General features: G+C 38.1%; 1 protein-coding gene across 1 annotated transcript; it reads left to right on the forward strand.

Moving 5' to 3' along the window:
- Positions 1–71,886: 71,886 nt before the first annotated feature.
- On the forward strand, positions 71,887–94,542 carry UBE2E3 (ubiquitin conjugating enzyme E2 E3). The gene is made up of 6 exons (XM_053471104.1): positions 71,887–71,986; positions 72,408–72,647; positions 74,893–74,943; positions 87,852–87,984; positions 89,845–89,992; positions 93,928–94,542. Exons 2-6 carry the CDS (start codon positions 72,454–72,456, stop codon positions 94,023–94,025), a joined length of 624 nt encoding a protein of 207 aa, XP_053327079.1. The 5' UTR covers positions 71,887–71,986; positions 72,408–72,453; the 3' UTR covers positions 94,026–94,542.
- The last annotated feature ends 49,637 nt before the right edge of the window (positions 94,543–144,179 follow it).

A 144,179-nucleotide genomic window follows, 5' to 3' on the forward strand; every position in this document is an offset into this window, starting at 1 on the left:
CTGGTAGTGAACTAGGTAATGTGAAGGACATTGTGTAGCATCAATTAACAGAGACGACAGCTACACTGTAATGACCTGTCAATTCATTATGCTGATACATTCAGAACAGAGGAAGTCAAAGAAACAAGATACAATTTTGGGAAAACAATTTGCAGAGTACAATGTCATACAAGCATAATTGTTAGTTTTACGTATATTAGAAACAGGACACCGTGGTTAAATCGAAAGTCTGTTTGCTTAAATGTGAGATTGCATTATATACCATATTTGCTCAATTATAAGACAAGGTTTTTTTCAAATGCTCTGAAAAATAACCATCGTCTTATATTCGAGGTCGTCTTCTAATCAGACCTCAAATAGAGGTCTGACTACAAGACTGAGATCCAGATGCCCCACAGCACTGCAGGGGACCCGGATCCTCCTCTCTGGTAGCCGGTGGAGGTCTGTGCGATTTGTGCAGACAACCTCCGCTGCTGCCAGTACTTCTGCCGGGGCTTCTATGATGGAGCGCCGGCATCACATGACCTTCCGGTGCTCATTCATAGAATCACGCAGACCTTCACCGGCTGCCCCACTAGACACCAAGGAATCTGAACCAAGGGGAGAAGTCAAGGGAAGCACTGGTAAGTCTGGGGAGGGTAAGAGTGGCATATGGGGGGTTATAAGGGCTTTCTGGAGGCAGAGTGGCATATATGGGGTTAAAAGGAATATCAGGGAGGCAGAGTGGCATATAGGGGGTTAAAAGGAATATCAGGGAGGCAGAGTGGCATATAGGGGGTTAAAAAGGAATATCAGGGAGGCAGAGTGGCATCTATGGGGTTAAAAGAGTTATCAGGGAGGCAGAGTGGCATATAGGGGGTGTATAAGGCATATAGGGGGGTATAAGGCATTTCTGGGGGGCAAATGTGCATAACTGGGGGCAGGTTGGCAAATAAAAGGAAATAAAAACAATTTCTCAAATTTTTTCTCAATCATAGTTTTTATTAAATATGAAAAAATAGTTTACATATCAATTAATATTTACTAGTGAAACTTTTTTCTTATAGGGTAGTCTTTTACTCAGGCTTTTTCTTTTTTTCCTAAATGAATATTCAATTTTTTGGGGGTCGTACATAGACTGTTTTGAAAATAAAATGTGCACAGACCACATATGGTTGTTGAGATATATGGTTCACAAGGAGGTCAGTTGATCAACACCTAGTAAAGCAGGCCAGAGGCTGTCACCCCCCATCCTTGTACACCCTCCTACACCCTCTTACACACACACATCTGCTATCCTAGACCGGGATATGCCCTTGAATAGGTTAGTTTTCAAGAATATCTAGGTCGAACAACCTTCTGATAATTTGACAGTGCCTAATTGAGCCATTTGTCTTGTGAATCAGCAGACATTTTTTGAATGCTAAAACATATCTATTATATTGTAGATGAGATATTAAGGACCTTCGATTTCTTGCCCTTTAGTGTAAAAAGGTCCTTATTGAGCAAGCTGCAGAGGCAGGAGATCTAATCAAACACTGTTAAGACTTAGAGAATATGCGAACCAAAGCCTTTATTTATCCAGGTTATGCATCACTTATTGTTAAGGTGGCAACAATAAAAATAAAAAATAAAAGTGGTCCTCATAAGTGCCATGGCTTCTTTAGTAAATGCAGGGGTGCAACTGGATTAATGCACTTATACTAGTCTTCAATAACGAGGGGGGACTCAACAAAATAAATGAAAACAGCTCACATTTTGTTAGGTTTCGTTCATTCATTTGCCTGCTTCGGAAGAGTCATTTCTCCCTCTCACACATTTTCTGGGACGGTTGACAGTAATTACAAGATGTTACTTTTTCTGGGTTGTGGTTCCTGACAATGTCTGTTTGCCTGGATGTTTCACATTTTCTGTGGATCTAAGGAAAAGAGATATACCCATTCTGCATCTCTTTTTTATAACAATGTAACATTACTTTCAAAATTGCTCTACCTTGCATTAATATCTTTATCTTTTACATAACTCACACAGCATAGTGGTCATATTTACCATCCCAAATTGGTCCAGGGGATCCATTATCTTTGTGAAAATATTTCATATTTTCTTTATCGCTCCAGTTTTTTTTGTATTCAGCATTAACATTAGTAGCTTACGTTTAAGGTCTTAGCAGCCCCTTCTGTTGATGTAAAGGGGTGATTCTTTTCGCTCTAAGGAGGGTCCTCTGATGTGAAATCTATTAATCAACATTCAGTAGAAGGATTCATTTATGGTTCAATAAAATTCATAGCTAACTGTATTTCTACCTTAAATATCCCTCTAGGTTTCCCTAGAAATACGGTACAAGGCAAGTATATTAGTATTACTAATACTTCAAATGTAAACTCTCTTTGCATATGGTTTGATAAGTTAAAAGAGATGTCATATCTATTGGTTTATATTGAAGGAAAAAACTTGCCGTTCCTATAATTTCATTACCAAGCCCAGCACACATTCAATTTTCTCCTGTCATTCTAACCCTCTAGTGTATGCTCAAAAATGATATGTGAGCCCGGCTGACTCATGATGATATAGAATTGAATCATCTTTTTAACACCAAAATGGCAAAACATGATAAATGAATTCTTACTTTACTACAGAAAATCCAAAACGTTACAGCATAGAACATTTGTAGAGACATCGGTTTTGCATTTCAACCGAAAACCATGGGCTTCCAGGCAGACCACCAGCAGCAAAGCCCTGTACAAAATGGGTATTAACCCCTAAAATGTCCCGGCATTGAAGGGGTTAACGCTGCACTGTCCTGTCGCTCTTATGGAGCAATCAGACAGCAGGGAAATGTTGTGTCAGGTCCCACAACATGGAGACCCAATCAACAAACAACCCCCTTCCCTGAACCTGCATGTGTTTTGCGCCTACAGAATTGCTCCGTGGGAGTGATTGAAGCCTCGGGGGGGGGGGCTCGGGGTGTCTGTGCTCGGGGTGTCTGTACCATGACGTACCAGGTGTCATGATTAACTCATATAATGTAGTGGATGCATGGAAGGGTAACCCAGCAGAGGTGGTTAGTTTCTTTGTTTAAGCATTCAATGAGTTAATCTGAGGTTGATTTTAATGTGTTTCTTTGTGAATGCCCTCTGTATCTGTTCTGGCTAGAGGTGTCATCTTCCCAAAGGACCCCTGTGGTGATTCATGGCCTAACAGATAAGGATCCTTAGTTATAGGAATTCCATTCCTATCTTAAGTGGAGGGGTTTCCATCACCTTTACCCCACCATAACTTATTGGCACATCAAAGATGGGACCCGATTCTTGGGGATGGTGTCATATAATCGGTCATGTGGTCAGAGGGGGTTTTCTTGAAACAGAGTGTGATTTAGGGACAATGCAGCGTCCGAAAAGCAGAACTCCATGATATACTCTGATCGGAACAACATCGTAAGAACCGTCTGGACTTAAGGAGTTCCCACAGGCCTACTTATTGGAGAAACTCGTGAGTGAGGGTCCTGTGTTTAAGTCCTATTGTTTTTAAGAACTGTTTGCTGTTTTATTTTTCTTTTGTATGTCTTGTTTTTTGTACTTCTGGCACTGTGTAATCTTTGTCTTTTTGTTATTAAAATATTCAAAATCTAAGTCTGTCTTTGGGCTCTAGTATCGATATCCACAAACCCGAAGAGAGGATAACACGTTACCGTATTGTTATTAAGTTCTACAGGATATATATATATGTTGGTTGCCCAGGGTGGGTTGATATATATATAGAGATAAAGGTTCTAATTCGGATTTCTCACGAATCCGGTATCAAAATCGTGAGTGGTGGCAGACTACCTGGGGGGATACAGGCAGGATTTGGGGGTTAATTTGGTGTAACTTATGCCCTGTTAAGGGGTCTAGTTAGTAAATCCAGAGGCCTGGTGCTATTAACCCCTTCATGCCCATGCCCTCCACACAGTCACGGCTTGGCAAGTAGTCCTGACCGTGACAAACTTGGCGGCAGCTAGGTGGGATATCTAGAGTTTTTTAGTGCTATTTATATTGCCCGGTTTGGTGATTTTAGTACTAGAAGAAATTACATGGGTTTTGTGTAATTTCCCAAAGACATTACTCAGTGCCTAATTACAGACATACAGTGCAAAACAGTTCGTTCCTCTTCCTTTTGTTTTTCTCTACCATACTGCATTATGGAGGCATATCGACGACAGCCAAAAGAATCTCTGGAGCTGGTTTGTCAAGAAAGGAATATACAAATTTTTGGCAAAAGCAAAGAGCAGCTGATTTTGGATCTCCTGGAACATGATAAACTCTGTGCAGAGCAGGCCATTGGAGCAAATGTGATTTTGGAAGAGCCTGTGGATCAAGGATGTTTTCCTGATAAAGTTAACGCCTTGAGTGTAATGGACTCTGAGTTACAAGTGTTACTAAAGGATCTGGGGAGCGTGGATCCTCAGCTAAAGTTCAACCTGATTCTGCAGTACAAGGAGAGAGAGAGGGAGGCTGCGGAAAGAGAGAAAGAGAGGGAGGCTGCGGAAAGAGAGAGAGAGAGAGAGAGAGAGATGGAGGCTGCTGAGAGAGCTGCGGAGCGGGCAGCTGCTGAACGAGAAGCTGAGCGGAGGTATCAGCTGGAACTTCTACGGTTAAAGCAATATAGTCCGTCTCCCCAAAGCATTGTTAACGGGGATGGATATGCTAACCGACCTCGCCTGGAACACTTTCCAATGCTGGAAAAGGACACTGACTTGGATTTGTTTTTGAGAGGATTTGAGAAAGTGTGCCGGCAGTACCAGCTGCCCAAGGAAGAGTGGGGAAAGTATTTAACCCCACGTCTGAAGGGGAAAGCCCTGGATGTGTTTGCTTCCCTACCAATGGAGGTTGACCAGGACTATGAGGCCATAAAATCTGCCTTGTTAAAAAGTTTTAACCTCACCCCTGAATTCTACAGGAAAAAGTTCCGAGAGATGCAGCAAGCTACATCGGACAGTTGCACCGAATATGCGGGACAGCTTCGGACTATTTTCCGGCAATGGACTGGAGGCCTACAAGTTACTACATATGAGGCCCTGGAGGATCTGATGATTTTGGAGCAGTTCCTGAGCACACGAAGTCCGGAGGCCCGAGAGTGGATTCTGGACAGAAAACCTAAGACCACGGCAGAGGCGGCAGATCTGGCTAACGATTATGCCAACAACCGTACTCCAACAACCAAGCGGGTACAAGCATCACAAGGACCATCTACTTGGAAAGGAGCAGCCTACCAGCCACCAACTCCTAAGCCAGCCGGGAGATTATCACCAACACCTTTCCTAGCCAACAGAGCAGGGGCCGCATCGGGCCAGGGGGATACCCGCCGGTGTTATCGGTGTAACCAGATTGGGCACCTGAGTGTCACCTGCCCTTCTAAGAGACCATCTCCACGGACAAATGGAAATGGAGGTACAGCTGGGGGAGCTGCACCTGTTTTATTTGTGGCTAGACCAAAGGAGCCACAAGGAGACAATTTGAAATGTGTAGCAGTTGGGGAACACCCAGCTGTCTTGTTTGTTTCCAAGGTTCAGGGGAATGAAGATGAGAACCTACAAAGAGTGACTGTAGGTGACTGTGTGACTATGGGACTCAGGGATACGGGGGCTGCTTGTACTCTGGTGCGGCCTGAGATGGTAAAATTGGAGGATCATATCCCTGGGAAGACCATGTCCATCCATGGAATTGGCGGGGTGCGCCCTGCAGTGCCAGTGGCACGTGTGTACGTTGATTGGGGTGTGGGCAAGGGTTTGCGGGAGGTGGGTATATCAGAGGATATTCCTGTTAATGTTTTGCTGGGCAAGGATCTGGGTCGACTTGTTTGCCAGTATGCACCAGTTGAGGAAACCTGCAAACCTGAAGGGCTGGTAGAGAGCCCTGTCCAACCTAAGGTACTGTCTGAAACTTTGGGAGTAGTGGGTAGCTGGGAGGGATCCCAGAAGGTAGAGGTATGCCTGTCTGAACCAGCACCCAGGATCCTGTCTCCTGAAGAGATGGAGGGGGATGTGCACCAAGGGACCACACCTAGCGAGCAAGCTCTAGGGGAAAAGTATGGTTTGACCTTTGGAGGGGCAGAGGTTCAGGAACAGGGAGTCTGTAGTGGCTCTTCTGGTTCAATGCCCCCTGATACGGAAAAGCATAGTGTTACTATGGGTGATCAGGTAGCCAAAGGATTTGGGCATGCTGGGGATACTTCTGTCAACGTGTCTTCAGAAGTTGTATGCCCTGAAGGTATTATCCCTGGAAAACTAAAGGGGACTGGGGATGTGGGCCCAACCGTGTCTACAGCACCTGAGTACTTAGATCTGGGTACAGGAGAAAGTATGCATGATGTAAGGGTGTCTGCGGATATTCATGTTACTGAATTGTCTCAAAGGGTAAACAAGGGATATATGAAATGTGATGTTTCTGTGTGTCAACAGCCAAAACTCAACTTTAATGCTCCAGAGGAAAGGCTTTCTTTAACTCTTAACGTGCTGGAGGTTAAGAAGACCCCTAAAGCTGTAAAATCTGGAGATAAGGAGGAGGGGGAGGAAACTTCACACCCTGTTATCCCTTTTGTGTGTTCACTGAGTGGGCAATGTGAGGGGCAGAATATTTCCCCTGTAGCTGTAGTGGCATACCAGCAAGATGCTGGGGCAACAGCTATAGAGGATAATATAGTATGGGTTGACGAAAAGACAGCTACATTGACCAGTCAGCAAGAAACGCCTCGCCCTGTGAGTGTAGGTGAAGCCAAGAGCCTGGGATCCACACCGGATGCCCAGGACAATGGACACCCGTTTGCTGTCTTGCTTGGGAATTGGCAGCGTTTAGCTATCCTAAGCAGGGCAGAGAAACAAATAGATGAGGCCTTGAAACATCGGAGTAACTTATCGCCAAAGGAAGAGGTTTATTCAAGGGTTGGCAGAGAGTGCTTAGCTATGGTGTGTGCTTTGCAGGAGTTACAGCCATGCTTGTATGGTTGTGACTTCACTGTTATAATTTATCACAACTCTTCTCTTCAGGTGGATAGATTAGATGGGAAGTGTAGCAAGTTGCACAGATGGAGTCCGGTGCTACAGCAGTATAGTTTTACTGGGCGGTGTGACAAGTCAGCTTCTATGGGAATGCTGACAGTTTGTCTTGTCAGAGGGAGACTAGAATTTAGGCAGACATAGTAGATCAGCGTGTGCTGACCTCCTCTGTCCACCATCTTAAAGGGGGAGGTGTCATGATTAACTCATATAATGTAGTGGATGCATGGAAGGGTAACCCAGCAGAGGTGGTTAGTTTCTTTGTTTAAGCATTCAATGAGTTAATCTGAGGTTGATTTTAATGTGTTTCTTTGTGAATGCCCTCTGTATCTGTTCTGGCTAGAGGTGTCATCTTCCCAAAGGACCCCTGTGGTGATTCATGGCCTAACAGATAAGGATCCTTAGTTATAGGAATTCCATTCCTATCTTAAGTGGAGGGGTTTCCATCACCTTTACCCCACCATAACTTATTGGCACATCAAAGATGGGACCCGATTCTTGGGGATGGTGTCATATAATCGGTCATGTGGTCAGAGGGGGTTTTCTTGAAACAGAGTGTGATTTAGGGACAATGCAGCGTCCGAAAAGCAGAACTCCATGATATACTCTGATCGGAACAACATCGTAAGAACCGTCTGGACTTAAGGAGTTCCCACAGGCCTACTTATTGGAGAAACTCGTGAGTGAGGGTCCTGTGTTTAAGTCCCTTTGTTTTTAAGAACTGTTTGCTGTTTTATTTTTCTTTTGTATGTCTTGTTTTTTGTACTTCTGGCACTGTGTAATCTTTGTCTTTTTGTTATTAAAATATTCAAAATCTAAGTCTGTCTTTGGGCTCTAGTATCGATATCCACAAACCCGAAGAGAGGATAACACGTTACCGTATTGTTATTAAGTTCTACAGGATATATATATATGTTGGTTGCCCAGGGTGGGTTGATATATATATAGAGATAAAGGTTCTAATTCGGATTTCTCACGAATCCGGTATCAAAATCGTGAGTGGTGGCAGACTACCTGGGGGGATACAGGCAGGATTTGGGGGTTAATTTGGTGTAACTTATGCCCTGTTAAGGGGTCTAGTTAGTAAATCCAGAGGCCTGGTGCTATTAACCCCTTCATGCCCATGCCCTCCACACAGTCACGGCTTGGCAAGTAGTCCTGACCGTGACACCAGGTATGTCTGCGGTCATGAAGGGGTTAAAGTTAACATATTTAACCCGAATTAGATAAAATGTCTGACTCACATTTACTACTGAATGTCGACTCAATTGAAACACAACAGCAACTCTGGCATTTATTAATAATTGTTCCAATTTACAAATTTTACCTCACTTTAGACAAGAAGTATTGTTAATCAAGGCCCTTGGGTTGATTGACGATTGGCTGATTGCAGTTATTGCAATTGGAAATGCAGGGCTTTGAAACCCTGCTTGTTGATTAGATGCTGACCACAAACAGAGGATATTTTTCCAATTTCCAAAAAAAATGAAAAAATAAAAAATGAAAGGAACATTTAAAATATAAATTAAATTTATTGGGAGCCCAGTCATGTCACCAGGACATCACTGGCATAAAAAAGTAAGAGATCCTCAAGGGGCTGTCAAGTCATACTCCACTGGGTACAGTGCAAAAACAAAAAAACAACAAATATGGAAATAATAAACAATTAATAAGTAAGTAAATCAATACCAGTAAGTAAAAAAAATATAAAAAATTGCTACCCCAAACGTAATATATAAAGCATGGATGTGATCCTCTGAAACATACAAATATGTATGTGGGGAATGACTGTAATCAGGAGATGATGTTGAATATAAATTGGGTCATTGTTCAGCTGTGGCACTTACAGTATATAAGAATGTTCAAGCAAGATTGCAAAAAATTAGATGTTTTTTCTATTTTAGTATAGATTTGTTTATCACTAATAATTGGTAGGTTTTATGTATTTCTATGCTTTTAAAAGAAGGCCATATTTATCCTGAGCAAAATGATGTATCATTTGTGCGGGTTCATCAAATATGGAAACTGGGAATCACGGTTTACCAAATATATGGTAAAAAATGGAAAAAAAAAATTGGATCCTTTGGTTAGGAAAATACACGATGCTGAATGTGTTAATCATAGAATAACCGTGTAATAGGAGTAAACTCTAAAAATAACATAGCCAAGCCTGTGTAAAATGTAAAACGACCAAAATTAAGAACTCACTTTTCCTCTCTGTCTGATGGAACATCCAGCTAATATTATGTGGTCCAAAGCCCTTTCAGTCAGTATTGTGATATAAAATAAAACTTAAATGCATATATTATTATTATTAGCAAAAATCAGCATGGTTTTATGAAACATAGGTCCCGTCAAACTAATTTAATTGCATTCTATGAAGAAGTAAGTAGAAGTGTAGATCAGGGTGTTGCAGTGGATGTAATCTACTTGGATTTTGCCAAGGCGTTTGACACGGTTCCACACAATAGGTTAGTATTCAAACTGAAGGAAATTGGTCTAGATGCAAATTCTTGTTCTTGGGTAGAACATTGGCTCAGAGATCGATTACAGAGAGTTGTTATAAATGGCAAATTTTCAAGCTGGTCAAAGTGGTAAGTGGTGTCCCTCAGGGTTCTGTTCTGGGACCAATTTTATTCAACATATTTATAAATGACCTGGCAATAGGCGTTGAAAGTCAGGTTTCTGTGTTTGCAGATGACACTAAACTAGGTAAAGTAATACAGGGCGAGCAGGATATTACAGTGCTGCAGAGGGATCTAGATAGACTGGGGGACTGGGCACACAAATGGCAGATGAAATTCAATGTAGATAAATGTAAAGTTATGCACTTCGGGGTAGCGAATGCACAAGCAACCTACACCCTAAACGGTAGTGAATTAGGGGTAATGACAAATGAGAAGGATTTGGGAATTATTATAGACAACAAACTAGGCAAAAATGTGCAATGTCAGTCTGCGGTTGCTAAGGCCAGTAAGGTATTGTCGTGTATAAAAAGGGGCATCAAGTCGCGGGATAAAGATATAATTTTGCCTCTGTATAAATCAATGGTAAGGCCGCACCTTGAATATGCTGTGCAATTTTGGGCACCTTTTCTAAAGAAGGATATCATAGCACTAGAAAGGGTGCAGAGGCGGGCTACAAAATTAATAAAAGGAATGGAGCACTATAGTTATGAAGAAAGGTTAACTAATTTAAATCTGTTTAGTTTAGAGAAACGTTGCCTCAGAGGGGATATGATAACGTTATATAAATATATTCGGGGCCAATACAAACCAATGTGTGGAAATCTGTTCATAAACAGGACTATGCATAGGACACGTGGTCATGCGTTCAGATTGGAAGAAAGAAGATTTAGTCTAAAGCAGAGGAAAGGGTTTTTTACAGTAAGGACAATAAGGATGTGGAATTCTCTGCCTGCAGAGGTAGTTTTATCAGAGTCTGTACAGACGTTTAAACAGAAACTGGATGGAGACCTGGAAAAACATAATATTCGGGGATATAATCTTTAATTATGGGGAAACAGCTTATTGATCCAAGGAGAAATCTGACTGCCATTTTGGGGTCAAGAAGGAATTTTTTCCCTGGTTAGTGCAAAATTGGAAAGAGCGAAACCGGGTGTTTTTTTTTGCCTTTTGGATCAACAGCAACAAATTAACAGATATAGGAAAGGCTGAACTTGATGGACGCATGTCTTTTTTCAGCCTATATAACTATGTAACTATGTAATATTCACTGAAAGGTCAGTTTTCATTATCACGGTGTTCCTCTTTCAAATGCATTGTGCAGAATCCCCCATACTTTCCCTACTCCCACTATTTTACCGGACAGGAGGTCTACTTACTGAAAGTCAGCTCCATCTCTGGCTCCTCGAATGTAGCAGGGCGGTCTAATGAGACCCCCCAAAAGTATGCACAGAAATCAATCTATACTCCCATTGATTGGCTGCTTCAAGCAAATTGGTGTAAATTGTCATACCAAGGAGGAGGGAAGCTGCAGCTCTGTAGCTATAGCTTCTTCTAAGGTAAGTGCTACATTTCCTTTTTTTTTTTACTATATTTTCATTTTTCATTTTAATGCATTATTTTTGGCGAGGCTATCTGAGACAATAAACTGTCTCTTGAAGCTCTATGTTCTTGTAATTGTGTGATGTTGCATTCTTTAATCAAAAGCCTCTACTTTTCTGCACTGAATAAAGTAGAGTTCTTGCCATAACTAAAACAAATGGGACAGCACTGTATTCATTCATTGTTTGTTAAAAGCGACAGAAAGCCCATACAATAAAGACACATTGTTATGTTGCCATGGTAAAAGTGTGCTTTATGAAATATGGATGAATCTGTCTACACTGATTGACTAGATGTAAAGGAACACTTTAAATTGACACCTTTTGCAGTGAAGCTTCTAATCATAGTAGTGTTTTTTTGTAATTGAACATTTGACAGTTGTCTTATAGGAATAAAAACTGTCTGAACTGTCATCTTGTCCTCTAAATGTATTTCTGTAAAGAGGAAATGTAGCTACACTGTAGGAATTTGGCAAAACACAACTACGTGCTATGTTGTCCTTTGTAAAATGGCTAGTTTTTTTTTGTTTTTTGTTTTTTTTTTATGACTAATGCTAATTCTTCCATAAATTAGCCATATTTTCACTCATGTTCATGTTCTCATGTTTACTGCTGAAATGTAGAAAACAAAGTAAAGAAACAATTTACTATCATAGACAGAATTGCTAAAGAAGAATTCATAATAAAGTACCAGTAAAACTGGTGAAAAGCTGTGAAATTTCAGTATATGACACAATTAGATTGACACATCTAATTGGTACTCCAATCTGTATGCAAAATAGCTAAAACATAATGATGATGATGATGTCTAAGGTTTTAAACAAAACACATCTAGTTAGATGTCTAATTAGATTTCTTGTATATTCTAACAGTTTTTCTGTAACTGGTTATGTATTTTCGGTTGTTCTTTCAATAAAAGGGATGAAACCATTTTTGAATTATCTGGAAGTAACTTGTTTTTGTCATAGTGCAATAGCGACACTTAACAACAAGCATACAGTAGATGTTATAATTTGACGTATGAAGTATGAATACTAATTCATAACCATGTGTTTTTCACTTTAACAATTTAAATTTTAGAAAGGAGGTCCACTTTAAGTTCCCGAATCAAACAATTTAACTATAGATTTGTGTTTGCCAGATACTGGCAGTACTGCTACATAAGCAAATCAAGGACCACAAGCACACTGATTCTAGATGGGGCAGCTGCATATGGAGCCCATCCATTACATCTCTGTAATGCTTCTTATTGAGGGTGTCTTAAGTTTTTTTTCTGCAGTGGGCCACTTCTTCAGAAATGTATGTGTGCTTGGGCCATACTTATTTTTTCATTGAGAGAAAATATACAGCATGAATTCTATGATTATGTAGTGACCCAGACACAAACAGTGGTAAAGCATTGCTCCTATAATTATATAGCAAGCCAGACACAGCCGGTGGTACAGCATGACTTCTTTCATGATATAGTGGTTCAGACACAGATGGTGGTACAGCTTAACGCCCAACATCATGATTTTCACTCTCACTCACTCATTCTCTCAATGTCTCCCTAACTTCTCCCCAACTGTACCCCTGTCTCCTTTACCGCTACTCTACTTCTTCTGATGGATTTCTTTCGTCTTCCTTTTTGTCTGCTTCTCTCTGAGTCTTCTTTTTTTGTCCACTTCTTCATGAACCAGGCCTCCCAGAGAACTTCCGCAAAAGGACGGCACCTGCAGCACATCCTCTCCCCCAAGTGTCCCCATAGCCCACCCTTTTGCGGAAGTACTCCAAAGGGCCAGAATAATGCAGATTCATGGAGAATCGTGGGAATAGTGGGAGCAGAAACATTTGCCTTTCTCTATGAATCCGTATACATTACAGAGGACAGCTTTTCCCCCATTTCTCCAATCACAGTAGAGGGTGTGCCAAGAAAGAGACCCACCTAGACGTGGCTCTGGTTGGAGGTGCGGTTACCAATGTAGATCTCATATGGGCCGCACATATTATTAGTGACTTGCAATGTCAAACCATGGGATGTCATGGTATGGAGCTCCCTGTGTCTTTGAAGTGACAGAAGCTGACAATGTGAAGAGCGGAAAATAAAACTGTCCCTGCTCGTACTTAACTTCATTCATAGACCACTTACCACCATGTGGCTACTGGTGAGTCTGGAAAGCTAGGAAGTATGAGAAGCTGCCATAGTGTTTTAAATCTCAAACTTTTGAAGGCACCTAGTAATGCCACTGTCACATTCACTGGCCTTGGGCAGTAAATCACCCATACTTCTATGCTGTCTTTGGGTGTTTCCACTTGATCAACTCCTGAAAGGATAGCAGGCAGCACAAGGATAATTTCAATGAAGTGGTAGTACAACAAAAACAGGCAGTTATCAAAGCAAGCAATTGTTGTAGAGTAGCCAAAACCAACAGGTACAGTACATATGATCAAATAGAGATCAGGTCAGTAAAGCAAACTATAGTAAGTTAAGACATTTTCAATTTGGAGGCAGTGGTCAGAACCAGCAGCAGGTAGATCAAGAATTGGAAATCATACATAGTAATAGACCCCTCAGAGAAGATGGGTAAAAATAAAAACTAAATATAAAAAAATCAATGATGAGTTGTGATTTATAGACTGCAGGTGTGATTTTAGGTATAAATAATAAACTACAGTATTCAGGAACTGTAGGTATTCCAGAAGTATCTGATGCACAGTCCCTCTGGTGGTGAAATTCAGGGACAGTTAGCTGCCTGGTACCATACTTAAGATCTGTTGATCCATGGTAATGTGACCTATTTAAATATAGTTCAGTCACAAAATCCCTCCATGGGGTCTTATAGGTGCACAATACTTTGTAATCTTATACTTTCACAGTAGTCGTACACTCATCACTCCTCAAGAATGTTAATTGTAGTCACAGATCCCATTTGAGCTGGACCCAAATACTCTTGTTGTGATATATCTACTTTTGAATTGTAACTATAGTTTAATATTTTGTTGTTAAAAGGACTTTTTTTTAAAAAAAAACCTTGTAATTTTCCAATTAGTTAATCCACAAAGCTGACAAGATCATCTGTCATCCACCTCCATCTATTTTTTATTTGAAACCTTTTGACACTTGATTACAGTAAACTGTTTGACATGTCAGTTGATGATGCTGTACTATTTCCTCTCTCCTGATATTATTGCCTTCTCATTAGTTTAGGCAATCAAGTAACCTGCTACCATGTATGTCACACTATATGTTAAGAAAAAAGGTAGATGCCAGACACCAACCTATCATTACAGTTCTCCTATCTCCATGTAGAGAATCCAGCTACAGCACTTCAATTAAAAGTTGCTTTCGAGTAACTTAAACTTTGTCTTGCATGGCAAAGAAGATACCATATCTGTGAATATTGTGTTTCAGACAACAACACTAATCAAATCCACAGCTTCACAAAGAAAAGAGAAGTCTTGAATTACAGTTACAGGAACCAATATCCCTAACTGGATGCGTGTGTATCTTATGTAGTAACACCTTTCACATCGATTAAAATGATCAGTTTTATTTTATATTCACTATGTCCCACTGTTGCTTAAGAGAGCTTGTTGGAGACTTTTATGACTTGGACATAAAAAATGTAGTTGATACAAGAAATTTATATTGTAATACCTCATTATAATACATGATGTTATTAGCGTTATTCACGGTTAATAAATTGTTTTTAAATTATTATTTAACATTGGAAACTATTACCTCACTCTATCAAATTGACAGATATTAAATTATAAAACTTGAATTTTAGTCATGAGGTGACTGTGTGTATATCTTGGTATAACCTAAAAGTAAGACCAATAAGAAATGCTTGTTTTTATGTGTCTATCTTCACAAATTATGGATTTGCTAATTATATGTAATGTATTGTTACAATAGACTTTTGTCTTTGATTAAGAAAAAAAAAAAAAACAAGTTTAACTTACAATACATAGTACCGTATTTGCTTGATTAAAAGACAAGGTTTTTTCAAATGCTCTTAAAAATATCCATATTTGATATCAGACCTCAAATAATCAGACCTCAAATAGAGGTCTGACTACAGGACTAAGATCCAGATCTCCTGCAGCGCTGCAGGGGACCTGGATCCTCCTCTCCGGCAGCCGGTGGAGGTCTGCGCGTTGTGCACAGACAACCTCCGCTGCTGCCAGCACTTCTGCCGGGGCTTCTATGACGGAGTGCCGGCGTCACATGACCTTCTGGTGCTCATTCATAGAAGCCCCGGCGGATGTCCCGGCAGTAGCAGCGGAAGTTTTCTGCCCGGATCGTGCAGACCTTCACCGGCTGCCACCACTACACACCAAGGAATCTGAAGCACGGGGGACAAGTCTAGGGAAGTACTGGTAAGTGGGGGAGGGTAAGAGTGGCATATGGGGGGTATAAGGGCTTTCTGGAGGCAGAGTGGCATTTAGGAGGTTAAAGAGAATATCAGGGAGGTAGAGTGGCATATAAGGGGTTAAAAGGAATATCAGGGAGGCAGGGTGGCATATAGGGCATTAAAAGGAATACCAGGGAGGCTGAGTGGCATATAGGGGGGTTAAAAGGCATATCTGGGGGGCAGAGTGGCAAATAGGGGGTCAAGAGGCATATCTAAGAGGAAGAGTGGCGTATTGGGGGTATAAGGCATTTCGGGGGGGGAAGAGTGGCATATAAGGGGGTATAAGTCATATGTGGGGGCGGATGTGCATAACCTTGTCACTGTACACCCTCTGAAGAAGCCTATTTGGTGGGTGAAATGCTTCCAACATCTGACCTGCGACCACTATATCCTTGGTGGGGATCATTCCACCTACGCCAGAAGGTGTGAGCAATCCATTTATTGCTCACCATATTGTGAGTACATAGTGAACCGTTTTTATTTGTTTTATTCATTTTACATATACAGAAAGCAGTATGTCTATTTCTGTTTAACTTTTCATGTACACCTTATCCTGAGAACAAAAGAAAGAACGACACAGGACTGCTGTTAAAGATATCCCCAGGCGAGGATTGTATCGCCCATGCAAGTATTGTGGGACTAATTGCTAAAGTCCCTGAAAAATGTGAGTACCCATTCTTTAACTCTTTACCACATGAGCCAGCCACATATTATACTACTGTGACTTTCTTCTCGTCTATGCGCAGCCACTATCCCCTGTGACCTCCAAGTCATTTATCAAGCCAAGAAAAGGAAACCTTGGCGAGTGGGCTGCTGCTATTTATAGGACTTTGATTTCACCAAAGTGCATTTTAGGACATTTTATTTTGTCCAAGTGTACTGTCCAAGTACAGACATTGTATTGCTGTTTTTACTGTTCTTAGCACTTTTACCTTCTTATTTTTTGCAGTCACAGAGCCAAACCTAGGTTGGCGCACCTGGGTGCTATGAATAGCACAGACTTCATGCTTTGCTTCTTCATGCTTACGGCCCTCTTTAAAGTCTGAGTGCTGGGTGTCACTCATACATTTAGTGTGATGTTGTTTGGGGGCAAATATGCCACAGACATCTTGTTTGAGCACAAAAATGGCACTGAGAAGCTGATTGATGGCAAATCTGGCACCAATAAGCTGTGTAGGGGGGAAAGATGGCACTAATAAGTTGTTTGGGGCAAAGCTGGCACTGGTAAACTGTTTAAACTCAAAGCTGGCACTGTCGAAAGTGGGTGTGAGATCTGTAGTGCGTCTTACCGGAAGGAATCCGAACTGCAGGAATTAACACGCTTGCTCAACACGGAACACGCACTGGGAGGCCTGGAGTAGATAACAGGGCATTCTAGCGGTGTAACTGTAAGCACGGGTGGTCGAGTAACAAGCCAGATCAGGATGCCAGAAGTCACAGGTGGTCGTATAGCAAGCCGGGGCAGGATACAAGAGGTCACGGAAGGAATCAGAAACACGGAAATGCTCAGAGGTATGCTGAGAAGCAGGAAAATCCACTAGGGAGCCACAGTACAACTGAGCACTAGCATAAGTGTAGGAGAGGGGGGGCGGTCCTGGGCATCGGGAACGTAACCGCGTCTTCCGTCGCCATATCAACACTGGAATCCAAGAGGCGATCCGCCTCATAAATATTCATGAGACGGCCGCGCAAGCGTGCGGCTGTCTTGTGCCGCGGCGAGCAGCGACGTCGTTCCTGCTGAGGAGAAGAGGTAGAATATCTGACATAGAAATGGGTGTGGTTAGTGTTATGTTTGTTACAGGGAGAAGTTAGTAATATAGGCACACCCACCTGAGGGCACCAAAGGGCCTTAATGACCCTAGGCTTGGTTCTAATCGGATATTTTTAGATACAATGTTGCAATATAGGAGATGGACAGTTGTTGGGTTGGTACCTGTTAGACTTGTGCATTTGGATTCATGCAAATTTACCCAAAGTTACATATTTCGTTAATTTGTAGGAATCCTTAAAAACAAGACAAACTCCCCACGAAACGAATGAAAACAAAGCAAAAAGCTCCACGATTACGTTCGAATTTCGTGGACTCATTCACACCCACTCTCTAACTCTGTCATTAACGTTCTCTCATACTCTCATTCTCTAACGCTCTCTAAATTCTCCCTACCTTTTCTGCCAGCCAATTCTGCTTCTGTGTCTTGCAGCTCTCGTTCATCTCAGGCATTCTCTTCATCTTCTTGTTCTTCGTTTTCTTATTCTTATCTGTTCTGTCTTCCATCTTCTTTCTTCATCCGCATCTCTACTAACATTACCTCCTGGTGAACTTTTGAAAAATGGCAGAGTTTCTGGTGACGTCCTCTCCCCCAATTGGAAGATGTCAACAGAAGCGCTGCCATTTTTGCGAAAGGTGAATGAGAGACCATGTCTGCAGATGAGGAAAGATAAAAGAAGGAAGTGATAAGATGAAGAACAAGAAGATGAAGATGATGCTAGAGAAGAAGCAGAGTTGCAAGACAAGGAAGCGGTCGGCGAAGAAGGTAGGAAGAATGTGAGATAGTTAATAAGAACAAGAGCATGAGAGAGTGAAAACGCGAGAGTCATTGTGGCCATTGGACAACAAATTTTGTTTCAGAATTTAAAAAGGCCTCCGACCTTCATTAGAAACTAACAGCCAGCAAGCCAAGTTAATTGTCCAAAAATGAAACAAAACATTTATCCAAATATTTTTTTGCCCTCTTGAACATGTCTAATACCTGTCACATAACATCCCTGCATGCCTGTTGTTTACTTTTAACTAGACTTGTGCATTCGTATTCGGGCGAACATGAAAACGAACACTAAGGGTGCGTTTTCATTGTTCAGCCTGAATACCGAAGAAACGAACATGGTGGTGGCAAAATGTAGACGAAGACACACAACATGAAGAATCTTCATGTTCGTCTTTGTTAATCTACTAATCTCCCTGGCCCCTTCCCTTATCTAGCCTACCTTATCTACGCAGCATCTCAGGGGTTAATGGGAGCGGCTCTATTGGTCGCCTACAGGGGCCTCCTCTGACATCAACCAATTGTCGCTTTTATGGACCTTTAACTCCTAATGTCAAAACTCCGTCTGGGTCGCTGGGTCTGCCTTGGTCGCTCATACGGACCTTTAACTCCTGGAGCAGGGAGACTTATGGTCTCTCCAGGCGGAGTTTCACCGGCAGGAGTTAAAGTTCTGTACAAGAAACTCTGCCTGGGAAAACCATTGTTCTCCCTGCTCCAGGAGTTAAAGGTCTGTACAAGTGACCAGTTGTCACGAACTGGGTCCAAACAGATGACTGCATTGACCCAGCGCGCCCAAACATTGTGTGCAGGAGTCACAGTGCAGTAGTGGAGTTGGACAGGGCCTGGTTGCAGGGCGACCACACTCAACCAGGTGTTGAGCACCTAGGGTTGTGCAGCCACATACCAGCGCCCTGACATAGCAGCAGATGTAGTCCAAAATGAAACAAAGTGATATCCTGCAGGCACCCTGGAGCAGACATGAAACATATCACTAGAATAATGTGCAGGATGCTGCAGGCTGGGAGCATGGAAGCTAAGCAGAGAAATATAGCAGAAACAGAACAAGCAAGGGACAGGGAGACCAGGCACGAAACATAACCAGACAGGACATACATGATACAGGGCACAACAAAGGACAGGGAACAAGGCAAGGAACACAGGGGAAGGAGTGAGGGACCAGAATCCTCGGACGCTTCTCCTTTAAGCAAGGATAGGACTACTTAACTGGAACATGGGGAGAGGAGAGAGGAACCAAAATCTTGAGATGATTCAGGGAAGAAGGGCAAAGGTACATAAGAGACAGACAAACGTGAATACAGGAACTAGCCTAGGACTATGTGATAACAATTGGAGATTCCGTCACATCATATGGCCATATGCTTAGCCCACCACTACGCCAAAGTACTCCAATGACGGTGGGTCCTAATGCTAATCCCTGCTGACAGTGGTACGAAACAAACCAAACATGTAATCCAAACACATAGCACTGAGACATACCTTAGACTGCAGACTGAGACAAACAGAACACACGGGTGGGGCACACCTTATAAAGGAAACACAGCTGAAGCAAAGAGCAGAACTAGAAGCAAGGAATGAAAGATCAGAACAGAGCATAAGGAAATCCAGGAATGGATCGAAGCAAAACAGGGAAACTGAAGCAAGAGCGAGATATGCAGCTCCGCAGCCTGGGTAGGACGTGACACCAATAAAGTCACTCTTACAGACCTTACAGACTCTTACAGACTCCTGACGCCAAAACTAGGCATGGGGAGACCATTGGTCTCCGTGCTCCAGGACTTAAAGGTCCATACGAGCGACCAATAGAGTCGCTCATACATACCATTAACTCCTGACGCGGAACTTTTAAATCCTGGTGCCAAAACCTGGTCTCCCCGCTCCAAGAGTTAAAGGTCCGTACGAGCAACTCTATTGGTTGCTGGCAGGGAGCTCCTCTGCCATCAACCAATGAAGTGCACCTGCAAACTTGTGCAGACTTTTGAAATCCTGGTGCCGAAACCTGGTCTCCCTGCTCCATGAGTTAAAGGTCCGTATGAGCGACTATTGGTGGCAGAGGAGGCCCCTGCCAGCAACCAATAGAGTTACTCATAGGGACATTTAAAATCCTGGCGCCGAAAATGCTGCGTACCGCATTAACCCTTTCTAAAAAAAATGGCAAAAAACAAAGAAAAAAAACGAACATGAAGAATATGCAAGAATATTCCCCCGAACCGAACACAGGAACGGGCAAATATTAGTGGAATACAAAGATTTTTCCCCCCCACAAAGATGAACACGAAGACGAACACGAAGACGAACACGAACAGTTGGCTGGCACTCAGGTGTACTTTTAACCATAAAATACCTCATCCCGTCATGGCAATGAAGATAAGTATAGCGAGGCAGTGGCAACAAATAACTACAATATCTATTGATTCTGTTATTAATCAAATAAAGTATCAGTACTTAATGGAAAAAGGTTTTTTTCAAACAGAACAGAGAATGCATAAGTTTAAGAAGATTTGGAAACCCTGGTTAAATAAATATCCTACTACATAAATTTATAAAAATAGAATTATTAAGAATAAAAAAGAATATTAGTAACAGAAGTGTATTAGATTGAAATATTATGAATTTTGAGCTCCTTCTGGGAATGATTGGTGTGTATGTTGATGTGATTGAGAGGCCTAAAGATCATTTAATTATTTAGGCCTTTTTTATAGCCATTAAGTGTGACCGTGACTTTTTTAGCTTAATATAGTACCTATATATGTACAGTGTGCTGTTATAGAAGTGAGCCACGGTGCCACACTCTTGTATATTACTTATGTTTGTTTGTCTACATATGTGATATAATAAAGGTAAAAAAAAAAAAAAAAAAAAAAAAAAATACCTCATCCCAGAGTAAGATTCATAGCTACCGACTGACTCTGCAGATGATCAGTAGCTCCACTTAACAACACAAAAAGTGTTTGACACAATAGCTAAAACGTAGTGTTAGTGTGCTACCATGGGTCCCCCTGGCCAACCGCATGTACTCTAAGTGTAAAACATTTCATGGGGTCATAAGTGATAACACGATAACAACATGCTGACTCCTTAGAGGCAAATAGTTTTTATTTTTTTTGGATTCATACCATAGCACCACCATGAATTGTTACAAAACCCCACTTATAGAAACAATGGTTAACTGAGTGTAGATTCTGAACATCAATTTTAGACTAAGTAGGAAATGAGAAGCAGGTTTGTTTCTATGCTATAAAACATAATTAAATGTTTTGCTTCTTGTAGTTAATGATGGGATATAAACATTTCAATGTGTAAGAATCTCACACCATCTTTAAATGGCAATAGATAAAACCAAATATCACTGGCAGACAGATAGCTAAAAATACATCACCAGACTAGAAATCCACTAAAATTAAAGCCGAGTAGAGATTTGGCGCCGCCTAGTGACCTTTTTAGTAAGAGGCAGGAATTATATTATTATATTAAAAACATATATTATGTTTTTATTTTGGATAACAGGGGATATTATTCCAACATGCAATATTTACATCAGTATAGTATACTCATACTAAAAAAACTAGGGGTGAATAAATGTAAGATTGAAAGGAAAGAAAAAAAATCAGGCTATCCAAATTGTTTTTGGTGGGATTTTATGAACTAGAGTAACAGGAGCAGGAATAGCACTAGCCCCTGTTATGAGTTATCATTGAAGCCAACTTCTTTTGTAGTTTCATTGTGTTATTATTATTTATTGTTTTATATAACGTCATCAAATTCCGTAGCGCTGTACAGGGATGAGAATTTAACTAAATGGTTATATGAAGGACACAGTCAAAAACAAAAAAGTTAATGTATTTATGTGAAAGCGTAATTGTATTAATAAACAGGACTTATCCATAGCCATTAGTGACACGGGGATATGATAATGTTATATACATGTGAACAGGGCCCATACAAAGAACTCTCTAAAGACTTAATAGAACATTACAAAGGACAAAAGGTCACCCGCTAGACTTGAAGAAAGGAGATTTAGTCTACGACAGCGGAGGGGATTTTTTACAGTAAGGACAATAAAAGCGTGGAATTCACTGCCTGAAGAGGTGGTGCTTGCAAATACAGTAAATGCTTTTAAAAGGGCCTGGATACTTTTTAATGAAGCAGAACATAGAGGGCTATGTATGACAGTATATTAATTAATATTTATTTAGTGCTTGTTGATCCATGGAGAAATGGTGTCATAGAAAATTGCTCTGATACACAATAAGTTTCCTGAGCTTTACATACGTTTTACTATTGTTTCTCTGCCTCTAATCCTTGACACACAGTAGTTAGCTGGGTCATTGAAATTCAGTAAGGAAAGAGGCAGCTGTGGATGGCCCCATTATGTGCTGTGGTAAGGATGGCCCTGCCCTGCACCATATAAGAACATCCTTAACTGATATGTAGTCAATGTCCATCTAATGATAATAATATCTAAGGGCTGGAGAATGGAGGTATAAGATCTTGACATAGATGGAAGAAGCAGAGGTGTAAGACAATTGTGTTTCTCGACTCAAAATAGACATCAAGTTGAAATAACCTTGGGAGTATCTTACCGGCATTACTCGCAGTTCTCTTGCTTTATCTTACTGTAGGTCATGCCACAGGGCAACAGAACAACGTATAGCAGGGGATAATGAGTGAATCACACTGTTCTAAAACTGGCAATGTTAAGATTAGGATGTTGAATCATCAAGAGTGATCTTTACACCCTGTGACACATTTCTTAGTAAGTAAAAAAGACCAATTTCTTTTTTAACAGATTGTTGTAAAATAACAAATATTTACTTAATTTTTATTTACATATTTATATATCTTTCTTAACAAAAGGGATTTGTCTAATTGGTTCCAAAAACTGGCATAACGAGAATAGATTTTTAGCTCCTGTACATTATACTATTTCACATGCCAACTTCCTCATAGAATATAAAAATGCAATATCATTATATCATGTACGACATCCATGGGCCCCATGACAAATTGTCAGACTCGCAGACTGCTGTGTTGGTTTTATATCTTACAAACTGCAAAATACACAAACTATTATCTGTCTTCTTCAATTACATTTTATGTGTATACCTTTTTATGAAATGTATTTAAAGTATGAGCTATTGATATACTGTCTCATGGCAGACTTCAATCAAAACATCATTATATATTTGATGATAATACATTCATAATAGGATTTTACCATAACAGACATTTTAGAACATAAAATATTTATGTTTCTGGATTTTACCATTTTGTTTGTTATGTTTCTGTAATTTCTTAACCGCTTCAGTCCCAGGGGTTTTTGGTAGCTCAAGTGCCGGAGCAATTTTGCCATTTTTGCCATGTCGGTTCAGCAATTAATCCCCTTTCCTGCGAATAGTGTACCCATGTAAACTATATATATTTTTTAAAGGAGAGAGAGGGCTTTCTTTTGATACCATATTTAGATAGTAAAAACTAGCAAAAATTTGAAAAAAACTAATTTTTATATATTTTCCTCTCTGAATTCTCAAAATTAGGTAAAGTGATGGAAAATCCCCTCCAAGTTAATCAATTCAGGTGTCCTGATTTCAGAAATACCTAATTTATATAGAATTTCCATACTTTCCCAGCACTTATAGGGAACATACTATAAGGTGTACATTTTTCATTACAAAGCCGTAGAATTTTTACTTTAGGTATGATGCGATTGCAACTCTAATTTTAAACAAATAAACCAAAAATACCCACAAAAGTATGTATTTCTGTAAAGCAGACAGCCCAGACTATCTTATCAGGGGTATTTGGGCATTCTTCATGCAGCTATTTGGCCACCAATCACTGTCAAAAGAGGCCGCATAGATTATTTCCTGCGCTTTTTTTCACCAACACTTCTGTGTTGCATAGATTTTTTGCACAGGGTAAGTGGTAATTTACAGGGTTAGCTGCAACTCTTGATTACGGAGATACCCCACATCCTTAGTTTTTTCTTTCTAGAGCCATATCCATCCCTTACATATAGTACCATATAGGGTATTATATTTTATACTTATGGCTTAATGGGTTTGGCAGTTGTGAATGGGGGCAGGGGGGTTATACCTTTTAGAAGTTGTGTTAGGGCAATGGGATGTAAGGGTTTTTCTCTGGTTTTATTATTATTTTTATTTTATTGTATGTATTTTTTAATTTATTTATTTTTAAAATCAACGCAGTATGGTTAGAGGTCCTCTTAGGGACCTCTTAAATATGTTATTAATGTCAGTGATGTCACAATGACATCATTTAGCTCACGTTATTGTTTTTTTATTATTTATTGTATTATTTTAGTCATTTTTTAACAAGAAAAAAACACTAAAATAATACAATAAATAATAATAGAAAACAATAAAGTGAGGTAAGTTTTTTCCTTTTTTTTTGTTGATTTGTGTTTCAGCATGTGAGAAGAGTGAGAAACATTGTTTCTCACTCTCCTCCCTGCAATCCCCCTGCACTGATCACACAGACTCGCATAGAGATCAGTGTCTATGATCAGTGCCTCATCGGAGCGATCGGAGATCCCAGCAGGGTCTAGACATTTCAGGCATTTAAAACTGTAACAGTTTTCCGGCTCTCGCCCCAGCAGCTGTTACAGGAAATCGGGATAATATAATAACCTTCTACGTGAATTATTGCGCAGACATAGTGAAGAAAATCAGAAAACCAAATTCAATTCTCGTTTTCTTCACTATATCTGTGCAATAATTCACATAGAAGGTTATCATATTATTTTTTCATGTTTTACTTCTTTTGAAGCGAGTTTGATCACATCTGTCTGAACTCCATTTTTATTTTTACTAAAATTTAAAAATACTATTGCTTCTAGTTCTGCAGTATTTGTTTTCAAATACACATTCCTAAGTTTTTTTTTATTTGGAGGTTTTATGGTTACCTCATCAACTGAACCAGTTTCTGAGTGATCTTTCAGCCACCAACTCACCCCCTGAGATTTTCTTTTCTCATTACGCTTGTAATTATAGTGCCCCAAACAGCCTGCTTGTGCCATCTTTGCTCCAGCTTGTCAGTGCCGCAAACAGCTTTTTTGTGCCATCTTTGCCCCAAACAGTTTGTCTGTGCCATCATTGCTCCTTGACCCCTCCAGATACACTGTGGCACACATATGAAAACACACTTACACAAATTTACAAATGCTAACACACACACTTACTCATACTCACTAACACAAATATACATCTATGCTCACATGCACTTATACATAGATACATACATACATATTAATGCTCACACACGGTTGTACATAGGCATGCATGTTCACAAACACATACATAGACATGCATGCTCACATGCATACAAACATTCAGAAAGGGCCCCTTCTGAAAAATTTTGAAGCAGCACGAAGAGACAGGAAGTGGTTGCACTGGTCAACCCGGCCCCTAAAAAGGTGGGCCCTTTCGCAGTTGTGTTTGGAAAATTATGTGAAAATTTGTTCATGGATAATATTCAGGAATATACATTGTCCAAAAAAATCATTAGTCATCACGTACACACTGATATCTGGGACATGGAGTCTCAGAGTGAACCCCAGTTTTCTTGGATCTCCAGGTCAGTTTGTTCTTTCTCAGGGAAGGGTGGTGGTGTTCCACTTAGTCTGTCTGGGGCTAGCCTAATCCTTCACAAAGCCAATCCTCTAGAAGAGATCAAGGTAGCCTACTCTGGGGAGTTCCCAAGTATGGTGATATATCCTCAACTGCAATTGCAATGAAGTTGTGAATATGTGTCAAACAGTGGAGTAAATTATATATAACTTAAAATTCATAGTTTAGGTAAATGGTTTTCTATCATACTATTTTGCTTTGTTGTATTGCATGACATAAAAAACGGTTAACAACGTGCAGCAGCATAAGTTCTTATTATGTATATGATGTGATCTTGTGGGAGAACCTTTCATCTGTGAATGAATACGTTTGCAATGATGCATTTTTTTTGTTGTAGAAGAAAACATGATTAATGCTGCATGTGCCTATGAAATTTGTCTATGCTTTTTTCTTTATAACATTTTATTTTTCTTGTTTTACCATCAAGTCTGAACATGTTTTCATGTTATTTCAAATGAGTAAGAAAAATATTGCCATCTTGTATTTCTTTTATACTGTGGCACTGCATTTACAATTATTTAGTTTTAAATGCAATATGAATCATCACCAATTACACTAATGCGGATTTAAATTTTTTGGGTTTATCTTCATTTGTATGCACATTTTTGGTAAGCATACAAGTTATGATGAATTGTTTTTTAATTATAAATAAGATTTAGCTATATCAACTTGGGTTAGTTTTATAATAAAGATATATTCTCATTGTTCACACTATAATGATATTCTGAAATCTGTTTCGCATATACCGTATTTGCTCGATTATAAGACGAGGTTTTTTTCAGAGCAAATGCTCTGAAAAATACCCCTCGTCTTCTAATCGGGGTCGTCTTCTAATCAGACCTCCTCACCGCTGCAGGGGACCTGGATCCTCCTGTCTCCCCCCCCCCATTTAACACCCCCCCACACACACACTTACCGGTGCTTCCTGCTGTATTGCCGGGGCAGCAGGATTGACGTCTACGCGATCCGTGTAGACAACGTCCGCTGCAGCCGGAAGGAGGTGTGGCTAGCAGCGGGGGTTGTCTGCGTCCGTCGCGCAAACCTTCCCCGACTGTCAGAGACTCTGATCTCTGATAGTCGGGGAAGGTCTGCGCGACGGACGCAGACAACCCCCGCTGCCAACTCCACCTCCTTCCGGCTGCAGCGGAAGGAGACGTCAACCCGCTGCCCCGGCAATACAGCAGGAAATTGGAAGCACCGGTAAGTGTGTGTGTGTGTGTTAAATGGGGGCATAGGGCATTTCTGGAATGCCTTATACCCCTATATGCCACTCTGGCACTTAGGGGGTTAAAAGGCATATTATGGGGCAGAGTGGCATATAGGGAGGTATAAGGCATTTCAGGAGGCAGAGTGGCATTAAGGGGGCATTTAATAGAGCACTCTGCCTCCTGAAATGCCTTATACCTCCCTAAATGCCACTCTGCCCCATAATATGCCTTTTAACCCCCTAAATGCCAGAGTGGCATTTAGGGGTATAAGGCATTTCTGGAGGCAGAGTGGCATATAGGGGGTTAAAAGGCATACCATTGGGCACAGTGGCATATAGAGGGTTAAAAGGCATACCACAGTGCCATATTGGTGTGGCAAGCCTGGGGGCAGATGTGCGTAACTGGGGGACAGGTTGGAAAATACAAGGAAATAAAAACAAAAAAAATATTTTTCTCAATCATAGCTTTTATTACAAAAAATAGTTTACATGAATTAACATTTACTGATAAAACGTTTTTCCTTTAGGGTCGTCTTATATTCAGACTTTTTCTTTTTTTCCTAAGTTAATATTCAGAGTTTGGGGGGTCGTCTTATAATCAGGGTCGTCTTATAATCGAGCAAATACGGTACATGTTTCGATGTATGTGAAATGTTTCTTTTGGATATATTTTACTTTAGATTTAAAAGTGCTGTTCTGTTCAGACAAAACAATTGCACTTAATAATATGATAAACAAACATTATCAGATATGTCCTTCCTCTGAAGATTCAATTCCATAAAAACAGAACCGTAACTCTTTCAGAGGTAATGGCAACAACCTACCACTGTCTGCCTTTGTGCAGCATGATAATTAAGTGTTCCTGGGAAAACCAGAATTAGTCAAATTTTTACATGAATAATTATTTTTCCATATAGTAATACCATGGAAATAATTGTTTTAAACTTGTATTACATTGATACAGAGGTGACCTCTAGTGGTCTTCTAGAATTTTTTTATTACTTTTGGCAGTGAAAAAAAAAAGACGTTTTCAGTTTTTGTTTCTATGGAGTATTTCATATGAAATAATATGTTAATTGCAATCCTTGTATAGAATGAGCGTTATTGCCCCTTCCCCCCATAATCCTTCATTTTAGAGTTCTAAATAAATGTTTAATTAAGGGATAAATAAGTATTAGAATCCCACCTCATGGGTAATGCTAATTTCCTTCTCAGTCATTAAAGGGGAACTCTCACCACCCTGGCCAAAGATTTTTGAAAATATAAACTATTAATATGTAAGTAATATACCGTATATTTAAATTTTAAATAATTTTAAAGCTTTTGATTACCTGTATCTTTATCATGAATACTCACCTACTCATAATCCTCTGGCACGCTTCAGGATCTTCCCTTGTGGCCTGGAGCTTGAAACAATGCAGTGATGACATTGCATGTAACATAACATGCATCCTGCAACTATTGTCAAAAAGGCCACTAATTGCAGTTCAGTTCAGTGTCCCATATAGAAGACTTATTCCCAAATGACTACCTATTGCAAGGGGCATCTGACATAATCGGAGGATGTCACTGCTCCATTTTAAAATAGTCAAGCTGAAAGAGGTGACTCTGAAGCATTGTCAACACAGACAAAACAGCAGTTTATGCATACTGAGGAAACAAGGAGCCAGGGACACCCATGGAAAATTCCAATATGTCAGTATCTTTCTGGAGATGGGGGTCTCCATAAGTGTACACAATTGTCTTGGTCACTCATTCTCTCACACTCTCTCACGCTCTCATTCTCTTTCGTTCTCTCTCTCTCTCTCTCACGCTCGACCACTATCTTTTATCTTCGGAAGTGGTCAGCAGAGAAGGTAGGGAAACATTTACAGAGCATTAGAGAGAAAGTGAATGAGACTGTGAGAGAGTGTGAGTGAAAGGTATGCTTAGCTTTTATGGCTTCATGCGAATCAAAGAATGTGACAAAATTATGTAAATGTCCATTTTCATAATGATAATATTTAAACTAAATATCTCTAAAACAACTGTAGTGATTTCCAAACAAAAAGTAGTTTTAATTAATGAATTTACTTATGTTAAAAGCTGTGATGCTGACAGTTTACCATCTTATTTATATTTCTTTTTCTATATAAACATACTTTTATAAAAATGCACATTATTAAAGGGAAAAATTTTAATATATTTTATATGACTACATGTGTATAGTTTTCCATTTAATATTTGCTCAGTTTAGATATCACATGGAGCTACATAAAATATCAAATCATTCACATAATGGAAATGTACAGTATATATTATGTGTATTATAAATACAAAAATGCAGTTTGTTTAGGGCAACATTTGCCTGTATTAGTCAATAGGATGAAAGCAATTAAATGTTTTTAGAAAGGGGGTGTCAGATGTATGATAGGATAAGTCAGGGTCATGAAAATGAAATTATTTTATAAAAGACACATCATAAAATGATTTTTATGCTCTTTTGGTTAATGTCACACTTGTAGTGTTTTTCTGTTTGGTAAGTGTTCATCATTTTGCTAAAGAGATGAAAACTGTTATTACAAAAATGACAAGAGAAATTTAGAAGGTCGCTGCCAATGTTTATTTCTTTTGAAGCTCATATGCTTGTCCGCTCAGGAAAGGCTAAAATGTAATTATCTCTGGCAGACTTTCTATGATTACTATTATTTTTATTTATTCTTCTACTAAAACTTAATTTAAGTGATATCTGCTAAACATAGAAATATGATTACACCAAGTGCTAAATGCATGTGCTAATCTGTGATGATAAGGATGAAATCTCAGCAGAAATAATCTTTCTCTGTAACAAACATACTAAACAAATCAATCATAATAGAATAGTCAGAACATTATCCTTAAACTATGGAATTAGGCAATTGGCCACCTTTACAGTTATAAATTATTTGTTTCCTTTTTTTAAGAATCAATATTTCTCTGCCCAGATTAAATTTAAATTTATACAAGGATTTAAAACAGAAATCAGACGTAATTTTATTTCCATATTTATTGTTTCAAGTCTGTTTTCTCACAGCCATACTGCATTGTCCTGTTTTTACACAATATATAGAAGAAAAATTAACAATTCTGGCGTAGAGTAATATATCAGCTAACATTTTATATAGTTTCCATTTTCTGAAGACTCCTCTAAGAATCGTGTATTTGAAAAAAAAAAATTATGCGAGACATACAGTAACTATTATGAAATTGGAATATAAAGTAGGTAGTTCCAGCTCTTTCACTCTAAGATCTCTAAATTGGAGTTAAAACTATGGTGCGTTTGTACACTAGATCGTAAGTTTGTAAATTCAAGGGAGATCTCCACTCAGTAAATCAATGGACCCTTAATGCTCTCAAACTAAGTAAGCAGCAAAGCTAAAAATTGTGAAAATCTTCCTATATTAATTAAATGATAAACTCATACAGATATAGTAATTGAGGTAAGTCTTGCAGCCATCAGGAAGAGGTTGCCAAAGGATGGAGCTGAACAGTACCATGGTGCTCACCAGTATATGTTAGAGCTTAGTGCTCATGGGACATTGAGTACATAAGGCAGTGGTGACGGCCCAAAATCAGGTTTACAATATTATTCCTAAAAGCTTTCATGGGACTCTAACACCTGCAAAATGTATGTAGAGTTATATTATCAAGGTATAAACCGGGATCAGCATCAGATCCCATCAGAACATATAGGTAATGAGGGTCCTGTTAAATCTAAAAGGAATTGGGGGTATATAATAGTTAAAATGACAATGTTTGAGATGAACCAGCCACATTACTATAAATACTAGTGAATTATGTAAACGTGCTGAACATAAGTACAGACTGACGACAGAAGAGAAGCTAGGAAAGATGAGGCAGAGGTAGGTGGGTGGAGCGGAGTTAACCTATCAATTAATATGTATCCCTAAGAAGGTGAAAAGATCATGAAAAGAGTAGAGGAACCTAGCAGCATTGTTAATAAACGAAGAGATGTAGGTAGGGGAACAGCTTTGAAGGGCATTGAAAGTGAGGTAAACAAGTGTACAGGCAACCAGTGAAGACACTGACAGAGGGGAGAGATGGTGAGTCATGGGTAAAAGTGATAAATCTGGCAGCAGATGGATGGTGGATTGAAAAAGGGACAAGGGGGTATGAGGGTGACCAACTAAGACATGGAGTAGTCAAGATGGGAGATAATGAGTGCATTAACAAAATGCATCTGGGCAAAAGGAAGGGGCAAATGTAGGCAATGTTTTTTAAGATGTAGGCAGCAGACTGAATGTGAGTGGTGAATTAGAGGTTAAGGTCAAGGGTGACACCAAGGCAGTGACCATATGGGGAAAGGGTGATGATTGCACCATTGACATTGACGGAAACTGTTATAAGAAATGTTAGCCTCGGATGGAAGGAAGTTACAACGTTCAGTTTTGGAGCAATTGAGTTTTCAGGATTATGACGAAATCCAGTTGGAAACCAAATTGCAATTATTAAACATGCAAATATTTTTGGATTGTAAAACCTATAGATATTTCACACACAATATATTCTGTGTTTGTAAATTCTAAGATAAACTAAATAACAGTTTTGCTGGCTGCAGGATTACAGTCTATTTTAGCTGATTTGCTTGCAGGAATTAATTTCCCCTCTGTTGCTAGCTGTATAAAATATTAGTATTATACATGCAATCTCATAAATCTCACTATAAAGACAAATTATAGCATGAGGAGTTAAACGGAGCAACATATGAAACGCCTTAATGGTCTGCTTTGACTTTAAATTATTATTAAGTGTCCTTAATGTTAACTTATTCTCCCATTGCAAAGACTTGTAGCAGTTTTATTATCAGTGTGGGTGATTTGAAAGGACAACTTTGTACCTTAAATAAATATCCCAAGTAATAATTATAGGTTAAGCTATACACAAAGGAAAGACTGAGGTTTCAGGTACCCTGATCATTAATGTCAGAATCACAGCCTACAATAAATGTAATTAAGCAATGGAATGTGACACAGAAGAAATAAATGAGTTCCCCAGAAGCACATAATTATTGATACATGAGCAAATCATCTACCTCCCAACATTGTACCTGGTCAGCTGCACTAGTCGCCAGCCTATGTTAGAGCAGAATTTCACCTATTGATTTACCGTATTGGCGCGGTTAAAATATTTATTTTAAAACAAAAAATGGTCAAGCGGTTACAGCCGGTGGAGGTGCAGCCTGTGCAATGCACGTAGACAACCTCTGCTGCTGCTCGCCACTTCCGCCAGGGCTTCTATGCCGCTCATAGAAGCCCCGGCGGAAGTGCTGGCAGCAGCGGAAGTTGTGTGCACAGATGTTCACCGGCTGCCAGAGAGGAGGATACAGGTGCCCTGCAGCTCTGCAGAGATCCTAATTCTATGGTGATGTAACACCGCCGCTCCTTCATAAAAGCCCAGTGGAAGTCCCAGCAGCAGTGGGCGTTTGCCAGAGTGCCGGCTGCCAGAGAGGAGGATCCAGGTCCCCTGCAGTGCTGCGGAGGATCTGGATCCTAACCCTGCTGCTTGCCTGTGCCTGTATGAATTGCGCATCCCTGCATTAACCCCTCAATGACTCAAAATGCATTGTTTTCAATGGGTTTAGGGACTGCCCATTGTCCTTAAGGTGTTAAAACCTGATTAAAGACTTAAAGTGTATGTGTGTGGGGGGCCTATAATCGAGCCAATACAGTACATTTAGTATCATGCATTATTAAGGAATACATTTGAGATTATGTAAAATAGAGAAATAGTGCCTGAAATGCTGTATTCATTGTGATCTTTTTACCTTCTTTACACATCAATACTGTGTTTTAGATTAAGTTAGCGCAAGATTCAAGGAAGTAACATTTAACATTTAAGAAAAATGATCTTTTCAAAAACTATCCAATGGACCAGTTATTTATAAAATCCAAAAGAATAGGACAGAAAATTATTCCACGACCTAAATACAGTTGCTTAATAAAATATGGAAAAACCTTTTTAACTTGAATTTTAATATAAATCTGATTATCTAAACAAATACTGCAAATTAATCATTTCCTAATTGTGACAATTTTTGAATTCAAACATCTCAAGAGGTAATAGTGGAAAACTAAGGAGTGTGTTTCATTAAAACTCACAAACAATTAAACTGATGATAATACAAAAAAAAGCTACAGGTATTTCATTCCAAGGTATTTTAATTAAATTAATTATAGCTAAAAGCTGTGGCAGTGAAAGTCCCCCTTTAAGCTGCCATTCCCAAATCTTCCTTACTCTGAATATGTGTTATTAGCTTAAACATTGACCTTCTCTAATGTCTAAATTCACTACTAAAGAAATTAATTGGATCCTGTGTTAATTTTTCTTATTAACTTTATTAAAGCTCATGAGTGGCATTTGAAATAGACTGCAATAAAAAGAATGAAATAAAAGGAATGGATAAGATATTATAAAATCTACCGGTAATATATAACGGAAAGATTGTTCTTACTGGAGGAACCCTTTGGAAGTAATAGTTATTATTAGAATACCCACTGTTACAGTAAAAAAAATGTAAAAGATAAAGCAAAATTTGTTTTTCAATGTGGTTTATATATCAAAGAACATGTAATTAGAGTCAACAAGATGAGTGAATTTTGAAATGTTTATGAGCTTCATGAAGTATTCTAATCTATAATGGGTTGTTTTGTTTTCTCATCATAGCTTTATTGCTGTTTCATTTTAAAATCTATATACATTATATTTTACTCCTACAGGAACACAGATTTTATAAAATGTGAATGTGTAAAGTAATAGACATCATTCTAACCACATTAAATCACATAATAATGATGCCTGACAGTAAGGCATTGATGGATGACCTGCTGATTTGCGATTGATTGGCTTTAAAATGACTAAAGTAATTTTATCTTTGGTCAGCTGCCAGTGCGGGAGAACAGCCTGCTGATAGTATGTATCATCGGCTACCGTGTTACAATACAAACATGTTAAATAGCATCCTTTCATATAGAAAAAAATGTTTAACTCCTTTGCATTTCCATTTGTGTTTTGTGTCTTGGAATGTAAATACTAGACATGTGCACAACAAGCAAAATTGCTTTGGATGAAATTTTCGTTTCCTTTTTGCAGTGGAACAAATGGCCCTGACACCTTCTGGATCCAACTTTCGTTATAGAATTTTTTTTAAAAAAAGACGGTTTACCCAGAGTTATGACAGTCAAAGTGGTGCACCAGCAGCAGCAGTAGTAGTAGTAGTACAGAACTGGTCCAGGGGAGGCAGATACTGGAAGATGGTAGGCACGTGCAGCCCCATGGAGCAGAACTGAATGTCCACAATATCCATTACAAAATGGTCAATTAGCCTTTAAAACATAAACTTGGATTACATAACACAACGTCAAAAAGGTGCCGCAGTAGTAGTAGTAGGGCACTGGGCAGACGCTGGCAGATTATAGGCACATGCAGCCGGGCTGATTCCACCACAATATTATAGACATTAAAAAAAAGTTCCCCCAGAGTATGGATGGTCAAAGAGGTGCAGTAGTAGTAGGGTACTGGAGATCGCCCTTGTTTTTGTTGATTTGTATGGACACACAAAAGTGGCAATTTTTGTTAAAAAGAATGTTCGTATATTGAATTCCCATGAGGCTCAGCCAGACATACTACTTCCATGATGCTGGCTGAGCATCATGGGAAGTGCAGCAACAGTAAAGCTGCAGATGGTAGGTGTGAACTAAAATTCCCAAGATTCTCAGCCAGCCAGGTGTCCACCATAATGCTGGCTGAGCATCATTGGAAGAGACGTCCACAGCAGCAGAGATTTTTTTAAATTAAAAAAGGCTAATGTTAGCCTCCCTCCCAGAACCCCTACATACTGCCTTTACACACACCTGTCCATAAACATGCATATACACTAGGGCTGCAACAACTAATCGATAAAATCGATAATAATCGATAATGAAATTCGTTGGCAACGAATTTCATTATCGATTAGTTGAATCGATTATTATCGATTATAAAATGAGGGTTTTTTCAGACCAAACGCTCTGAAAAATCCCCCTCATTATATAATCCGTTTAGTCTGACTCACCGTCTCACAGCAGCAGCTCCTACTTACTCCCCCTCCCTGTAATCACTGTGACAACTGGCCCCGCCCCTTCCTTCTCCAGGCCAGAACCAAATGGCTGTGACACTCATCTAACTGTAAGTATATGTATATATATATATATATATATATATATATATAATGTGTACATATATTTGGGCTACTGAAAGTTAGGGGAGGTGGGGGTTAATTTAGGGGCAGTTATGGTTAGTGGGGTGTTTAGGGTTAATTTAGGGGCAGTTATGGTTAATTGGGTGTTTAGGGTTAATTTAGGGGCAGTTATGTTAATAGGGTGTTTAGGGTTAATTTAGGAGCAGCTGTGGTTAATGGGGTGTTTGGGGTTAATTTGAGGCAGTTGTGGTTAATGGTGTGTTTAGGGTTAATTTAGGGGATGCTGTGGTTAAGGGGGTGTTAAGGGTTAATTTAGGGGCAGTTATGGTTAATGGGGAGTTTAGGGTTAATTTAGGGGAATCTAAATCCTGGGGGCAGTGAAGTGACATATCTGGGGGTATAAGGCATATACAGTATATAAGGCATATGTGGGGAGGGCAGTGTGGCATGTCTGGGGAGGACGGAGTGGTGTATCAGGGTGTATAAGGCATATCTGGGGGTAGAGAAGTGGCATATCTGGGGGTAGAGAAGTGGCATGTCTGGGAGGCAGGGTGGCATGTCTGGGGAGGATGGAGTGGGGATATAAGGCGTATCAGGCACAGTGGCAGATGTGGGAGGCAGCGTGGAGTGGCAGATGTGGGAGGCAGCGTGGCATATGTGGGAGGAATTGTGGAGTGGCAGATGTGGGAGGCAGCATGGCGTGGCATATGTGAGGAGGGCAGGGTGGCATGTCTGGGGAGGATGGAGTGGTGTTTCAGGGGGTATAAGGCGTATCAGGCACAGTGGCATGTGGGGGGTAGAGTGGAGTGGCAGATGTGGGAGGCAGCGTGGCGTGGCAGATGTGGGAGGCAGCGTGGCGTGGTATATGTGGGAGGCAGCGTGGAGTGCTGTGGTAGGCAGCGTGGCATATGTGGGGGGGCAGCATGGCATGTCTGGGAGGCAGCGTAGTAAGCCTGGGCTCAAATGTGCATATATTGGGGGGCTGGTTGGGAAATAAAGACAAGAAATGTATTATCAAAGTTTTTTTATTCTGCTGTTTGTATTTAACATCATTTGTTTAGTAAATTATTTTAAATAAATTTTTTTTATCCGATTAATCGATTAATCGAAAAAATAATCGGCCAACTAATCGATTATTAAAATAATCGTTAGTTGCAGCCCTAATATACACATACACTTCCTTTACACACGTATACACATACACTGCATTTACACACACAATATACACTGCCCCTACACACACCTGCCACAAACACATACACTGCCCTTACACACACACACACACACACACACACATACACTCGTATACTGCCCTTACACACACATACATGTACACTGCCCTCACACACACACACATACATGTACACTGCCCTTACACACACATATACACTACCCTTACACACACACACACACACATATGCATGTACACTGCCCTTACATGCACATATACATATACACTGCCTTTACAAACACACATATACACTGCCCTTACACACACACATATATACATGTACACTGCCCTTACATGCACACACACATATACACTGCCCTTACACACAGCTGACAAATAACTATACTGCTCTTACACACAATGGCCCATACACATACACAAGCTTACATACACATACATACACATACACTGCCCTTTCTCTCCATCTCTTATCTCTTACCTCTTCCTCCATCTTGTATCATGTGGTGGGAGCGCGAGGTCTGTTACTTCAGGCCTCATTTTACTGCTCCCTCTTCACTACGTGCTGGCTATTGCTGCAGAGTGCAGGGATGACATCATATCCTTGCGCTCGGCATTATTGGTCGCCGGTGGGTAGTAATGAGGGAGCGGTAAAGCGAGGTCTGAAGTGACAGACCTCCGCTCCCTAATGTTGAGCTGACTAGAGGGAGATTGCGATCTCCCAGCTAGTCTGCAGGCTGCATCTTAGGTGAGTATCGTTCTTGCCTCACCCTTCCTCCCCATATACCATTTATGAGAAATTCTAAATGACAGTTTTATAGTTGCTATGATGTCATCCTAACAAACTATCCAACACTTTAATGGCTAAATTCAGTCGCAGTCAAGTTTAAGAACAAACTAATGAATTAAATGTTTGATAATATAATACCTAATATTAAAGCTATACGGGATAAATAAATACATTTTTACATCTATACTATATAGTATGTATATATATATATATATATATATATATATATATATTACCTTATATACTGTATATAATGTGGCAGTGGTCATGTTGTTATGGCTGAAGAATGAATAATTTGGATAATAATTGCAGCATTTTGAAATATGAATTTATATGGCTTATTGAACGAATAAGCAGTTCTTTGAAATATCCATCACAATACTGTGTAAGCAAAATATTTTTCTTACAAGGAAGGAAATATGCCAGCTATGCACAGGTCAGAAATTGAAAAGCAGCCAAGTGAGAGAAATATATATGTATATATCTTTGTTGGTATGGGTTAGTAAACCTCCATCGATGCATGTTTTATTATTTTTATTGCAATCTCAGCACATTTTTTAAGCCTTTGATGGTTTTGAGCAAGCGCGCACACTTTGCTATAAGAATCCTTTTTGAGTCTAGGGTAACAATGGTAAATGATGGGAAAGGGTTTACTCTAGAACCAAATCTGTAGTAAATGAATGCCCATTGATGTTATAACTAAATGAAATTGATGGTGATGCCTGATCATATTAACAATCATCAAAATGTGCTCATTGTGTAAGGCATCACTGAAGAAAACAGTGTATTGTTCTCAGATACCCACCTTTTCCGTGAAATGACTTTTCTCTTTATCCATCACCTTGAAACTCCTACAGCAGTTACCCTTTTCATCCCATGGAGGTTATGGCCCTGCTCCTGCTATATTTGAGCTGTAAAATAGGCCTTTACTGTTAAACCAAATATAACTAAAGAAAAAAAAATAAGTAACAAGTAACAAATACTTTAGTTATAATAAACACGAAGGTTAGATTTCCCCTTAAAAGATGAATTTGCTATTTCTTAAATTCGGTTTAGATATGTAAAATATGCCTTAGTTATTTATCACTGAGAGTGACTACAGTAAGCCGAAAAAACTGATGCTATGATAGAAATTAAAATTTACAATATTTATGCTCACTTGTAGTTAGTACCTCCTTACAGTGTGCTGTAAAAAAACATTTTTTTCTGTGTGGAAGTATATATCAATAGTACCCAACAAGCAATGTACTTATTTGAAGCATTTTATATCATAGCACTAGAATATTTGGATTAAGATATATAATTTACACATTTTATAATGAAAGATCACAAAAGGTATTACAGTAATTTGCTTAAATATATGACATTTCAGGATTGATGAATGTCCACTGCAATATATGTTCTGTAATTTTCTATAAGCTATACCCCACTACATTTTCTGTTTTTATATATTTGGCCACTTGTTGCTGGGATTATAGGCCAATTATACAAATAGCCTAATGAGTTGTTACTGTTTAAAATGTTTATACAATGCAATACCAACAATACAATCAATTTCTGACTAGTCTAAATATATTTACATCATATTTGCTTAAATCATTTATTTTATTTAATCCCTTAAGGACAGACCTGTTCTTTTTGTACCATTCGTGATGATGGCTGTTTTAACATTTTCTCTGTGTTGCTGTTTACCTGCAACTTTCTTCTCTATTATTTAGTGCACCCACACAAATCATATATATATATATATTGTTTTTTTCCCAGGACAAAAAGGACTTTTAGATACCATTATTTTGTTCATATCACCTAATTTACTATAAAAAAATAAAATATGGTGAAAAATTCTAATAATCGCTTATTTGAAAAATATTTTACTCATCTACAAAAGCTAATGAAAAAAACAGCTACATTTATCCTGAGTTTATAAATATTCAGTGTCTCTGTTTTTTGAGTTTATTGCAAGTTATAGGTCAATAAATACATGTAGCATATTGCTATTTCAAAACCATTTTTATAAAAACTGGACATACTGCGCTCATGTCCTATTTAGGACATCTTTGAAGTCAGCCAGTTAAATTTACCCCCATAAAACCAAATATGTTTGAATACTAGATAACCTAGAGTATTTCAAATCCTGGTATTTTAACTCTTTCCATTTGTAAATTTTACCACCAGCTGTTAAAGTTTGTTGTAGTATTTTGTGTGTTTTGTTTTCAACACACATTGTACTTTAAGTATGAATTTACAGCTTCTGGTATATGTTGCTGCTAAACAACACCCCAATATGTGTTTGGCAACATCTCTTGAGTACAGTGATACCTACATGCATAGGTTTGTTGGGTTGCTTGGGAGCTAAATGGCCTCATTTGGGACATGCACATTTATGCTTTCCAATTCATAATTTTGGCATCTTGTTATCCTGTGCCCATGTCCTATTTGAGAGATCTTCAGCCAATTAAAATCTACCCCATCAAACCATATATTTTTTGAAAACTAGACACCCAAGGGTATTTAAAAGGCTGGTATTTTAACTCTTTCCATGCACAAATGTTACCACCAGCCTTTGTCAAAGTCTGCAGTAGTAGGTTTTGTGTGTCTGTCACATAGATTGTAGTTTCAATATGAATTTGCAGCTCCTGGGTTTTGCCATTGGCAAACAACACCCCAATACATATACAATACAATACATATTCAGCCAAATATTTTGATTACAGTGATACCACCCATGTCAATGATAACCAATCCAGTCAACAGCATCTCAACAGCCAGAAATCAAACTTACATTTATTGTCCTTGTTATATTAAAGCATATGTTTAGTACTGTGGGAAACTGCCAAAGGGTTACTTTTCAGACAACCTTCACAATCTACTGTTTTTGCAATATAAAAGTTCTGAAAAATCCTCTCAGCCCTAGCTTAGAATATTTCAGAGAATCCTCAGTACTAGGTTGTTCAGAAAATACACTTTTGATATAATAAAGTAACAAACAAAAATAATGCTTGACATTTAATATATTCTCCTTTACTGGAAGCATATCTCTGAATAATAATAACAGGTTCACATGTATTCTAGATGTTGCCTGCACAGCCTAGACTTCAAAATGTCTTGCTCCTTGAGCTCTGGAGAATCAGCCCTAGAACTGGAAAAGTTAATAAATTTATTTTTGTGTATAATTTTAACAATGAACAGTGGAAACAACATCAATTTCTAACTGCAACAGCAGGGTTCTTGACTATGCTACATACATTTACATCATGTTTATTTAAATAATAAATTGTATTTAAATTTTAATGTAATCATTTACTTTGTGCAACAGCTATAGCAATATAATCTGTTTATAAAGATGAGTGGCATTACATACGATAAAGGATAATATGTTTAATATATTTTTAATATTTTTAATATCGCACTTCAACTTGTAGTGTAGTAAACTAACACAAGACATTATTGAAATATATATATATTTATAGTATATATATAGTTTGTCCCGTGTTCCTCCTATAAAATCCTCAAACTTTATTCTGTTCTTTGTCTAGTTTTATATTCAGGATAGCCTTATGCATATACCATATTTTATGGGATTTCATAGTTGGTTGAAATTATTTGCAATGAATGACTGCCCTATCAACTACAGAAATCAAATGGCTACTTCTGTCAGCAGTCATATCAATACCAAACACTAGTGTTTCAATTTCATTGACAGCCATTCATGCCCATGCTATAACACTGCCTTCTCTATGTTTCACAGATGAGATGGTATGGTTCAGATCATGAGCCATTCCTTTCCTTCACCATACTCTTCTCCTCCCATCATTCTGGTATAGTCTAATCTGGCGTTCCTATTCTTGAGACAAACTAGTGGTAAACCCTCTGTATTTACTTTCATGAAGTCTTCTATTGATCGTAGACATGGACAAAGAAGCACCTACTTCCTGGAGACGGACAGATATTGTGAAGAGCCTTTTCTTGACCAAGGAAATAATTATGTGATCATCCACTATAGTTGTCTTCTATGTCATCCAGACCTTTTGTTGTGTTTAGTCCATCCACATTACATGCCTAGTTTCAATCATTCACTAGGCTGTAGATCTGTATTAAACCCAGTATCTGATCATACAGTTCCTTATTAAATAAGGTTTTTTAGGATGGCATCTGAATTGTGAATAAGCCCTTCCATGCACCAGCCCTTGAAAGGGTGACTGTTCGTTATCTATTAAGCCATGGAGGATATGGCAAATGTCAAAATGATTGAGAGCACAGCAGTATATTCACAACATATCATAGCATATATTTTATAAGCAAGCATAGAGAGGGAGTCAGTGATAACCAAGCCAAGTTATATTAAATTATGTGTTTAGTACTGTGGAAAATTGCCAAAGGGTTACTTTTTAGACAATCTTTTCCGATCTAACTACAGTTTTTGCAATATAAAAGTTTTGAGAAGTTCTCTTAGCCCCAGCTTAGAATATTTCATAGAATCCTCAGTACTAGGTTGTTCAGAAAAAGCACTTTTTACATAATAAAGTAAAAACATTTCCCTTTAGTGTAAGCATATCCCTGAATAATAATAACAGGCTCACATGTGTTCTAGGTGTTGCCTGCACAGCCTAGAGTTCAAAATGTCTTGCTTGTCGAGGTCTGTAGATTCCACCCTGGAACTGGAAAAGGTAATTTATTTTTTGGCATCATTTTAACAGTGAACAGTGGATGCAACATAGATTTCTATATGCAATAGCTGGGTTTAGTAAGAAAGTCATCAAGTTTATTCTGTTCTCTTTAACAGAAGGAAACAAATGCTTATCTTTGTTTACAAACATGTTACAGAACTACATAAAGATGGAATATATATGTAATATATTGCAAACGTCTTATAAATAATAACTATTATTTATTTCTATGTTTCATGTGAATACCCATCTCCACATGATCCTCTGCTTTTAGTTCTCGCAACCTGAAAATTAGAAACATTTTCATGGAAATAGTTATGCCACAGATGACATCAAACATCCTTTTCCAAGTCACATATTTGTTGCAAATATAACAAAATACATCTTCATTTGCAACAATAATCTGTCTTCACCTACGGTGTATCTGATATCAGCTCAGACTAGTACTTGCTCTTTGTGTTCAAAGAAATGTGACACATCTGTAACAAATGTTTTCCTGCTTCATTTAACAAAAAGTACTTATCATACAATGCTAGGTAACATGCTGTCAATACTGTATAAATATGCCACAATTTCACTGTAAAAGCTATATAAATATATACACTGATCAGCCATAACATTATGACCACCTGCCTAATATTGTGTAGGTCCCCTTTTGCCACCAAAATAGCCCTGACCCATCAAGGCATGAACTCCACTAGACCTCTAAAGGTGTGCTGTGGTAACGCTTGCCCATTTTTCCTGCTTCTAACACATCAACTTTGAGGACAAAATGTTCACTTGCTGCCTAATATAACTCACAGGTGCCATGATAACAAGATCATCATTGTTGTTCACTTCACCTGCCAGTGGTCACAATGTTATGGCTGATAGGTGTGTTTATACACGTAGGCATGTCAGATCTTCACTGTCACTACCAGTGACCAGTTCTCACCACTGCTAAAGAGCCAAGACATATTACAGGACGTAAGTAGCAAAGGAAAAAGGCTTATTAAACGGGATCAATAAAGTCATTAAGGTGCTGTTCTATTAAACATTCTAAAGGATATTAGCCTAAATTTAATATGTGGTAAAACCATGTATTAAGATCTTGGTGCTCAATTATTCTAAGAACAGTCCCCTCACAAACATTGACAGGGGACACGGTTTCATAAGACGCTAACTATAATTAATATTGCAGCATTCAGCAACATAAAACCCAGCTGATTTAGATACATGGAAATTCAGGTCAATATTACTGTCTTGGATTAACATATGCCTTATTCACTATACATGCATTTATTGTAAAGGTATGTGTGCGTGAATAAAAGAAGTGCTGGATGGACAACACCTGTAAATATTATGCAACCACGCAGCATAATTTCAACATATAACAACCCTGCTAAGCATGCAACATGACATAGCCTGTAGTGACAGGCATTTAAATACCATCAATTACTTAAGCGGTGGCTTTCAGTCAAACAAATTAGACACAGCGCTATACTGTTACAAAGGTTAAACGTGTCATGACAGATATTCTTCTTAATCAACATAAAAGGTAATCAATTCTATATGGAGCTGACCAACTGAAAATATTCATTGGTTTTACTAAACAGACAGTAGGCATGCTGGGGATCTTTAGATTTGCGAAGAAGATGAATTTAAGAAAAATCCCTAAATAATTCACTCCTAAGCTACATAAAGATGAAGTATGGTCATAATTTATACCAGCTGATTAGGTTAAACAATGTTATTTACTTACTGTTTGACGGTTAACAGACCAACGGCCAATCTTAATCTTACGTCAGAAGTCATTTAGACAAATAGAAATTTTAAACTAACAAACCAGCAACATATAGATATTCACACTAATTAACAGCTCAAACTGAGATGGAGTTTTTTTCTTCCTCTATTTGCTGCTGGTAAACTTTTAATAGATTATGGATGATACAAATGCTAATTATTACTTTTGATTCCAGATACATTCAAAATCTAGTGGTTATAAAGTGCATTAAACCCTAGTGCAAAGCAGAGAGAACAAGCAGGATAAACCTACCATTGGTTGCTATGGTGATTACATTACTTGCAGCGTTATGTATGAATGCATGTATACTTTATATTATTAAACACATGGGTGTGGTTAACAGTGTAATGGGTAGGACTAACTGCTGACAAGGGTGGGATTTGCCCCAGATAGCATCACATCAGGGTACAAGTACACTGCATAAAGAACCATTCTGATGCAAGGATCCTAAAAACACATAATATTACAATGCTATTTGAATAAATACCCAGCATATATAATTTATTCAGTTTGTATTTTGTCTTTTTGCCATATTATTGTTGTATTACAGTTATAAATGTGTTAATAAATTAAGTTAGGACCAGTTGTTTGCATGCAATTTGTGCAGTTGATAGCAGACTAACTGTACAAGAGTCTAATTTTAACAAATATGGCACACATATTTCTTCATCTGGAACAAACTGTTTTACGAGGCTAATGGTAACCTCAGACCGAAGGCAGAGATACACAGCGACACTGATCTTTTGGCTTGACCTAGAGGTCTCTGATAAGTTTGAGGGGCTCACAAGGCCTAAGAGGGGGTGGTGATCTATGGCCTTCCCCTCCTCACTTCCCTTCCAGCCTCCCTTCTCAGACTTTGGCGTAAAGAACATGAAAGCATGGATCCATCCTGCCTTGTATCAACGGTTTAGGCTGGTGGTGGTGGTGTAATGGTGTGGAGGACATTTTCTTAGTACCAATTTAGCATTCTTTAAACGCGACAGCCTATCTGTGTTTTGTTGCTGACAATGTCCATCCCTTTATGACCACAGTTTACTCATCTTCTGATGGCTACTGCCAGCAGGATTGCACCATGTCATCATCTCAAACCAGTTTCTTGAACATGACAATGAGTTCACTGAACTCCAATGGCCTCCACAGTCACCAGATCTCAATGCAATAGAGCACCTTTTGGGACATGGTGGAACGGGAGATTCGCATCATGGATGTGCAGCCGACAAATCTTCAGCAACTGCGTGATGCCATCATGCCCATATGGACCGAAATCTCTGAGGAATGTTTCCAGCAAAAAAAGAAAAATAACTACACCGTGCTCTACCCTCGCACCAGCTGCAATGTGAACCTATGTAACTAATGCGCTATTGGGAAAAAACAATCATGAAAATAGTAACCAGAAAACTTTGTTGAATGTTTCCAGCACCTTGTAGTAAGTATACCATGTAAAAAAAAAGGGAGTTCTGAAGGCAAAAGGGGTCCAACACGGTTCTAGCAAGGTGTACCTAATATAGTGGCCAGTGAGTGTGTGTCAAGAAATATTAAAGAATTGGTAAAGCAACAATAGGATTTGCAGAGGTTGCAGCTAGAACCAAGTCACAACTGACACGGATCCCATGTAGACACAGATAACCCTGATTCACTTTGTTTTGGAAGGTAACCTCTTGAGGGAGTGAAAAGCAACAGGAGCAAAATTTTCAAGCAAACTTACAATCCTGAGGTGGTGATTTATGGTGACATGAGTCACAATTGTCTACAGGGCTACTTTACTATCTGTTTCTATAGATTTTAATTCCTTGTTTGTAAGGACGTATCAAAACAAATAAATACATTGAAATTTAAATGGAAATGAGTAATAAGACAGATGTGAGCAATTACAAACAACTAGTGATATAAGAGTCTGCTATCTGTTACGTATTTGTTTTGGTACATACTATGGCAAGAAGAATAACATTTTGTAAGCCATGTCGTTTCGTAATACATAAAGACTAAGAAGGCTGCTAAAGACATTCATCTATGCTGAGGCTCTTTTGAAGCAGAGACCTTTACATTTTCCCTTATTTTTAAAATTTGAAAAAGCCATCCAATTACATAAAAAAATAGTTAAAACATGATTAATTCATCAAATATATCTGCATTAATCGACTTGCAGAGGAAATATTTGACACATTTCTAAGCTACTTTTGAAATACTTACTAAGTGTTAAGATCTGGTTACTTTTGAAGTTTTGGTTAAAATATTCCAGTAGTATAAAATACAATTAATTTATCAACTGAAGACTGTGACCTGCCCTCTTATTCTCCCTGCTGTGGAGAAAATCAATGTATCAAAAAAGATTTAGTGCAGACATGCTTTTCAACTGAAGCATGTTAAGAGAGGAGCAAAAGTGAGGTTTAGGCATGTAATTTGGCTTTATACAATGCACACTCAACATTCTTAACTGAAACACTGCGATCATTGACAAAAAAGTGTTAAAAAAAGTAAAAGTGTCTTTTGATGGACTCCCTGGTACCCAGGCAGGGTACCTCTATCAGACACTGCTTTCTCAGCAATCGAACATTAAAGAATAGCTGTATATAGCAATTTACCCCAATCACCAGACAATACCGACGTTAGAGGAACTGGTTTATTGAACAACAGACAGGTTTATATAAAGAACATGATAAAAGACATGATTAACTTAGAAACACAATACCCTACCTAGACAGCCTGGTGCCACAATCTGGTCAGCACAGCCAGCCATAGCCATATGCTCATGATGTGACCATTTCCAGAGTGATTACTTGGGTCCCCGTGAAGCTAGGGCAATGCAACAGCACACAGATAGCTGGGGTTTAGGAGCAGCTTGTCAGGGTGCGGACAGTGAGTCCCGTTCTAAAAATCACCACAGGGGGTCACAAGGCATCACTGCCAGTAAGTCTGAGTGGCTTGTTTGTGGAACAGGTGTTCCTTCCAGGCAGCCCTATAGATTACAATGTCGTTCAGGTATGCACAGGCATAGCCCTGGAGGCTATCAAAGAGTCGATCTTATCCTCTGGAAAGTCACCGGAGCATTCTTTATCCCCAATGGCATGACCTTAAACTGGTACAGGCCAAATGGGGTGATGAAAGCTGACCTTGGAATTTCTTCCATATCCAATGGAATCTACAAGTACCATTTTGCGTAGGTCAATAGTGGTGTGAAGGTAAACCCAAGAGATTCGGGCTAACAGCTCATTAACCTGGGGCATAGGGTAACCATCCATGGTTGTACAGTCATTAAGTCTGCAGAAGTCCATGCAAAAAAGTTGTGTCGTCCCGCTCACTACCAAGGAAGCCCATGGGCTGTTGGATGGCTCGATGACTCCTAAATTGAGCATCTCCATAAGCTCACTATTAATGTCAGGGCTGCCTCTGGGACCCTGTAAGTCCGGCTACATTCTCTGGCTACTCCTGGTAAGACTTACGCATGTTCACATGAAAGGTCCGCTAGACTCTTTCATCAGAAAATTTGGCTACCATTTGGGGTGATAGAGCTGCTCGGCTACCTGATAAGGCCCCTGCCAAGGAGCCTGCAATTTGGCCTGCTTGGTTGGTTTGAGGACAAGAACTTTCTGCCTTACATTCAAGGTGCAGTTACGGGCAGTAAGAGCTCCTTCAGCCTTTCCCTAAAGGCTAGCATATAATCTACAACAGGGGTCCCCTCCGTCTCCACTGCCCCTTCCAGGTTAATCTAGTGACCCTCTCACCCACTTCCCATAAACAAATTCAAATAGGGAGACCTAAGTAGATTCCTTTGGCAGCAGTGTATGCTACCAGGAGGTGCGGCAGGTACTTCTCCCAGTCCCTATGAGTGGCAGCAACTGCTTCAGTGTTCCTGTCATGAACCGGGTACTTACCCTAGCCAGCGTTCCCACGCCGAAACGCTGCCTTGTGCTGCCTCCTCTCATCCCCTGCTCGCTGATACAGAAGCGAGCAGGGTCTCTCTAACGACACGCCCCCAGCTGCCGCTGGAGGTTAGCAGGAGGGAGGGGGCGCTCACTGACTCGTCACCATGGAGATGCATCCCTCTCTCGTTGCTGGCAGACACCAGCTGGACGTAGGACGTGCTCCAGCGTTGCCATGGCAACGCGTTTCACTCGCTGACGTCATTTTGGCGCCAAGTTTGAATAGATTTAAACGCATCACTCCCAGCAACCTTTGCTGAGGTATCAGTTAAAGTTTGTTTCCTATCCTCAAGCGTTTCTCTATTTTTCACCCTTCGTGTACCAGACCCTGTTTCGTGACTCTGACTATTGATACTTGCAGCCTGCCTTGAACCCTTACTTCATGTCCTGACTCTGCTCATGTTTATTCCTATTGTACCTCACCTGGATTTTTTGTGTGAATTGATTCCTGCTATTAGGAACCCTCTCGCTTACCAGCTCGTGTATTGACATGACAGTTCCATTAAACCTCTCACACAGTCATTAGTCTGTGTGTGGTAAGAGGAGCTCTGCAGAGGCTTTATTGTGCAAAACTTCAGCAGCTGCTGAGTCCCCTGGTCTGAGATAATCTCCCGGTGAAAACTCACCCAGGCAAAGATCTGGAGTAGGGCATCAGCCACCGCCTCCGCGTAGATATTTTCTTAAGGGGATTGCCTATGGATAACTGGTAGCATAATCCACTATTGTGAGAATATATCTCTTCCCAGAGAGACTTGGTTGGGGTAATAGTCCCACCAGGTCTACAGCTATATAGCTAAAGTGTTTGTCAATGATGGCAAAGGATGTAGCAAAGCTCTAGGATGGTCGTCCTTCTTACCCACCTGCTGATAAGCGTTGCAGGTTCAACAGTATTGTCAGATGTCCCCAGTAAACCAGCATGGCTTGAAATGCCTCTGATGTCATATCCTAGCACTAAACATAGAGGAAGATGGCCACTGAGGTAAAGTGGTGGGGAGCAGCTGGGGTGATGCCTTTGGTCAGGCCTAGGGTAGCACACAGCCAAGATACTCCACTTGTACTCCACTTGTGTAATGCATGCTATCAATTATATCCAAAAATATGAAAATATATGGAAGGTGTGGATGCTTTTTTTGTCACTCTAGCCTGGTGGCTATATATGAAATTGCAATTAAAGCACACAATAGAGTTTCAGGCAGTTGGTTTCATACTATTGTAAAACATTAAGGTCATACTGTGGCCCTACAATGGACTATTATGTCTTTAATCTTTGGTAATTATCACTCCCTTGACAACAAATACATCCCAGCACATGGAGTAAAAGTGTGGAGACGTAAGATATGTACCAGAGAAAGGGATCTGGCTTTTGAGATCTCTTTCAAAATCAGAGTCCATTTGGACTTGAGGCCAAAATCCAGGGTCCTCATCTGCCTTTTGCAATGCCATATTTATTGCATTTGTTTCTCAAGGCCTGGTCCATGGAGTGCTCCTAGCCAACCTCAAGCCCTACCATCTTTTCTGTTTTGCACAGAGCTCCGGGAAATGACATTGTAATCGAGCACTGATCTAACCTACCAGCCCATTGAGGTGCACTAAGGTAGCCAGATATCCAGTAGGGACACTGGTGGTGTTCCCAACCCAAATCTGTGCCAGAATAAGCCACTGAGATCAAATTAATTAATTATTCACCGTAGTCTTTCATAATACCTTTTAATTTACACAAACATAGTAGTAAATCATTAACTTATATGATTCATTATAAATGTATATAAACAATTACAATATTTACGAAATTGTTATAGCTGATTTTAAATTAATTTAATATCTCAATTGCTGCATAAATTAGTTCATTAAGAAAAAATACAAAATGTGTATGCAAACATAGCAGATTAACACAATTATTGTGCTTTTACAAATTATAGCTTTGACAATTTTTCAATTACTGTAATTGAATTCATACATTAAAAATAATTATTAATGCCAAACTATTTCTAATTGAAAGTTAGTACAGAATTGTACTGTAGAGTTATGTGGATCTATATGGCTATGTTTGACACTGAGGATATCACACCATATGTTCCAATATACATTTAAAGATCATCTGTCACCCTTTCTTGAGTAAAGCACACTTAAGAAATAAAAATTCATGAAACATATTATTTAACAAAGGCTATTTTTATTATTTATCATTTTCTTAAATATACAGACGGAACTTGAAATGGGACAAAAACCAAAATTATATCATAATAGAAAAAGATTTATGAAACTGTTCTTCTTTGCTAAATATCTTCAAAAGTCAGTGTAATAAAATTTGTAATTGAGTAAAGATTGTACTAATGACAGATTAATTGGAAGAATGTAAGTAAAACGAAAACCTTTGTAAGAATGCTCTTGTGTCGACAAAAAGGAAATCAATATAATTGTTGAGTAAAGGTGCAATGGTCATAAAGTATCCATTCCCGCTGTAATGAACCGTAAATTTTATTGTAATTAAATGGCACCACAAAACAGCAAAATTAATAATTAACAATATGATGGGGCCCCCTGCGAGCGGTGTTCTGGGGCCCCCTCTTCTTATATGATTTCAGTTTTGCATTTTACAGCTCTGTTTCCAGTCTTTTCTATGTGAATATGTGAAACAGTTACTTAAGCATGTGAGGTTATATTATTTGGCAAACAAATGCAAAATTCCTATTTTGCACTAAAATAAGCCAGTGATATGATAACAAGCATCTTACTCATGTCTGGTAATAAATGATTGCCAAATTAAAAAAAATGATAATAAGAAAAAAAAAATTATAATATATATATATATATATATATATATATATATATATATATATATACATACATACAATTTTATTTGAAATGAGATCCAGTGAGTATTGGGCTACCTAAAAAGAGTATTTTCCAATTTGATTAAAAATAAAGTGTTTACTTAACTGGAATAATATAATAATTAGCATCTTCTAGTATTTTCCTTTTCTGCTTATGTTTTAGAGCATCACTGAGTATTGTTCACATGGCTATAATCATTTATTTCACAAAACAGCCGGCACATTACAAAGATGTTCTCTAGCTGGAATTACTTTGTGAAGTACTCATTTTGTCACACACATAAATTACTTAGATGGCTGCATGCTTTCTTTGTTGGTTACAATCCATTATTTCATCTTGCTCATTCTGTGTGGCTGTAATACAAGACTGCTTGACCTCAAACAAACACTTGCTGTTCCTATGCCTTTATATATTATTTTCTCTCTATGTTTCACCAACAGAGCATTATTTTCCTGGGTCTACGTGACTACGGTTTTGGTTGACACCGTTTCCTTATCTGTTATTTTACACAGATGTAACCATTGTTATAGAAACTCAATTACTACTTTTTGTGCTACTTGTCACCTTTACCTTATTAACCATTTTACACTTGCCATCTAAGATGTACTTGTTCTCCATTTAATTTCACATTTCTTATGTAGAGACAATAATCATACTAATCTGGGCTTTCAGGATGTACTGCAATAGAACTGATATTCAATCTCTTTCATAGAAATTTCTCAGACTATACAAAATTACTGTTCAGTATCACCTGTTATCTTGTTATCTACCTGTAGCCTTTGTTTCCTTAAAAAAATATAAGAAATGTTGCTTACAGTTTTTCAATAAATCTTGTTTTTTTTAATCCTTTTTATTTTCTTCATCAGTAGTTTAATCATGTTTAAATTAATCTTCTCCTTATAAGACTTTTGAAATCTGTAATAGTAAAAACAAAAATGCTGGATGGGCACGTGAACAGGTTCCAATCACAGACAAACATGAAACACATATTTTTGTTTAGTGCTACTTATATGTTGCATTATATTATCTGGAACTTTCCTGGCAGAAAAATTGAAAAATGGCACTGCCAACCTCCTGTGAAAATTCCTGATTAAATATAGCTGCACAAAACAAAGCAAGAATTCAGTGCATACCCAGTGAATACTATTCAAAAGGCATGAATATCGGGGATTCTGTTACACTGTATGGTCATATATTTCTTAGCCCTATCTAATTTTTCATAGCTATATTGCTTACCAAGGAGCTGAATCAGTATAACTGTTTTGCATTTAAACCCAAAAGAGACTCTCAAGCCATTTAAAGTCTTCTCCTCCAAATGTATCTTCTTGCACATGAAGCACTCACTTCTAGTCTGCTCCATTGCTAGTTCTGCTGAACATTGTTTATTAAGAGACTACCTACTATGATTCTTTTCTATCAAAAAGAGGCATTATGATCATAATTCTCACATAATATCTACCGGCTAGATTGAATTCTATGGAAATATTCCATATTTTCATACTAATCAACACCCAGGTCTTTACTCGATAAATTGTAACTTAAGATGTAATTATTCACGTCACTACTGTCTGCTCTTGAATTATATGGTTTCACATATCAGTGCATAATATCAATCATCTGTTCCTTAGCAGGTCTAAAAACTAGGTAACTACAACCTCAGATGAACAACAACACATGCCATATTATACCATGTCATGATTTATTCAAGAATAAAAAGCCAAAATGGAGAAGCCACGTGTGAAATAACAAAGTGCACCCACACTGCTTTCATAGGAATTAAGATGCAAGTCAAATGCTCTTGTAAGTGTGACCACCTCTATAAAAGCCAGTTTGCTGGTCTGGAGCATTCAGGTGTGCGTTAACAAAATGGCAAGGAGGAACCACATCAGAGATGATCCTAGAGAAGTAATCATTGCTGGCCATCATTCTAGGGGGGTTATCAGGCCATTTCCAAACAATTTAAAGTCCATCATTCTACAATGAGAAAGATTTTTCAAAAGTGGAAAACATTCAAGACAGTTGCCAATCATCCCAGGAATGGAAGTCCCAGCACATTTACTCCAAGGTCACACCGTGCAATGCTTAAAGAAATTGATCCAGAGGTACATCTCTACAGACTTTCCAGGCCTCAGCATGTTAAATGTTAAAGTTCATGACAGCACAATTAGGAAAAGACTGAACAAGTATGGTTTCTTTAGAAAGGTTGCCAGGAGAAAGTGTAGGTTTGCAAAGTTGCATCTGAATAAAACAATGTCCTTTGGACAGACAAGACAAAAGTGAAGATGTTTGGCCATAATGCACAGCGCCACGTTTGGCGGGGACCAAAGACAGCATATCAGCACCAAACACCTCATACTGTGGATACTGCCTTCACCACTATCACTCATACTGCCAGGGTGTACTTTCTTTTTCAAAACTATATATATTATACATATATATATATATATATATATATATATCCCAGTTGCCACTTTACATCACAAAGGTGAAGCTATATTTACGTATAATAATAAGATCTCTTGTTTTTCTAAATGATAAGGTGTACGAAAGGGTCATAATGTGCAGAGAATCACAAATTACCTTGGCTGCTAGTGCTGCAAGAATTGGCACATGATCAACAACAGCAGCAACGATGACATTCTTATTGTTCTGTATGAGGATCAAGAGGTGTTTAAACGTATTGCTGTAAGTAGATTTGAATTAAAATGTCCTAATAAAGTCACATGAAGCTATAATAAATCCACTTCACTACAAACTCACGCTCAAACATATAAATGGAAACATGCATATATAAGAGCAGTGTTTATAGTTAGACTTTTCCACATCAGACTGAGAAAATCACCAGTGAGTGGCTCTAACTAACCTAACTTCCATAATAAAATGTTTGCATATATTTGTGTGTGGAAAGACTAAACAAAATATTATTTATTCATGTCTTCTGATGGCTGGATATGTTTCCTCCAAGAGTTAGAATGAATTTGCAGGTAGTGGATCTCAACATTATTCAAATAATATCAAAAAAGAAACAAAACAATTGAAGATGATCCAGTGGTCTCATAATAGACTATAATTAAACCAATGGAAAAGAGCTTCCCAATGCCCTCTATAAATGAGTTTGACTACAGCAATTTAAGAAATTCCTAATTTGTGAAGAATCCGGGTGGATTGCTAAATAGTCATGAATTCAGCAACTGGAACTACTTAGCCTGTGACAAATGTATATAGGGAAACAAGCTTAACTAGTTGAGGATTTTGAGACAGCATATCATCTGTATTATGACATGGGGATATTCACATTTGTATCTATCTATCTAACTGCTTATCTAGTTCTGAAGGATATGATGGTAGGTCCAGGCTTCCAGGTAATCACCAGCCAGCCAGGCTATCACCACTGCTAACTTGTTACTGTCAGCATGTTACTATTAGAGCAAATTCTAACTGCTATCTCAACAGCCATAATAATTCAATCAGATCAAGAGACTATAAGTTAATGGGGAGATTACCTTGATTAAACTCTTATCTCTCACAAACAATACTTGCAACCTACACCTGAACAACATTGCTTCTGTTTGCCTATTTATATTTAATTATCACTATTTTTTCCCACATGCTTCTTCAAGGAATATCCTTGTCACACTGTGTATAAAATTATAAATGCAACATAAGCGCACCGGTTAGTTGTCAAGCTGGATACTTATAGTTGAAGAAGGCACAGCAGACGCAGTAGTTTATGCCATGCAGGCCAGGAAAAACAACAGTTGTGGACACTGGCATAGACCTGTCAGAGAAGCAGACTCTTCGAGAGCTGGGTTCTGAGACTTGGGAGTACCTGGGCAGACTTGGCAGTGACAGCTTTTGGCTTGAGAGATGGGGAACCCAGTCAACAAGGTCCCAGTATCATGAGTAAAGAGCAAGAAATGAGCTATGGTTTGTTGGTAGTCAGGAATTTAAACTAGGGTGTAGAATTTAAACTCCACTCCACTCAAATACAGAGGAGAGAGAAGATCAGGCAGCAGGCGAGAGGTTGTAACATAAGTAGCAGAGCAGAATACCATCAGATTGCAGCTGTAGAATCAGCCCAAAAAGGGGACTGAGCAGGTAGCAAGGCCTTGTAATAAAAGCAGAGCAACTGAAAAAATAAGGTTTAGGTTTCAAATGTCAGGTTGCAGCAGGCTACACAAAAAGAACTACTGAGCATCGTAAGTAAGGTGTTTTAAATCCAGCTCATCGAAAACTCTTATAATTAACTGGATGTGACCTCTTTAAGAGCTTCTTCAACATAAGAGCACTTTTCATTCCTCTGCTTTCAATAAATCTCTTAAAACTCAGCTCTTTAAATGGATAAATATTTTCCTAGCAAATAATAATTGTTTGGCCATCTAGTCTGCTGATTTTGTTTCTATCTGCTATAACACATAAACCTTGCTTGCTCTGTGTCTTGTGTCACATCCAGGATAGGTTGTTGTTCATACCAAAGACACATTCAAAATACACAATACTAAACCTCTGACAAATAGGGCTGGTGACTAATATTTTCTTTAGCCATAATGCCCCTCTTTCTTATTAAGAGGTCCTTTTTCATTTATATTGTGATAAATGTACCTCTCGTATTATATCTTGTGTCCCAGGTTCACTTTAAACACACAGTGCTCTAGGGTGCAGAGACACTTCACAGGTTTTTAAACCAAAAGGCCTCACCTGCAAAAATAATCAGCATTAAAATGAAACAAAACCCTTGGTCTGCTGAGAACTTACTAAACATTTTCTTCTCCTAATGTCACGTCGGAGAACAAAATTATTCTCTCTATATCTCTAATACAGAGTATTTAACTACTGCCAGATATTTCATGTTGGAAAATATGTATACTGTAATATAAGCATAATAGTAGTACTTACATTCTAGTATTATACATCACTAAAATGTTACTTAGTGATATTTTTAATAAATATCTTGCAGCTTGAGCACATACTGCCTATTTGGTTTTTGACACATATGAGCTCACATAATGTTTCAATACGTTTTTCACACAGTAACAACATAATTGTTGTATACATTAAACATATATATTTCAATGTTATAATCTGCCTATGCATAATACTATAACATTTTGTATTGGACATAAATATTATGGTTGTTGTATGAATTCTCAATTGATAATCACTAAAAAGCTTCAATGCTTCGTAAGCACTAATGAGATTCCATAGGAAATGATTGTTATCAAGTTGCACACAGGGTTAAATTAGCACAGCATGTTATTTAACTTACACTTATGAGTAAGAGCCAAGCGAGGTGCGAAACATGTTACGTTTTGTACAGTTTTTTCATTTGCAAATAATTACCCATGCTGATATAATATAGATTACTTCTCTTTCTATCTTCTTATTATATCAATCTTGAGTAAAACTAATACAGTATAGTATATCTATATTTTTTATCTCTTACATATATTTTGTTAAGTGTATTTATACCCAAGGTTAGCCAGTTCATTTCAATGTCCAAAACTGTCCAAATATTATAATGGATGGTATTCTGGAGACAGAATATCTGAACCGTTTCCACCAAAAACCTTTGATGTTTGACACTATCTTTGATAAAAATGCCATAAAAGATTTTCATTCTGAGTAAACAGTTTTATTACTAGTGAATAACTAAAATTATTCATTAGATGAGAGCTCCTCTTGATGGTGAGTTTTGGAAAATTACATCACATGAGTAAGATCCTAATTATAATAAGTAACACCCATTATCTTTTTGGCGAGTTTTAATCCATGGGAGTAAATTGTAGAGCTAAGGATCACTCGTTTATAATAATCAGTGATTACTCTTTTTGGATAATCATTGTTCATTTTTCTTATTATTAATTTTATTTTGGTTCACTCAACTCCCATTAACGTCAGCGAGACCGCCCACCAACGTCAGTGTGCTGTCCTGGCCAAGTACCGCAAGAGAAGGTTCCGGGTAGTCGGAGCCCATAAGTTCCCAGGTATGGTAATCATTGCAAAACCTTATTGTACTGTAGGCATTGGTACAAGTACAATAGGGTTGTTTCAGCCGTTTCTTCAATAAGGTGTAACATTTTCTTAACCTCGTCTTTAATAGCCTATGAGTGTCAGGTATTGTGTGTGTGTGTTTTAAGATTAACCCTTTCCCTGCCTCTGGTGTACTGTGGAAGTACTAGTAGACACACAGACGCTGGCATTCCTGTTAGAATTTTTCAGGCCTTCTCCATATGTTCTATGGGTATTAAAGCTGATATACGTTTCTGCATCTGAGTAAAATGCTCAATCACACTAAGATGTGGAGTATCCTCTTGATTGTACATTTCCTTAGCAATATCAAGTAGTCCCATGGGGTTCCTACCATACAACAACTCAAAAAGGCATGAACCCAGTAGAGGCTTGAACTACATCCCATCACACTAAACCATCAGTTTGTAGGTAATATACAAAGGTCTTTTGTGAAGGAGCTTTCATAATTCCTCTGTAATCATGAAATGAAAGTACTCTGATGTGTCAGGATCTCTTTAGGTATACCTACACAGCTAAACTACATCCATAATTCCTTAGCAATAGAGTTAGTAGATGTTGTGCATGGAGGTTTTGCCTCAGGATAAGGAGTAGCATTGTCAAGAATTATTAGTATGTACTGGTGCCCCCTTGTAGACTTTTCTAAAATCCATAGCAACTCGCTCAAATGGAATTTCAATCACAGCCATAGACACTAATTGGCTATGATAGGCTGTAAAAGGTGCAGTAAGCTGACATTCAGGACATAACAAGCAGTAGTTTATTATTGCAGCAATTATCCCAGCCAATAAAATCTCCTGAGAATTCACTCACTTATTAGCTCCAAAATGGCTCCCTAGAACATGCCTACCTGCAAGATTAAATACAGTGTGCTGATAAGCCTATGGCACTAAAAATGCTTAATTATCAATCTCCTTTTTTAAACTTTTTCAAAATCAGCATACATAAGTGGTCTTTCTGAATAAGAAGAAGATCCATTCCTTACTGAAATAGTATTTCTGGCCATTGATAAAGCGAGATCAGACAATTGTGCACTTCTAAAGTTACCTCGGTGAACCTCTAAATCATGAGCTCAATGTTCTCTTCAGAATTTCTAGATGGGCCTATATCCTAGGTGGGCCTCTTTTCTAGGTTATCGACAGAATATCACCAAAACAAACTCATCATTATGTTAATCTGGTAAACTACTGGTAGTTTAGTTTGCCGAGGCCCATAATCCTAAAAAATTAGGAAAACCTGACAATGATCATATCATGGGCCTATTTAGGTACCAGACCAACTTGACAATTTACAGACCCTAAGTGGGTCTCAACGTATACCTCAGTGTAGGATACTTATGTATGTCGTCAAACACAGTCAAAATCAATCTTTTGGGAAATATTTATCTGGAAGGTTAAGCATACTACCTGAATCTAGTAACGCCTGCAGCCTTTTTTCTTCCACATTCACAAAGCACCCTTGCTGAAACTGGCCGACGCGTGCGATCCCTGCCCCCTTTTTTTCTGCTGTCTGGAGGCGTCGGTTGCACGCGCTCCCGGTGACGTCATCCAGCCCGGGAACATTTAAAACCCAGCAGCTCCTGGTCACTTGGTATATTTCCTCTGAGTGTTACTGTGTTATAGTTCTGCTTATTATTATTGACCCTGGTTTGCTTAACGGACTCTGACATAATTCTGGATACCCAGACCCTGGCTTGCTTCACAGATTGCTGATTCTCAGATACCCCTGACCTCGGCTTGCTTCAGTTAGGGCACGATCATAAATACAGTGCTCCTAGAACCTTCTATGGTGCGTCTCCCTGCATTCCAGACTTCTCGTTTATCCTATCCTCACAGTGACTTAGACAACCATTCTTGTCTGCAGGACACACTGAACTGAAATATGTTGAATAACCACCCCAATTATTACCAAAATTACATTCTTAGTTCAACATTTTCTAGGTTTCTACAGTACAGCATAAACTTATATTCCGGCAAACAGTGAAGTAAAGCAAGGGTAGCATACCAAATGGCAAACTTAACAGCTAAAGTGTCACTGAGCAAGACATATGGGCCATCTAGAAGTTTAAATAGTCTACATTACACACAGTGGCTGTCGATGGATAGATCCTCAGTACAGTCATCCATACAGGCGAGCAGGCAATGAAGCACAGCCAAGAAGTTGAGTGTCACATCCCCCAGTCCCGCTACGAAGAGGCAGGCAGCTGCCCACCAATGTGAGGTACTGGGGCTTTGTCAAGAACTGGGTCCATACAGCTGCCTGCTGGAGCGAGGTACCCGCCTTCCGCTGACAATAAGATCCTGCAGGAAGATCACAAGGGGCGAAGTCCTAATGGGTGGCTGGAGGTGCGGCTGTGACTTTCACCGTGAGGCAGAGCTTGGGCTGACGCCGGATTTAAAAATCTGGAAATGCTCTCTGCTGGCCCCCGTGTTGTGGTCTTTTGCTGTGTGCTGCATTTTGAACTACATGATCATCGTGTATTGACCATTTGTTTGCCTGACCATCCCTTTGCCTAGTGAATTTGTACTTCTTGTCCTCCACGTCTACCGGTTTGTTTTGTCTGACTACCCGACATGTGTGCTGACCCTTGGCTTGTACGACTGCCCACTACCAGCCCAGCTATCCTGATGTCACAGTAACCCCCTGAGGCTGAGGACACATGATGTTAGATTGGAGTTTGGGAGGGGGGCACTGATAGATTCCTGGGGAGACTTCTTGCCTGCCTAGCCCCTTCTTATGTCTAAGTCATCTTGTGCTTATTGTGGGGCACAGGGTGACCAAAAAACCCAGTCTTGTCTGCCCTAACCAGACTCCCATCAACTAGCCGGCTATGGGGGGGCTCTACATGTCCAAAAACGCTCCATATGCTTGATCGGGATGTAGCCGCAAGCCAATGGAACTGTGCGGCAGCTGGGAACCGCAGAGATTCCCACCAATTGGAACTGCGTCGCTACGGACACCTGTTGTCCCACTGCGTCACTCTTTTGGGGTTACACTATACTCGTGGTGGGCAACACTCGGTGGTGGTTATGGAGAGCGAGCTCATTTGGGAACCCTTGTTTTATTAGCCATCTTTAGGATCTTGAAGATCTGTAGACCTGGTGGCTATGGGCTTTGAGACCAAGGCAGCACTTTGACAGTGCATAGGTGGATCCAGGGGGCAATGGGCAATGCTGCCCAGAAAGCTGTGTACATACATCACAAGTAGGGATAAAGAGGTAAAATCAAGTAATCTGTCACCAGGACCCCGACTTCTTTTTTCAACCTATTTTACTATGTTACTAAGTCCCAGGTCCTGGACTTACCTCTTTATGCCCTTAGTTCCAAGGAGGCAGGATTGCGTGGGGTCATGGAACGTCAAGTTGCATGACCCATGCAGGAGTAGCGTGCCAGCAAGCCCTATGGAAGGCAAGTGTCCAGAACTGGGTCCATACAGACGACTGTAATGACCCAGAGCGCCCAAAGATGGAGTTCAAGAGTTATTGCGCAGTAGCGGAGTAGGACAGGGCCTGATTGACTGCACTCTCCCGGGTGGGCTAGATGTGCACCCACATACCAGCGCCCTGACACAGCAGCTGATGTTAACCAGAAGATATCCTGCAGGCACCCTGGAGCAGGCATGAGATATAGCAGTAGAATCATGTGCAGAATGCTGCAGGCTGGAAGTATGGAAAGCTAAGCAGAGTACAGGAGAAACCTAGCAAGCAAGGGGGACAGAGCAAGGAGCAAGGGACAGGGAGACCAAGCAAGAAACATAACCAGGCAAGATATACATAATACAGGGCACAACAGGAACAAGACAAGGAATACTCAAGATCCGACATAAACAGGACAGGACACCCCTCTACCGGGGATACAGGACAGGACACCCCACAGGTTATATTACAGACAGACAAACATGAATACAGGAACTAGCCTAGGACTACAAGATAATTGGAGATTTCGTCACATCTTATGGCCATAGTATGCTTAGCCCACCACTACGCCAGAGTACTCCAATATTCGGTGTGTCCTAACGCTAAAGCCTGCTTACAGAGGTCCTAAACAAACCAAACATGAAATCCAAACACATATCAGAGAGACATACCTTTAGACTGCAGACTGAGACAAACAGAGCAAAGAGCAGACTGGAATCAAGGAATCAGAGGTTCAGGACAGAACATACAGAAATCCAGAAATGGACCACAGCAAGACAGGGAAACAAAAGACATGCAGCTCCGCAGCCTGGATGGGGCCTGACAGCAAGCTAAAGATGGGGTGAGTTGTATGTGTCTGTCTTGATTAGTGTGTGTGTGTCTCTGTCTGGGTTTCTGTGTGTGTTTGTCTGCCTAAATTTGTATGTGTCTGTGTATGTTAGTATCTGTGTATGTGTGTGTCTGTCTAGGTTTGTATGTCTGCCTGGATATATCTGGGTATGCTAGCATGTTTGTCTCTGTCTGCCTGGATTTGTGTGTGGTTACATGTATGTGTGTCTATGTCTAAGTGTGTGTGTCTGGGTTTGGGCACGGTTTTGGTGGGGGGCAGCATTTCATCCGTGGACCCAGGCTTAAACACACGGCACATACCACAAGACATGCTATAATAAATTATTTTGTTCTCATAGCCCTAGAAATGGCTAGAGTATTTTGGCCCTTATCGTATTTTGGAGATTATTTCCATTTATAGGACAACTAATTACTTTGAACAGGAATTTGACAATTAAACTGAATGTTGTGGTTGTATTACAACCACAAATGAGATATAAATATGACATGCAAAACCTGTTGAAGCTGTTAATTCATTCTTGCCATCCAAAAATGATGAATTAAATTAATTATTCCAGACTTTAATAAAACTGTACAGCTTTGACAATAAAGTCCCATTACATGCATTTATCACAGAATACAATAACTGAGTGCTCTGTTATTTAAATATAGAGTTTTTTTTTAAATGACACTGCTGTTTAAAGCTATTTGTGCCTATCCTTCATTCTTTAGCAAATGATATTGGTTATTTGCAAATGCTGAAAATTGCTTTTCCCCGATCCACTGTAGTGTGAATAAAAATACCTGCCTGATTAAGGAGAACTAACTCAAACTGTGAAATGTCAAGGATGAAGCTTGCAGAATTCAGCATGTAACTGATTACATGAGAATTTATATAAAAGCAAAAATTCCTTGTTGTGCATCATCCATTTTTTTTCCATTATTAAAAAGCTTTCTTTACAGAATGTAGTTTTGATTAAAAAATATATAGAACCCTTAAACCATGTATTATTTTTAAACAAAAAAGAACAAGAGATTATTGAGCTTTTCATACGCATCTATTATCATTTTATGATGGAAACAATGCTGTCATACTGAAATTTGCACTGTTACAAAAATGTAATTATTAATTATGGTGCATAATACAAAAAAATGCTTGGTTTCACTGTTGGCCTACTGAAACAATTTGAATAGATGTTTATTTCATGTCCTGTTAAATTTATATCCCTCATGGCCTCCCACAAGGTCAAGTTTCCTTCTCCATCTCACTTATAACTTAGAGGGGAACATCTGTTTTAAAGTCATTATGAAATTAAGCCACATGAATGATCCACATGAATGATCCATCATTCTCGTTATTTTTCTCTACTGGTCAGAGTATAATTTTCAAGTTATTCAGATTTTCAATTTTCAAGTTTTGACATCTAATCCATTTCAAATTTCCCATTTTCCCATGATCCTTTAGTTAAGTTAGGATTGACAGACTCTCCATATGTTAGCCATTTTGTTTCAACAAACTAAGCATTCGTGTCTACCACAAGAGGTTGTTTACAACACACAGTTGATCAGTATAGCTAGTGTCACATCTTCGGCACATTCATATAATGCCATGGGATATATAAGCATTTGTTTGGCCAACCCTTTATATGTCTGTAGAAATCTCCCATTTGAGTTTAGTTTAGTAATTTCCACCTATACAAATCGGTTCTTAATGATGTATAAATGCATGTTTTGTGCAGTGTTATTGATAAGGAATCACACAGAAAATAGTTAAACTATTATATACATTTATTTTTCTGTAGCCAAGAGAAAATTTACAACATAAGCATTTTTCCAGAGTCCATGTTACTCTTAATATTTCATCAATCCAGAGGAAGGCGAAGAAAACCCCCAAAGAAACCCAGGCCAATTATGTTTCATTGGAGGGGAAAAAATTCCTTCCTGACCCCAAATATGGCGATCGGTTTTCTCCCTGGATCAACCATTAGACTTTTTTACTGGTTATTGTTGAATATATTACACTTAAAATCAGTGCAGAATAAAACTATACGGGGAAGGAAGTCCGTACACCTTGAGGTTACATTTGCTTGTTCTGATATGCTTTGCAGAGCTTACGCTAACATGCAACCTACAATAGAGATATGTAATTATACAAAGAAAAGAGAAACAGCAGAGGTCATACAGCTTACACTCTAAAATAAAGTCTTTTGAAAAAGGAGGTCCAAATGCGTACAGTTAACACTTCTAAATATATGCAGCAGATATTACATTGAATATATAAAGATTCCTTAATAAGTGCTTAATAAGTGCATGTAAGTTTGACACAATGCATGCAAATTCTGATGCAATGTTATTTCTCGTGTGTTCTAACCTCCTGCACATTCACATTGCTATCCTGACCACACTCTACTCCACTCTCTTCTATGCAGAAGACCAAACTTTGTTCTGTTTTTATGTATCCATCTTGTTTGCAGAGCAGAGCTTACAATTATGATAAAGATATAAAGGTAGGAGATCCCTGCTCAGCAGAGCTTACACTCTAATATGGAAAATGCAAGAAAGGAGCTTCATGCTCTGCAGAGCGTGCTCTATTTTGGAGGATGCAACTTAAAGAAAGTAAGTCACTGGTTTGGAAATGGTGCACTATAATATGAAAGATACAGTATATAGGAAGGAGCTTAAACTTTAGTAGAAAACATTATTCAAAAGGCAGTTACACATGTCTGCAGTTCCTGCAATATAAAAGTACAAAAGACAGATACAATACAAAGCAGGGAGAAATCTGGTCTGGGGAGGTGATACACGTTACTAAGAAAGATACAACACAAAAGAAGGTCCCTGTTCTGTTGAGCTTACACTTATATGAAGGGAAAGCAACACTGCTCAGCTGCACTTATGAAAGATGTGATATAAAGAAAGTAAATACATTATCTGCAGAGCTTACAGTCTTTTAAAAAGGATACAAACAGTAGGAGGAGATACTGGCCAAAGCAACTTACACTCTATAAGGATGTAAAACAGATGATAGATATCCATGCCCTGTCGACCTTACATTCCAACCAAAGGATATAATACAGAAACATTGTGCATATTAATGATGTTGTTAACATGCCCAACAAATTATCCTCCTCTAGTGCTCCCATTTTGGGATTTTATCTTCAGAAAAGCACAAGCTGCTACCTTCCAGAGCAGTTTACATGAAGAAACTGAAATACCTTCCCTTGTTTCTTGCTGACAGTTATAGAAACCAAAAGACACAAAAGAAAAGTACTTGAGAGGAAGTAAACCGAAGAGTGGAAACAACCACATGAGATGGATATTAGAGATATAACAAGTGATGCGTCTGTGCTTATTGCAGAAACACAGGAACTATTGAAGCAAACTGCTGTTTTATGACATTTTCTGATATCAATTGAATGCAATTACTTTTGCGGATAAATGTCACTCAAATGTGACTTGCTTAATAAAACAGAAATACATCTGTCTTTTTAAAAGATTTACGTCCCAAACCGATTCATTTCTATTTCTTGATGGATCTGTTTTATTTGAGGATCTATGTTTCTGTAGTCTATGGATTACTAGCCAGCACAAAATATGTTTATTTTTTCCAATTGGCATGTTATTTTTTCTTACTAGAAAAAGCTAAATGTAAAAGCCCTTTGGTCAGAAAGCAAATTGGGATCATATGAAAGAATATCCATTGCAATAGTACAGAAAATGTCCCTGTTCTGATAAGCTTACACTTCAATATGAATGATGAGTACAGAGGTAGGAAATGCCTGCCCTGCAAAGCTCATTTGAAAGATAAAGTACAGATGAAGTTATTTTGCATTATAATATATAAACATAAAAATATCAACAATATAAAAACATGATGCAAGAACAGAGGTATGCAGCATTTATACACAAAACAAAAGGGACAATGGGCCAGATTCAATGCCCTGTCTAGTTTCTAGACTATGGCAAAAAAAGAGTGCTAAGTTGTTATACACTAATGAGCGATTCAAATCCCTGGGAACATCAAGTATAGTAACACACGTTAATCACACAACTTTGTGTACACATTAAGTGAACATAAGCCACAGCGAACGCTATTTTCAATTAACAATCACTGTTTCCCTAAGGAGATCCAAGCAAACCTCCAGGCAGCCAATTCAGATCAAAGTAATTGAACAATTAAGTTCAACTAAGGTAAACTAGCCATACAAACGGTTTCAGATCCCCCTTTACATTTTAAATACAACACATTATAATATTTATCTAGAAAATGTGTTGTAAACAAATGTAGGAGACTAGAGTTCTAAGTAAATGTGTGTTAACCCCTTAATGACAAAGCCCATGCATGTATGGGCTCAAAATGCATTGTTTTTAATGGGTTTAGGGACCGCCCATTGTCCTTTAGGGGTTAATTATCTCTATATAATTTATTGTAAAATATCTGTATACATAAAGGGGCATTAAGGTAACAAAAAATTATTATAACATACATGTATATATATATATATATATATATATATATAAATATATCAGTATCTGTAATTATTCCATTATATACATATGCATTATTTAGATAACATTATTGTATACTGCATTGTAATCTTGGCACATATTACATTTTATCTAGCGAGGAAGGTGTTAATTTGTCAGTTAGACATAGCACATGTGCTATGTGTTTCTTCAACCTTTAATGCCGCATTAAGTGAGTTTAGACTAACACATTAGACATGGTTTTTGATCTATAAACTCTAACTAAAATGTTTCAATTTAAAATGTACTAATTTTCTCCAGATCCCACTGAATCACTTAAGTGCATATGTTCCATTAGCTCTCAGTGTAGCACTGTTTTAGCTGTTGTTGTCCAACATCTTTGATTTTAATAAGGTCAATAAATTGCAAACCATGCATTATTCACTTCAGTTAAAAACAAGGTTTAGATGGGTTATTGAATCAGGCCCAATGCCTCTGGTCTGCAGAACTTACACTCTATATTAAATATACAATACAAAGAAACAATGATGCTTCTCTGCAGGCCTCACACTCTAATCTGAAATACAAAGCATCCTGCTCTATTACATTAAAAATATTGAACAGAAAACTACACCCCTGCTCTGTAGAACATTGTAATATTAAGAGTACAAACAGAGTGAGAAGGTCCATCCCCATAAAACACACATTTTTTTTTTTTTGAAGTATAGAAAACAGAAAAAAAAGGTAATCCCAACTTTGAGTTTACCCTTACTGTCCACAAAGGATACAATATGAACTCACACATATATATAGCTTACAAAAAATATATGACAATATGAGGTATGAAACAGATGAAAGATGAATTTCCTGCTCTACAGACCATAAATCCTAAAATAAAGTATGTAATACAGAAACATTAGTGATTAGTGACCTATAGGAGTTAAAATGTTACAAATACTCACATATATGCACATCCTTATAAGTAATACATAAAGATTAAAGATAAAAAGTTACATAAAGAGAGTAAGTCCTGGCAGTATTCTGGAAAATGCAGAGACCCAAGAGAGTCTGAGGCTGAAGACAACAGGCGATGAGTCTGGTGCAGAAACATGATAGAGAGTTCTGCTTTGTGATGTCACCCATTGCCATGTCATTGTTGCCACAGGAACTCAGCTACTAAGACACTGGGTAAATGGCACCTCATAAAAAACCCTGCTGAACAAAACAAAACATCCTTACTGGAAAAAAATCTACAGCTGAACAATTTACGTTTTCTGTGCTTCCGGTGCTGTTGTATTCTATGGATTACTTTGCAGTTCCTTAAAATAAATGCTTATTGTTTATGGTAGCAAGTAAGCTAAATAAATAAAAACACCTCTCGGGATTTTTGTTAACAAATCAGGAAGCAGGGTCTCAGGGGCTTTAAGCCTTTGGCCTTAAAATGTATTAAGTGCTTATTGAATAATGTAATTTGCTGTGTCTCTTCTTTGTAATTCCACTCACCATCTTGTTTTAAGTAATAAAACTAAATGGTACAGAGAAAAGATATTCATGATATTGATTCCTTATCAAACATCAATTTCCTTATAAAACAGTTGTCATTTTTTAGACATTCTCTAGAATACTGAGTCTATAGAGTTTATTCACTAAAAGGAAATTTGTGGTTTCAACTCCTTGACTTCATTAAGAAGGGTCATGCCCAATAATCTGCTTTGATGACCCTAATTAATGCGTAATTCAATCAATGAGATATCTTGAAAGTCTGCTCACCCATTCAATTATACGTTATGCAGTCCACCTTGGCCCTTTCTTGCTGAAGGAAGGAAGAGTGTTTGCCGTTTATAATAATTAGTAAAGTGAGGGAGCCGAAAACATTACTTTTTAGTGAACAAACCACTATGTAAAAAGTGTCTGGGTGTATTAAAGCATTGCATGTACATTAACTTCTGGTCAAAATACCTATTTACTTTAATTACAGAATAATCATAGTTAAAATCCAAGTGGTAGACATAATTAAAAAAGGCAACAAATTATGTTAAGGAGTTCCTTTCGCAATTAGTAGGGTTTAAGGTTGAACAGGAGGCTTTTGGAACACCATGAAACCCATATTAGATAATTTTGTTTGTTAGCATAATAGGTTTACTCACTTAGTCAGAATTGAGATATGTTATGCAATTCTTGTGCCTTAACTAGGATTTAAGCCAATTGTTTTTCGTTTTAAGTCAAACATCTATTCTGAGAGTTTGATTTTAATAAGGTCATTTAATTGCAAACGATGCATGATTCACTTCAGTTAAAAACAAGGTTTACATGGGTCATTGAATCAAGCCCAATGTCTCTGGTCTGCAGAACTTACACTCTATATTAAATATACAATACAAAGAAAGAAATTATGCTTCTCTGTAGACCTCACACTGTGATCTGAAATACAAAGCATCCTGCTCTACATAGCTTTACTTAACTGCTGTATAATGTTTTGTTGAGCTTAAACTTTAAAAATATTGAACAGAAAAGTGGACCCCTCCTCTGTAGAACATTATAATATAAAGAGTACAAATAGATTGAGAAGGTTCATCCCCACAAAACACACTCTTTTTTGAAGTATAGAATACAGAAAAAGGTAATCCCAACTTTAAATTTACGCTCACTGTCCACAAAAGGATACAATATGAACTTACACATATATAGCTTGCAAAAAATATATGAAGATATGAGATATGAAACAGATGAAAGATGAAATCCCTGCTCTACAGACCATAAATCCTAAAATAAAGTATGTAATACAGAAACATTAGTGATTAGTGACTTGTTCCAAACGCAGACATTGCAGATCCTCCAGTTCTTCCATAACTGTACTATTTCAGCACCAGAAATCTATGGGAAAATCTCTTACTTTCCAATTATGATAGCTCTACAGCGATGGGGAGACTTATAGGATTTAAAATGTTACAAATACTCACACATATATATCCTTATATGTAATACATAAAGAGTAAAAAGTTACATAAAGAGAGTAAGTCCTGGCAGTCTTCTGGAGAATGCAGAGACCCAAGAGAGTCTGAGGCTGAAGACAACAGGCGATGAGTCTGGTGCAGAAACATGATAGAGAGTTCTGCTTTGTGATGTCACCCATTGCCATGTCATTGTTACCACAGGAACTCAACTACTAAGACACTGGGTAAATGGCACCCCATAAAAACCCTGCTGAACAAAACAAAACATCCTTACTGGAAAAAAATCTACAGCCGAACAATTTAGGTTTTCTTCTCTTGCGGTTTCTGTGCTTCCGGCGCTGTTGTATTCTATGGATTACTTTGCAGTTCCTTAAAATAAATGCTTATTGTTTATGGTAGCAAGCAAACCAAATAAATAAAAACACCTCTCAGGGGCTTTAAGCCTTTGGCCTCAAAACGTATTAAGTGCTTATTAAATAATGTAATTTGCTGTGTTTCTTCTTTGTAATTCCACTTGCCATCTTGTTTTAAGTAACAAAACTGAATGGTACAAAGAAGAGATATTCTTGAGAGATGCATTTTCCTTATCAAACACCAATTTCCCCTTTTTAGTGGAAATCCCCAAGAAGGGTCATGCCCAATAATCTGCTTTGATGACCCTATTTAATGGGTAGTTCAATCAATGAGATATCTTGAAAGTCTCCTCACCCATTCACATTATGCAGCCCACCTCAGCCCTTCTTGCTGAAGGAACCTAAGAGTGTTTGCCATTTATAATTAGTAAAGTGAGGGAGCTGAAACCATTACCTTTTAGTGAACAAACCCTTATGTAAAAAGTCCTGGGTGTATTAAGAATAAAACACCTATTTACTTTAGTTACAGAATACTCTGAATACAGTTATAATCCAAGCGGTAGACATACTTAAAAAAGGCAAAAACTCTGTTAAGGACTCCCTTTCACCATTAGTAGGGATTTAGGTTGAACAGGAGTTTTTTTTTTTAATAGCATGAACCCTATATTATCTAATTTTGTTTATTTGCAGAATTGAAATATGTTATGCAACTCTTGAGCCAAAGCCTGGATTCAAGCCAATTGTTTTTATTCTACACAACCAGTTCAGTAATTATCTAATAGCACGTCATGATCAATTTTTCGGCAGTGTATAGGGGAGTACAGGACCGGATTGGCAATGAGGGGGCGGTCCTGGCACTTTAATACCAGCGGCAACTGATGGCGTTATTGTGGCCAACAGCTGGATATGCGGGACAGAATTTCTAGCCACTGGCTGCGTGTGTGCCGATGTAGGCCAGCAGCCCGTTGGGTATATGCCCGGTGTGCCAGATGGCCAGTCTGGGCCTGGGGAGTGCACTAACGCACCTCCCTTAATGTTTAAGAAAACATATTTTATTTCTTCTTTCATAAGAATAGCTTGTTTTTTATTGAAATGCTACAACAAAGATTTTAAAAAATCTTGCTAAATTCTTAAACCCTAATGAATATCTTACTGGTGTGCACACCCAATGTCACCAGAGGCACTTCTCTGAGGACTACCCTGCTGGCAAATGCTGCATGCCATCTGAAAGAAATCTTAAAAGTACAGCTTCTTACATGTTAATGATTGCTGCTGCTACAAGAAATGAAATATGAAATAATATAACAAACATCTGCATTTTATTATAAGACACGCTTTATCTGATCACATATAGAAAGACCAGTCAGAAATAAGCTTCTTATCAAGGTGTGTATATTGATTTCTGGCTTGAATCGTATCTCATAGTTTTGTTGCCTGTAACAAATATTTTCTTTTCCCAATATAGCATTCTAACGCATTCTCACCAATTGATTATTTTGTAAGCGCAATTGATTTTTTACACACTTAACATTTATTGGCAAATCTTTATCTCTAAAATACTGTTATGGAACCAAAGTTCATATTCTAAGCTTTCTATTTATTGGCTTGTATGTAAATGATTTATTGCAAAATATAAAATACAGAATTATAGTATATCTATATCTATATCTATACATATATATACACTTAATAAACAACAGAAAGTAAATTGACTTTGGGTTCCCTTTAAATGTAATATAGAGAAGTTTTACTTTACTGAGATGGTGGTGGATAAGTGGAACAGCCTCCCAGCAGATATGATAAATGTTAACACAGTGAGGGAATTTAAACATACATGGGATAAGCATATGGCTTTCCTGAATATAAGACAAGACTAAAGATCAGTTAAGGCTTAAGTGTTTACAACATACTAGATGGGCCAAATGGTCCTTATCTGTCATCAATTTCTATGTTTCTGCGCTTATGACCCTGGCCCTAATCAGCAGCGACACCAGCATAGAGCAACCAAAGAGACCACGATTTATGTAGAAAGAGCACTTAACAGGAGATAGTAATCATTTGCCCATTTAGTCTGAACATTTTCTCCGGCTCTAAAGACCTCAAGCCTCGGTCTTGCCGTACATTCAGAAAGTCTTTCGCCTCCAGTATAGATATTGTGACAACTGAAGGGGACAACACAGGAGCAGCAAACCATGAGTTTCCCAGAGCAGGGAAAACGAAGCCATACTGGATGTAATAGTTGCAGGATACTCCTATATGTTTCTATAATCTATGGAGTTAGCCAGTGAGTCACAAGGAACAGCTAAACTTTACATAGAGTAATATAAAGCGGAACATGCCTAGAAGTGTCGGAAGCTTTATTATTGAAAGTATTGTCCTTGTGAAAGCCCTCTCAATTCCTTCTATTCTAGATCACAGGCGTATATATCAGACCCTCCCTGGTCTATTTCATGATCCAGATTCTGTGATCTGGTTTCCATCACAGTAGCGCTGGTGCTTGTACTTGTGTTTCTTTTCATACTAAACTCCACTAAACTGTTATTACGCTTCTAGAGACTTTTTGGTTAGTGTATTCTTAAAAATTTGAATTCTACAATTACCTCCGCAGCATGATGAATAGTTACCAATGTGAGAATTAGGCTTCCTTAGTGCCTTATTAAGAAGCCATCAGTCAGTTACATAGGTGATATATCAAACTGCAATGCGCAGACATACATTAGAAGAGATATTTCCCTTCCCATAAAGCTTACAATCTAAATACTTATGGATCAGTAGTACGGTTTACAATGTGTGATGCGTTAATGAGCAAATAAAGAATTGTGAGAAAGGGGGAAGAGTGGTGAAAATACGTGCTTTCATCACTACGGCCATTCTTTCCCTTTTGTATTACTGTTGATAAATACACGTTTGAGAGAATATTGTGAAGTTTGCTAGACGTCACTCCCATTTTACAGCCAGCGCAAAGTTTGCAAAACATCTCTCAGATGTAATAATAAGCAAAGCTTTTGAGATGTGATTATCCTTCATTTATTGAGCAGGACTTTAAAGCCTGCATCTTATTACACCTGGAGAAACCACTCAGTGCGGTTAACATTTAGATGAGGTGCAATATGTGGGTCTCCAGCTTCCATCATGCTTTGAAACATCCTCAAAGACAAGGAGTTGTAGCTCTACACCAGCTTTAAGTGCTACCAGTTGGCTTCTCCTGATCTAGATACAAGTTCTTCCACAAGTGCATCAACAGATGCTGACGAGCTATTGGCAGTAGTGCAATCTCATTACTAATTCCTATTTCTTATTAGCTCACTTCTGGTGCCAGCGCAGTCACAGAGGTATCTGGTAACGAACACGTGTGATTCACTGATAAAATTACAGGAAAAGGGAGAGAACTATTTGTAAGCGACTGCTTCCTCTCTCCCACCACACTTGCTCCTTCTCTCCATTTGCCCTGAACTGAGCCTCCTCTCCCTAGCCCGCAGCGCTCTCTCCTCAGCCCAGCGCGGGAGATTGGTGCGGGCGGGGACACGTGATGACATCACTCCCCCCCTCCGTCGCTGACGTAGCCGAAGTCCTGTGCGCATGCGCAGCGCGTGAAAAAAGGGACCCAGCCGGTCAGAAAGCTTCCCCAGCCCCGCGCACCCTCCCCGGACTGGGTAAGTGAAAAAAGGGGGGGCTGAGCGTGCTCTTTAAGCGGCTCGCACCGTCGCTTTATGTACACCGTGACCTCGCCGTGGTCTTTAAGGGGAGATTGCTTCACTGTCCCGTACAATGCGGGACGCCTGGCAACCCTCTCTCTGCCAAACAATGTGTATTTGGGGGGGGTCGGTCTCTTTATGTGGGAATCCTCCGGGAACTTCCCGTCGGAGCTCAGACTCTAACAAGGGGATCTGTTATGTGGCCATTGACTGTTGTGTTTGTTTCTGCCTATGTATTATTTCGGGGATTTTATGAAATATTTAAAGTGGTCTTAATGCCCGGCTCATGTGTTTTAATGGGTAATTGTGTTTGGCATGGCTGTCACGGTCGCATGAAAGTTGATTTTTGAAAATGTGCCTTCCTCTTGCCCCCCTCCAGGTCATACATATATTTATACACACCACGAATCGACAGAAGTCCCAAGATGTCCAGCGATAGGCAAAGGTCGGACGACGAAAGTCCAAGTACCAGCAGCGGGAGTTCAGATGCTGATCAGAGGGACCCACCGGCCCCCGAGCCAGAGGAGCAAGAAGAAAGGAAACCCTCGGCAGTCCAGCAGAAGAAAAATACCAAATTATCTAGTAAAACCACTGCGAAGCTATCGACGAGTGCTAAAAGGTAATATAAAAGTGACGCAAACCAGGATGTGGAACGCAATAGCCATCCCTGCGCCGGTTCCCAGAGGGCCGCCGAAGAACATCGATACACTTGGGAAATTCTTTTACACTGGTCAGCCCTATTGATAAATTAATGCCAGAATAAAGCTGAACAAGCACTTTTGGTAGATTTTTTTGAAATGTCCTAGAAAGACATTCACATTTTTTCAGTGTGGCCCGATTTCTGAAATGTTACTGGGAAGAATGTCGCAAACCAGTAATAAACTTACTGGTTGTTCTACGGATAACCTATTAGATGGAGTGGCTGGCCATGCCAACATAGCCATCCCCAAACATCATGCATGCGTTGGGCTGTATGACAGCTAACGCTAAGAGAATAGTTTTATTTATTCCCGACGGTAAATTTGTAGTTTGCCAGATGTGTTGCTTCATACATCATTCAAGAGCAATTTACAGGAGCAGGTTTATTCTAGGTGAAATAGATCTTATGAGTGTGCGTGTTAATCTTCTGTAGAACTGGCGCCGGATCCTCAGGTAGGACTTTTTATTATGATTCGGGAACGTTTCGTGAAACACTCAACTTGTTTGTTCAATGAAATCACAACTATAGCCACAAATCTTGATTTATGGTTGGGATGTCAGTTTTGTACATATAATTTGTCTGCCAGAAATGCCCCCTTTTCCCATAGAACAGCCTCAGGTTATTGATTAAAAGAGGTAAGCGATACCACAGAAATCGCTTGGGTTTGTTAGCATATTGACTAGTATACTAAGTGAGGGAAAGGCACAAAGGTAAGCTGTTCTCTCCCTTGTTCTTTTTTAAGTGTATTGCTCATTGCTTTACATGTCAAATAGGTGGACAGCACTTTCCTTTGGGATTTCTATTTGTCTCCAAACAGTTTGTAGAATGCACATAACATGCAAGTCTTTTGTATGATTCAGATATATATAGCACACCCAATGACAATTAGTCCTTTGCGAAGTATTATAGAAGTTACTTATAAAATAGGAGCCGTGTGTGACTACCAATGGCTTAGAAAAAAGGGAAAAAAATCAAGATCGGACCTAAACTGGGCTGTTTTGTCTATTCGTGTCTACAATTTTCCATCCCATTTTAATATATCTAAATGTTGAAAAAGTACATGCCTTTGAAATGATTGTGTGCCATCTCCTCCAAGATGATCATAATTAACTATTGTCCAAGTTTTATTTAATTTGACAATAACGTTTCACCTACGTTATGTGAATTCAAATGCATTTGCCCCAAAATACGAAGAACATATTTAAGATATTATATACGAGATCTGATGTCATTATTAATATTCGGTTTAAACGCGTGAGCCTGCAAAAACAAACTTGCCAATGAGCATCATAATGTTTCCCTTTATGTTTTGTGCAGGAATAAGATGTCATTCATGTAAACTAATACCGTGTCGATGTTTGCTGTGAGCCAGAAATAAATCTTGCTCTGATTTTCAGTGGTAGGAAGATCATGGTTCTGAATTGTGCCTACACAAGCTAACTTCCAATGATTTGTTTATTGCCCACGTAATGCAAACACTTGTATCTGTCATTTTTAGTATTTACTTTAAGAAGTGGCTGTAAATTGAAACGTCTGTCTGTATATCTCTCGGAGGCTGTAGGTAATTACTGCTTTATTAGTATTAACGTTTCAGAAAAGGAAATGTGAATGAATAAGCTAGAAACTTGTGTCAATAATGGCTTATTATGAGAGCAGAATTTGTTGTCTACGATCCGGAAAGCTGCTATTAATTGTTTTTATCTCTGTTTCAATAGAGATTGGCACATGTTTGTGTCCCGGTTTATCAGTTCTGCCCCAGTAAGAGTATTGGAGCGCTGGTTTAAAGTCATTGTCAAAATGCTGGAGCCCCCCCCCTTCTATCTAATTTGCATATTAGCTTCAGAAGGAAATCTTCCTGATACAAAGCCGTTCCTTTCAAATCTTGTTCGCTTTTCTGGGTAGACAGAAGAATTCTCTTTCTGTCCCGTAAGTTTGTTGCCCGTATAACCGCGATAAAGGTCTCGGAATACAGCTGCAAAGTTCCCTCTTGTAGGATCTGGGTTATGCCTCTGAGAACAAAGAGGAAGCAGCCATGTTATCGTTACTGAAGGCAAAGCCAATCTTGCATTTAACAGCATGATGGTAGAGGGCAGTGTAATTCCCCATTCATTCTGCACACTCTATATCTGAAACGCTTCTATCTCTGCTCTCATTTCACTTACAGAATCCAGAAGGAGTTAGCCGAAATAACCCTTGATCCGCCTCCAAACTGCAGGTATGTCACAGTTTACAATCTTTATTCCGCTTGTTTTTCTGATTAAATGTGCAGCAATTTAATGGGAGAAGATGGCAAGCTTGTTCCGTTTTTAACTTTGTTGCTAAACTAGCTTATAAATAACTGTTTATAAAAATAAACTACTCCATTCTGTAAGACGCACATTTTTTTTAAAGAACTTTTTTTTTAATTTATTTATTTAGTAGTACATTTATTTATTTTTTTTTTTGGTGTATTTACTTGCTTTTTCAAACTTATTGTTTAATGCTTCAGCATTATTTCTTCAGTAGGAAATGTGTGATTGTCATCATGTTTCCTCCCCTAAGCACAGATATGTACAGAATCTGTTTTATCACTGATCCACGTTAAACTGACAGTATATTTCATTTATTTTTTTTTGCGCTTACTGCAGAGTATTTTGAATGAAATTGGCTTAAAATACGAATCGCTTCCAAGTACTGAATGGTACTCGTGTATTGCTGCGAATCAACCCTTCCAGTGCTGGAAATGTGAAACGCTTGCTCTTTAAAAACTCACAGCCGCAGGTTTTTAATGTTCGCATGGCGCGTCGTTTCTTTGAACCATGTGCCTTCGTAGTTCTGTTTTAACTCCTACCTTTGCAATGAGGCTAAGTGTTGATTTTCTGGAGCTTAGTCAGTTCTTAGTTCAATGTTTGCGCAAACATTGAATTAACTGTAGTATTTACTAAAATATATTATGCTTATGGTGACCTCTGTGTAGGGTGTTTTGTTAAACACTTGTAGTTTTTTGTTCAGTGTTGTACGTTTGTTTTGAGACAGTTTCCTTTAGTTTAATTCTGGTTTTAGAGTGATTGCAGCAGATTTTTGCAGGGATTTCACCCGGTGTACACGGCTCCATTGGTGTTGTTTTTTCAGCAAAGCCCTCTTTACTTCTACCTGCGATTCAATATCAAGGGGTGGAAACTCCAAACCCCGTTAGCCGAGGAGACATGAACTCCAAAGTGATGTGCTTGGCAGATATGTTTCTAATTCTTTTTTGGGGGTTCTTTCTTCTGCCGTTTCAGTGCCAGAAGGTTATGTAGTTACGATGGCGTATGTATGACATAGCACTCCTGCTCTGAAATGGCTAAATCTTTTTATATAGAGCCAGATATCCGATATGAATGACCAGCTATACTATGTTTCATATGTGTCTTTGGGGATTTATTATTTAATGAAGTCTTATTTTGTATAGTCATACCCCCTCCTCTTGTTAAGCACTTTAAAATTGCATCAAGAAACCATGTTGTGCAAGTTTTTTTGTTTTTGTATGAATGGTCTGTAATTTGTGTGGCATCACATATATACACAGGCATGTAGTTTTTGTTTTGTTTTTTTCCTCGGAAATAATACATTGCTGTGTACAGTAGCGTAGTTTAGCATTGACAGAAGAAAATTGATTTTAGGTCATTCTGAGTCAATGAGTGCTCTTTATCTGCAGACATGGGGATTTTTGAAAACCTTTAATGCATACGATAGTGTTGTAGACCCTTTAAATTTTCATGGCGTCCATATGGCAAATACATGAGAGGTCGATGCTGCTGAATTCCCCTCGTATGCAGCTATTTTTAGTACACAAGGTGAGACCCATCTCCCTGCGCTAGATATAATCTCCTCCGGTCCGCTTCAGCGTTGGTTCAGCAAACGCGGTGGACTGGGATGTGCTTCGGTGGTTTAAATGGGATCGCTTTCCTGCCGCTGTCCCTTTAAGCTGATGAAGGTAATGGGGGAGATCCCCTTTTAATGGTTCTAAAAGTGGGCAGCGCTGCACGATTACAAACTGGTTTCTGTGGCAAGCATATTCCAACCAAACATACAGAATAAATAAAACATACATGAGCTGCTTTAGTAGAAATGTGTGCAGAATTGCTTCAGACTGACTGTTACAAGCGCATGTTCCAGAACCCGTATCTTTAACGTGTGCAGCATCTCAGCAGCCATTGTATGCGCTGAACAGATTTCATTTCATCACCTTTCCCCCTGCGGGTATAAAATGTTTTGACGCTCATGCGGGAAATTGTTTACTTATCGTGGTATGGTTTTAATATGCAACAAATACAAAAAAAATACAATATGCCCTAAAATAACGAGAAGGTGATAGATCAGCATGAAGCCCGTGTAAACAGCTAAAATGATTTCTGCCTTACACATGCTTGTGACCATATAATGCTGACACATGCTGCAATCGTTACTAGAACTGGAAGTTACAAGAATAAGGAAGCATATTGAATATAACAATCAACACTTTGTTTTGGTTCGATTAACCGGCAGGTTTCTTCAGGATGTGTCCTGGGAGTGATCTCTGCCGATAAGCTGATAATAGCACCAAACACTGCGAATTGTTGGGTAATACAGGGGGCTCCCCGATGTCCATCGTGTGTATTGGGGGGATATGAGGATACGTCTGTTTTCCCTGTTCATGTTATGTGTGCCTTTAGCAGTGACCTGTTAGGAAGTGTGATGAACACCTGCTGCATATCCAACGCTCTAGAGAGAGAAAATGCCTGTTCGGGATCATTTGAAATAATACATTGCTGTGGTAATTCTTCCAAAGCTGTCTCCCTGTTTATGTATAAGATGATATCATTCCTTCTTAGGAAAGCACAGTGTGCTAGGAAATGATATGTGGCAACATCCTAACATAAGTTGTATCGTAAACAAAAAACAAAATACTGTCTGCGCTTCTCACCCTAATAAAGTTGGCAACAAATATATAAACATAATATAAATGAGAGGTTTTGGTTATATGAATTGGCCAAAGCATAACATTTGTATTATTTGAGCCTGAGACTAGCTTAGCGCACCGACATCTTTTCTTTTCCCTCATAAGTTGTATCGTGTCTGTGATTACGGATACTTTAATGTTGGCGTGGGGTATATTATTTCTAAACAAATTAAATTTTTTCATAGTTGATAAGTGTTCATAGCGTTATAAAGCAATCTGTCCATTACTGTGACCCGTTTATAGAAAAATGATCATATGCCCCATTAGTAACGGCTCCGAACCTTTGTTGTGTTTTTTTTTTTTTCTTCAAAGTAGTACTTTGTTTTTAAAGTGTTGTCTAAAAATAAATAACAATTGGAAGATTTGCTTTCTTTACTCCTTAGCTTTAAAATATGTAAGCCTATAATGCACTGGATATTCCGAACTACAAATTTGTGTGTGTGTGTGTGTGTGTGTGTGTGTACTATATATTTTTTGCCATTTAAAAACAAACAAACAAAAAAATGGCAGTCTGAAACTTATTGTCTACATTTCATATGAAAAATAGGTTTTTGTTCCCATAATTATTTAGTCTCCTCCTAGAAAAGCATGCAGGAGTAAGGGTTTGCTCTGCCACTTTTTGGAGTTAATTAGTCTCAACAGCTAATAACTCGTTCTTTCCTAGTAGCTCTTTAACCTAATTATGCGTCCATCGTTAGCCAACGAAAACAACAAAGGGAAAAATGCTTAAAACGAGCTATAAAGTGCTTGACCCTCTCGTCAAGAGAGATTAGGGGAATATTGCCGACCTGTGTGCCAACATGCCAGCACTTTTCTGTTTGTAATAAGATTTACACGATGAGCCCAATGCATTGTAAGGACTGTGGTATAAGTATACTGTGTATGAACACACAGGTAAATGTAGCACAACTAACATTGTGTGTTTCCTGTTTTACACTTGTATGTGTATAATGCTTGTATGTTCATATGTTCTGTGCACATATTGCGTCGTGGGTTTTCAAGGTTAGGTCCTTTTAGCCAGGTGTTCTATAAGTTAGTTATTTTTCTATAAGTTTTTATATATAATTTGAGCAGCGTCTGATATTTTGTTAAAAGGAACGCTTTATACGTGGCTACATGTCTATGTAACAATCAATTGTTGGGGCTGGCTCAGCCCCGCTCTTTGCCATGGGGGGCGCAGCCAGAACTAATAAAAAGAAAATGACTCTTCGCTTAACCTTCACTCAAGTATTCCTAGGCTTTGGACGATTGCAGAGAGAAATGATTGACCTGCCGTAACATTAACTGGCCTTTCTGTAGATTGTTTCTTTCGTGTTGAATTGTGACTGATAATTGCACTTACACATTAGCATGACCTGGACATTAATGCAGTCTTCATGATGGATGTCATTTACATCCTATAATATCTCTAAGATAAGAGGTCGCAAAATTACCCTGGGTTAAATTGATTTAGCATGATGATTTAAGTTCATTTGTTGATTGAATAAAAATATATATTTTTAAGTAAGTGCGTCGTTACTTTTTTTTCTGTTGTAGAGGGTAGAGATTATTTTTTTGGCTTGTGAATGAATTGAGTAATTCCATGCTTCTTTAAGAGGGCTTGACATTAATCCTGTCGGAACACACAGTTTTACAGTTATGTATTTATTGCAATTAAACCAATTCAAACCAGAAGCTCAATAATGCGTCTAAAATGCTAGCTACTCGTATAGTTAATAGATTTTTATTTTAATATCGATACTCTCTGCCCTTTCCTCTTCGAATAAGAGTATACTGTATGTCACGTGTATAAGTGATAATTGTATCAATGTTGTTTGCAACAATTTTCAGTGAATTATTTTAGTATCAAACATATAATTTGACAGCAGACAAGAAGCATTTGGCTCATCAGGTCTGGCCATGTAGAGACCTTAATCAGTTCTTGTCTTAGATTCAGAGTATCTTTGTGCCTATGCCATGCATGTTTACATTTCCTTGCTGTATTAGCCGCTACCAATTCTGAAGGGAAGCTGTTCCACTTATCTACCTCTTTCCTGGAATGCGAGGTAGCAGTTTGTAAAAGTATAGAATTATCTCAACGGAGAAGCTTTTCAAAAGGGCTTAACATTGGTGCCAATCTTAATCTCATCCCATGCCGTTTTATTGCCAGGTCATGTATTATTAGTGACTTTGTGCCTTTATGTTGGTGGCGTTATGGAAAAATTAAATATTATGCTATTGATAATTGCCTTAAACACGTCAGTCCTCTGCAAATGTATTGGGAACAATGGTTTAGATGCTTGATAAAATAAAATAAAATCTATTGCATTAAACTAGTTTTTACCAGCCCATTTTTTTTTTTCATTTATATAATACATTTTTGAGCATGGATGCCCCTTTTATTGTTTCTTAAAAATTATAGTTAAACAATTTCACGCCTGAAGAAAGGACCCCTAAGGCTTGAAAGTTTGTGTGATTCTACACCTTGGCTTTTTAATGGTAGCCGCTAAAAAGTATTGAAACAAACTGTCCAATTTAGTAATCTACACAGTAAAGGGTATATAGCTGCCATATTATGGCTTTTTTTCTAGTAAGGGCTGTTGGAAATTGATAATGACTTTTTTGGTGGATTTGTGAATAAAAAGATTTTGGCAATTGAGTGGCTTGAAAGTTTTGTGAGGTCCCCTAGTGATGTCAGAAATGGCCGCGCTAACAGCTTTTAACATATTTATTTATTTCCCCCCAGCATGAATTGGCGATGTAGGAAAAGTACATGTAAAATAAAAGGATTGTAAAAGACTAAAATAAATACATCGACCTAAAGTACATTAAGTAAAAACACAATTATGTAAATAAGGAAAATACAAACTAACACCATAAAATCTAACTAAAGGGGGAAAAAAAATAAACACCGATATAATATTATAATTTTGAATGTATAATTGTGGGCCAGCGGTTTTTAAGATTGCGTTAATAGAAGTGTGGCTGTACAATGCATGGGTAGTGGTTTACATTCTGAATAAGAAGTGTTTTGATAAGCTGACCCCCCCCAACGTATAAATGGAACCCTTTCTTATATTTCAAAGGTAATACTTATAACAAAAGTTTATGGTGGGTAAAGGTGATGGAATACCCTTCCACTTAATGCATCTAAAGTTCAGATTTATAAATTGAGCTTTGTGTATCCAACGTAGTGTACTGTTGTTTAGTAATCGGGGGGGGGGGCTTAAGATGAGGTTGTTGGACCGCGGAGCCCATCCTGTGGTCTAAGAAGGGTTCATGCGACCTCTATTCTGCAGCGGGGAGTACTTCAATAGACAGGCGGGTGTCGGGTTGTGGCGTTCCCCTCGCGTTAATATACATTGTTCCGTTGGTCATATTGAGTATAACCTACTTAGTCGGCCGTGGGTTGTTGCTAGGAAACTTAATCTAACCCCACATCCATCTCTCTGATCTCTGCACATGGCCGGTACGTGAAAGTATTCTTCCCCAGCTGCTCATGTGCTCAGGCTGTGCAGCTCCACTCAGGGGAATTTGGGGAGAAACCAGACACTTGGATCTGTGTTTCTAATGAGTGCAGCAGCAGGTTGTTACGTAGGTGGCAGAAGTTTTCATCAGCTGGCAAATAACCCAACCCAAGTGCATGGGAAGGAAAACCAGGACTGAAAAACTTGCATACAGGGCAAATCGGCTAAGGAGATTCAGGGAGGGAAGATTTATTGCAGGGGATCCCTTTATCAGCAAAGAGCAGTCTCCATACCTCTCTTCCCCCACTATGTTTAACCATACAACTGCTTTGGATGTAAATGATGGCCATACCTGGTGAGGAAAAAATCTAACGTGCTTTTTGTGTGATCTTAATGTTAGTACAGTTGTATTTGATCCTACTTTTATCAAAGTAATCTTCCAGTTTTGAAGCTAATTTACCCAGATAATTGAATTCTTACACTGTTATTTTTATTGTTTTTGTACTTTGCAGTGTAAACGTTAACAATCGCACATTAAAATAATTCCCCCACCCTGGACAAATTTGTGTTCAATTTAGGGGCCAAAAACTTGTATGTCCACCAAAACAAGTTAAACAGCCAGTGCCACCAAGGTCCTGTGAATGGTGCACCCTCCTCTCCTATACTGCAGGTCTCTTGGGACCATCACATGCTGATGCGAGTATTAAGCAACATATTCATTGTGATGTAATGAAATCCCTTCTTCAGACTTGGGCCAAATTCAGGCACATTGCAGTGATGCGGCGGGGAGACCTACGAAAACACCCCAATGGCACGATGGGTACAATACCAAAAATTACACTTTATTTTAATATTAAAAACAAAACAAGAAATTATACGTATGTGCCATTTTTTTTTTATGGTGACACAAATTGTCACAAAACTTATATATTGGTGCTATCATCTTGTACATGGTACACATTTTAGATTAAATCTCCCCCGTTGTACCATTTTGTTCACTCATTTGGTAAACGGTGGAACTTAAGAGCTGCTTTCAAGCTTTGCTCTGCAAAAGTTACAATATGAGTGCAATATGCATCTTTTATTTTTTCTCCCCCGTTTTGATGAATGATTGTGCACTGAAACCTTATCTATACTTTGTTTTTTAATGCAAGATCTCATCAAACGTATCGGGTTTTATTTCCATCTGTTTCAGCTTGACAGGTTTATACCTATCCTGAACCGGCATTCTTCCACAAATCCCTGATCCTTTTAAGCAATGTCTTTGAGGTTTTCTAAAGTCATTAAACATTAAAACAGATTTAATGGAAAGTGTTCTACCATAAAACTATCGCTTCTTTCAATTCAAACTTTGAATGTCCACTTGTACATTCTCTCCCAGGAGAGCTGCTGGCTTTAAATTGATATGAAGTATATTAACTATTCGCTATGTAATGAATAATATCTTATTTAGAATTGTGAAGGGACGGATATGGAGTCATTCACCTTTTGGAGACGCAGCCAGTTAAATCAGAATCAATGTGTGGGGAAATCCGTGATGGTGCTTTCTGTGTATGGTTGGGCTTTAACTACCAGAAGCCCTATCCCACAAGCACATCTCTTGAATCCTAGAAGCTGGGGGGCAAAGATAGAGGTAAATGCATATATGGGGTAGAAACCCTCCAAGGTGATCACACAGGACCACAGTTGCTGTTGAGCCCTTTAAACATGGTCGTATAATAAGGCTCGAGTGTAAACATTTTATAGGTTGATTTTGTGCTTGGATCCATGCCTTTTTTGATGGTTTAAAATATACCTTTGCAGTTGTATTCAAACCAGCTACCATAAACTTAAAATACCTGCGGGTGCGCAGCTTAATTATTTTGGCTCTGTGAATGTATTTTGATGGCTTTGACGGACAGCTTCAAGAGTCTCATGCCAAAACTTACCTGTCAGTCTTACTCCAATTGCTAGTTCTGTTAACTTCATTCTGCGAGCATCTGAATTTATGTTGGTGCTCTACTAAAGTATACATCTCATTCTGACATCACCATTATTTCTGCAGTGATGCCAGGCTGAGTCTAACTTTTAAAAAAAAAACATATGTTACATATGTGAGTAAGTATTCTGTAATTAAACACATTTATTCTTTTGACTAAAATAGACAGGTCAAACTATTCAAGCTAAAAGTTCAATGAGGAAAGTTAGGCAGAACTCTAGAATGCAATTTCCAATGTCCGGTGATGTCTTGCATGTTTAGCCAAAAGAGCATTTGTAAGGTCAGGTGCTGATGTTAACCCCTTCTTGAGTTCAGAGGAGTTAAGGTTAAAGTTAGGGTTCTGTGATTTAGACTGTTCTTCTGTTCACTCGCTTTGCATTTTGTTAAATAAACTATTAACATGTATGTGTTTGGAAGCATTCATAGGTTACAGCATTTTCCACATCTTCCTTGTATGTGTCTGTAGTATAATATATATAACTTTATATAGTGTGTGTGTGTGTTTGTCACCCTATCTTCCCTGATTCGAGTCAGATCAGGGTCACTGAGCGTGCGCACACAAACTGCCGGGGCCACGCTTGCACATGCCTCTATGACATTTTTCTCCTTGCATCGGGAAATGGGCTTGACTTTTAGGAGGCAATAAGGGATCAAGTCAACTATAACTTAATAAATGCTTATAAAAATGCATAATTGTTTTATGGAATCACTGTTAGACTTTTTCTCTTTACTTTCATACATGCGTGTGTGTTTATAGAATAGCCTTAGGTATGTAGCAAGCATTTTCAATTTTTCTTCTGTTTTAACCTCTACTTCTTGCTCGAGGCTGTTTCACTAAAGTAATTCTTTAGTCATCGCCATCCATCATCAGAGTATGGGTTCTTGTTTCAGCAATACCATTCTTCTTGAAAATGCATCCATTCCTATAATGTATTCAGTATCTTGGGATATTAATTTAAAGGAAACAATCTAACGTCTTTCTATTAAGGAGTTCTTTGCGTTATATTAACGTTCTATTTCACCACTACCCGTAATCTTTGTTTTTATTTTGTGAAATGTTCTTTTCTTAGGTACCTAAAACACTTCTTATTTATTATTTTATTTATGTATTTTGTTGGCCTTTGGGTTCTCTTTTTATTTTTGTACTACATTTAACCTTCCCTATAAATATATAATATTTACACACACACACACGCATGCACAGGCCCACTTTATTAGGTACACCTGTTCAATTGCTTAACACAAATAGCTAATCAGATGGCAGCAACTCAATGCATTTGGACATGTAGACCTGGTCAAGACAACTTGCTGAAGTTCAAAGGAAGTATCAGAATGGGGATTTAAGTGACTTTGAACATGGCATGGCTGTTGGTGGCAGAGAGGCTGGTCTGAGTATTTCAGAAACTGCTGATCTACTGGGAATTTCACGTACAACCATCTCTAGGGTTTACAGAGAATGGTCTGAAAAATATCCAGTGAATGGGAGTTGTGTGGACAAAAATACCTTGTTGTCAGAGGAGAATGGGCAGACTTTTTCGAGATGACAGAAAGGCAACATTAACCAAATAACGTTACAACCAAAGTATGCAGAATACCATCTCTGAACTCACAACACATCGAACCTTGAAGCAGATGGGCTACAGCAGCAGAAGACCACACCAGGTGCCATTCCTGTCAGCTAAGAACAGGAAACTGAGGCTGCAATTCACACAGGCTCACCAAAATTGGACAATGAAAGACTGGAAGAACGTTGCATAATCTGAGTCTCGATTCCAGCTGCGACATTCAGATGGCAGGGCCAGACTTTGGTGTAAATAACATGAAAGCATGGATCCACCCTGCCCTGTATCAACAGTTCAGGCTGGTGTAATGGTGTGGGGGACATTTTCTTGGCACACTTCGGGCCCCTTAGTACCAATTGGGCATGTCCATCCCTTTATGACCACAGGGTACCCATCTTCAGAATAACGCACCATGTTACAAAGCTCACATCTCAAACTGGTTTCTTGAACATGACAAGAAGTTCAAAGTACTCCAATGGCCTCCCTAGTCACCAGATCTCAATCTAATAGAGCACTTTTGGGTTGTGGTGGAACGGGAGATTCACATCATGGATATGCAGCCGACAAATCTGCAGCAACTGTGTGATGCCATCATGTGGACCAAAATCTCAGAGGAATGTTTCCAGCACCTTGTAGAAAGTATGCCACGCAGAATGAAGGCAGTTCTGAAGGCAAAAGGGGATCCAACCTGGTACAAGCTAGGTGTATCTAATAAAGTGGCCAGTGTGTGTGTGTGTGTGTATATATATATATATATATATATATATATATATATATATATATATATTAGTGTGTGTGTGTATATATACATGTATATTATTGCAATGTCACACTGATCATGCCCCCCCTGCACTAGTAATTCTTTTTGTTTCTTTCTCAACCTATTAACCTATTCTTAATCTGTTACTACTAATAAAAATAAGTGGTGGGAGTTCCCCTTTAAAACATTTATACAGTAATACCATTCCATGGCTCACCACAGTTTCCTACTAAATATATTGAGCACAGCGTACAAAAGAAGCCCTGTATGAGGTATAGAGGCAGTGCTCGTTAACTGTTGGCAAAGTTCTCTATATTTAGACGTTTGTTGCCACCTCAGTCAGTCATAAATTAGTCTGTGGCGGTCCTGCCTGTAACATGAAGATGGACAAGGTTATTTGAACTTTAAAAAGGAATCAAACATGTTCTGTATGTTTCTAAATGATTTGGAGGCAAGCAACCCCTTTTTATAAAATACTGTTCTGTGTGATGCAAAGGGGACATGATATCTCCACTTCTTCAATCATCAATGATTCAAGGACTCTATTACTTTAATTATGTATCCCGTTCTCGTGCAACTCTTTAGATCCTTAAAAAGTATATTATGGTATAAGATCTTTTGTTCCTGGTTTCTTTTTTGTTTTGTTATTACTCTATTATCAGGTTCTGACTTGGCTGCCAAAACAGTCATGTATACTGTATGGAAAGTGACAGCCAGGGCATTTTTTTCTGTGGCTGGCAGTTTGCCAGTTCCCTAATTGAAGTGCTGTTTTTCTGCCTGTCAGATCTTCCAATTGACAACTGTATCCAGCTAAGCAAATATTTTTAAAACGCAGCAAAACGACACCAAAAGGAGCAATGCTGTTTGGTGCCAGAAATCGGAAGTGCTGACATTTTACCCTTGGTCCGTCACATTTACAACTTGGTAGACTTTAGGTACAAAGTCAGTTACTTATCATTTAAAGAATTGTTGAGCTAGTGGTATTGTGTGAAAGACAATTATCCTCTTTATGTAATATGTCGAATATCTACACCTAGCTTATGTGTAGTTATAGCTTCCTCTGTTAAAGTCCCAGGCAACATTACCAAAGAAAATGCGTATTTAAGTACTTTGAGTATTTTAGTATGCATTCTTAAAAAGGGACAGTTTGTCACTGACAGCCCCACTAAAGAAGACTGCTTTAATTAAAGTACTCTTAGTACTTCCGTTCCTTAAGCTGGTGTTGTGCACAGGTGTTTCTGTTGGCTAATGTCTGACTTTTTTGTGGACTGTGGCTGTAGATTTCCAAAATTATTACAAGATTAGGTAATATATTAACCCCTTAACATCCATTGACGGGTCAGGTACATCACAAAAAAACGGTCACTTAATGACCCATGACGTGCCTGACACTTCATTAAACAAGCTTAATTTTGGTGGCTGAAGTTTTTAAAAAAATATTACATAAGTTATTGTACTGGCTGCCTGGGCATGATATGAGTGTGATTGATGTTAGCTGCTAGCAATTGTTAGCAATCACACTCCTATCATGCTCAGGCAGCCAGTACATGCACCTCACTTTCAGCCTCCCTGTGCCCCCTACACACGGATCCATGCTAAAACACACACACACTTCCCCACCTTACCTGAACTGCAGATCTTCTGCTGCTGCTCGCAGACTTCCGTGGAGGGCCTATGTTTTCCCCTCTTGCTCGAACAGGAACTGAGCGGAGTCATGTGATGCGATGTGCATTCACATTACTCCACTGGGTTCCTGTGCAGCCGCGACGGATCAAGAGACGCTGCTGAGCAAAACAGGTAAGCAGCAGGTCCCCTTTTTAGTAAAAAAAAAAACAAAAAAACATTTTAGACCCCAAATTTTTCTTAAAAAGGTGCGTCTTATACATGGGGAAATACAGTATCTTATTTCTTATACATGTTACCCTACTATTGTTTTTTACATTAATAATGGGTGTCATTAATTACCTTTAATAATGTGTGTGTGTGTATATTATGTTATAAGCATTTTATGATCATCTATAAGTGTCTACAAAGAAAATACCAAAAGGTATTTGAATGGAATTTATGGATAAATGCAACAATTAAAAAAACAAATGCAGTATTGCCTGAAATCCAACGCAAATCCTGCTATATATTTCTTGATAAAATCATAAAATATACAAATTCCTTACTACATTCTACACATCTGCTTTTGTCAGGCTTCCAAAGTAGATCTGAAGTCTTGGACATGGATCATCTTTTATCGTACTTGCTCAACCTAAATTTTAATGGAAAATTCCATTCATGCTTTGGTGGAGTCAACTTACCAAGGTCACTCCCTATACTAAATGTGAATGAAATGTGGCTTGTTTGGTTTTTACTCACAACCTTATATTTCTACATTTATACAGTGCTAATCTCTGCCTTCTTACCTCTAGTGCTGGACCCAAGGGCGATAACATTTATGAATGGAGGTCTACTATTCTTGGACCTCCGGGATCTGTATATGAGGGAGGTGTATTTTTTTTGGATATCACATTTTCATCTGATTATCCTTTCAAACCACCAAAGGTAAGTAGGGTGAATTATATGTGTACTTTGTAGTATAATTATTGCAAATGTCAGGAATCCCTTCCAATGCAAACACATTGCATTACATTTATATAGCGCCAGCAGATTCTGTACCGCTGTTACAATCAATGGAATTAATTTAAAATTACACTCAATAACAAACTGGTACAAAAGGAGAAGAGGGCCCTGCTTTTGCAAGCTTCCAATCTAGTTGGTGGTAGAGGGGGAAATGAAACAATAGGAGAGGAATGTTTGGACGGGGAAGAGTTGATAGGGTCTAGATGATCTGTGGAGATTGTTGATCGTTCAGGTGGCTTGTTTAGGATGAGGGCTGAGAGGAGGAAATCTTGTACGCTGCTTGAAAAAAGAGGGGGTTTCAGAGAGCTTTTGAAAGCCGCGTACGAGGGAGAAAGTCTGATGGAACAGGGAATCCCACAGCAAGGGTGAAATTCTGAATATTGGAATCACAGTAAGAGAGTCTGAGTTCATGAGAACAAAGAGGTGGTTAGGGGTGTATTTGTATAGGAGTATAGAGGTACTCTGTAGGGCTCTGTAGATTTTTTGATTCTGAAGTGGATGGGGAGTCAGGGGAGGGATTAGCATAGTGGAGGAACAATGGCAGAGAAAGATTAATCTAGCTGCAGTGTCCAATTGGAGAGCTGAAAGGGGGAGACCAGTTAGTAGGGGGTTACAATAGTCCAGATGGGATATGACAGGGTAGTGGATTGTTAATTTTGCATATTGTGAGGTGCACAAAGCACCTACTTCCACAGTATAGTTTTTGTCTTGGTTTATTCCTGTAGATCTCTCTGTCAGTCTCTCACAGACAGTCTATACCAGACATTTAGAGATGCAATATACACTTCTTCCTTTCCTATGTAAACATTAGTAACATATTAATCCTCAAAATACTTGTGTAAGAATCCCTCCTCTTAATCGTTATCAGTTATATGTGGCGTGTCAGAGACTAGATCCCATGCAGATTTGAGTAAAGAATTGGCTATAGATGATACATCTCTTCATATACCAGTGGTTAAAAGCTTTTGATCTACAACTGAATACCCCCCTCCTTTATGAATACAGCAAGAAGATTTTACTTGAGCTAATTGCACCTAGCATTTAATTTACGGAAATGTTAACTACAGATCGATACATGCGGCTCTGTACGATTATAGGCTTGGTTTAGCGAAGAACTGATTTATAATAGAGTATTGTAGTTGATATATTTTCTTACATGTTTCAATGCATTTTACCTGTTGCTTGAACTATTTGGCAGCAAGATGGGAATGGGAATGAACTGTGACTTGATGCTATTTTTCCACAGGTTATTTGTTTCCAGGTATTTTTATTCCCCTATTGTAAACTGCATACACCAGTGCTTTCTGGTGTTAATACTTTTGTGGATTACACTTTAAAACTCAAAGTGCCATTTCACAGAAAATACTGTGCACTAGAGGACTGCATCGGGAGGCGGGTCCCGCGGGGCGGTCTTGTTGAGGTTGCGGGCGGTCAGGCACTGTACCTGCGGGTCCCGGTAATCCTGCGCAGTCCCGCAAGGCTGCCTTCTCGCTGCTCCCTTACAGTGTCTCCTCTCTTTCTCCGCCCAGGAACAAGGAGTCACGTGATGTGCAGATGGGAAGTGCCTTTTAAGGTTTAGATATGTTATTGAGTCAAGACCCTTATCTCTGACATGTATAAAATAGTACCAGCAAAAGCATACACTGCGAAAAGATGTGACATTGCTGCATATTGTTTCATGCCAGTTTCACAGGAGTATTAGAGGCTTGCTGTGTACTTCGTAGTAAGCTTTCTTAATTGAGTAAGGGAATGTTCTAAAATGTAATGTGTGTTTAATTTCAGGTCACTTTTCGCACCAGAATCTATCACTGTAATATCAACAGCCAAGGAGTAATCTGCTTGGATATTTTGAAAGACAACTGGAGCCCAGCACTGACTATATCAAAAGTTTTGCTATCCATTTGTTCCCTCTTGACAGACTGCAACCCTGGTAAGTACAACTAGTAGCAATAAATATTAAATACCATTTTAGTAATTTCAGAATGTGAATGCAACAGTCTTGCATATCAATTATATCAATTAAAAGCTAGCCTAAATAAACTTCATAGCATTAAACTGCCATCCATATGTGAAGTTTTAGTAGTTCTATGGTTTATTTGCATCCTGTGCTTAAAAATATTGACCATGCCTTTAATTTCCCGTTCCAACTCTGTAAGTTTATTCGGTTTAACACTTTACTTATTTCCTTCCTACCAATACGTAGCGTTTGCCATATCTTGTAGCAAGCCTTTTTATAATTAAACATTTCTACTTGGTTTCTGTGAGAGAGGCTATGCTATGTGTCTGTCCCTTCATTCTCACTGCATTGCTTTCAGTCTAGCTACAAGGGAGTTATGCTCCAGGGAAACAAACATGGCCAATGCTTGACATCAAGAGGCAGATGCTGTGCCAGTGAGTGGCATTTCCCTGCAGTCTAAGCAGTGTTTCTCCAAGAAATACGGAGTAATCCGAAACAAATCCTGAATTTGTTGTGTACCAAAGGGATAACGGTTGAGTAAAATGAAATACTCAGCAAAATGTTTCTGTAAAAGAAAATTTAAAGAAGAAAATCAAATTACTATAAGCTGAGGTGCTAGCTAGGTACACCATGCATAACTTGCACAATGGGCTCGGACTGCCACCTACGAACACGGTACATGTTGGCATTATGTGTGCTGTATGTCGTAATTGCTATACAATGTAAGCTTGTTGTCCCCTCAAAATAACAACACGGCCATGAATGAACCTTGGCAACAAAAGTGAGTACACCCCTAAGTGAAAGTCCAAATTGGGCCCAAAGTGTCAGTATTTTGTGTCCAAAGTGTCCACCATTATTTTCCAGCACTGCCTTAACCCTCTTGGGCATGGAGTTCACCAGAGCTTCACAGGTTGCCACTGGAGTCCACTTCCACTCCTCCATGACGACATCACGGAGCTGGTGGATGTTAGAGACCTTGCGGTCCCCCACCTTCCGTTTTGAGGGTGCTCTGCAGATGCTCAATAGGGTTTAGGTCTGGAGACATGCTTAGCCAGTCCATCACCTTTACCCTCGCCTTCTTTAGCAAGACAGTAGTCGTCTTGGAGGTGTGTTTGGGGTCATTTTCATGTTGCAATGCTGCCCTGCGGCCCAGTCTCCAAAGAGAGGGGGATCATGCTGTGCTTCAGTATGTCACAGTAGATGTTTGCATTCATAGTTCCCGCAATGAACTGTAGCTCCCCAATGCCATGACACTCGCACCACCATGCTTGACTGTACGCAAGACACACTTGTCTTTGTACTCCTCATCTGGTTGCCGCCACACACGCAGACTCCATCTGAACAAAATACGTTTCTCTTGGTCTCATCGGACCACAGGACATGCTTCCGTTAATCCATGTTCTTAGTCTGCATGTCTTCAGCATACTGTTTGCGAGCTTTCTTGTGCATCATCTTTAGAAGAGGCTTCCTTCTGGGACGACAGCCATGCAGACCAATGTGATGCAGTGTGCGGCATATGGTCTGAGCACTGACAGGCTGACCCCCACACCCCGTTCAACCTCTGCAGCAATGCTGGCAGCACTCATACGTCCATATCTCAAAGACAACCTCTGGATATGACGCTGAGCGTGTGCACTCAACTTCTTTGGTCAACCATGGCGAGGCATGTTCGGAGCGGAACCTGTCCTGTGAAACCTCTGTATGGTCTTGCCCACCGTGCTACAGCTCAGTTTCAGGGTCTTGGCAATCTTCTTATAGCCTGGGCCATCTTTATGTAGAGCAACAATAATTTTTTTTCAGATCCTCAGAGAGTTCTTTGCCATGAGGTGCCATGTTTAATTTCCAGTGACCAGTATGAGAGAGTGTGAGAGCGATAACACCAAATTTAGCACACCTGCTCCCGATTCATACCCGAGACCTTGTAACACTAACGAGTCACATGACACCAAGGAGAAGAAATGGCTAACTGTGTATAACACTGTTATACAGGCTGTACACTTCTTTTCTTGTGTCATTTCTTCAGTGTCACACGAAAAGATATAATGAAATATTTACAAAAATGTGAGATACTGATACTGTAAATACCATATCTACAAACCATTTACACTGACTGAATTTAGTTCCCCTTTATTTTATAGCTTGCCTATAAAAATGACACTACTTGTCTATAATACTGATATTTTTATAGCATTTTCCTTTCTTTTTGTTTAGCAGCTGGATGCGCTCTTTTACATAAACAGTGAATAACACATTAATGAAATAATACAATATTTGTATTTCATTGATTAGAAAATGTAAATATCTGCTTTGTCTTGTTTAAATTTCATATCAAGGAAGAATAGTTTGTTATTATGTGTTCCAAAATGTATTTGCTTCATTGAGCACACTTGCAGATTTGATTTGCATATATTTGTCTGTGTTGTAAATTATGTTTTCGCATTTATAATTTGTGTGGAACAGATGGTGAATGTTTAATTTAAAGTAATGTCTATTAAAATAACCCCGGCTGCCAAGGGTATAAGTAAGGTTTTGAGCTGTGTAATTTCTGTAACTTATTCGCACGTACTATATGGTTTGTAAGCAGTTTCTTTGGATATGAGGAATCATTTTATTACAGATTAACGTAGAAACATGGAATATGACGCGGATAAGAACTTTTCGGCTAATCTAATTGGCATATTTTCCTGATGTAAACACTTAGACCTTAATCAGTCCTTGGTCTGCTCTAAAATTCAGGATAGCTTCATGCATGTTTAAATTCCCTCACTATATTAATCTCTGTTGGGAGACTGTTCCATTTGTCTACCACCCTATCAGTAAAGTAAAATGTCCTTAATTTACATCTAAACCTCTGACCCTTTAGTTTTAATTTAAGATCACTTGTTCTAACATTTGTCCTCCATTAACATAAATGTCCCTCGTGTACTTTAACATCTCCTCTCTCTTCTTTCCCTTCAAGCTTCCATCCTAATGTTTATAGTGTACTTAATATTTTTATGTTTTGCTTGAGTATTAATTTAAAAATAGGCATCTGATTTTCTTTTGTGTACATCGGAGTTGGCATGTTTTAATTTTACGTCCTCGCTATAAGATTATTTGAGATAATGGCTGTACAGAGGATCTGCATTGTAAACAGCCAGTAGGGCTGGAGGATTGGCCCCATCTGTTAAAACAATACATGTAGAGTGCAGGAAGCTTGTTACAACTCCCTACCAATATAATGGTTGGATTCCCAAGCAGCCTTCCCTGAGGAATCACACAGAATGGAGAACATTATGCTTGAAATGCTCTGGGTGCACATCCAGTGCCTGAGAATATAAAATATAGAAACTATAATGGTATAAAGCACCAATTTATTATACCGTTTTTGATCGATTATAAGATAACCCTGATTATAAGATGACCCCTCAAAACGTGAACATTTAGAACAAAAGATATGCCTGAATATGACTACCCTATACGTAAAAGTTATTAGTAAATATTCACATTTAAACTTTTTTCATATTTAATAAAAACTATGATTGAGAACAATACATTTTTTGTTTTTATTTGCCAACATGACAGAGAGGAGGATCCAGGTCCCCTGCAGCGCTGCGGGGGGATCTGGATCTTAGTCTAGACGTCCTTGAACGACCTCGTCTTATAATCGAGCAAATATGGTATTGTGCTAAAAAGGCTAGTCTGTTGGATGGTACGATTTTAAGCACAGCGAATGTTTTGTTAGCTTTTTTTTTTTTTTTTGTCCTTTCACCAGAATTAACACACAAGTGCTTGTATAGATTGCCAAAATGGATGGTGTAGTTAAAAATTACATTAGGTGTTTGATTTAAGAGATATGGTGTGTGTGTTGTATTTAGAATATTATATACATTATGGGGAAAACCTAATTGTTTTATTTTTGCCTTCAGCTGATCCACTGGTCGGGAGCATAGCCACTCAGTATTTGACCAACAGAGCAGAACATGACAGGATAGCCAGACAGTGGACCAAGAGATATGCTACATAAACTGTACAACGTTAAGGAACATAAGGCATCTGTACATTGTACAACAAATCTTTGTAGCCTTTACAATACGGACTTTTGTGTATATGTTATACTGATTCTACTCTCTGCTTTTATCTATGAAGACTGGTATATTGCCCCCAAAAAGGTAAATGCTATCAAGAGTAGAACTTTGTAGCTGTAGATTAGTAATGTTAAAATGCCTACTTGCAAGTCTTGCTTCTTTGGGATATCAAAATGTATTTTGTGATGATGTACTGAGGATACTGTTCCAAACCAAATATTATAGTGCATTTTAGCCTAATTCATTATCTGTATGATGTTATTAAAGTTAGCAGTAGATTACTAGAAGATGATGTCATTTGTATTAAACCCAGAAATATTTCCAATTATGTGGTACATGCTGTTGTGAAAACTGTTTTACCTTTGTCAGTTTGTACTGAAAGGATTTCCTTTTATCCCTTTGTAGCTCAGAGAGCACCCAATGTATTATCCCAAACACAATAAACATGTTCCCTAAGGTCTAGTTTCTTTGCTTTCAACATGGAAACGATCAAACACTGTACAACGATTGTGATAACATTAATGGAATTCCTGTTTTATATTCGACTGTAGGATGGTAAATGAACTAATTTTTTTTTTCTAGATGTGATTTTTATATTGTTAATAGCAAATGTAACTTGTTTAATCTGGTCATAGGTTCGAGATGTGTGTTCTCTTAGTAGCCAAATGTTTTCTAAATCCTTAAAAATGTTATGATGTATTTAAAGGGGCAATATAACTTAAAACATAAATAGATCATCCTAAAATACTTTGTATTCTGTTGGGACCAGAAAACTAAGATGTTTTGTAAAGGTGCATTTTTTTAAACAAACCTATATGGAGTTTCCATGTTTTGGGCCGTGTTCCTTTTAAAATTAATGAATATTAATTACCTCTGACAACTAATGAAATTCTGCAACTTGATCTATGGATATACATTTGTAGGAAAAAGAACGTGAAACCTTTGGAGTTACCTGGATTTTTGCATAAACTTGCCACTAAATGTGATCTGATCTTCAACAATTGAGTTTAGCTTTAGCTAATAACACAATTTTGGTTCACAATAATGAACACACTAAGTATGCAAAGCCCTAGGCTGGAGGTAAACACAATTTTGGAGTTTGCTATTCACAAGAATCATTGCCTGATGTGAACCATGCCTCAAAGAAGAGAAATCTCTGAAGACTAAGGTTAGAAATTGTTGGCTTGCATAAAGCTGAAAATAGTGGGTTACAAAACTACCTCTAAAAGCCTTGATGTTCATCAGTCCATGGTAAGACAAAGTCTCTCTAAATAGAGACAGATCAGCACTGCTGCTTTCTGTCCAACCCTAACTAGGTAATTCCAAGGGGTTCACATACTCCTTCCTGCAACTGTTTTAGATCACTACAATTATCAGCATCTAGAGGCTTCATTTTGTGTAAGGGCTATAAAAACTAGAATATCCGTGTGATATTAAAATACATCTGATATGTTTCTATCCATCTATTGTCTTCTATAAGCCAATCACCTCATAGTTATCCTAGGGCTTGACGAACCCCAGCAACCACCTAGTCAAGGCTCCTAGATATTTAGTTCTGGCTCATAACATTTTGTGCTATTTTATATTGATCTCTGTGATTGGACAATTTTCTCCTGCCCTGATTATTTTGTGAAATAATTTAAAATGAAATTTGGCATACAGGGATGCAATGGCAATGCTGAGAAAAGGTGAAAACAAAGATATAGTTTCTCACACACACAGTTTTCATATTCAACTTTTTAGTTTATTTGTTTATACTGTCCCTTTTATTGCATCTGTAAATCAGTAAAATTTGAAGTACAGGTTGTGGTCAAAATTGCACGCAGCACTTTGCCCAGAAGTCTATAAAATAATTACACGTTTAGACTGTTCAGTCTGTTAATAGTAAGACAGGTGACAATAAAATTCCTGTTATATCCATACGTATAATATAAATGCATGTGTTGTAACTCAGGTTTTGTTTTTTTCTAAAGGTGAAATTAAATAGTATAGATATAGAGTCCTCGCGTAGTAAATGGATGCTCATAATTACTGAAACATTGCAGTCTAGACAGCATGAGTATATGAAGACTTCATAAGCCAGTAAGGTGTCTGTACTGTCAAAATAATTTATACTTGAGCAGTCTAGATCATCTATAAATCCTCATGGTACTTTAAACATTATTACAGAAAATGTTCCCCAGACTTATCAATGCTGTGTTAATTAAAAAATATTTAATATCGAGATGATAGATAAAGGGGGCAATGGCGTGTGACATCCCTCGAGTCCTGTTCAAGCTACTGCACTGATTGAGCTTGACCATCTTTGAAGTTTTGAACGCCAGTTCCAGGAATTTTTTTTTTTTTAATATTTTTGTGGAGTGGTTGTTCAGTAACTGTATGCACTTTTCCCTACATGTTATTGAATTTTTCAAAAATTAATTCTACACCAGTAGGCAGATCAAAACTGTTAATGGGCTTATGTTTTTATTACATTCTATGTCATGTGTATACTTTTTTTTTTTTTTTTTAACACAAATAAATTGCAAATGTTTTAAACACGCATACATGGGTGACATGCCTGATCATGTGTGCTCTGTGTGTGCGGATGTGTTTACAGCGACAACCTCAGATGAATGTTATGACTTCCGTTTTTACATTTTGTTCCCCGTAGGTAATCTTAATTTTAAAGATTGTAGTGTCATTAGAATTTGTATCAATGCATTATCTGTTTGAACTATGTCAAGTACATTTACACAACTGTGTCTGATGAGAATGTCACTGGCTATTTCAAAAATGCATTAAATCCTTTCAAAGGGCTGTCTTAATACTACAAGATATCTTTGAAATAGGATATTTAACATGTTCGCTTCATCCTCTGCTTACATTATACACATGCTTAGCTAGCCTACAAGAAATGGGGAATAAAGCTGATGTTTCGAATTCATTGCACTGTGAATAAAATCCTAAAATGGAAAGGAGGGAAGTCAGATTTAACCTGCTTGCTCCTGCAAAACAAAAAAATTGGCTGCCTTTTATGCGTCACTAATATTCCAGCAAAGAATAGCTGGAAAGACCTTTTAATGCCATTCATTTGCATTTTTGTCGTTTTTGGTTACTAATATATAAGGGTATAAACTGCGCTATTCCCAATGTAAGAAACTGAGAATTCGGATCTGATAGACCTCTATGGCGTGTTTGTAAAAGCTACAGCACAGGAAATGGTGTTCTTTACCAAAGCTTTTACAGTGTGGATCTACCATCGATAATGCCAAATTAACACTGGAAAGGCCAATGATGACAAACTACTCATTAGTGAGTGATAACTGCTATGTCTTTTTGAAAGCCTGGAGTTATGGATTACATGCTTTTCTTTAATGTCTAATCACTTGTAAATGAGCTCCAAGCTACCCAGTACCTGTCATTGGTGCCCTAGAGCTCAATGCTGCAGGGTCACATAGTTTGTGGCTCCGCCCCCTTTAGATCACACCCACTTTCCCCCCAGGATCCAGGAAGGTGTGTATGCATGTGACACTACGCTGAGATGTTTCCTTTTGGCAATAGCAGAGGCATTGCTAGGTCTCCAAAGAATCTGGGGCTAGAGCCTATTGCAGATTTGATCGCAGTGGAGTCTGCTTTGGGAGTGGTTGCTGTGCAAGACATGGGCGCCGAGATATGGAGTTATATCCTGGAGCTCTGCAATAGTTTGGGGTCAGTTAAAGGGAGATATATGATCTCTCATATATCCCGTAATAGAGTCCAGTAGCCCCCTCTAGTGATGCCCCTGGGCAATGGTAATAAGTCCTGCTTAATTTCCTCTTGTATAGTCGTTTAGTCAGTGATTCTGGCTGAGTGTTTATCTAATAGCTAAAACAAATACACTTGGCAACTATGCAGCTGACTGTATTGTCTACAAACTGGAACTGAAAACAATATTTTTGAAAACTAATTTTTAAAACAATACTAGTTCCATTTTGATGGGAGTTCTCCTTTAAACATTCTTGGATCTCTGCCTTCTCATCGTCTTGCATTCTAACCAGTTCAACAGGATAACATGAAAATTGTCCAGACAGGTTGCAGCATGGTTCAATCCTGGACCTGGATACAAGAGGAGAATGCATGGAGCACACACATTTACTGGACCAAACTTCTGTGCAGGGAGGGAACGGCCACTGGGAAACTAAATGAGCAGCCGTATAATTTACCATACTTAGCGCCAGGGGCGTACCTAGAGTATTTGGCACCTGGGGCGGATCCTGTATGTGGCACCCCCCCCCCCACACTTTAAAACTGCATAGCTTCTATCGTTATATACTGGCGCAGACATTGAAGGTGGTACAGCATTACTGTTACCATTATATACTGAGGCAGACATTGACGGTGGTACAGCATTACACCTATCGCTATATATACTGAGGCAGACATTGATGGGGGTACAGCATAACACCTATCACTATATACTGAGGCCGACATTGACGGGGGTACAGCATAACACCTAACACTATATACTGAGGCAGACATTGACGGTGGTACAGCGTAATCCCTATCTCTATACATTGAGCCAGACACTGATAATAGTGCAGCATAACTCCTATCACTATATACTAACCCAAACATTGATGTGGTGTAGGCCTACCACTTTATTGTCTGGCTTAGGGATGCACCGAAACGAAAATTCTGGACTGAAACCGAAAATCCAGCGTTTACCTGTCCGAAACCAAATATGACCCCCACCATAAAAAAAATCTCACACTTTTATTTAAAGTAAGTAACACAGCAAAATAGGACAAAAAAATTCAATAACAATATTAATATATATACATAAATATATATATGATTGTTAACAGCAATCACACTCCTATCATGCCCAGATCCCAGGCATACCCAGATTCCAGCATGTACTAGCTGACTTGGCATGATAGGAGTGTGATTGCTGTTAGCAATTTATATATATATATAGATATATATATATATATATATATATATATATATAGAGAGAGAGAGATATAGATATATATATATATAGATATAGATATATATATATATCTATATATATATATATATATATATATATCTATATCTATATATATTGTTATTATTGTTCACATGTGAACTCAGCACTAGAGGAATAGAATCAGACATCCAAATCCCGTATTTGCAGGTATACAATAACAATGTATGGAAACATAGCAAGAGATAAAACTACAGGCATAGATCACAGGCTGCACAACCCAAAGCCAGCTCTGGCGTCCACAATGCCCACATAGAACCTGACCAGCACCCAGATTACACACATAGGATTTACCATCTTTGTCCCCAAACAGCCCAGCATGAGTCAACTTTGTCCCCAAACAGCCCGGCCTGTGCCATCTTTGTCCCATAAACACCCTGCCTGTGTCATCTTGGTCCCCAAGTCTCAAACATCCTGCTCTACATCAATTATACATCTATCATACACACAAACACTTTAACAGTCACTCACTAATTCACACTTTCATTCACATAATTCACACAATCGTTTACTCTGTCTCTCATTCACACAAATTTACACATTAATTAATGCATTCTCAAACTCATTAATTATCTCCCTTATTCAGACAATTCATCCACACATTCATTCATTCTCTCACTCATTCTCACTATCTACCTTTCCCCCTTTTCTACCCTGTTTCAAATCACTGTTGCACAGATTATCATTCCTTACAACTTTCTTTTAACTAAAATATTGAAATAAAAACAACACTCCATCCCATAACTGCCAAATTGTTTATAACAGTTAAATAATCATGCTCTGTCTCTTATCATCATAGATGAAAAATAGTTTATTGTCCATATAATTTTGCAACTTGTACACAGATCTTTTGAAATTCCAGATTTCTGTGTGAAAAAAATCATAGCTTTTTATAATGGCAGAAAGGAGGAATCGACAGTTTTCCCAATGAAAAATAAATCTCATGAAAGTTTATGAACCCATAGTCAAAACATATCTTTGTTTGTGGTTGTGCGATCATCTTCTTCTTTATACAAAAGAAAATTATAATATTTATGGAAAGGCTGCAAAATTGTAAAAATATTTTCAAAATAAAGTTTTTTAATTACTATTCCTCTTTCAAGAGTTTTACACCGTGTTCCTTTGTAGTGAATTAATTCAATATATACCATATGGACAAAAGTATTGGGAAACCTGACCATAACACCAACGGGGACTTTGCATTCTAAATATATAGTCCCCCCTTTGCAGCTATAACAGCCTCCACTCTTCTGGAAAACTTTTTCACAAGATTTTGGAGAGTTTCTGTGGGAATTTTTGCCCATTCATCCAGTAGAGCATTGAGGTCAGACACTGTGGTTGGACAGGAAGGCTTGGCTCACTATCTGTTCCATTTTATGCCAAAGGTATTCGGTGGGGTTGAGGTCAGGGCTCGGTGTGGACCAGCCAAGTTCATCCATACCAAACTCATCCAACCATGTCTTTATACATACATACATAGAGAGAGACAGGGACATGAGATACATAGAATGAGTCAAGCTAGACCTTCCTGCAGCCAACATACCAAAAGCGAAGAGAAGATTGAGCCAAACTGGCTCTAGTTCTCAATTATTCACACTAGACGAGCTAGGCCAAGCCAAAGCTAGCCTGCAACAATGGAACATAAAAAGGCATGATAAAGCACTGCTTCTAGCTACATCTTTAACCAGGCTCCTTAAGCAAATGCTGTGTGAATGGTTGGTCGTGCCATACTGCAGAAAAATTACATTTGTAAAATCAACCATTCCCTTTAAGATTATGTCAATACCGCCATGAAATTCCCAGCTGTGAGTCAATAGGTAATTTCCATAAATGTATGGATGTTGATTTTGTGCATTATGTAGTTTTTTTTATATGCACGTCTCTGTGTGAGCATTTATATAAAGTGGAACATGTTGAAAACAATGTATTTCTTTATATCATTGCTTTTTACACAGATAACTGTGAATCCAGGGATTCATTTGTTCAATAGAAATGGTAGTAAAAAAGAACAAACATGTACCATTGGAGTCACTTAAGCTGCCATTTTGTGCATGTTACACAAAGAACGCACTATTGTATTTTACATGTACATCTATGAAAGAAGATATAATATTCCACCATACCGAATTTCTATTTTTATTGAACTCAGTCGGAAAACATTTTATGTTTTGCATGAATATGTAACTGTTGTTTAGGTTGCTTTTGAAAACTGATTGTGTTCACAGTCTGTGTCATTTTGCCTTTCTACTTTCCTGGTCCTGTTCTCATATAAAAATGATAAAAAAGGATAATTACATTTATATTAAGAAATACATAATTGATGGTCTCGGGTTTCTTTGCCAAATAGAAACATTACACTGTCTTTTCCCACCAATGTACTTTAAGGGGGCCTTATGCAGCCTACCATGATTGTAAGCTTGCGAGCAGGGCCCTCTTTACCTAATGTATCGGTTTCTCTTAGTCTGTCAATTCTCATCTTGTCATACCCCTTGAATATATGTATTGTATTAAGCGCTGAGTAAATTGTTGGCTCTATATAAATAAAAGATAGTAGTAATAATAATATACTGACACCTCGGCATACTACTGGTTTGTTATCATCTAACTAGTGATTACAGTTTTGTTCACAAGACTCTGCTCTCAAGGTGTTATAGATGGAAGCACATAGAGATCTGTCACATATGTCTATTTATCTTGGTATGTACATTTTGGTAGTACTGCCCAGGTCGAACTTTAAATATAATGTGGCTCTGGGTGGGCTTTCCCTAGAGGACCCCTAAGTCAGATCATATCTGATTCAAAGAGCCCCTCCTTGCTTGGTGTTGTGAGGGAGGCGGAGGTCTGTGCAGTCACTGGAACAAACCTCTTCACTAACAATTCCTTCCGTGTGGTGTGTTGTGGGTTCCGGGATACAATGTCATATGCTGGGGTTCTACACAATTGGCGTGCAGCTCTAGGAAGCGTTAGCGGAGAGGTTTGTGCTGGTGGTTGCACAGACCTCCACCTCCAAATGCCAAAAGCTGGAGGTAATCTTGGGCCCCAGGCGGCATCCCCTTTTGCCCTACTTTAATGACACCATCATTTTGTTTGCTTTAGGGATAGTCCTACATGCAAAAGCCCTAAACTTTACAGGCATCTTTTTTTTTTTACTAATAGTGTTCTGCTAACACAAGCTGCTGCATTCTACTTTACTGTCTACTGGATGTTTTTGGAGAAGACCTTCAAATGCACCAGTCATTAGTTGATTGCAAAGGTTTTCTGAGTTCAAGCTCAATCAATATACAGTGTACTGTGCACTGATGTTAAACTCTATATTTAATATGCCGCTGCTCAATCGGCCAGCTAAGAGGAAAGACTCTGCCGATCCAGCATATTATGCAGTACCTGGCACCATGACCATGAAGAGATGGCAGTTGGGGAGGGACGTTAACTAAGTCAGGCTTAGGTTAGGAAGTGGATCAGAAATATTACAGCAGATAATAATTTAAATATGTTAGGTTAAATATTATGTTTAATGAAGACGGCTAGTAGTGTTATTGGTACGTCAAATGCATTGTAAGGTATGTTTTATGTATTTATTTTTTCAGAGCAGCAATATGTTTGATGTTTCTATGGGCTACTTGATCAATGGTCAGCAATGTTTAACAATCCAATTTATTTTGAGGTGAAATAGATGTAAAGTACTGCACTCACCTCATTCAAAAAACAGATGTTGATGCTGAGTTTCAATAAGGTTACACTAAATTGGCAACCCGGGAATATATGTATTCTTTTAGTGTGCTGTAACTAAATGTAGCAGTGGAGACATCATTCCTAGTACTATTGAACCACTTAGTTCCTTATATTTTCCTTCATTTGGGGAATTTTTCAGCAAATGCTTAAAGGTTGTGTGACACAAAAGCAGACATTGATTGGTCATTTTCATAGATAGTCAGCACAGACTCAAACTCAAACTCCTGTCTCCAAACACTAAATACTAAATCTATGTTATGTAATTTTAATTTAGTACAAATTATAGAAGAGCTATCGGTACTGTATGTTTATGCTGAACAATTCACAAAAAGGGACACCAATGATAGAATTATGATATCGACTTAAAATTCACTTCTGCCAGAACACACTCATTAATTTAGTTTTATATTCTCTGCATATCAGCAGCTGGACTTCATAATTTAAGATCTGTAAGGAAATGATTCCTTACAATCTTGGCCCTTATGAGTCTTCATTCACTTCCTGACACAAATTTGTATAATTAAACGCACAGATTGGATTACATAAAGGCATTTTAATATTTATCATTATGTTAATAAATGGCAGTGTATTCTTACGCAACTGCCATTTTATACAAGGTTGCTAAATAGTTCCATATTCTGGCTACGAAAATGCTATTTCTTCTGTTATATGAAAGCTCTTATGCACAGATTTTAGCTGAGGTGCAGAAAAGGAGTCTGGAAGCATCACCTCGGAAATAACAGTGGAACAAAAGCTGGAGCTCGAATGTGTCAGTACAAACGAACACCTCCGAGCAGTCCTGAGTGCTTCAAGTGGTTTAAAGGGGAACAGCTGCTTTTTGTATTTCCATCAATGAGGCATTGCATTGGAACCTAATCCAAAAACCAGCATCATAAATATGACACTAGGTTATTACTGTAACCAATGCCATATCATGCATGCACAGTCTTCCATGCTTCTATGATTTGGGAATTAATGGTATTCATAAATTATGCTTTACACAGAGGGTGTTGGTAAACACAGCACCAAGAATGGTAAATAAGGATGAAATAAGAAATTAAAATTGTATCAAAAACATTCAAAGTTCTAACTTAGATGTTCTTTTAATCTTATTATATTGTTTGCATGCTCATAGTTAAATACGGTGTAATCCAAATGGTACTTATGACATGAAATCTGCAGTACTTTATATATTTGTATTATGGCTTTTTTTATGCTTGCTCATAGATAATCAGAGCGGGCATAAAAAAACTGAAATGATACTTCTTTGCCATTATGTAAATAGCAGAAAAAGCTATATTAATACAGCCAGGGTTTAGTAATACCTGCTTCTTTATGCTATCTGAAATAGGTTTAATTATCTTTAACCTAGAGTACGGTGACGGTAGTCCTGAAATTTTTTACCTAGGTGCTTGTTAAGGACCATGGCTGGCGTGCCTAGCTTGTCTACTTTATCAATCCAAAACATTCATTTTCTATTGATAAAGTGGAAATACAGAACTAGATCTTTCCCTTACTATCATACCTATGTGGACAAAATGGACACTATAGCGGTAACATTTTTTTTAAGTGGTCTTCTCGATGTAGTAAACTTTGGATTCACCAAATTTCCACAGATATACCACAAAGCTATGGGACTTGAGTTAATCAAAGGTAAAAGGTTTTGATGGTAATATATAAAAAGTGATTCTGGTTTAATGTTTGAAAAGTTTTTTTTTTTTTTTTTTTACCCTAGCAAACAATATTGGACCATTCCTTGAGTTGGTACAAAAATGCTTAATGTCATATTGTTCCCTGTTTGTGGTGTGTGCATTTAACCACCATATCTAAACCCCCAGCGCTGTAGAGTGCTTTGAATTTGCTGCATCATGACCCTTACAACTTTGATGTCTAAACTCTAATGATGATTGAATGCTCTGGAGGGCTGTACAATGTAAAGTGATCCACAAGGGCCCTTAAGCCCATGAGCAAGCATATTAGATCCACACGCTTTACGAGTGACGGAATGATGACCCAATAATGTTTTTTGTTTTCTGTTTGCATCAGTGGTGGTACACAAAATGCACAGGACCCTCTATCCTATTGTATGCATTCTGTTTGCCTCTAAATGGAAGTGACGTGGCGTATGTAATTACACACATAATATCACATCCTCAATAAATAATTACAGAAGTGATTAGTCGACTTGTGAATGATTTCAATATATCCAGCATAATTGCACCAATGGGAATTTAATATTCAAGTTACCAAACGTTTACTGAAAACAGATACCCAAATATCTGAAACACTGCCACTGAGTCCAAAGAAATCAAACATGTCTTTCTGAACCCAGATTCATGTTGCTGAGAGTTTATTTAACTAAATTATACATTTATAGGCTCAAATAAAAATTGACTCAAATTACACAAAATGTGCTCATCTCTTTTTATAGCTACAAACCTAATAGATTGTGAGCTCTTCTTCACCAGTATGTCTTGTATTTGTCCTATTATTGTTAATTCTGTATATTGTTGATGTTATTCTTAAATTTGCATTTTCCTCTCATTGTTATTGCGCTTCATAATCTGCTAGAGCTCTTTAAATAACATTTAATATTAACCACCCTTGGAACCTGTTCTGCGAGTATGGAAACCATTCACATGTTTTATTCACATCCCTGCACATCTGTAATCAGTTAACTTCAGATACGTTATATCTCATGCTTTAGTCTGATCAACTAAATGACTTAACAGTACAAAGCAATCAATAGGGTTTGTTTCCCGTGGTTCACACATGCTGTTTTAGATCTTGCTGTAAGCGGTTTGACTTTAGAAATTCAGGATTTGTAATACTGCTTCTTCCTCCAGCATTTTTATTAGCCTTCAAATGGTTGCTCAATAAAACAGACAATTGCTATCATTAAAACAAACATTATTCTAAACAATAATGCGCGCAGAAAACAATATTGTTACAATTATTTACTATCTCGTGTATAGTTGTGTCATTTCTTGCAGGCATTTGGAAGGAAAATTTTACACTCGGCAGATTTGAACTGCTCTCCTTTACCTATAAAGAATTTATTGACATTTGCAGGTCCTCTAAATGTAATGTTATGCGTGGCATATATTTATTGTTCATGTTATTTTATATGAATGTATTTATTTATTGGACTATATTTATTTGTACTTATTATTGAAGGCTTAGTATGTACTTGTTCTGCTAAAACACATAAAAAGTGTATATCAAATTTTAATTGTCCCCAACTATTTTAGAGAAAGGCTGATAGATGATAGGCTTATCCATTTCAGATTGTTACATGTTCAAATAACCAAATAGTCTCAGAAGAGTATTACTTTCTCAAATTATAAATGTATTCTCCCATCTTATGATTTCTAGTTGTATTAACATATTAATGTATTTTCTGACACCCCTTGTTATGATATTTCATTATACACACAATATATGCAAATCATTCCATCGTCATGTCCTTTCCCCTCACAGTCCCTCTCCGCTCTTCTCACACAATGTCCTCAGCCTCTCTACTAATAGTCCTAGTCTTTTCCAGAGTGATTATCTTGTCCCACTTCTTGTTCTTCTTCAAGAATCATCTATATTGCATAGCAGGTCTTTTTTCCCTATGGATCTTCCCCAGAAAGCAGTAGCCCCCAATGTCAGTATCATTGTATGATGCATAGTTTTTTTTTGGATGCTATGCAATTGGATATATACATATGTTGGGAAGATCATCAGATCTGCTCAACTGACCCAAAGCCCTGGAACCCACCAGAGGGGCTCCAGATTGGATGAACTACCCTGCTTCCAATTCCTTACATTTATACTTCAGGATACCAATGAACCCATGCTGTAACTGTGTCTGAGCAGGGCCCTGCTCACTTGTGGCTTCTGTAATCAAATTGTTATGTTATATGCTACTTGTTATGTCCTGTCTACCCATTGTGCAGTGCTACAGAATATGATACCACTATATAAAACTATAAATAATAATGTAGATTACCAGGGGCGCCCGAAATCTAATCTAAACGGCCGCTGGGTGCTGATGCCGCCGGCCGACGCTACTTTAATACTTTTTTTAAAAATGTAATATGGCAAGCCAGATCGGCTATTAAATGAAAAAAAAATAGTATTAAAGCAGCGCCGGCCGGCGGCATCAGCACCCAGCAGCCGTATGCGATGGCCGCCAGGTGATGGGAGCAGCGTGAGGGGTGAAAGCTCCGCCCCCTCGCACTCACCTTTCACCCCTCACGCTGCTCCCATCACTATGCGGCCATCAGACCGCTGGGAAACTTATCTAAACGGCCGCTGGGTGCTGATGCTGCCGGCCGGCGCTACTTTAATACTTTATTTCTTTATTTTTAATATGGCAAGCCGATCCGGCATATTAAATAAATAAAAAAAAGGATTAAAGTAGCTCCGGCCGGTGGCATCAGCACCCAGCGGCCGTTTAGATAAGTTTTCCAGCAGTCTGATGGCCACATAGTGATGGGAGCAGCGTGAGGGGTGAAAGGTGAGTGTGTGGGGGGGTGGAGCCACTTCACTTGACTTGCCCCCCAGGCCTTAGGCTGCCAGCCCTCCCCTGTAGATTACATAGTTAAATAAACAATATTTTCCTAGTAAAAATACCCATGATTTCTATACAAATTACAAAATCTTAATTCCTCAAAGTATTTTGTTGTGTTTTTTTTTTTTGTATGTTTTTTACAATTGTTTCGGTTCATCTCCTTGAAGATTATTAAGAGTTCGCCTTTTTATTCCATCATGAATGCACAAGTCTCTTATCTACACAATATAATTAAGCAATATGAGTTGGTAGTTTATTCCACTATATTTCTGTACATTTTATGAGCTGCAAATATAAGGTATTAGCCAATAACCATTTTGGGTAATAGTTTTCAGTGTGGGTCATACTTATTCTATACCTGGATAATAAGTGTTCTCTATTACTGTATTTACGGACAGTTGTTAGAATGGATGAGCCCTGCAAAAATAAAAAGCAACATAAGCTAACAAACGAAATGGTTTGTTAGCTTCTCTCTTCTATCTTCAATCTTCTATCTTCGTCAGAATCTCCACTGACATAACCTAGCAGGAAATTACAACAAAGTAGTGTTGCTTGCAGTGATGTCCCCACCCCAATCCACCAATCATGGAGAGGACATCACCAAAACATTGTAGGTTTGCCCGGGTCTGCCCTTTTGTATTACCTCCTTTATATCTCCCCTTTCTCTTCATCTTCCATCTTCACTTTGAACCTTCCTTTTCCCTCTCACCCATATTTCTCTTTATCGCTCCTCTTTTTTCGCTCTATGTTGTCTTTACCTCCAGCCTCTCTCTTTATCTCTCCTCTTTTTATCTCACGTTTCTCTCCTTTCTGCTTCTCTCCTCTCCTCTTTTTATCTTACCATTTCTCTCCTCTTTCTGATTATCTTCTTTCCTTTTGTCTTTGCATTTTTTCCGCTACCTCTCCCCTTTTTCTTTCCCCTTCTGTTTAATCCTTCCCATTCTTAGCACTCCTTTTTGTCTTATTCTCTCCCACTTCTCTTTATATCTTCCATTTCTCTTTATCTCTCACTTTTCTCTTTGATCCCCCTTCTCATTATCTCTCATCCCCTTTCGATTTATTTCTACTTTCTATTTCCAATCAGATGCCCCCCGATGGTATTCCATCATGGATAAGTATCTGCCTGTGCCATGTTCCCGGTCTGTTCTGAAATCTGTGCCCTATCCCTTACGAAAAAATTACTGCAGTTTTTCTGAAGTAATACTGCAGTTTTTTGGACATGAAAAAACTGCAATACTGCACTTTTACTATGTCCAAAAAACTGCAGTATTACTTCAGAAAAACTGCAGTAATTTTTTGTAAGGGATCTGTTACACGATTTGTGTCTGAAATCTGTACCCTATCTGCTTCAAGATCCGTACCCTATCCAATTCAAGAGCCATATCCTATCTGTTCCAAGACCCATGTCCAAAATCTGTATCCTATCTGTACCAAGGTTTCTATCTGAAGTCTGTACCCTGCCGTGAGACTCCTGCCTTTGTCTGTGCATTGTCTCCTCTGTGTAAACCAGTCCTGTTTGCATTTACCTGTCCTCCCAGGTCCTTTTCCTGCCTATCCAGCCGATCTATCCTGTGTGTTTTCTCTTTGTCTGTACCTTCCCATCCAATATCATGCGTCACGTGGTACAGACAGAGTCTGTGGTATCCCCTGCATCTGGGCTCCTCTATGACTCCCTTGTCGGGGTCCTGACACTTGGCCTTGTTTCCACGTCGGAGTTATGACTTTACGGAAGTAAACACAATGGAAACCTCTGTCTTGAAATCTCTGCCTGAGAGAGACCTTGCTGATGCAGTTCCAGGTGAGATTGCTGACAGCTTGTGTGTTGTTGCTGGACTCAGGCCTACCATAGTGTATGGCTTTTGACATTAAAATGTCTTCAGCAATCTCACCTTGTTAGTGTTTGGATGTTCCGCACACAGTTTTATTCACAATATACACAACTGTTTCTGTTCAGTTAATTATTGTTTCAACCTGCTTCTGTTCACTTAATAATTGTGTTGCAGCCTACATATTAAATTGGTGATCGTTAGCACCTGTTTGGTATAATTGTTTTATCATGCACCTTACTACATGCCTACAAAATCACTGACTTGCAGGATTGATCCTGTTTTGGTCACAAGACGTGCAAATGGGCCAAAAATGATTTGGATAAATTTTTCGGTTTGTTTTTGGCCCATTTGTTTTTGGACAACGAAGTCCATTTCTTGCTGTTTGTTTCGGATGAAAATCGGGGGGGGGGGGCATTTTAGCTTAATTTTCATTTTTCGATTCAGAGACAAAATGTGTTGTCCGATGGGCACATTTATTCTCACTCAAGCTCTCACACTCTAACTCACTCTTTTACATCCTCATTTTTGTTCACCCTCTCATCTCTGCCTCTCTGTGGACATAACCTACCGGCAAACTTCCATCAAAATGGTGGAGCTTCCAATGGTGGAGAGTATGTCACCAGAGCTTCCGGTGATGTCCTCTACCCTGACCCTCCAAGCAAGGGATAGGACATCACCGGAAGCTCCGCCATTTTGGGTGAAGTTCGCCGGCAGGTCATGCCTGCGGAAATGCGGACAAAGAAAGAGAGAAGAAGAGAGAAAAGAGAAGAAGATGCAAGACACAGAAATGGTGCTGCAGGAGTGGTCAGCAGAGAAGAGAGGGAGACATCCAGAGAGTGGGAGTGAAAGACCCCACGGATTTCAAATAAAAATTTGGTTAATTTTCATCCATTTTGTGGGGGTCTGACCTCGTTTTCATACAGATTTACAAAATCAGCAAATTTTGTTAAATGTTCAATTCGTACAAATTCGAATACACAAGTCTAGTGGTCACACCAAATATTAATTTGATTTAGAATATTTTCTGTTCACTCACTTTGGACTTTGTCAAATTCGAAAAATAACTTAATGTCTATTTTTAAAGCATTTTTAGTTTGCAGCACATATGTTTTATCCTTTTATCTGCCACAAAAGCTTCAGCATGCCTTTTATGTGCTGGAAAGGATATGAAAATATTTAAGATTGTGTAAAATAACATACCTACATGTTTGGACCCTTTTGGTGCTTTTTATTGGTTTCATATGAATTTACTGTTGGTAAATCTGTTTGAACAAGACTAGATAGAGAATGAGTAAATTGTTGATTCCATTTTGGCTTTTTACTACTAGGAAACATAGATAGCCACCCAGGCTAAACATTGCCTCTTCTCTGCCCTGTTGTATGTCAAAAGATATGAATAAAGTGGTATCCGTATGCAACAGTTGATAAACCTGTACTTCTTTGAACTTGACATTTTGCTACTATGCCCTTTAAATGTACCTATAGATAATTGCCACTAGATGGCAGCATCTAATAAGTTTTTTGAACCATGTAGTAAACAGAGCATCAGAATATTTTAATTAGCTATTCGTAACTTTATTATTATTGTTGATATAATAATGATTAACATTAAAGCGGACAGTGCTTTCCACTCCATTGTTGATTCTTTTTTTAATTTCAATAATATGGGTTTAATTACTGGGCATATAAAGTCAGAGCAATGACAAGAAGGATGTTGTAACATGCCTCCTATACTCTGATATTAGCCTCTGTCCAACCTGTATAGCAATCCAATTACCAACAATGGACCTAGCTCAAGTTTTCTAAATATTATTTATCTGCGGTTATCTCTGCGGTTTCACATGTTTCACACCAACCTTGCCTCAAGCTCCTGAGAGATACAGCTTCTTCTCCAGGAAATGCTTCTTGGCTAAGTTGATATTTTGTGGGAGAAAAGAGGAATGCTTGTTTATCATTACAAAAGACTCTTATACCTGGGCTTTACTGTGGAGGTTTGCAATTAATATAAAATAAATATAATGTAAAAATAGGCGACCCTATATCCTTTAAAGCTATAAGTTGTTCCCACTGTTTTTCTAAAACTATTATTGCTAATGATCAAGTGTGGCAGATTCAGTTTAATAAATATAAATTAATATACTTCCCAGTGTATTGGGGGCACTGTTCTGTCAGTGGGCTTGCGAGTAAATGTTTCTAAAGGTTTAAAAGGTACCAACGTAATAAAGTTTTGGAAAATGCAAACAGGGTGCTGGGCTGTATAGCTAGAGGCATTAGGGGTAGAAAGGATGAGGTGGTTCCATCACTATAGATTTCGGTTTTAGCCCATTTATTTTTGGGTAATGAGTTTTGTTCCCTGCCTATTCGGTTCTGCTGCAAATTCGGGGGCATTTTTAATTAAACATTTTAATTCACATGGTTGGCAGAGAAGGTAGGGAAACATTCGTATGAATTCCATGTTTCTATGTATTACCAGCTCAAAAGGTATTAAATTTAACTGCTTGATACAAATGTATCAATATTAGTGTCATAGTAGAAGTCCCTACTCCATTTCAAATGCTTATATTCATCTCAGATTAACTAGTTGTTTATAGGTAGTTAATGTTTACAGAGAAAAGCAAGGCAAACTTCAGTATAACCTTGTAGATTGAAGATATTTGTGTCGCGTTAATGGTTAGATTTTTAGGGCTGGGGGAGACCCCCGTGAGACTGCTGAGGCTTGTCACGGGCTAACAGCTCTGCCTAAATGGTGCACACAGTGTGAGCAGCTGCGCTACTACTGCTGGATCAGTTAACATCAATTTATTACTATAGATACATTTGTATTCAATTTATTGCCATTTCCTTCACCTGAAATACATTTCTTGTTTCAAAAAAAAAAAAGTAGCTTTTATCTAGAAAGTGAACTGAATGATTTATCAAAGTTACAGCTCCCACGCCTACCAAATAGTAATGTCCTTAGGTCAACATTTTCATTTTTTGTAGCTTGAGTTGACCTACATTTTGGCTTTTTTCATCTCTTTATGATTTTGCCCACCATTCATGCTCACATTTGGCTTTTATCCATTGCATTCTCCCTTGAACAAAATCTGCTCATAGCTGACTCATTCTTAACTTGTCAGCAATTCTCTGTTCAGCCAGTCAAGGAAATACACAGGTGCCAGTAATGTTATGTGCCAATTGCAATGACTCTATATTCTGGGTTTTTATGGTCTATTCGGTGATATAATTGTTTATAATCCATATTTTCCAGTTATAGAAAGTAATTGAATAACATCATTACACAGAAACATATTGACATTTGTTAATTTCAAGAGGGACAGATAGAAGAGGGAGAGGTAGAGAGAAGGAATAGAAGGAAAAAGGAAACTGGGGAAGAAAGGGATATTTCGCTATTCCATTTAAATAATGAACATTCTGGTGGTAAAAAGCACATGTCCAGTTTGTTGGAATGATACAATTTAGGAAAACTATTATCAAGATAATTTACCTTGAAGTTCCAAAACACCCTCCAAAACAAATGTTTCTTTTTAACCCACATTGTAGTTTTCCTTACGGTCTGTAGTTTGCTTTGATTTTACAAACCATATTTGTCGCACAAAACTTAGTTATGAATTATTCTCAGCTCATAGTATCCTGAAAAACAAATAAATATCTCGCAGCCAGAGTTGTAACTAAGGCATTTAGCATCTGGAGGCCAGGTGGCTAATAAGCACCCCTTGCTGTATGGCTCCTAGGGAAGCTTCTCCTCTTGCCCTATGTGTTGTGGATAAAGACAAGCCACTTGCTAGGGACCTGCTCCCACAACATGTGTGTTCCACTCTCACCCACTCCCGCAACATGTGTGTCCGATCCCGCCCGCTCCTACAACATGTGTGTCCAATCCCGCAATCCTCTAGTACAAAGGTTTTGATTTAAAGGTTATATATTTTTTAAGAAAAAGATCAAAGGGTTGAACAATAAAGACTTTTCTTTGCTCATATTTACCAAGGTTGTCCATATCGGTGTAGGGCACTGTATATCCAATGAAACCCTTATAATAGAGGGATACAAATAAAAAAAGTGGCATAACATAATAAAAATACCCCCAATAATAATAATTCTAGAGGTCCATTGAGTGTTTTTAATTCACAGCATGATTGTTTGTAGACATGTCCATGGTGACATAGATGTATTTGATTTTATATATACATATTTCATTAGCAATTAGCTCCTGTGAGTTGCAGTTGCTACAAATTTAGCCGTTAGGTGGTGCAAATATAAGAATTTAAATAACTAATTAAAAATACTTTGTATTTTCCATGTGCTATAGAACATTAATTTTTTTAACAGCAATTTTTATTTATAAAAATATTTTTTATAGTCATCTATATTTAGGCTAATCAGAGCCTATTTTACATAGATTTCTTTTATTGTTGTCCTTTTATTTTATCGCTTGGGAATTGTAAACCACTAATATGACCCATGACATCTGAGGAAATGTGTCAGTTCCTTGACTTCATTATACATTGTTGATGTTCAACCCCTCTGATCCAGAAAGAGTTTAATTGTGCTTGCATAATGTATTGTTTAATCAGTAGGATTCCCCCTCTCACCCATTGAGCTGTACTACAGTTGTGTGAAAAAGAAAGTACACCCTCCACCCACCACACCTGAATTCTATGGTTCTACATATCAGAACATAACAAGTAACTGTTCCTTCGCAGGTCTAGAAATTAGGTAAGTAGAACCTCAGATGAAACCACATGATATATTACACCATGATTTATTCAACAAAAATAAAGCCAAAATGGAGAAGCTATACACCTTATGATTCAATAGCTTGTAGAACCACTTTTAGCGGCAATGACTTGGAGCAATAGTTTTCTGTATGACTTTACCCATCTCTCGTATTGAGGAGTTTTGGCCCAATCTTCTTTACAATGTTCCTTCAGTTAATTGAGATTTGCAGGCATTTATTTATGCACAGCTCTCTTAAGGTCCTGCCACAGCATTTCAATTGGGTTGAGGACTGGACTTAAACTGGGCCATCACAACATCTTGATTCTTTTCTTTTTCAGCCAGCCATTCTGTTGTAGATTTGCTGGTGTGCTTGGGATTATTGTCCTATTGCATGACCGGGTTTCTTCCAAGTTTTAGCTGTTGGACTGATGGACTCACATTTGACTCTAGAATGCTTTGGGATTGGAGTTCATGGTCCAATACCAAGGATGTATTTCCTCCTTGGCATTGTGTTAACACACACCTGAATGCTCCAGACCAGCAAACTGATAAAACTTCCACTTTCATAGTGGTGGTCACACTTGCTGATGATCAATGAATCAAGAACGTTTATTAGCAGCACCTGTCTGCTACTTAGGATCTTCTTAATCCCTATGGAAGCAGTAAGGATGTACTTAGTTTTTTCACAGATGGCTTCTCCAGTCTGGCTTTATTTTTGTTGAATAAATCATGTTACAATGTGATATGTCATGTGTTCAGGAGTTTTATATTGAATAGTGAAGTCAGAGCATTTAAACAACAATTCTCCTGCAAAACTCCCTGCCAAATATAATTTTAGTAAATAAACTCCATTGTGTGGTGGGCTGGCATCACATCTACACATATTGGAGACAGCAAGTTCATCTGTACACTGCAATCTGACTTTATTGATTTTTCACTTATATTTCAGTATAAAATAATTATGACAGTGAAAAAGAAATTGCATTTCTAGTGAAAAACACATCTACAGCCTGATGCAAACTACCATATATTTTCTTTAAAAACATTATTAGTAGAGATAATATCCCTACAATTTTTACAATGCAATATGACACAGACAATAACCTTTTAATATGCCATATATCATGTTGCATAAATATAACAATAATTCATATTTGATTTATATAGCACCAACATATTCTGCAATGCTGTGCAAAGGTTAAGCAGTACATAACAAAATGACTTACAAAAATAAATGGTAAAGATGGACCTGATAAAAATAATCATTAATAGTTTGGGTATTATTAATAATAATCATCATCATCTTTCATTCATAATTGCAATCCTCATCTATTAATATTTAAGTTAAGGAGCCCAAGCTCACTAGGTGGCACTATGGATACATTACCTGAATAATTCAAATAAATGGAAATTATATATATATATATATATATATATATATACACATACATACATACATATACACACACACACTTTATACATTTAAAATGATTTACTATATTTAAATAAGCATAATTGCTACAAATGATTTACTATTATGCATCCACTCCTATTAAAACTAAGAATTTTATAAATCAATGTGAAAGAAAAAACTACATAAAAAAACATAAAAAAAATCTAAATGAATCTGTAATAAAATAAAAGGAATGAATGTAAAATCTCTCCACAAATCTATGAGACAAGCACACAAAGGAAGGTAATGTGTATGTGGCTAAATGCATCTGGTAACAATTTAGGCTAAATTATCATAAGTCACCCAAAAGTATTAAACAACAAAGTTAAAAAGCACACACCGAGCCTACAATTGGCTACTCACAGTGAACTAATAATTCCAATAAAACAAAACTCTAACAAAGTGTCAGCAAAAGGTAAGTAACTAAATGAACCGGAATAAGCCGGTGTAAAGAAGGTGGAGGAAGCAGCCCAACGCGCGTTTCACCTGGGTGGCTTTGTGAGAGGCTAAACGATGCCATTCGTGACAATGGATGTTTTAACATTCCTGCTTGTTTAGCTGTAATTGTCTTCTCTCTCATTTACTGTACCTACACATGTAATACTGTATATTGGGGGTTTTTAGGACAAGATGTCATTATTTTAATTGTATCTATAATTTACTATAAAAAAGTATAAATTATGGTGAAAAACGGACTCATTTATAAAAGCTAAGGAAAATACCCAATGTTTTTTTGCAATGTTTATAGAGTGATAAGTACACGCAGTACTTTGCTATTTCAAAAACATTTTTCCCCCAATCTGGTACCTCAGGGTATTTTAACTCTTTCCATGCACTAATTTTACCAGAAGCCTTTTTTTCAACATTTGTGGTGGTATACATTGTACACAGTGTGCACTTTTGGGGAATTTCAACATCTAGTCAGTCTGTGCCTATGTCCTATTTTTGAGACATCTTCGAAAATTGGCCAATTCGATTTTCCCCATAAAAACATATTTTTTTTTAAACTATACACCCTATGGATGTCGAACATGCCAGTATCTTCATGGAAAGGTGTTTATTTTGTAAAAAAACACCGCTATCTTGCAAGAGGGAAAATCTCTCACCATGGCGCTTGTGACGATTCTCTGGAGCGGTCACAGTGTGTGCTGTGATTGGGTTTTCAGTGTCACTGTATCCCTCCCTATCAAGGCATTTCAGTGCTTAGCTTAGGAGGTGATCGTTGATTAGCTCTTTTTAAATCAAGCATCCATCGCCATACAATGTATGGTGAATGCTGACATCTGGGAGAGGGGCCACATAGACCCCTGCGGCTGATCTCAGTGATGCTGAATGCCTTGACAATCGGTATCCAGTTTTTCTTTTAGTCACATGAGGGAGCTTCATGGCTGTGTATATCAAGAGGGTTCAAAATATGACAATATAGGCTCAGATGGGTTTGTGTAATTGTATTTAGAATCAAAAAATATTCAAGCTCCAGACACCTTTCAATAGGGAGAAATGAGTTTAGATCAAGTGGGACATAAACTATGCTTAAAGGAAAGGTTCTACTATAAATAAATGATGAATAGTTAAAACCCTGATTTAAACTGTCCAGCGATAACGTTTTCATGTTGTAAATCCATTGGGATTATAATTGGAGTAAAAAACGGTTAAGATTACTTTTTCCGCTGATCAATCACCAGTTTTTCCATTATGATATGTCTTTATATACTTTGAAACTGGGGGCTCCACCATATTATTCACATAATTGATATGTTCTAAGATTCTCCTTCTGGGTTATCTAATGGTTTTGCCATAAATTTCGTAATGGCAATTGATTAAATATACAACAAAAATGATTTTAAAATGTAAAATATTCTTGATGTTGTATGTATTACCCTTTGCTGAGCTTGGTAAAGATTCTGAAGGGTTGATATCTTTACCTGCAATACACTTCCCACAATTGTAGCAGCTATGATTTGGTCTTAACCAGGTATGGGAGGGTTTGCAGCTTGTTTGTTCATACACGTTCCCCCAAAGTAATTAATACTCTAGCACATTTTTAGAATTCTAATTTTAACAATGACATTTTCACCCTATAATCCATATTATAGCAGTATGCAATAATCCTTTAAATAATGCTCAGTCAAAAGTTTGATTACAACTAGATCTTAAATTACCATTGTAATTATATTGATAGTTTTACAAAACCTTTAGCCATGTAGTATTACAAAAGGTTCTATTTGAGACGCGATGACTGATACAAACCTCTCATTGTTCTCAGTCATGTGATATTTTTAGTGGCTTTCCTTGCTAAAAATGCCACATTTTGTATCGCAATGCTAATGTATAAACTTTCATTTGTCAGAGCGTGCATCTGAGTGATCAAGACTGAGCCGTTTAATAGTTTGCTATGAGCTGTACGATAGGGAGGAGTGATTGTCTCATAGAAAACAGAACTAGAACTCATACAAACACTTAATATGCAGCTGCCTGAAAACATTATGCAAAAACTGGAACTGTTATAAGAAAAAAGAACACAGCACACTAGTTTTGTTTTCTATCCGATACTAGTAATAAAAAAATTGTTGAAGTTCCCCTTTAATTTGAGAAGGCGTTTGAACCAACTTTGCTTTGGCTGATACCTCTTCATTCTTGTTGAGCTGGATCAAATGTGGCTGAGCTTCTGTGTAAATCTACTCTGTTCACATTTTAGTGGACTTGAAAACTCCAGCCATTAAATCCAGAAAGTTAATAAATACAAGTAATAGAGCTTTTTGTTATCACTGAAGCTGCAACCATAGAACAGACACCATAATATTTACTTTTAATTAAGAAATGTAAAAAATAAATACTCACATACACTTGCATGCACGTAATGCATGTGTATGCGAGTTGCTTGTGACTTTAAATGTTAATTGAAAACCAAGGATTTGTCGGCAGGTAGGAACCATTTGGCCTGTCTGGTTTGCCATTTGTGAGTGCTGTAAAATCCTATCCTAAAATGTTTAAATGTCCTTGATGTATTAACCTCTACCACATCTTTTCACAACTTAATTTATCATTTAAAATTGGAAAAAAAAGAATCTGACCTCTTGATCTAACATTAGAAATATACTGTACATATTATACATTAAAGTGTGCCAGAAAGAGTAAGCGTCACTCACAACTCTGTTTATTGGAGAAGGAGTCCAGATGTTGGCTGAGGATGATGTGATTAATATTAGTAACCACCAAAAAGCTGCATTATGGGCACTTACAGAATGCACAGTGAAGCAGGACTGCACGTCTGCACATTTATACCTTATGTTACTTGTTTTCTGTTTTTGCAATTGTATCAATTTTAGTGCAAACATCATAATTATAACGTAAATGTGCATAATAAACAAGCTGAGCAAAAAATAAGCGAATTGCAACGTTTTAGCACTTTCAGCATCTCTTCATTTTGATAAATGATGTTCTTTGTTTCCAAAGAAGACCATAGAGGTGAACATTCTCTAGTCATGATTATTAAAAACAATAAAAACAAAAGAATGCAAATTTTTGGCAGATTAAAAATGAATTACTTTCTTCCCATTGCTCTTTTGTTCTTAATTTCCTTTCTATGTATATAAATATGTATTAAATATCAAAAGAAAACATGAGTAAGTGGGCAAAACTAATTTTTTTTCTTATGGCATTCATATTCAACTGTTTGTTACAACTGAAATCTTCCTTGGTCTACCTGACCTTTGCTTGGTATCAAGAGATCCACTGATTTTCTACTTCTTAATAAGTGATTGAACCGTGCTGAGTAGCATTTTCAAGACTTTGGATACCTTTTTATAAAGTTCCATTACCTTGTTGCGCAGATCTTTTGACAGTTCTTTTCTGCTCCCCGTGGCTCAGTATCTGCTCGGTGTATCCATGTGAGAGCTAACAAACTCGTTGACTATTTATACACAGAATTGCAAGTTAAAAAGCCACAGGTGTGGGAAATTAACTTTTAATTGCCATTTTAACCTATGTGTGTGACCTTGTGTGTCTGTAACAAGGTCAAACATTCAAGGGGATGTAAACTTTTGATCAGGGCCATTTGGATGATATCTGTTATCATTATGATTTAAAGAGGAGCCAAACCACTATTTTTTGCATGTTCAGTCATATTTTCAAAATCAATGCCAACATTTCCCAATTTCTGCCAGGGTATGCAAACTTTTGATCATAATATAGATAAAGTGTTTTTTTTTTTTACTTTTACCATGTACATAAAAATGTACAGATTTCTAAATAGTTTTCTGACAAATAATTCACTTTATTTTGATGGTCTATGTAATATAGTAAATAACACATCAATTATGGTCCAGTTTTTCTTTTCTTTTCTTTTTTAACATGAAAATTGAACAACGTATGCTGGGCTTTCAGTATGTCTTGATGCATTATAAAAGCCTTTAAATAGAGTCAACCAGAAGTACCAAGCGAAGCATTGCTTTCATGAGCACACATTTGTATTATATATTCCCTTAGCAATATAGAGGGTGACGTATCAGTTAATGCCTGATGGAACCTGTGAACCACCCTCAAAATAATTCATGCATTAAGCCTTGTTCCAACACTTTGGCTTTTTGTATATTTGTGGTGTAGGTGATGCTGATGTGATATACTGGCGTGAATTATAATATTTGCTCTGGAAATGTAATGTATTGAAAAACTATAAAACAATTAAATGTTTACATAACATACAGATCTTAAAAATAAATGTACCAAATACCAGAATGATCTTTCTTTCCTTGTATAACCTCAAACACCCACGAAGGAAACAGACATATCAAAAAGTACTCACACCTGCCTGTCACACTGACAGCATCATTTAGTTAACAAACTGTAATGTTTCATTTCCTCAACTTTAATCGCCTGCTTCCTTGTGCCGGCAACTAGGTTTAAAACTGTTGAAGCATGTGTGATATGTGTAACTCCTGGCAGCTATATAGAGCATTACACATAAGTAACTTGCTAAATGCAAGGAATGGATGCTTCGGGAGAATTACCTTTTAATTTCCCTAGAAATGTTAGCCCAGTCGCCCCTATTATTATTCATGAAAGAGTAGAAACCTACTAAACACATGCAGGATGAGGTGCATAACTATGTGCAAGTATAGAACAATCTACACACGTTGTCAATAAATAGCATTAGTACATTCATACATATATATATATATATATATATATATATATATATATATATATATATACGTGTAATGGGATACATTAGACTTGTTCTCACACTTTACCCTTACACCCAGTTATCTAGGATCTTTACAATGCTTTCACCACACTTTCTTAAAAAAGGGACATAAATATTTCCTAAATAGCCCTTCACCTAAACCATCTCTACAAACTCAATGTCGATGTCAATCTACTGTATTTTTTCTTTTTTTCTCACCAGGAAGTATATTGATTTCTACTATTTTGGCCATATATCAAACATGTGCGGTGTCTTGTAGGTGCTTCTTGTTAAAGATAAGTAAATGGTTTCATTTATAGTACCATCAAAGAATGTAGAGTACTGTGCAAAGGTCTTAGGTAGGTGTGAAAAAAAAATGCTGTAAAGTAAGAATGCTTTCAAAAATACACATGCTAATAATTTATTTTTTATCATTTAACAGAATGCAAGTCGACAGAAAGTGAGTCGAAAGAAGAAAAGTAAAAATCAAATCAATAATTCACCCTTCATTTTAGAGAACTATCCACAGTGTGGATTTAGGCAGTTGGTTCTCTCTCTTCATGTAATTGCAGACAGACCTGATGATGTTGAGGTCAGGGCTCTGTGGGGCCATATCATCACTCCCAGGACTCCTTGTTCTTCTTTATGCTGAAGATAGTTCTTAATGACTTTGGCTCTATGTTTTGGATCATTGTCATTCTGCAGAATACATTAGAGGCCAATCAGATGCCTACCTGATGATATTGCATGATAAATAGGTATCTGCCTGTACTTCTCAGTATTAAAGACACCAACCTAATTTGTAAAAATGTAGCACTAAACTTTCAAGTAACTTCCACAATGATTCACTGTTGATTGTGCTGATCCCCAGCCCTTGGCTGAACCAACTGCCCTCTGTTACGGTGAAATATTTTAAATTTTCTCACCTGCTGCCATTTTTCAGATCCCTACTTCCTGTGTTTCCGTGAATGGTTAAGTTGTACCGTCATCTCTGTCTGGATCACTATATACCACCACCAGTGCCTGGTGAACTATATAATGAAAGGAGTTGTGGTGTACCAATGTCAAGTACCGAGGAGCCAGAACCTTAATCCAGTAGAGTCATGCAACATTAAGTGGCTCCGCCCCTTTTATGGCTCTATCTCACTGACCCACAATTATGGCCACTATTTATTTAAGGAAATGGTGGCAACCCTAGCCCAGGTCCTTACTTTGGGTGATTTTTTAGATTTTTGGGTGGCTGCAAGCAACTGTCTGCCAGTCCCTGTCTGTTAGTGCCTACCCAAGGCCAATGCCCTGCTGCTGCTGCTCATCTGTCTCCTTCTTTAATCTGGGGATTAGTTCTCTCATTTTTTCCTATGTTGGGAAAATTCATGTGCCTATCCGCCAATGCTTGCCCAAGCCACATGCCTTGCTACTGCTGTTTCTCTATTTCCTGTTTACTCTGGGTGGTCAATTCTTGTTTTTTTTCCTTCTTCTTAATATTGGGGGAAATTCAGTATGGTATCAAATAGCTGGATGAGCATCACATTCTACCCAGGCTGCGGAGCTGCATATCTCATTCATGCTTTAGTTTCCCTGTTTTGCTTCAATCCATTCCTGGATTTTCTTTTGCTCTGTTCTGATCTCCCATTCCTTGCTTCTGCTTCAGCTCTTTGCTTTTGCTTTGTATCCTTTATAAGGTGTGTCCCTCCTGTGTGTTCTGTTTGTCTCAGTCGGCAGTCTAAAGGTATGTCTCAGTGCTATGTGTTTGGATTTCATGTTTGGTTGCCTTTGTCAGCAGGGATTAGCGTTAGGACTCACCGTCATTGGAGTACTTTGGCGTAGTGGTGGGCTAAGCATACTATGGCCATAAGATGTGACGGAATCTCCAATAGTTATCATACAGTCCTAGGCTAGTTCCTTTATTTATGTGTGTCCTGTCCTGTATCCCCGGCAGCGGGGTGTCCTGTCCTGTATCCCCGGCAGCGGGGTGTCCTGTCCTGTATCCCCGGCAGCGGGGTGTCCTGTCTTGTCCATGTCTTGTTCCATGTAGTGCCCTGTATCATGCATATCTTGTCTGGTTATGTTTATTCCTTGTCTTGTGCCCTGTATCATGTATATTTTGTCTGTCATGTTTCTTGCCTGGTCTCCCTGTCCCTTGCTTGTTCGTGTCTGCTATATTTCTCTGTTTAGTTTCCATACTCCAAGCCTGCAGCATCCCGCACATGAGTCTTGTGTGATGTCTCATGCCTGTTCCAGGGTGCCTGCAGGATTTGACTTTGTTCTGGACTACATCCGCTGCTATACCAGGGCACTGGTGTTTGGCTGCACATCCCTAGATACTCACCACCTGGGTGAGTGCGGTCACCCTGCAACCAGGCCCTGTCCAACTCCACTACTGCACTGTGACTCCTGCACACAATCTTTGGGCACGCTGGGTCCTTTCCGTCATCCGTTTGGACCCAGTCCGTGACAACGAGTCTGTCTGTCGGTGCCTGCACTGTGCCGCCTCTGTTCCTGCTGTGGCTAATCCCCTTCTTTACCCTAAGGAATTGTTTAAATATTTTTTCTCATTTAGGGAAAAAAAAAAATCAGTTTCCTGTACTGTGGGACTGGATGTGTGTATCTGCCAGTGTCTATCACTGCACTACTACTGCTGCTGCTGTTACCTTATTACCTTCACTACTCTGGGGGATTCATTCATCAAAATGACCCAATTTGCAGAGAAATTCAGTCCCATAGCATGCTGCTGGCTGAGTGTATCCATTGGTGCACTGCTGCTGTTGCTGGTGGTCTTGCAGTGCAAACTCAAGTCTGGATCGCTTCTTAAAATAAAACATGGCTTGATAAAGACCTCTAGGGGTAGAAACGTTGCCACTGCTTATGTGTGGATATTAAAATACCCCACAATTTGAAGTGCTGAGCCTTCGTCTGTTTTATTGTCATTAAGAGTCTTGGTGGAGCCGGGCGCCTGCACCTGTGAATCTTAGGTGCTGTTGACCGCTACTACTATTGTGGATCTTTTCTTAAATACTGAGATACTGCTGCTCTAAGTGAAAGTTGAGTCCAGAAGGTGTCAGGGACGCCCCTCCCAAAAAACTGTTTCCAAATCAAGAAAGGCCTCCTAATTCTGTCACAGCTGAAAGGTCAGAAAACTACATTTGTTGTCTGAAAAACAAAAGTAGCAAAAAGTACAGTAAAAAGTAAAGTTGACGTGCTTGCCAATTCAGATATTATATTACATAATTCAGAAAATATGCTATTTAAATCACTCTTTTAAAGGATAAATATATGTTTATATAGATCATTTATAAGCAGTTTGAAGGTCAAAATAGTGTTGTGTTTCATTGGAAAAAAATAAATATGTAAGCTATATTATTCCACAGCAGTACATCTTTGAAATAGTGTTGCTCGGCTTTCATTATCCTGCAAAGGTTTATCCAATATGTCATGGGAAGTCGCTAATAACAGATTAAAGCTTATTTCAATTGATTCTCATTACTCTCTTCAGAGGTCAAACAGCAGTGGAAAACGTGCAGATTTCCTGTCTCAATCTGATGTAAAGTTAATACTCATTTCCCAGAAAGATCTATCGCCCGAACAATGCGTAATACAAATTATGTTTATGCAGTTTGATATAGCTTAATGTGATACATAGCAATGTGCAGTATATTATATGTTTATGAGTATGGTACGCTTGGTAAAAATATTAACACACATTTATTCTGATCCATTCTTTCATGTTCCTATGTCAGAGACCATAAATAATGGAAAGAAATCAAGATTACTGCCTGTAAAGTCTTTACAAACTGAGTAGCAAGTGCAAACCTGTAGGTGAAACCCAGAAGAACGGTCTACTCCCTCACCATTTGTCAATGTAGGTCATTTGTTTCCCTAACTTTACATGTTTTAAAGGTCTCCTAAGATTGTCACAAGTAGAACATTCTGGGCCTGTTTTCAATACAGCTATTAACTAATGTCCTAATGAAAAAAAACAGAACATCACTGTCTGCCAACATTAGAAACATCTGCTTTAATCCACCATAATAAAACCATCTGCACCTACTCCTAGTTTGTTTTTTAAAAGCCAATAGACCACTGATTGGTAGCTTATGATGCATTCTATCAATAATGGACCTATTATATCACAGAATCACAATACTAGGTCTGAGAGCCATCATTGCCCAGTGAGTCGCAGCTAACCTGAAATGCTGGCAATAATGGAAGAACAAGAAACTATGTCATCAATGTCCACCTGTGAGTTATAACAGAGGTCTATGGTTCTTGTTCTACCAGAACAGAATGCAAATATCAGAATAAATAGCTTTAAAAGGCGGTGAGAAGCAGAATATTGAAAAGCATCCAGTTCAGTGATTTAACATTTCCATTTCAAGGAAGAAACTTCACAAAGGCCTTCTTAGGCCAAGTCTTGCTGAACAGTTTCCACAAGATTCACATACAAAGCTGCAGTTGTTATTGTTTCCATAAACAAAAGACTTTTGAAGCTAACATATTGCAAATAATCAGCTGGCATCTCTTCCCTTACACTTGCATAGTTTCTAGGATTATAACAGTGAATATGTAAGTGACGAGGCTGTGTCGTTATTTAGTAAGACATTGGAATATTATGTGATATGTACAAAGGCAAAACACATTTGAAATAGCTATTTTAGCTGTATAAACTATAGATATCCTGCTCCATACACAGAATATTGTTAAGAAGTCCTTATTGACTTGTTTTTTTTTTTGTTATTTAGTGACTTGATATAGGGAGGACTCGCGAAAGCTTGTCTATTAGTTATTTATTTTTAAATACTGTTAGTCCAATAAAAAAGGTATTACAAGATTCTGCAACATCCTGTTACTTTGCATTTAAATAATAATGGTGCTGGGCATAAGTACAGACACAGACTGTAGGAAAGGGGCTAGAAAGATGAGGCAGGGGTAGGCTTGGGCTTCCCAGAAGAAAAAGATCTTGAGTTATTTTTGAAGGACTGGAGAAAAGGGGAGAGAATGACACCGCTTAAGAAGTCTTGTATGTATGCATGAGAAGTAGAAGTCTTTGAACCCTAAAGCATACAACCATGAGAAGACTGTCAGGGGGAGAGGTGTTAGTGAAGCGATGGGTAAGGAAGAAAAGTCTAGTAGTAGCCTTCATTATGGATTCCCATTCAAATTATTTCAAATTATTTACGTTATTATAAAATTATTATAAGTGTTGTATTGTTTTATTTTAAAAAATAGAACATATACGAGAACTCCTCAAATAATTAGATGATTTGATTTGAACTGAAACATGTTTATTTTTGCTAATTAATAAAGATAAAACAATTGCTATTTTAAGCACTAGAAATTTGTCCAGCATTACATCCTCTCATTTACAGGAAATGCAATAATAATTAGTTTATCTATACCTATATTTTTTAAACATTAATGCTTTTTACCCAAAATTGATTGTGAATTGCATCAAAGTAGTAAGCCTCATTTTAGCTAAGGTATTTTAACTGGGTGCCACAAAAGGCCTAAGTAAGCCCAAAATTACCCCCGGTCCCCTGTAATATTAAGAAGATGGCGCACACACTACAATACCCTAAATGGAGCAATTCTCAGCCTGGCACAAACCTCCTCCCCAGATACATTTTCATACAAATGGTTACTAAGTATGGAAGACAGGGGTCTATCTATCTACATTCTAACATCTTTTAGATCAAGAGGGGTATACAATATGCCCTCTTAGGTGTTAATTCACCTATGTGACTGCATAGGAGTTATGCATAAAAAGGGATAATGATGCACAGTTTGAAAAGTGGTCTTTTCACTTGCTGATAGGTAGAATTCGTTGGTCCGCCATAAGACTGTTTCGCAATAAGATTACTTTTAAGACCTACATTTTGTTTGCAATGCTTCTATGTTGCATGTTTTTTCACCAGTGGTTTTCTTAGAGTTTACTTTAAGTGACATTACTAGGCTTTGGATATTTAGTAAATAAGTATTTTGATACATTTAATTCATAACGTGATATTTTTAACACATTTAAGTATTTAAGGACAAAACAAAAACATTCAGGCTTTTGAGTATTAAATAAAAGATGAGTCTCTTTAGTCATCCCATTTTTATAGCATTCGTAGCACAAAGTAATAATCATGATTGTCCAAATTCATTGATTGTTTTACTTAAATGGAAGCAAGGCATTGGGAAAGATCAATGTATATGTGTGTCGATACTTATTTCTGATTTAAGATGTACTTTCCAGCATTATGTTCATTACCTATAAAAAATAGATGACATTTCTGATGACAACGATGTTCCTTTTGTACATTTTTCACTAATACAAACTGTTATAACTTCCTGTGTTTTTCAAATCTCTTTTGATCCACCCTTTGCTTATTTCATCTATTCTAATAGAATCTAATCACCCAAGCATTTCAGATGATATTTATGAAGATGTTAGTGGTTTTGCTTATTTTCTATTGTGTTTAACCACAGGTTTCACAGTATAAGTTCTCAGCAGTAAAACATTTAGACGAGATGTCCAAAATGAGATTGACTGGTTGTTTACAACATTTCTTTGCAACATCTTGTTTCATTTACATATATATATATTATTCATTATATGCTTGATTTGTAATATTTACCAATAAACACCATGTGGGATTTATTTTATGTAGGTTAACGAGACATTAATGAATATTCAATTAGATTATCGTTAAAGTAACTAAAACACTAAGATATGTATGTAAGAAGTTCAGAAATGGTTACAATTGCTTGGATGATCTGAAACATTTAAATGTAACAAATGAGCAAAAATTGGGAATGGGGCAAGTGTTCACAGCTCTGTGGCACATTCACATATTTCTCATTGTCCAATTAACCCTTAAAGCCAAAATGAGGAACCGATATATTTTACCCATAACTCCGTAAATGGTAATAAAAAACATTTAGCATACAAAAATGAGATAGTAGTAGCAGGGTAGAGATCCTCCAAGTAGCGTAATCATTAAGACATTTAAGAAACATACTTATATAGATGGTTTCCACTAATCTCTGAAGAAGAAAAATATGTTTAGTATGCTTGACCCTTTCATACAGAAACAAGCCTGATGTTGGTAAAGATCTGAGAAGGACAACAAAATTTGTTATTCTTATATATGATCAACAAGTTGCACTTCTGTCTCTTCCTATAAATGAAGCATTTTTGGTGTAAAATGAAAGCATTGGTAGCAGTAACATTCTATGTGACCAGGGGAGGGCTGGCAGCCTAAGGCCTGGGGGGCAAGTCAAGTGAAGTGGCTCCGCCCCCTCGCACTCACCTTTCACCCCTCACGCTGCTCCAATCACTATGCGGCTATCAGATCTAAACGGCCGCTGGGTGCTGATGCCACCGGCCGGAGCTACTTTAATCCTTTTTTTAATTTATTTAATATGCCGGATCGGCTTGCCATATTAAAAATAAGTAAAGTATTAAAGTAGCGCCGGCCGGCGGCATCAGCACCCAGCGGCCGTTTAGATAAGTTTTCCAGCAGTCTGATGGCCGCATAGTGATGGGAGCAGCGTGAGGGGTGAAAGGTGAGTGCGAGGGGTCGGAGCTTCCACCCCTCACCCTGCTCCCATAACTTGGCGGCCATCGCATACGGCCGCTGGGTGCTGATGCCGCCGGCCGGCGCTGCTTTAATACTATTTTTTTTTTCATTTAATAGCCGATCCGGCTTGCCATATTAAATTTTTAAAAAAAGTATTAAAGTAGCGCCGGCCGGCGGCATCGGCACCCAGCGGCCGTTTAGATTAGATTTTCGGGCGGCCTGGGGGCCCCTGTATGTGACCATGTTATCAATACAATAATAATAATAATAAACTAGTGACTCTGTGGTCATCTGTAGCATTTGTAGTGTTAGCTGTCTTTAGGAACCCAGAGAAGGTTAGGTATTGAACATCATATTGATTTTCTATTTTTACACATAAATGGGTTTGACTGTGTGGTTACAGAAAGTAACCATTTCAATCTGATTTTGCTACCTCTATACCCCCTTTTAACCTATTTAAATAGAGTGTCTGGGTGGAGAACCTCACTTCACCCATTAACCCAATATGTTTGTTAAATATCCATCAATACATCAGGAATGTAGCACTAAGTACAGGTCAGTGGTGCTTGAGCTTTGGAAAACACACCATTTTAAAGTCACAATTCCACCTAGCCAAACTATCTTTAAATTAACCTCCTATAATAGTTAGAATTTATAGTGAACACACTTTGTTGTAGTTAGATTTAACTGCTGTAGGAAATTACTTAACAAGCTGCATCCCTAAACGTAGGAACTCATTAGACCTCCACTTAAATACGTTTTTGAAGATTTGTCAACTCGGCAAAGTCAGTAACAGAACAAGTAGCTGTCCACGTTACCTAAAATAGGTCACATCCTGGTGCCTGTTTCAGAATAATGGTTTCTGAATAAGCGTTTCTAAGGAGATCAGTAAATAAAAATACATAAATATTACATTACTAAATTAATCAAGAGACTGTATGTTTGTGATCAGAAATGTAATACACATAAATCCATCTATATATCTGTCCATATAGCTTTCTATCTTAGCACCAGGTATCCAGACAGCTGCCTGGGGTAACTGAATCAGTATTATGGCGGGTGCCACATATTCTTTCTAGGGAGAAGGTGGTTGCAGGTCCTGGGTTGATTTACGAAGGATAGATCTTCCTGTTGGGTCCCAAAGCCCTGTGCCAATCTTCTGTCCTTGAATAACTCATTTTGTAGGAACGTAAAATGTTTGGTGCGTATGGGTGTATTAGGGTGTTGTGCAGCCTAAAAGTCAGAATAATGTTTTAATAAAACACCAAAAGAGAAGAAGAAGTATTAATTAAATAAGTTTTTATTTATATAATTACGTTTTCCATGATAAAAAAAGGTACACAATACAAAAGTATTGTCTAAGGTGCCATTTCGTCTATGACCAGTCCTACTTTTATTTCCTTTTATGAGGTGAGAGTGAAAATATAAAAGGGTCTACCATCAATAATGTTTTTTTTTAGTTCTTTTACATTTTTACACATCTCATCATATGAATTAACAGGCTACAGTGGAAGTATCACCTACACCAAAATTAGCATTTTAATGAACGGGAATATATATTGACTCCTCTAATAAACATTCATTTGTTTCTTGTATCTGAATATATTTGCAGTTCATTTCAGTTAATTTACAGGCCATGTCTTCTGTAGTTATACCATTTTACTAAACAGGAAAGTACTGCACAGAATATATATGTTGAAACTTTACAGGGAAGTGGTTTCTGGTACAGGAAATTCATTAAAATGCACATCAGCTATATCACCAGTTTGTTTATGCTTTCTAAGGGATTCTGTTTATTCTGGATATTTAAAATATATCATTGTTCGAAAGTAACACACTTTAAGACCCAAACCCTATGAACCAACACCTAGACAGGAGACACCTCATAATCATGAATATAGTCCCAGCCCCAAAAGCCCCACTTTTGTTGGATCCCCTATAAAATGGACAGCTCTGTACAAGACTAAAATTGTGGGTCAATTTTGGAAAGACTCTCCGTTCATGGAGTGTGTACGCGCAGTCCTGTGCTGTAAATGACTATACCAAAAGACAATCAGCTGCATATTGGGGGGAACCTCGCTGGTGAACAGAGCTGCTTGATATGTTGAGTGAATTCTCTGTACTTTCAGGACAGATTTGATCACTCAAAACACTACCAGAAGAAGGGGTTAATCGAAGGCCTTATTACTTGCTGGAAAGCAAGCTCAAACTGGCTGTAATTGAGGAATCTAAAAGTGATTGGTGTAGCCCCATGGTGCTGGTGCCCAAACCATAAAGTTCAAATAGAATATGCATGGCCAGTTGAGTAATGCCATGTATCTGAGTATTCTCAACTTGACAAAGGTATGGAAAGAAACGTAAAGCATTTACAAAATGGAAAAAATAATATACATACCGTGCACTCAATAAGTAATGTCCAACAATAAAAACACTTTGTGCAAAATATGGTGGACACTCCAAACTTATCTCAGCTTATGTAGCAAGATCAGTGCTCCTTCATAAGAGATCAGAACCTCTACCAGTCTACAATCAGAAAAATACAACCTTTTTTTGGGAAGCATGCAATGAATCCTGGAAAGAAGGGTATTTTTTTCTATAAATTCACAATCATTAATTTAAAAGCAATGGGTCAACCAGATCCTTACCCCCCAAGTCCTTCAAGCCGTCTTTGTATAGAGCTAATGGTTCTGCAATTTAGGATCTATTTTTTTTCCTCATCAGAACCCACATCCTATAACTTAAAATTACAATATCATTCTTTGGCCCACAAGTAAACTATCTCACACTGCAGAGAGAGTTCCCTTGGTCTATGAAAGCAACATGTGTACCTCCTAAATCCACTTTCAACTGAAATTGAAAGGACACAGTTTCAAAATATTTTAATGTAATTAATCCTTATGTAATTAGATATAGATTACTTGACAGAAATGTTTTTATCATATTCTCAACAAAAATTTCTCTAAAGAGTTTTTTTTTTCCTCGTGAGTTACTAAACAAATAAAACTAAGCTAAAGAATGACTCTGCAGGAGAAACTACATAACACAGAATGACCTGCGGTGATCTTTAGCCCACAAGGAAGGTGACACTGAGCAGAATGTAACCAGATCTTCCTAATCTGTGTATAATTATCAGTTAGGCAGCTCTTTTAGAAAATTCTTTGAATCTTCTATTTTATTAGTTATCAAGAATTATTATTATTTAGAAATAAAGTATTTTTGTACATTAATATTTTTATGCCGGTTCATATTTGCAGAAAAGATACAGCACATTTTAACTTTTTTCAAATTTATGTTTGCTTATTAATTCGATTGTTGAATGTCATGTAGTTATGAGTACAGGATGGTTTATTTTACATGAATGAAGAACTGCATTCAATTGTTAGCAAAGCAAACACCCACACGTAGATACATAAATAACGGGGAACATCTGGAAGCAAACGACACGGTACTCTGTTAAACATATGGAGTAATACATTCATCAACATTGATCAGAGTAGAAGCCGCATATATCTTGTATATATGTTTAAGGATTCTCTCTGCAAACGTAATCACTGTTCAGTATGGAAGTAGCTGATTCACATGAAACGTGATTGATGTTTCAGGAATTCCTGTGTTTTATTGTGATACTGAAGACACCATTGTTCAGCTTAAGTTTAATACTTTGTATTTGTAAAACGTCCTGTTGTACACTTTTAACCCTTTTTTATCAATATAGGTTACCCTACAAAGGTAACATTGAAGTACAAGGTTAATATTTGGAATTCAGGTTCTGAGATATTTTTGGGGGAGTACATCATAAAATCTAGTATCTCAGCGACATCAGTTGGAAGTTTATATTGGTCTCTGTGACCTCCAAAAGTTAAACAAAAACTATAAATTGCTACTTTTATACAACTGCTTGTATGTTAGATGTTCTACATTAATGCATACAATGTGTACTGACACCTATATGTTGGGCCAAACACCACTCCTTGCACAGAGAAAAACATTCTTCATTGAATCTTCATTCAAAGATTTTAGGTAAAACCTGGAGAGTTCCTAAATTGTATATCAAATGTAAGAAAAAGGGGTATTACTACATTACTAAAATGCAAAATACTATTGTTAGCAAGGTGTTAGACGTTATTGGCTGTGGCATTTACACTGTTATACAGGCTGTACACTCACTACTTTACATTGTAGCAGAGTGTAATTTCTTCAATGTCGTCACATGAAAAGATATAATAAAATATTTACAAAAATGTGAGGTGTGTACTCACTTTTGTCAGATACTGTATATATATGATATTAGTTCAGAGGAAGAGCAAGTTCCAACCTGTTGTGGGGAACAACCTTAGCTGCAGGTTCACATTATCAAAAGGGACAAGAGTCAATATGAAGTCATAAAACAACCCTGGTTTGTGTTCAAGTGACCCCTGATCTTTACCCAAGCAACACAGATACATGTTTCCCTTCAACATCTTCAACAATTACTTTAACACACACCAATATTTGCTACGGCACAAATTGGAAAATAAACCATAAATAGTACATTCCTTGGCATCCTGATTCTAATTTTCATGAACTCAAGAACCCTAAACAAGCCTCAGTATGAACTAAAACATTAAAAGTATATTAATTTGTATCTATGAACATGGGTGGTCTGTGTTTTTGCATTGTATGACCACGTACAGTTAATGCTCCCATGAGTTTACACAAATACAATAAAAAAAAAACAATGCCTACATAACAATAACAATATATTTAATGTTAATAAACTACTATTTAGTCTACTGCAAAGTTTTTGCCATAGTCATAGATTCTGTATTGTCACACAAGGAAGCAGGGAATCAGCAGGCACAGATGTGTCTCTTTGTAAATGACAAGGAATTCTCACAATGAGGAAATAACTAAATAGTTCACGCATGGGGACCTTTGCTGTTGCCCAGATGGACTAAGTTGTCATCAGCTGGAAGGTTTCCACTTTAGACATAGAAGCCTCTATATTGCTTTCATTATTCTCACTAATACATAAACGGTTACAAAACCACGTAACACATCAGATCATCATTTTCACTCCTTATATTTCCAAATAGTATCAGACATACAATATTTACATGGCGATAACATTATATTTAAGCCTTTAGAGCACAAAACAAAAAACGCCTTGCAATACATTAACTATACACATAGGTATGCTTGACACACCACAGCAAATCTAAATTCAGTTTAGAAAATGATGTTACACTCTACGAGACGTACGTACGTGTTATACATATTATATTTGTAAGGCCCTTGCTGAGTTTGCTGACAGGAAACATTCACAAACACTCTTTTATGCTACAGTGTAGAACAGAGTAGAAAACCTGTGAAATGCGTGGTAGTTAAAGAAAAACACAAGCTTAAGACCGGCAGAGTATTTTTAAATCCTGGGAACTTCCTGTTTTCATTCTTTATGGAATCAATTGGGGAATCTAATGGTATAAGCATCTGAATGAGCTGTGTGAGATTTCAAAAGAATCACACTATATACAAAATATATGGGATTTTTTTGTTGTTGGTCTTTAATCAATATAATTAAACTGTATTCAATAGACTCGGGCGCCGGCCAACTCTTCGTGTTCGTCTTTGTGGGGAAAAAAATCTTCGTATTCCACAAATATTCGCCCGTTCCTGTGTTTGTTTTTTTCTCCCTTTTTGCCGTTTTTTGTAGAAGGGGTTAATACGGGGTTAACGCGGTATGCACTACACAGCAGCTTTGGCGCCAGGATTTTAAAGGTCCATACAAGCAACTCTACTGGTCGCCGTCAGAGGCCCCCTCTGCCATCAACCAATGAAGTACACCTGCATTTCATTGGTTGATGGCAGATGAACCCCCCTGCTGGCGATCAAAAGAGTCGCTCGTACAGACTTTTAAAATCCTGGTGCTGAAACTCCCTGGTCCCTTCCCCATTGAGCCTACCTTATCTACGCATCATCGCAGGGGTTAACGGGAGAGGAAATCCGTAGGTTCGCCATCAGGAGTTAAAGGGCCATGAGAACGACTTTATTGGTCGCTGACATGGGCCTCCTCTAGCATTAACCCCTGTGATGATGCATAGATAAGGTAGGCTAGATGGGGACGGGACCAGGGAGATTAGTAAACAAAGACGAAGATTCTTCGTGTTGTGTGTCTTTGTCTTCGTGTTCATTTTGCCGCCGCCATGTTCGTATGTTCGGTATTCGGGCTGAACAACGAAAACGCACCCTTCGTGTTCATTTTCATGTTCGCCCGAATACGAATACACAAGTCTAGTATTCACTACCAAACAATAGCAATTTTCATTAATCTAGATATAGCACTACCCATCTAGTGGTAGTGATGGTGCGACTTAACCTGCTGGAGTGATTACATTTATAACTAATTGCAGCATTAGAAATGTAATTTCTATTACTGTGGAAGCCAAAATCCTTCCCAGTTTTTTTTTTTTTTTTTTTTTTTACTTACGATTTTTTCTCATTCATACTTTTGCCTGGAACACTTAATTGTCAAGTGGCACCAAAGTGGCACTGGTAGGTTATTTTCATACAGCACTGTACCCTGCCGAATATAACTTGTGACTTTTCTTCAGCATAGCTAGTGGTAGGATGGGATTTTGACATTTTAACCAGAAGTAGCACAGTTAGAAATCGACATAATTATGTAATAGACATAATGACATCCTGGACGTACTTGGGCAAATTATTAACAGTTCTTTCCTCAGAGAAGAGAAACCCATCAGCTAAGAGGGTCTTATCCGCCATCAAACTGCATGTTTGTATGGATGTGAGACTAGAGGAAGTGGAGGAAGGGTGGGAAAGGCGAGCATGTATCTCTATATTCCATGTGCTTGTGATCTTTCTATAATCATAGTCACTAAGAACCTCATTAATTTATAATGAATCTACCGCTAAAACCTCTTTAGAATGATGATATATCAGGTGCTAGGTATTTACTGGGCTCTGTTAAGTAAATAACAATCAACCAAAACCTGGCTGATACCCTAGAAATTGTATACTGCTTTCCCTTACTTGTAAAAAGAAGTTTTATTTAAGGGACATAATGGCCTGTTTTTGTAACATTTTACTCTTTAGTTCCCAGAGATTATTAACTTTGGAAGCGCCGCCTGTTTGCTTACTGCATTGCAAGCGGTTGATATCTTGTGTTCATTAAACATATTAAATTCAGGGGAGCCATGTTAATGTGACAAATAGGAGTAGGTGACTATACAGATTTGCTTTATAAATGGATACTAGTAATATAGGGTAATGATTTAGATTTAGACCAGAACTACGGCAGATTCTTCACAGAGTAGTGGAAAACCCCAATGAGCTCACTTTGTGATCGTTGTTATCACTACAGGAAGCAGCAGATATTGACACGCCACTCGGTTAGTCCTACCAGAAGTTACTGAGACTGTCCTCTTAAAATAAATGTAAAATACACTTACACGTGCAATTCAACTGTCAGGACTCGGGTGATCAGGTCGGGTAGGAGCCCATGTGCAGGGGATACTTGGGGTTCAGTATGTAACCCACGGTGCATGATTATGCAAACAAAGACACCACCAACAGAAATCCAGGTAATGCAGTGTATTTTATGTATATAACAGGACCAGCAAATATGGGTAATATAGTCTAAGCAAGTAACCGGACGTATGGCAAAATAAATACCGTCTTTTGGCAGGGAGCCCGCTTGGAAGGGCGCGACAGACAGAGAGCCCGCTTGGAAGGGCACAAAAGGCACACAGCCCACTTGGAAGGGTACAAAAGGCACAAAAGCAGGGAGTCCACTTGGAAGGACACAATAGCAGGGAGTCCACTTGGAAGGACACAATAGCAGGGAGTCCACTTGGAAGGACACAATAGCAGGGAGTCCACTTGGAAGGACACAATAGCAGGGAGTCCACTTGGAAGGACACAATAGCAGGGAGTCCACTTGGAAGGACACAATAGCAGGGAGTCCACTTGGAAGGACACAATAGCAGGGAGTCCACTTGGAAGGACACAATAGCAGGGAGTCCACTTGGAAGGACACAATAGCAGGGAGTCCACTTGGAAGGACACAATAGCAGGGAGTCCACTTGGAAGGACACAATAGCAGGGAGTCCACTTGGAAGGACACAAAAGCAGGGAGTCCACTTGGAAGGACACAAAAGCAGGGAGTCCACTTGGAAGGACACAAAAGCAGGGAGTCCACTTGGAAGGACACAAAAGCAGGGAGTCCACTTGGAAGGACACAAAAGCAGGGAGTCCACTTGGAAGGACACAAAAGCAGGGAGTCCACTTGGAAGGACACAAAAGCAGGGAGTCCACTTGGAAGGACACAAAGGCAGGGAACCAGGAACAGTACAGGTGCAGAGCCACAGCAGGAAGGTCCATAGACTTCAATACAAAGGCACTGAGTGAAGGGCAGGGCAGGTTCATAAAGACAGGGTAATCCAGGTAACAAGGCCCAGCTGGATGTAGACTAGGGCTCAACCCAGGTAACAAGGCACACCTGAGTTCTGAGTGCTCCAGAGGGCGGAGGGTGGCCACTAGTGGTCGCAGATGTAAACGCCACAGGTATAAAAAAGCCATGGTTCAGGCAGAGAAAAAGTGGTTCCTGACATCAACATAAATAAAACAAATTTACAAAATAAAATATATCCTCAGTTTTTAATGGTGTTTATTTAAAGAACCTCCTTGAATTGGCTTATTTTTTCTTTTCTAGAAATGTAGTATGTTTCATCACTTAAGCAAGCCATTTATTTTAAAGTCAAGGAATTATCCAAAGAAAAGTTAGTTTTGTACCTAGTGTGTAAATCACAGCCATACATTTACATTTTTATACAGTGCAGTGTTTTTGAAGTATTGCAATCATCCTGGTCACATGTGGCCACGAGCCAGGAAAGTCTCATTCCAGGACTTTGTAAGGTTCTGGAATAAAACTTTGTGATGGATATAATGTCGGAGAGACTGTGTGTATATGTGTAGAGGGGGAAATGTGTACATGCCACTGGAATCAGACTGAAGTCTCATTGACAGCCCCTGAGAAAACATTTTAGATATTTTTTTAAAAATATGTGTCTGTCACCCAAATGTTACTTTTTACTATTCTGTACCATTAGTATCACCATGTTATTGAGTTACATTAAAACAAACAATATGTACCTATTATTATTATAAATGACATATATATAAATACCATGTGGTATACACAAGATGACTATTATATCCATGATTTTTCCTCCCCGTAAATGTATCTCTATTGAATTGAAAGTTTCTGATTTTTGTTGGCGTCCCCCAATGCAGCAGAAAACAAAAAGGGTAAAAAGAATGTCACAATGTCACAACTTTTCATAACAGTGTCAAAATCCCAATCCTGGATGTCACAGCCTTGTCATAACAGGTTATTCAGCCTCAGTAGTTGTCAGCTTTTCAGCACTATTCTCCACAATTAACGGCCTACTTGTCAATGACACTTGTATCAATTGCAAATTTACTATTGCAAGTAAAAAAATGTAAGCTTGCTCCTCGGCCTTGTCTTTTAGGTAGAAAGAAGTACAGTAGACAACAAATGCATAATAAATAGACAACTTACAAAAACAGTAGCTACAATGTAATAATGTATGAACACTATGTTCATTAAGTACTATTTGACAAAATTGGTTTGTTATGCTCTGTTATAAAAGTAATATAAGTGACGACTTAAAAGTTAAATATGTGACAATGCTGGTGTAAAAATAAAGTAGTCATCGAGTTATAGACAAATAATAACTGAAAGAATACAACAGATTTTTTTGTGAATAAGAAAAATTATTTTTAACCCACTTTAACGGTGATGATTTTTAGTGGAACTATACCTCTATAACTTATAACTATATAAACACTGAGGTTTTACATTCTATCATCTAAGTTATATTTTTTGCTGAAGTGTAAATTTAATCTATATTTGCATTTGTTTTTTTCATTTCTAAAAAATCATTGAACCTTGCATGTGATAATTAGAAGGTGATACATTGAGGTTTCTTAGGTTTTGTTCATTAGCACAGGAACTTGTGAATACAGACGTTATGATTGCATGGGTGGAGTTGATAAATTCATCAGCTTCGATTATGATTATATGTGGATACCAATGAATGCCAAGGTTAAATATAGTTCTACATTTATTAAAAGTATCAAGCTTATATAAAAGAGGCAGTTTTAACAATTATTCAGGTGAAACAAAACTTGGTCCACCATCTATCTGTACTCCAAACTGTGTTTCAGTGGGAAACATTGTTTAGTCACAAATCTGGAAGCAGAGGTAGGCAAAGTGTTGGCTGATGAACTCCAGTCTCAATCACAAGGTTGTGAACAGGGCCGGCCCAAGACAAAATGCCGCCCCCCCTCCATTATCTACCCTTCCTCTCTCTCTGTCCCTGCTGCCCCCCATTATCTACCCTTCCTCTGCCTCCCTATTATCTACCCTTACTCTCCCTCCCTATTATCTACCCCCCCCTTGTACTTACCTTTCAGCAGTCCTGCGGCGAGTCTCCCTGCTCGGTCTCGGTGCCGGCTTGTAATGCTGAGCGCCGGAAATGACGTCATCTTCCGGCGCTCAGCATTACAAGCCGGCACTGAGACCGAACAGGAAGACTCGCTGCTGAGGAGAGAGGGGCGCCGAGCGGGTACTGACAACTTGGTAAGCGAAAAACACTCGGCTCCCCTCTCTCTCTCTTCCGCTTTAAAAAAAAAAGGGCTTGGGGCGGCAAAGTGCCGCCCCTTCAAAAGTGCCGCCTGGAGCAGTTGCCCCACTCGGCTCCATTGTCGGGCCGGCCCTGGTTGTGAAACTCTATATTACATATTGATATTTTAGTTAAATGTCCATCACAAAGGTTTTTGTTGTCTACCAATCTGTACTACCGCTATGCGCTTACGTACACTTGACTGAAGCACCAAGAACTGAAATAGTGGCAGAAACTAATGGATGAGGATGAAAACAATCCAGGAAATAACCTGTAATCAACCCTTCAACTGCACCTATGGCTGTACGAAGAAAAATAAAAAAAACAAGAATCTGAGAATGTGATGGTCAGATGTCCACATACATTTGTTATGTTTTATACAATATATACAGTATAACATACATAATACACAATATAAGAGGCATCTGACACTTTAAAAGTCTATCTAGAAATATGGCCCTGCACAAAAAACAGATATGCTGACAACAGTCTGAATGTGGTCTAATCAGTTTCTGTCCAAGACATTAATGCATAAAAAAAGAATGCATAAAAAAAAACTAAAAATGTACATAATATATAGCACAAAATGGATTAGTGTTGTTTCTTCTCTTTTCTCCCCATGCAAAGCAGTTTTGTTGGAATATGAATAAAGTTTGTGGATGAGTGATATAATTGTTTGAGATGTTACAAATGAATTGCCCTTGGTATTTATAAATTGCCAAATTAATTTTATCCTGTAGTCATGCATTCAGTTTGTTCCAGGCATTAGTAAAGTAATCCAGATTTGTTGCATGTTTCATATGTCCTGGAATAGGCATTTGCTTGACAAACCAGTACTAAAGCATCCCTGGCAGATATGACCTAAATAAGATCAGTGACCAATAGAGATATGTGGGAATAATTAACATAACCATTTCTTAGCCTTAAGAAAACACAATGTAATTTTGTGCACCAGACTATTAGAAAAAACATAATCTGAGCTGGAATATAATTGGAATATAACTTATAAAGATTAGGCAAACTGCATTTATTTACTATAGAAGTAGAGGTACCTAAAGGATTGTAATATACAAACATAGTCACTAAAAAACAAATCTGTGAAAATCTTTAGCATGCCCAGAGGTACTGACTAGTGACTACTCTAAGGTTCCATTCTAAGACCCCTTCTGGTCTCAATTTACATGACCTCCCTTGGCAAATTAATTGCATCCTTTTGGCTTTCAGTACAACCCGAATGCTCGTGACACTCAGCTCTACTTATCCCAAATCTATCTTCTCCTTTCAAGGCAATTTCCAGTAAAACGGAACTTCTTGCCTTCTCGTGCTCCAATGCTAACATTCCTCCAACAGTTTCTCTCAATTCTAACCCTGTCATCACATGCTCAATGCCTTGGTGTCACACTTAATTTTCATTCACTCCTTGCTGCCTCCATTTTAAAAGTATTGCCTGCATTTGTCCCTTCCTATTACAATATGCCACTAAGGCTCTTGTTTGTTCCCTCATTATCTCCTGTTTTGAATATTGTAACTCTGTTTTAGCTGGTCTACTAATTTTGTCCACCATGAATGCTGCAAGATTTACCTTCGTTACTCATCACTATACTAACATCTTGTTGCTTGTTTACAAAACCATATTCCTCAATCTTACCTTCAAAGCTCTTCATAGCAGTCCTCCTAATTCTTACTTGTCTGGAAATACACCCCAGACCTGATAGCTGATAAGAAAAGAAAGTTGGAAGTAATTGATCTTTTTTTTTTCTCTTAGATTTTGCTATTGGCGACCAAAGATTTGATATTGTATTACTAGAGTTAAATTTAATATCTGGTCATATTGTATTGAATGTACATGGGTGGTGAACAGTAGTTGCGTGACAATTGCTCTTCTTTTGTATCAAGTGTTATATGCCTACAAAACTAACTTCTACTAGATCTTCTTACCATTTCAACATGAGCAGGATGTGGTATCTACACATACAGCTCCAGATGCAGATTGCAGTCATGTGGAATAGGAAGTACACCCTCTTTGAATTCTATTGTTTTACATACATATCAAGACGTAATAACAATCATCGGTTTCTTAGTATGTCTAAAAATTAGGTAAATACAACACATGACATATTATACTATGTCATGATTTATTCTACAAAAATAAAGCCATATTGTAGTCATGTGTGAAAAACTAAGTACACCCTCACTGCTTCCATAGGAATGAAGATGCTAAGTAGACAGGTGCTGCAAAAAAATGCCCCTGCGGAGGGGTGATAATTCAGGCTTGTTTTGCAGCAACAGGACCTGGGAACATTGCAGTCATTGAGTCGACCATGACCTCCTCTATATACCAAAATATTCTAGAGTCAAATGTAAGGCCATCTGTCCGACAGTTAAAGCTTGGCCCAAGCACATCAGCAAATCCACAACAAAATGGCTGAAAAATAAATAAATCAAGGTGTTGCAATGGGTCTCGACCTCAACCCAATTGAAATGTTGTAGTGGGACCTTAAGAGAGTTGTGCATAAACAAATGAGTGTAAAAAAATGAATGAGATTCACTGTGGGCATCAGACGACAAATTTAATTTCTGAATCTAAAATGACCTCCGATTTTTGTCTGAAACGAGTAGGCAGCATATGTAATTCAATACCTGAAAACACATGGGCCAAAAAGGAACCAAAAAATGAATCTGATTACAATTTGAAATAATTACAAACCAATAGACAGTTTACTTGCATTAAAACCCTCAATGTGATTGTATAAAAGTTGAAAGGACCAGGACATCAAGTCAAAGTCTGGAAACTTAAGGATTTGTGGTTATACAGTAACAGACGCCGATTTCAAAATAACTTATTAAATTGTCAATAAAAATAATAGGCGACTTTAACTAAAGATTTTAAAGTTCATGGAAATGAACATTATTTTTACCCACAACATTTAATGTCAACTGCTGAGCTAGTTCAGCTGTTTTGTGTGGCAGGAGAGCTTAATCACACTTTACTAAATGACACTAATACAATTGTAGAAATAAATATTTTCCAGCCTGAATATTGATTGATGTATAACTAGAGCAAGTTTATTCTTTGACAATTTTTGTTTTGGCACATGTAGTGAGTAAATATTTGTTTTCAACATTCCATGATTAGCTTTGTGGAGGAAGCTGGTAGTCACTTAGTGCAGAGTTGGCCAGAGCATACATGAAAGATTACATGTTTTCCTCTGGGTAGTCACTAAAACATTTGACGTGTCCATTCAGGCCTTCAATCAGATTTTTCATTAAAACTTCAGAGTATGTATGTATACACAGTATATATATATATATATATATATATTCAGATACTTACACAGTCTTTAAGAATTGTTTTTTAAAGTTTTAGATGCTAACAATTAAGCAAAAAGTACAATAACATAAAAAAAATATATAAAATCACCCCATGTTTTGTTTAGGGGACATATCATTTTACAAGATATTACTACACATTCTTTGAAAATACTTTTCTTTCTTTACCTGAGTTCACATCCAAAAAACCAAATTGTGTCTGTTTGTAATATGTTTGTAATGATCAAAATTGTTTCACAGTCTTTATAAAAAAAGCCTGTTTTGCATAGATGTTCAATTGCTAAAGAAAACTACAATCTATTTTACTTCTTTTTAGTTCTGTATACTTGGCTTCTTTATTTGCATTTCCTATATCTTCTTAAGGTACACAACAGAATGGGCTTCTCGGCATGCTGCTTCTAGGGGTAATAGACAATCAAAGATTCACGAGGCAGCAACCAAGCCAATTCCACCATGAAAATAATTTCACTGCGTAATTTTACATTCTAGAGATTTGAGTCAAACTCCCTTCTCTCACATGTGCCGCCCAATATTTATATGGATAGTTTCTCCTGCAATTTCTCACTGAACTGAAAGCTCTACTTTTCATTTGTTAGAAGTGGGCAATATTTATTTATATAACTCTAGTCATACTTGATGCTGAAACTGGGGTAACACACCTGTTCAAATATTGTTTGTCTACTGTCTAATAGCAGAGCAATTGTAGCCCTTGTTTTTTAAATATGTTAAGTGTTTTATGTTTTGTTCAAATGTCACTTTAATAATAGTTTTGGGACATTGATGCAAAATCAATTCACACACATTCTCCTTCAAAATATTCACAGGGGCATTTTGTTTTAAAATTCAATAAGGTGTCTTATTAAATAATGTCACAAACATTAAGTTTATTATCATGCAAATGCCATCTACTGAAAAGATTTGTTAATTACAACTCATTTGCATAATTAATGAAGTCTCAAATGAATTATGCCTTTGCAGATTTGTGAAGCGTTGTTCTCGAATAAATTATAAAGTACATGTCAAATTTTAGAATCCTCCAGAATCTGTGTGTTCTCAAATTAATTACAAAACGCTTGTCAAATTAAATGTTTTATCTTTTTATATGAACTTTAATATTAAATACACGACAAAGGCATGATTCGCCATACAAATAAATGTTATCGAGTTCAGAAATGTCCATTGCAAACATCTTGTACTTACCAGAATTGCGGTCACGAAAGCTGTGGAACAAGGGAACTCGGGTGTAGGGGCACCATGACAGTGGTCAGGAATAGGATCACCTTTCTATGCCCTGGCAACAACTTGGAGCTGGCCAGAATTTGGCCCAAAATGATAAGGTGGCCTATCAGTTTTCAGTGAACCTTTGACCCTGTCATTTTGAAGGACACATTTTGAAGGGGCGGTCACTGAGGATAATATACACTCACTGGCACTATTATATGCACTATTAGGTACACCTGTTCAATTGCTTGTTAACACAAATAGCTAATCAGCCAATCACATGGCAGCAACTGAATGCATTTAGGCATGTAGACGTGGTCAAGACAACTTGCTGAAGTTCAAACCGAGCATCAGAATGAGGAAGAAAGGGGATTTAAGTGACTTTGAACACGGCATGGTTGTTGGTGCCAGACAGGTGGTCTGAGTATTTCAGAAACTGCTGATCTACTGGGATTTTCACGCACAACCCTCTCTAGGGTTTACAGAGAATGGTCCGAAACATTTCCAGCTATGAAATTCAGATCGCAGGGTCAGACTTTGGTGTAAACAACATGAAAACATGGATCCATCCTGCCTTGTATCAACGGTTCCGGCTGGTGGTGGTGGTGTAATGGTGTGGGGAACATTTTCTTGACACACTTTGGGCCCCTTAGTACCAATTGAGCATCGTTTAAACGCGACAGCCTACTTGAGTATTGTTGCTGACCATGTCCATCCCTTTATGACCACAATGTACTCATCTTCTGATGGGTACTTCCAGCAGGATAATGAACCATGTCACAAAGCTCACATCATCTCAAACGTGTTT

This window comes from Spea bombifrons, chromosome 7 (assembly GCF_027358695.1).
Source record: "Spea bombifrons isolate aSpeBom1 chromosome 7, aSpeBom1.2.pri, whole genome shotgun sequence".
NCBI lineage: Eukaryota > Metazoa > Chordata > Amphibia > Anura > Pelobatidae > Spea > Spea bombifrons.

Excerpts from the sequence above, each read along its gene's own strand:
- UBE2E3 (XM_053471104.1), top strand. The coding sequence starts at position 72,454 with ATGTCCAGCGATAGGCAAAGGTCGGACGACGAAAGTCCAAGTACCAGC. Across the intron at positions 72,648-74,892 it reads CTATCGACGAGTGCTAAAAG|AATCCAGAAGGAGTTAGCCG; the intron begins GTAATATAAAAG and ends TTTCACTTACAG. Across the intron at positions 89,993-93,927 it reads CTTGACAGACTGCAACCCTG|CTGATCCACTGGTCGGGAGC; the intron begins GTAAGTACAACT and ends TTTTGCCTTCAG.